At 50.3% G+C, this 137,031-nt stretch overlaps 10 protein-coding genes and 1 pseudogene across 12 annotated transcripts in view; 2 read left to right on the forward strand and 9 right to left on the reverse strand.

Annotated features, from left to right (window-relative positions):
* Nucleotides 1-10,749: 10,749 nt before the first annotated feature.
* On the forward strand, nt 10,750-21,578 carry LOC121355260 (keratin, type II cytoskeletal cochleal). The gene is made up of 9 exons (XM_041470535.1): nt 10,750-11,584; nt 12,340-12,548; nt 15,102-15,162; nt 15,801-15,896; nt 16,567-16,731; nt 17,302-17,427; nt 18,777-18,997; nt 19,513-19,547; nt 20,405-21,578. Exons 1-9 carry the CDS (start codon nt 11,198-11,200, stop codon nt 20,590-20,592), a joined length of 1,488 nt encoding a protein of 495 aa, XP_041326469.1. The 5' UTR covers nt 10,750-11,197; the 3' UTR covers nt 20,593-21,578.
* Nucleotides 21,579-34,145: 12,567 nt separating this feature from the next.
* LOC121355280 (keratin, type II cytoskeletal 75-like) lies at nt 34,146-42,035 on the reverse strand. Its single transcript, XM_041470557.1, is given in 8 exon segments — nt 34,146-34,174; nt 34,456-34,654; nt 35,250-35,414; nt 36,012-36,109; nt 36,780-36,838; nt 39,112-39,306; nt 39,695-40,103; nt 41,960-42,035. Coding segments are annotated over 8 exon segments (1,230 nt in total).
* Nucleotides 42,036-43,883: 1,848 nt separating this feature from the next.
* LOC121355263 (keratin, type II cytoskeletal 6A-like) lies at nt 43,884-47,512 on the reverse strand. Its single transcript, XM_041470537.1, has 9 exons — nt 47,021-47,512; nt 46,433-46,647; nt 46,093-46,153; nt 45,888-45,983; nt 45,478-45,642; nt 45,095-45,220; nt 44,483-44,703; nt 44,194-44,228; nt 43,884-44,074 (listed from the first exon to the last, which is right to left on the reverse strand). Exons 1-9 carry the CDS (start codon nt 47,504-47,506, stop codon nt 43,884-43,886), a joined length of 1,596 nt encoding a protein of 531 aa, XP_041326471.1. The 5' UTR covers nt 47,507-47,512.
* A 4,862-nt stretch (nt 47,513-52,374) lies between these two features.
* Nucleotides 52,375-56,612, reverse strand: LOC121355276 (keratin, type II cytoskeletal 75-like). 2 transcript variants are annotated; one of them, XM_041470551.1, is made up of 10 exons: nt 56,348-56,612; nt 56,121-56,317; nt 54,970-55,184; nt 54,401-54,461; nt 54,112-54,207; nt 53,735-53,899; nt 53,430-53,555; nt 52,960-53,180; nt 52,678-52,709; nt 52,375-52,571 (listed from the first exon to the last, which is right to left on the reverse strand). In XM_041470551.1, the coding sequence occupies exons 1-10, from the start codon at nt 56,610-56,612 to the stop codon at nt 52,375-52,377; spliced, it is 1,575 nt and encodes a 524-aa protein (XP_041326485.1). The 2 variants fall into 2 exon arrangements, with proteins under 2 accessions (XP_041326485.1, XP_041326484.1); XM_041470550.1 differs by having other exon boundaries at nt 56,121-56,612.
* A 7,538-nt stretch (nt 56,613-64,150) lies between these two features.
* LOC121355274 (keratin, type II cytoskeletal 6A-like) lies at nt 64,151-70,061 on the reverse strand. 2 transcript variants are annotated; one of them, XM_041470549.1, is made up of 10 exons: nt 69,498-70,061; nt 68,728-68,942; nt 67,060-67,120; nt 66,345-66,440; nt 65,931-66,095; nt 65,424-65,549; nt 65,002-65,222; nt 64,671-64,705; nt 64,372-64,500; nt 64,151-64,305 (listed from the first exon to the last, which is right to left on the reverse strand). In XM_041470549.1, exons 1-10 carry the CDS (start codon nt 70,059-70,061, stop codon nt 64,151-64,153), a joined length of 1,767 nt encoding a protein of 588 aa, XP_041326483.1. The 2 variants fall into 2 exon arrangements, with proteins under 2 accessions (XP_041326483.1, XP_041326482.1); XM_041470548.1 differs by having other exon boundaries at nt 64,345-64,500.
* Nucleotides 70,062-75,964: 5,903 nt separating this feature from the next.
* On the reverse strand, nt 75,965-81,254 carry LOC121355265 (keratin, type II cytoskeletal 6A-like). The gene is made up of 9 exons (XM_041470538.1): nt 80,541-81,254; nt 79,494-79,714; nt 78,607-78,667; nt 77,991-78,086; nt 77,720-77,884; nt 77,473-77,598; nt 76,950-77,170; nt 76,803-76,837; nt 75,965-76,455 (listed from the first exon to the last, which is right to left on the reverse strand). Exons 1-9 carry the CDS (start codon nt 81,252-81,254, stop codon nt 75,965-75,967), a joined length of 2,130 nt encoding a protein of 709 aa, XP_041326472.1.
* A 4,837-nt stretch (nt 81,255-86,091) lies between these two features.
* Nucleotides 86,092-92,656, reverse strand: LOC121355266 (keratin, type II cytoskeletal 4-like). Its single transcript, XM_041470539.1, has 9 exons — nt 92,111-92,656; nt 90,736-90,950; nt 89,644-89,704; nt 89,274-89,369; nt 88,371-88,535; nt 87,767-87,892; nt 86,994-87,214; nt 86,607-86,635; nt 86,092-86,495 (listed from the first exon to the last, which is right to left on the reverse strand). Exons 1-9 carry the CDS (start codon nt 92,654-92,656, stop codon nt 86,092-86,094), a joined length of 1,863 nt encoding a protein of 620 aa, XP_041326473.1.
* A 15,265-nt stretch (nt 92,657-107,921) lies between these two features.
* LOC121355267 (keratin, type II cytoskeletal 4-like) lies at nt 107,922-113,335 on the reverse strand. The gene is made up of 9 exons (XM_041470540.1): nt 112,880-113,335; nt 111,668-111,882; nt 111,282-111,342; nt 110,525-110,620; nt 109,814-109,978; nt 109,609-109,734; nt 109,147-109,367; nt 108,862-108,890; nt 107,922-108,397 (listed from the first exon to the last, which is right to left on the reverse strand). The coding sequence occupies exons 1-9, from the start codon at nt 113,333-113,335 to the stop codon at nt 107,922-107,924; spliced, it is 1,845 nt and encodes a 614-aa protein (XP_041326474.1).
* A 5,580-nt stretch (nt 113,336-118,915) lies between these two features.
* LOC121355281 lies at nt 118,916-132,171 on the reverse strand (annotated as a pseudogene).
* Nucleotides 132,172-133,352: 1,181 nt separating this feature from the next.
* Nucleotides 133,353-135,494, forward strand: LOC121355282 (basic proline-rich protein-like). The gene has a single exon (XM_041470558.1). It carries the CDS (start codon nt 133,353-133,355, stop codon nt 135,492-135,494), a length of 2,142 nt encoding a protein of 713 aa, XP_041326492.1.
* A 506-nt stretch (nt 135,495-136,000) lies between these two features.
* LOC121355283 (keratin, type II cytoskeletal 6C-like) overlaps nt 136,001-137,031 on the reverse strand; it is a 4,897-nt gene continuing 3,866 nt past the window's right edge. Inside the window, exons 7-9 of the mRNA XM_041470559.1 lie at nt 136,846-136,971; nt 136,201-136,443; nt 136,001-136,033 (exon numbers count right to left, since the gene is read on the reverse strand). Of these exons, the coding sequence (XP_041326493.1) occupies nt 136,001-136,033; nt 136,201-136,443; nt 136,846-136,971 (402 nt within the window). The remainder of the gene's footprint in view (nt 136,034-136,200; nt 136,444-136,845; nt 136,972-137,031) is intronic.

Raw genomic sequence — 137,031 nt, forward strand, 5'->3', positions numbered from 1 at the left:
GGAAGAACTGGATGCCAGGCTGGGGGTATTTGTGTACCCTGGTTTGGGGGGTGGCTGGGGGAACCTCTGCCACCTTCCCAGGCTCCTTTTGTCCCTGCTCCTTCTCTCACTTCGTTATTCCTTCTCTTACCTTCACTTATTCCTTCTCCCCCCACTCCTCCCTTCTCGTGTCCCATTCCCACTCCCACCTCCTCTTTTCCTTGCTTTCTGCCCCTCCTAGAGCCGTGCACACCGCTTCCCTGCTTTCTCCCGGAATCCCAAATCAGGCTCTTTCTGATTTCTGGGTGAAACACGGAGAAGCTGAAACTGAGCCCCAAGCAGGCGTCAGAGCGCAGGAATGTCCCGCGGGGCTGGGCCGGCCGGCCGGGACCTGCCCAGGGCAGCCGCGCTCCCAGGAGCGTTTGTTTCCCACTCAGCTGAGCTTTGGCTCACGGAGTTTCCAGGAAATGTCAGGTATTGAGAAAAAAAAAAAAAAACCCTAAACAGGACTAAAGCGGTGTGACGTCACCCATTCCTGCCGCTGGGATGCTCCTGGCTCTGCAGAGGGGTTGGGTGGTCGTGGCTGTGCCGTGGGGTGGGGGAGTGGATCCAGCTCTGGGTGCTGGAAGTCTGATGGGATCAAACCCTGGAGTCCTGGAGTGGGAAGGGACATTAAAGCCCATCCAGTGCCACCCCTGCCGTGGGAGCAGCTCTGCAGGTGGGGTCTCACCTGGTGGGGCAGAGGGGCAGGACCCCCCCTGCATCTGCCCACGCTGGGGGTGCTGAGGGGCTCTGCTTCACCTCAGAACCCTCTTTTCTCACCTGAAATGACCCCAAAGTCCAGGAATGGTCTTCCCAGAGCAGCTGTGGCTGCCCCTGGGTCCCTGGCAGTGTCCATAGCCAGGTTGGACAGGGCTTGGAGCAGCCTGGGACAGTGGGAGGGGTCCCTGCCCACGGCAGGGGTGTCACTGGGTGAGCTTTAATGTCCCTTCCAACCCAAACCATTCCATGCATCTCCAGCTCGTTCTGGTGTCCATCCTCTTCACTCTGGGCTGTGCTGGGAGCCTGGAGATTCCCAGTTCCCTCTCCAACAACCAGTCCTGTTACTTTGGCAAATGGCTTCTCCTTTCCCAAGATCCCGCTAATAAAAAAGCAGGAATGAGAGGCACAGGAAGCATTTGCAGCCTGCTGTTTCCCAATCCCCAGCGGAGTAAATTACTTCATTCCCTTCCACAGCACCCAGATCCAGCCCGATCCCGACGGCTCTTGTGTCACTTTAATGAGGCTTTTGTTTGCTCTGGGTGTCACTCCCAGGCTGGAGCACAAAGAAGGAGCTGCTGCTGTGGCTCCTGGGAGCCTCTGGAGCTGTGGGAGGTTTAGGAGCCAGCTCCCTGTTTTGCAACAGGTTCTATGTGTTAAATACACTGTGATCAGGTTTTTTGGGGGGATAAAAAAGGGTCTGTGACATCCCAGTGACAGTTAGAGGGGGATATTTGCAGCTGGGATCGCAGGAATATCCTTTTGCCCCAGTTTGGGGATTTGTGGTCAGAGAAATCCCAGCCTGCAGCAGCTCCTCTCCCAAAATCTGTGTAGCAGCAGGAGCTTTAGGGGTGGGTTATCTCTGGGTATGGCTTTTTTTTTTTTTTTTCCCCTGTGAGGATTTTGGGCTCATCCACAAGCTGGGAGCAGGGGATGGTGGGAGCGGGAGAGGGGATGGTGCCACTGCTGGAGGCAGAAGCTGTGTGGGGACAAACTGAGGGACATTCTGGTGGGCTCAGGGTGGCAGCACCTCAGCTACAGAACCAGGGCCTTGTCCTGCAGTTTCCAGGGCCACATGCCCAAATCACCAAGAAAAAAGTCTATTTTTTTTTTCCCTGGCCACTTATGGGAATTGGATCCATCTCCCACTTTTCTCCTTGTGCTACCAGAACCTTTCTGGTTGTGTAAAGCAGGTGTTTGGCCATGGCCAAACCTCACCACAGCATCCCTGGGGTGCCTTGTTCTGCTTCCTAGATCGTGGAATTGTGGAATTGTTGTGGTTGGAAAGACCTCCAAGATCAGCATTGGACCCAGTGCCCACAAACCCGTGTCCCCAAGTGCCACATCCACTCCCTCTTTGGACACTTCCCGGGGTGGGGCCTCCCCCACTGCCCTGGGCAGCTGTGCCAGGGCTGGAGAGCCTTTTCCGTGGAGACATTTTCCCAAATCTCCAGTGCTGTGGTGAATCCCTGCAGAGGGGCACTCCTGGGGCAGGTGGATTCCTGGAGCTGCCACCCATCCCATTGCATCTCGGGGGGGAATCTGGCACCGAGCCTGTGCCCTGGGTGGGTTTGGAGCCCGGGATGCAGGCTCAGGCCCGAGGCAGCACCCAGAGGCAGGAACCTCCTGCTGCTCCTCTGCTCCTGCCCCGGGAGGCTGGGCTGACGTGGCCCGAGGACAGCCTGTGGCTGTCCCCACGTGCGTGACGTGTGCCAGGGCCACCCTGTAATCCCTGCAAAGTCAGAGACCAGCGCTGAGTCATCCCGAATTTTAACTCCTGGGCTCAGATTCTGAGGTGCTGAGTCACACCCAGAGCACTCAGGGAGCTCATCCTGCCTTGGAAGGGCTGTTTTGCCCTGGTTTTTGGGTGGCAGAAGCTCTTCCCTGCACTGAGGAGCTCTGGAGCCCACGGAGTGCAGGAGGGAAACATTCTCAGCATGGAATTATGGAGTGGTTCAGGTGGGAAGAACACTGAAGCCCACCCAATGCCACCCCTGCCATGGCAGGGACACCTCCCACTGTCCCAGGCTGCTCCCAGCCCTGTCCAGCCTGGCCTGGGCACTGCCAGGGATCCAGGGGCACCATGGAGAAATGTTCTTTTTCCTGGCACTGTTTTTCCCTGCCTCCTTTTCCTGCTGAGCCTCTTTCCTCCCGTGGTAGGTGGGAAGTGCCACAGGTGGAGCTGGGGGCTGGAGCTGGGTTTGGGATGCAGTGGGTGTGGGGGTGAGGCCGATGGCAGCTGGGGCTGCAGGAGCGTTCCAGGTGTGGCCCCTGCTCCATGGAATGCTGCACCTGCTCATCCCTCTCCTCCCAGGGCGGCATCGATGTCCTCGGCAGTGTGGGCGGGTCCAAGACAATTATCATTACAATTATAATTGTAATTATTGTTGTCAGCGCTGAGTGCATTGATTAGGAGGGGCCTCAGACAGACAGACAGACGGGCCCCACCCTCTGCTCCATCAGCAGCAGGGCTGGGCTGCAGCAGCTCCAAGGCTGCAATCCTGCCCTTTGCTCCCACTGTCCTTCCTGGTTCCAGGTCTCCACCCCGGAGAAGACCAGAGCAAGGGAGGGAATGGCACCTTCCTTCTGGAAGCTTCTGACTGTCATCTTTGGGTTCAGTGTGGCCCTGGAGCAGCTCCTGCTGCTGATATAAATATGCTGAGATAAAGTCCCTGACTGGGGTGACAGGTGGGAAGGCTGAAATCCCAGATTTGGGATTTCTCCCAGCTAGGGAGAACCGCTGCGAGCTGGGTTGGCCCCTCGGCGTCAGGGGTTACAGCAGCTGTAAAATCCTTGTAAAATGCTCTTTGTTTGCTCTGCTCCCGTCCCTCCAGTGCAGCCAGTGACTCACGGGGCGGAGGCGTCGCTCCTTCCCCCAGCCCCTCTGCTCTCCTGCTCCTTCTCCTGCCCCAAAATGGGCTCTGGGGTCTCAGCTTGGAGCTGGTTTGGGAAGGTCCTTCAGCCTCCTGTTGTGACCAGTCCAATCTCTTACATTCCTGAGGTATTTAAGAAATACATAGAAATATAAGAAATAGATATAAAACATCTGAGGTGAACAAACCCTTGGTCATCCCTCATCCTTCTGGATACGGGGGTGCCACCTCTGGAGTTCTGGCTGGTTCTGTCCAACCTCTCAAGCAGGAGGACAGTTTGCCCTGAAAATGATGGAGTTTTTCCAAGATTCCAAGGAATTTTTGGAGGCACATGTTGGTGACTCGGTGTTTGGGGACTGAGGGAGACAACACCGGTTCTACTCCTGCCTTTCCCACGTCCTTCCTGCAGGACAGTTTATCTCTGAATTCCTTTTCCACGGGCAACAAATCAATTTGATTTTGCCAGAAATGCTGGAAGTCTCTCCTGGTGCCCGAGCATGAGGAGCAGCTCCATGCCATGTCCTCCCTGGGGTGAGGAGCAGCTCCATCCTGTGTCCTCCCTGGGTGAGGAGCAGCTCCATGCCCTGTCCTCCCTGGGTGAGGAGCAGCTCCATGCCCTGTCCTCCCTGGGGTGAGGAGCAGCTCCATGCCCTGTCCTCCCTGGGGTGAGAAGCAGCTCCATGCCCTGTCCTCCCTGGGGCGAGGATGGCACTGGATTCTGTGGGAGATGTTGAGACCCCAGGTCCTTGCCCACCATTCCCTTTGCCAAGGGCTGCACAAATGGAATTGGGATGGCTGCTGATGGGATACTGAGCGTTCTGGGGGCAGTGAAACTCTTCCAGGATCCCTCCTGGATTCAGGAATGGGATCCACTGGTGGAAAGTGGCTTCGTGTCCGTGAGTCTGCCCACGGAGAGGAACGAGGGCTCTGATAAGAGCATTTTTGGGATGTCTCTGCTGGATCATCTCCCTCCTGGCTCTGTTTCTTGCACCGTTCCCTCCGACCTGGGCAGGAGTCAGGCCCCAGACACCTGCAATAACCCTGAGCTCTGTCATCCTGGGTTTATTCCAGCTCCCATAAACTGGTGTTCCGTCAGAGTGACCTCACAGTTCCCATCTGCTCGGGAAAGGCCACCTGAGCTTGGAGCTAACGGGAGCAGGGACATGGGAGGAGCTGCTGAGGCCATGTGGGATCCCAGGAGGGACAAGTCCAGCCAGGGAGTGGTGGGGACACGGGACCATCAGGGGTGGTCCAGGGGCATCCTCACCTTGGGAAGGTTACCTGGAGAAATATGGATGGAGAAGAGAGAATTTCCTAATGATTCTGTGTTTTGGGGCAGATCAGCCTGGATTGTGTCACTTCAGGAAAGACCCTGAGGGGCTGGGGTGAATTCAGAGAGGGGAACAGGGCTGAGGAAGGGTCTGGAGAACACCTGAGGGACCTGGGGGACTCACCCTGGAGAAAAGGAGGCTCGGGGAGGACCTTGTGGCTCTGCACAACTCCTGACAGGAGGGGACAGCCAGGGCAGTGTCAGGCTCTGCTCCAGGGAACAGGGACAGGAGAGGGAACGGCCTCAGGCTGGGCCAGGGGAGGCTCAGGGTGGACAGCAGGAGGGATTTTCCCATGGGAAGAGTGGTTGGCCATTGGCAGGGGCTGCACAGACAGGTTTGGGGTGCCCATCCCTGGAGGGGTCCAAGGAAGGACTGGATGTGGCACCCAGGGCTCTGGGCTGGTGACAAGATGGGGATTGGGCACAGCTTGGACTCGACGGTCTGGAGGGCTTTTCCCATCTCAGGAGTCCTGGGTTTCTGTGTTTGAGCTCAGGGTGTCTGGAATCTGCTCTGTCCCTGAGAGGGTTCACAGTTTCCACCAGATCAGCCCCTGGAACCGGAGCAGACCAAAGCCAGATGGAATTTTGTGAGGAGAGAACAGGAATTTTTCCTCCTCTCCTGAGATGTGTCTTTTCCAGAAAAACTGAGCCCAGCATTCCCAGCGCTGGCGGTTTCACCCAGCACTGGGAATTGAAGTTTTAATTTGTTTGTTTGTTTTTCCTTAAGGCTTTGGCTGTGGGAGGGACTCTCAACTTTCATGTCAAAATTATCCAGGTGATGATGATTATCCGTAATTATAACTATATTTATCCGTATTCCTTCTGGTTTTCTTGTAATCACATGATCTTGTAATTTGGGGGAAAGGGGAAAAAACATCTTTAGGCCCTTGTCCAATGAGCTGGAGAGGGGGAAAGTGCATAGATGGGATACTGGTGTTGCTGGCCAGGGGTCTGTGTACAAATCACAAACGGGATGGCACTGCTGAGGAACGCATCTCAAGCTGTTTGTTTTCCAGCATCACTCTCATTACGTGGTTATGACAATGGGAAGATGCCAGCAGCTCACATCCTCAGCAGCAGCTGAAGAACTCAATGTTACAACTCACTTAAAAGCTTTTTCACCAATCACACAAAGCAAAAGCATATTGACAGCAGTTCTATCCAACCACTACAAGCACTCGTACCTTTGGTTAAAACAATGCTTGCTTGTTTCAAATACAATACCTGCTTGTAAGCATTAAAATACAATACACAGAGCTCCGTTTTTAAGCCTAGAGCTTCCTAATATCTTGCCAGATACTCTTTTCTGTAGCTTTGGGAGTTATTCTAGCCAAGTGTTAATTAGAACAACACAGATCTTTGTTCTATTTGTCCTTACATTCTACATCTCACATAACTTTTCTGCAGACAAATCTTAGGGCTACTGCTTAGCTCTAACTGCAGTTCTGCTGTTGCTGAGGCCTGCCTTTTGCAGCTTTCCCAAAACCCTCTGATTTTACACCTTCCCCGTCTGTGAGGCCACGTTCCATGTCCCCAGGAAGGATCCCTGGGAAGGATCCCGTTCTGGGCTGGGTTTCCTGGTGTGTCCAGGAGCTCCTGGCAGTGGGCAGAGCAGTGGGGGTGGAAAAGCTCTTCTGAAAAGAGGACAGGAGGAATGTGGGGCTCCATCCATGGAAGGAGGGCAGCCTCATCGCTGCACTGAGCACCCAGAAGGGGCTGGAGGGAGAGATTCCAGCAGGAGGAATTCCTTGGGGGGTCCAAGTTGTTCACAGAATCATGGAAAAACCTGAGATAGAAGAGACCCATGAGGATCATAGATTCTAAGTCCTGGCTCTGCACAGGTTACCCCAAAATCCCCCCAGTCCCAAAATCCCAATCCTGAGCATGCTGTCTGAATGCTCCTGGAGCTCTCAGGGCTGTCACCCTTCCTGGGAACCTGGGCAGTGCCCAGCACCTCTGCGTGAGAAACCTTTTCGCAATATCCAAGCTGGCCCTCCCTGGCATGGTCCAGCTGCTCCCTGAGTCCTGCCCCTGGACCCAGTTCCTGGCGGTGCTGGTGACTGGTTTTGTGCTGTATCCAAACATTTAGGATTTTGGCTGATAGCCCTGTTGGGTGGCAGCAAACAGGACAAGGGTGGGCAACACTGAGCTCCAAGAGCTGTTTCCCAGGGATGGATTTCATGGCCAGCAGCTTCCAGGAGTGGCCAAGAGCTGCGCCTAGAGCTTGCCAGCCTCAGCAGGCTGGGCAGAGCCAGAGGAGAGGTGAAATGCAGCTCCTGGAGGGAATTAGGAGCTTGTGGAAAGCCTTGGGAACACAGAGCTGGCTCTGTCACCCCAGGCAAGCTGAGACAGTGCCCTGGGCATCCCGAGGGACCTTGGGGCTCATGGAGAATGAAGAATGGTTTAGGAAAATTTCCTCCCTGTGAGGTTGGGGAGGCCTTGGAATGGATTTCCCAGAGGAGCTGTGGCTGTCCCATCCCTGGAAGTGTCCAAGGCCAGGCTGGTCAGGGCTTGGAGCAGCCCAGGAAAGTGGGAGGTGTCCCTGCCCATGGCAAGGGTGTCACTGGATGACCTTTAAGGACCCTTGCCACCCGAACCATTCTATGATTCCATGATCCCATGATTCTGTTCCTACTGGTCTCTGTGATAATTCATATTTGGGTTTTGCTGTGTTGCAGCAGGAGGAATGCCTGGATGAGGAATGCCTGGATGAGGAGTTCCTGGAAGCCTTGGAGCTGTTTGGGTGAGCCTGGAACTGGCCACCTCTGGCAGAGCCCTGATTCCTGTCCCACTGCAGGGCTGGAGAAGTAGGGAAGAAAATGAGGTTTCCACGTGTAAATCCATGTGAAGTTGCAGCCTGAACAATCCACTGGCCTTTGCCAAAGGTTCTGGAGCAGGGAGAGGCCATGGCAGGGAATTCAGGTCCTCAGAAAAGCCACTTCATGGCATGTGAGGATTTTGGCCCATTCTGTTTGTGTGGGATAAAGCTCAGAGGGTGTGACTGGGATGGTGGAAGGTGTCCTTGTCCAGGCCAGGGGATTGCACTGGATAAACCCTAAGGTCCCTTCCAACCCAAACCATTCCATGATTCCCGTCAATGGGGGAATCCCATCAGGCTCACAGGAATCACTGCACTGCTTGGGCAGGGGCAGAAAATGAAACCAGGCACCACTGACAGGACATCCAGTGGGACAGAGGGCCCCGAGCGCTGCCGGGAGGGAGGCACCAACCTTTGGAACAGACGATCCCTGCGGATCAGCAGCTGTTGCCAGGCTGGAAAGGGCACTCCCTGTCGCCGGGCTCTGGGCTGGAGCTTCGTCATTCCATTGACTTTGTGGCCTGGTGACACAGGAAATGGGCCTGGAATCCATAAAATCCTGATAAACCTGATAAACCTCATCCTGATAATCCTCCAGTTGTGGAATATCCTGAGCTGGATCTTGAGGGTCATCGAGGCCAACTCCTGCCTGGTGACATCCAACACCTGCCTTTGGGATGCAGGAGAACAAGTTCCCTCTGACAGTCTCTACTCACAGGAATTATGATGAGCTGGAAATTTTGATTAATGAGGCTGCTGTGATCCTGAAAGGGGATCTGGATTCGCACTGTGGGGAGATCTTCAGGGTCTTGGAAAAGTGCTGTTGTGTTCCCATTGATTTTGGGTGGGTTTAGCAGGAATAAGAGTTTGGCAGTGCCATTGGACATCAGGAGAATTTCTTGGGATGTCATGAGGAATTTCTCCAAGGAGAGGCTGCTCAGGCACTCCAGTGGTGGAGTCCCCATCCCTCCCCAAAGAATGTGGCACTCAGGGCTCTGGTGGGGATAGATCACAGCTTGGCCTCCGTGATCTGGGAGGGCATTTCCAGCCTCAGTGATCCTGGGATTCTGACAGCCCTGAGTGCCCCATCTGGGAGGCTGCCATCCCCCAGAGCCTTCTGCCTCCCTGAGCCTGGAGGTTGATCCCAATATCCCATATCCACCCCCCACGCAGGCATTGGCAGGTGTTGGAACAACAGATGTGGGATCCAGGGCCAGAGCCCTTTGGATCAGGAGCCACCAGCAGGGCCTGTGCAAGCAGAACCTATGGATACTCCTGCTCCCAAAAGCTCTCAATCCACACATGGAAATCCAGGCAGGCAGCAGGAGGGATCCCCTGGGATAACACAGGAGGTGTGAAAACCCCACAAGAACACATTCCCAATACATAGTTTCACTCACCTGCAAAGGTTTTCCTCTTCTGTTACAATATTTGAGTTTGTTAAATTTTTTTTTTGGGGCACTTTCCAGCTGGAATTGCGAGCCTGGCTTGTTTTCCCAAGGATTCATGGAGGGATTGGTCGTTTGTGGGGGTTTGGCTGCTCTGGGAGCGTCAGAGCCAGTCCTTGGTGTGCAGGGCCAGGGAGGATGTGACTCCCAGCATGGCAGGCAGGGAAATCACTTCCCCAAAAAGTCAAAAGTGAGCTTGGTGTCACCAAACCCCAACCCCTGGGGTCACTCACTAGGGCTGGGAGGAATTTACCGGTCGGAGCAGTTGTGGAACAACCCCGGGTTGCCATGGAACAGCAACACAACAAACCTGGGATACCTCTGGTGGCCACGTGGCCTCAGCCTGGGCTCAAACGGGGAATGTCCACCTGGCAGGGGGGGAAGGGAGCAAAACTGGGAACAGCAAGCAGGGGATGAGGCTTCCTGCTCCCACCTGGATTGCTCGTGGTGCAGGAAGGAGGGTTGGACCTGGGTTGAAGACGGGCTCACCCTCACCCAAATCCAGGGTGAAGTCCAGCTCCCCAGTGCCAAACTGGGATTCCTGGAGGCTGCTGGGAGCAGCTTTGCCTTTGTGGCAAAAGGTTGGGTTTCACCTGCCTGGATTGCTCCTCCTCCAGCCTCTCGTGTTGTGTGGAAGTCCCTGTGTGGTGATCCAGGCTGGAATCCAGCCTGCTAACAGCCAGAGCCGTGTGGGAATTGTTGCCTGAGTGTCAGTCCCACACTCAGCTTCCAGCCCTGCTTTCTTGGGGCATCTTGGTACTGTTCAGGAGCAGCCTGGCTGTGTGAGGCTGGACACTGCCCTGCTCCCAGCTGTGCATGGATGGATGGATGGAGAGGTCCCTGTCCTGTCCTCCAGCCCCAGGGGAGGTGCAGGACATGTCTGTAACACTCTACTTCGTTTACACTCAATGGATTTTTTTTATAATCCCAGGATCAATTAGGCTGGAAAAGACTCTGAGATCATAGAGTCCAACCTGTGATGGTGGGAGCTGAGCCAGGTGCAGGGCTGGCAGGAATCCTGCAGGAATCCTGCCCCATCTCTCTCTTCCTGGATCGAATTCCCACTTTTCCCTCTTCAAAAAGAGAATTTCCCTGCAGCAGCCAGGCTTCTCCTCTCCCTCCAGAGCAGGACGGGTGGATTTTGAGCAGGCTGAGTTTGCAGCCAGCCTTATCTCCCTGTCCTGGGGACAGAAAAGCTGAAGGGTGACACTTTCAGGCCAGACTTTGAAATCTCCTGGGGAATTTACGACCTGATAGTGAAGGGTTGAGGCCCTCTGGAACTATTTGCAAATGGTGAAAACCCTGAAACCCAATTTTTTTCTCTGATTTTTCTTCATAGAACTCCAAAAATTCAAGCAGGAACCCAGAACGTTCAGCCAGGATTTTAATCCTGTCTCCTTTTGAGTGTGGACTAAATATTGGGTGGGATGCAACCCTCCGAACACACCTCGGGTTTAAGGATTTATTTGAGGGATTAGCAGGAGAGGGAAGGGCAAACATATCCCCCTGGGCAGGCAGGCTCTGGGTAGTGCTGGCAGTGCCCTGGTTTATATTAAACAGCCAGGACCTGGCGTCGGGGCCCCTTTATCAGCTTTGGGCCGTGCCCAGGGGAGAACCCGCCTGCAGCGCTTCCAAATCCATGTGGATTCCCTGTGCCCCCCCTGCCCATTGCAACACCCGTGCGGGCACGGGGAATCCGCAGGGAACGGGGACCAGGGCTCGGCGCACAGGTGGCAGAGGAGCGGGGACACGGCGCCAGGTGTGTCCCGTCCCTTCCCCGCGGCCCTTCCCTTCCCCGCTGGAGGGTGGGAATGCAGCCAGGCACACCCAGCTCCGAGCAGTAAAATGATCCCTGCGGTGCCCTTGGGCCAAGCCCAGCTTTTCTAACGGATAAAAGGGGAGGCAGCGGGAGCGCTCTCACTCCCCTGGGCTCCAGCTCAGCCTCTCCGAGCTTTGCAGAGCGAGGCACAGCAGCGTCCCTCGGAGCAGCATGTCCCGCTCGGTGACCTTCAGCTCCCGCTCGGCCGCCGGGCCAGCCCTGAGCCAGGTGCGGGTCAGCACCGTGTCCTCCAGCCGCAGCTCCGGGCTCGGCCGCGCCGGCGGCTTCGGCAGCGCCAGCCTCTACAACCTGGGCTCGGCCAGCAAGAGGATCAGCCTGGGAGGGGGCAGCTCCTTCAGCGTCCGCTCGGGCTACGGCTATGGGGGAGCGGGCTTCGGGGGCAGCTTCAGCCCCGGCGGCATCCAGGAGGTCACCGTCAACCAGAGCCTCCTGACGCCCCTCAACCTGGAGATCGACCCCAGCATCCAGAGGGTCCGCAAGGAGGAGAAGGAGCAGATCAAGACCCTGAACAACAAATTCGCCTCCTTCATTGACAAGGTGAGGGCTTGGAGTGGCTCGGAGCTCTGGGGGTGCTGAACAGTGGGTGGGACCCAAAATTGGTTTAATCACGAATGGGGTGAGGATCAGTCCTGGAGAATGTGGTGGGATTTGCCCACTGCAATCAAATAATTCTTATTATTCGATGTATTAAAGCACTGCTGGCATTGCCAACAGAACAGGTCGCCTTGCTTGGGCTGCCTTTGCAGCCCTGATTTATCTGGGATTGCCCAAATGGGGGTGCAGGCTTTGCACCCCCACCCCAGCACCAAATCTGGGGAGGGAGAGGCTCCTGGAGGGAGTTGTCTCAGGAGAGCAGATGGAACCAGAGACTGTCCCAGGAGAGCAGATGGAAGCAGAGCCTGCCCTGGGTGTTTATGCTGCCCTGCACAACTTGGCTCTCTTGCACTAACTAACCTTGTGTAAATCCTGCTCTGGAATCCCCGAAATGTGAGGAATCCAGCCCTGGAGTTGGAGCAGTTGGAGGGTTTGATGTCTGGGGCAGGTTTCTGTCAAGTGTCAACCCAGCAGAATCTGCTTTTCTTTAATTCCTCCAAAGCCTCAAAGTCTCAAACCAAGCTCTTTAGCATGGAAGCCAAGCTCTTTAGCATGGTCTCCACGACCCTCCTCTGGTGCTTCCCACGAACGCCAAATTCCTGGGCTGGGATTCCCACCTGCAGCCCAGCCCTTCCATCCCTGCAGCGTAAGCTCCCCTCTCTCCCACCATCCCAAATGACCCCTGTGCTCCCTCCCAGGTGCGGTTCCTGGAGCAGCAGAACAAGATGCTGGAGACCAAGTGGAGCCTCCTCCAGGAGCAGAAGACCACGCGGAGCAACATCGCTCCCATGTTCGAGACCTACATCAGCAACCTGCGGCGGCAGCTGGACGGGCTCCTGGCGGACAAGGGGCGCCTCGAGGGAGAGCTCAAGAACATGCAGGACCTCGTGGAGGACTTCAAGACCAAGTAAAGTATCAGAGTCCCCCTAACGGGGTGGTGGAGCTGCTGGCTGGGCCAGTGGCTGGGCATGGATGTCCCTGGCTCTCCTGCCAGGGAGGGAGATGTTTTCTGGCCTGGAGTGAGGTGTTTGGTCCAGGGAAGCTGCCTGGATTCTTCTTGCTCGTTGTTTCTGGCACCTTGTTCCTACATGGGCCGGTGCCTCCATCCTCTTGGCTTTGCTTTGGGGCCTCCTCCGGCTTGGAAGTGGCATTTTGGGGCTTCCTCAGGGTTGAAGGTGGCATTCTGGGGCCTCCCCGGGTTGGAGATGGTGCTTTGGGGCCTCCTCAGGGTCAGAAGTGGCTCTTTGGGGTGGCTGCAGCCCCGAGAGCTCCACGGGAGTTCCCAGCTGATTCCCTGGGCAGGGAACGGAGCAGCTGCCCTGCAAATCTTCAGTGACTTTTCAGTGTCACCTGGGAGGAGCCCCAGAAGAAAGGTGGCCTTTGTCCCAGCCCAGCCCGGCCCAGCCCAGCTGGGAAATGCCTCTGAAAAGGGAAGGGAAGAATAGGACGGAGCTGGCAAACTGGATCAGGCAGGAACTGCAAACAAACAGAGCTGATAATCCCCAGGGTGTGTTTAGGGAGAGTCAATACCCAGAGATTCCCAAAGAGCTGCTTGGGAATGATGCTGCCCCCAGCCCTGCCTGGTTATTCCATCCACAGCTGGCCTTGGAATCTCTGCAAGGAGCTGGTTTGCAGCCAGAGGGATTAAACCCCAAAGTTTAGTTACATTTCCCATGGATTCAGTCCACAGACTCATGGATTTATTCCTTTAGCCTACAGATCCATGGAAGCCAAACCCTCTGTGTGCTAAGGGAAGGGAAGCAGGAATTAGGAGCCGAGGGAGTGAGGATGCAGTAACTAGAATGCAGCACCTGCTGCTCCCCATTTATGTAGAGAAAATCTCAATTATAGATGGAAAACCTAAACCATGATGTGCCCTGGGGGTGCCTGTGGTCTCTTTCGCATAGGTTTGGTTTCCACAGGAATTCCCAGGTGATATTTAGGGGAGGAAAGGCTCCAGGGATGACACCAGCCCCTAACTCAGGAATTGCAGTGGGAGAGGGGGTGGAGCCAGCTGGGGTCATGCTGCCCACGGGGCTCAGTTCCAAGGAGTGAGTGTCCTGGGCTTTCAGAAGGGTGTTGGGACAATATTGGACAATTTAGGAAGAAATTCCTCCCTGTGGGGGTGGGGAAGCCCTGGAATAGATTTCCCAGAGCAGCTGTGGCTGCCCTGGATCCCTGGCAGTGCCCAAGGCCAGGCTGGACAGGGCTGGGAGCAGCCTGGGACAGTGGAAGGTGTCCCTGCCCATGGCAGGGGTGGAAATGGGATGGGCTTTGTGGTGTCTGCAAACCCAAATCATTCCAATATTCCATGCTTTACCAGCTCATTGACCAGCTTAGTGGAGCTGCCTCCAAGGAAATGAGGAATTTGATGATCCATTTTGGAGGAATTCAGTGTTTTTACCTCTCTCTGCTGATCCCTTGTGTGTGGAGGTGGTGCCTCTGCGTCACTTCCCGGGATTTATTCCTCTGGAATTGCACTGGCAGCTCAGTGACCTCCAGAGGGGCAACGTCCATTGATCCTGGTGTGGATGGGCACGATTCCAGGTTGGAGCGGGAGGGAGGGGCAGGGAGGCTGAGCAGGTGAAGCAGCTCCTGCTTTGGAAGGCAAATTCCAGCTCTGGCCATGCAGGGCCCATGTAAATTGTTGCCTTCACCTGGCAACAATTCCCAAACAGCCAAAGTGCCTCCTGCTCTGCCCCTTGGATGGCTTTCAGGATTCCCAGATCCCCAGAGCAGGTTGGGACTGGATGTTTGAGCAGGTTGGGAGTGCACAGACAGGTCAAGGTGGGCTCCAAGATCCAGGTTTGCAAATCAGTGGTGGGCCTGTAAAATCTATGGAGAGGGATTTTTGTCTGCTGGAGACCTTTAGGTGAACCCCTGGAGATTTCCAGGTGAGACCCTCATCTGAGGGTGAACACCTAAAGATCGGGAGTCACCAAGACTGGAATTTGGTGAGGCTTTGGAGGAGAATGAGGGTAATTACTTACCTTTGGCCCTTCCCAGGATAGTGCCATATGTTCAACACCTGCAAAATGTTGCCAGCAGTCTGGAGTAGGGAAGTGCAGAGTGGAAGCAGCTCCAGCAGGTGCTGGGATCAGCCCAGAGGAGTCTGTGGGATCTGTTAGTGTCTCTCCCGCTTTGAATTTGCTCCCTGAAGGGTTGGTGACAAAGTGGGGGCACAGCCTGGGCTCTCCCAAAAGAGGAGCAGGAATCTTCTGAAGCACAGGGAATTTTAAGGATTTATGGGGGAGCAGGGGGATGCTTTTCAGGTGGTGGTGGTGTGGAGCAGCTCATCCAGAGCAGACCTGTGACACCGCTGGTGCACCAGCCCTGGGGAATTGCTGGGCTGGCTCCCAAGAAATAGAGGGATAGAGAAGAGAACTGGGATAACCTTTCACTGGGATGTTTTTCCTTTTATCCAGGCTCTAATTTCACAGAAATCCCTTTTGTTTGGCAGGTACGAAGATGAGATCAACAAGCGCACGGCGGCCGAGAATGAGTTTGTGGTGCTCAAGAAGGTGAATATCATTGTGGGTCAGGGAATCCTCACATTAGGTGGGAAGGGACCTTAAATTCCACCCCATTCCCACCCCTGCCATGGGCAGGGACACCTTCCATGGTGTCCCAGGGTGCTCCAAGCCCCGTCCAGCTTTGGACCCTTCCAGGCATGGGGCAGCCAAGGCTCTTCCCTGGGACTGATCATCAGTGTGTGCAGCCCTTCCCCCTGTTTGCCCCTACTCACAGTTTACTCTTTGCCCTACTCACAATTTACTCCAGATCTGATGAAGCTCTGAGGGGCAGAATTCCAGCCAAAGGCAGCTCAGGGGAGGCCTTGAGGTCTCCACACATGCAGGGAAGAGCTGTTGGGTCCCAGGGGTTATTGGAGATGATGCCAGGTCTTCCTTTGGGATCTTTCCTGAGGTCTCCGTGTCCAACCTGACACTGAACTTGCAAACAGGGATCCAAGGATCCCCAGGACTCTCAGGATCTGCGCTCCAGCAGCGTTCAATGCCCTGGGAGATGATCTGTAGGCCCTGGGGTGCCATTGGGACACTTGGAGCTGGTTTGGGGAACTCTCCTTTGGAAGCCACCAGAGGCTGGGTGGGCTCAGACAGCAAAGCTCCACAATCTCATGGGTTATTCCTCATTTTTCCAGGATGTGGATGCTGCCTACATGAACAAAGTGGAGCTGGAGGCCAAGGTTGATGCTCTGACGGATGAGATCAACTTCCTGAGGGCTTTCCATGAGGCGGTGAGGACCCTTCTGCTCCTTCAGAGGGGGAGAGCAGGGAATGCTGGCTGGGAAAATGAACTTGGGGAAAGTGATGGATTCATGGAGTCTTTCCTTCCATAAGCAAAACTATACCTGCAAGTGAAGTGATTCCTCTGAATTCTGTGGATTGTCACACGGATTTCTCCCTGTGTGGGATGTGGGATGGATGGATTGCAGACATAAGGGGACAGACATTGTATTTGGGATGCTGTTTGTATGAAAACAAGGAAAACGAGTGGCTGGGGGAGGTGGTGCTGTGTGACAGGAATGAAGGAAAGCTGCTTGTTCCAGGCTCCTTCCTCCTCCCCACTGTTTGCAAGAGCAGGGATTACCTGAGCTGGACACACATCCTTGAGAGAGGTGCTGGAATTTGACCCCTCCAGGTTCTGCAGCTAGCTGGGTGTTGTCTAAGGAATGGGATAACAGTGGGATAAGCACTTTTGCTGCCAAAGTAAGGATAAACAGCTCCAGCTCTGCTGTTGGTTGTTGCTCTGTGCTTTGCAAAGTTGCTTCCCTCCTAATTAATAATTATTTTGGTGGAATTCTTACCTGCCTCCCTTTCCCTTCTCTCCTTGGATTCTCTCTTTAATTGGCTTCCAAAAGAGGGGCCCTGAAACCTCACTAATCAATCGGCTTGCTTTTCCTGCAGGAGCTGAACGAGCTGCAGGCCCAGATCTCCGACACCTCGGTGGTGCTGTCCATGGACAACAACCGGAACCTGGACCTCAACAGCATCATCGCCGAGGTGAAGGCGCAGTACGAGGAGATCGCCAACCGGAGCCGCGCCGAGGCCGAGTCCTGGTACCAGAGCAAGGTGAGCTCTGGGAGGGGAGAAGCACCCAGGGACGCCTTGGAGCCCCTTCCTGTGCCTAAAGGGGATCCAGGAGAGCTGGAGAGGGCCTGAAGTGTGAGACAAAGGGAATGGCTTCCCTGTGAGGGTGGGGCAGGGATGGATGGGGTATTGGGAAGAAATTCCTCCCTGTGAGGGTGAGGCAGGGATGGATGGGGTATTGGGAAGGAATTCCTCCCTGTGAGGATGGGGCAGGGATGGATGGGATATTGGGAAGAAATTCCTCCCTGTGAGGGTGGGGAGGCTCTGGAATGGATTTCCCAGGGAAGCTGTTGCTGCCCCATCCCTGGAAGTGTCCAAGGCCAGATTGGATGGGGCTTGGAGTACCCTGGGACAGTGGAAGGTGCCCCTGCCCATGGCAGCAGTGACACTGAATGGGCTTTAATGTCCCTTCCAAGCCAAACCATTCCATGATTCCATGATCTCCAGCTCTGTCAGCACCTGTATCCCCTGTGCCATGAGTGGGGGGGCTCTATCCCGCTCATTCCCTGCCATCCTCACCCCATCACTTTGTGTCCCACTGCTCTGTCCCAGTATGAGGCGCTGCAGGTGACAGCCGGGAAACACGGGGATGACCTGAGGAACACCAAGAATGAGATCACGGAGATCAACAGGGCCATCCAGAGGATCCAGGGGGAGATTGAGAATGCCAAGGCCCAGGTGAGGAGCTGCACCTCTCCTGTCTTCTCTGACCTTGGAGCTGGGATCTGGCACTGATCCCTCTGGGGACTGGGAACAGCATCTGAGGGAGGAGCTGGAGCTGTGTCTGGGGAGGGTCAGTTTGGATATTGGCAAAAGCTTCTTCCCCCAGAGGATGTCTGGCACTGAACAGGGGCTCCCCAGGGAATGGTTACAGCCCCAAGGCTGCCAGAGCTCCAGGAACCTTTGGACAGTACTCAAGTGTTGAATTTCAGGGTTAGTGGGATTTTTAGGGTTGTCATGTGGTCCTTGTGGGTCCCTTCCAGCTCTGCACATTCTGTGATGTTAGGGATGTTTCAGGGGTCTGAGTGTCACACAGCCCCTTGAACTTCGTGATTTCAGAGATTTTTTCCAACCTTCACAATTCCATGGTCTGTAAGAACCATTCTGGGGCGGCTGCACTGCTCATCCTGAAGGATTTTAGTTCTGCTGGGGGAGGGGGAGCATTGGGAGCAGGATGATCCTGCCAGGAAGGTGGATTTGGGAGAGGATAAGTGGAAATCACCCCTGGGGCACAGAGGGGCCCCCACACAATGCCCTCCTGTTCCTGGGATCATTGTCCACTCCCTTTCCCAGGAGGGAACACCATGTTTGGGCACACACACAGAGATTTGGGGAGCTCTGTTTGCTTTCACTGGGGTTTTATCGCCTTATCAGGGCCGTGGCTCAGGCCTGGCCTGGAGCTCCCAAAGCTCCAGATAAACCTGGTGATTCATCCCGGATTATTTGGTTTCAGGGCAGGGAGGCTCTGGCACCAGCCAAGAGCTGTCCTGGTGGGGCTCCCTTGGACAATGGATGGGAGCAAAAAGCCTCTTGGGAGCCCCTTGTGCCAAACATGGGGGTCTGGGAGCTGTGGGGGCATAGCTGGGGTTCCCTGGGGCCCCACAGGGCTGGTCTTGGGGTGGGGCTGGGTGTTTGGTAGCTCCAGGTGTGCTCCAGCCCACACCTGCCCACATCTCAGCCAGAGCCTGCCCAGCTCTGAAAAAACAGAGGGAGCAGAGAAAACCTGAACTTTCCTGAACCCCAATGGATCTGTAAGATGTGGGGGAGTGGGAAGCTCAGGATCACCTGAAAAAAGTGTAGTCAGTGGAGAAAAACTTAGTCTTCCTTCTGGGAGACCTTGGAAGGAGATGAATTTCCATCTCCATCCACTGCCCAAGAAACCATCCCCAGGTAGGGATGAAGTCCCAGGGATCCAGTTGAGCTCCAGATCCACGAAGGGGGCCTGGGCAGCAGAGCCAGAGGTTTGGAGCCCAGGATCCTCCCCCAGGGATCAGGAGCCCCCTGATGTGGCCGCTCTGTCCCTGCAGCGAGCGAAGCTGGAGGCGGCCGTGGCCGAGGCCGAGGAGCGTGGGGAGATGGCCCTCAAGGACGCCAGGGCCAAGCTGGAGGAGCTGGAGGCTGCTCTGCAGAAAGCCAAGGCTGACATGGCCCGGCAGCTCCGGGAGTACCAGGAGCTCATGAATGTCAAGCTGGCCCTGGACATCGAGATCGCGACCTACAGGAAGCTGCTGGAGGGCGAGGAGAGCAGGTGAGGACACCTGGGGGGCTTGGTGAGCAAAGATTCCCTGTGCTTCCTCTGGGAAGGATCCAGCCCTTTGCGCCTTTTGCCTGGGGACGCTGTGAGAGCCCAATTCTGATTTCCACAAGGAAATGCAGACAAGGAAACTTCTGAAAAACTGAGTTCTGGTCCTGGAAATGCTTTGGCAGAAGAGCCAAACTGGCAGATTCTGGGGAAAAAAAAAAACTTGGGGAAGATAAGCAAAGAAGGAAAAAATTGGTTTCCATCATGTTTGATGCTGTGGCAGAACATTTCCAAGTGGAAATCTCTGTGGGATTAGGACAGAACCTCTGTGCTCTGTCCTCCCCCCAATGGTAATAACAAAGCTGGGAAAGGCAGGGCTGGAACAAAGCCCTGGAGGGCCCAGGGATCCTCCCTGGATCAGGTGCAGTTGGAGTAGTAACTCCCTGCCTCTGTCCTCCTCCTCGAGCCTCAGGACCAAGGAAAGCTGAGTTTAATCCCTCCCCTTGCCTTTGTCTTTTCAGGTTGGCTGGGGATGGAGTTGGCAACGTCAACATCTGTGAGTGGATTTTGTTGTTTGTCGTGGTTCCACCTCATTCTAAACCCATGGGAAAGGTGGCTCAGAGTGTCCCAGTTCACCCAGTTCAGCCCGTCCTTAGTCGGAGCACCCTGAGGCTGGGGGTGGTGCTGGGGCTCCATCCTGAGCTCAGCTCCAACTCACCCAGATGAAATTGGACTTGGGGCAGCACTGATCTTCCTTTCCTCCCATTTTTGTATGGATAGAAAAGCACTATTGGGAAATGCATTCCCTAGGTTGGAATTAGTGCACAGGTGATGGCAGAGGGTGCTTTTCTAGCTTGAGAAGTGTTGGATCCTCACCTGGCCTGGACCTTGGGCAGGAGCTGCTCTCTCAGGGATGCTCCAAACCAGTGGCTCTGATTTTCAGCCACTTAATTCCTGCTGGGAATTGGGGAACCACCAGGAGATGAGCTGAGTGTGTTTGTGAAATGGGATTCTCCAGGGGTTTTCTAGGGGTTCTCCATGAGGGCTCCAAGCTCAGGGGATCCTGAACCAGGTTGGGTGAGGGAGTGACAAGACAAGAAGGAAGGACTTTAAACTGAAAAGGGGGATGTTTAGATGGAATATTAGGAAGAAATTCTTCCCTGTGAGGGTGGGGAAGCCCTGGAACGGATTTCCAGGAAGATGCCCCTCCCTGGCGGTGCCCAAGGCCAGGTTGGAGGGGGCTTGGAGCAGCCTGGGAGAGTGGGAGGTGTCCCTGCCATGGCAGGGGTGGCACTGGGTGGGCTTTAATGTTCTTCCCACCCAACCCATTCTGTGATCCCATGGGAGCCTTTCCTGAGGGTGCTGGGTGGGGTTCCAGGTGCTCACACTCCCCTTGCTCCTCTCCCACCGCAGCCGTGGTCAGCTCCAGTGGCGGGGGCGGATATTCCAGCTCCAGTGGATTCCTGGGAGCAGGGATCGGAGGAGGCCTCAGCCTGGGATCGGGAATGGGCAGCGGAGCACTCGGGTTCTCCTCTGGAGGCTCCACCAAGTCCTACACCATCACCACCACCTCGTCCAGCCGGAGAAGCGTCAGGAAGTAACTCCAAGAATGGAGCTTGGCATTCCCAGCACCTGAGGGAAACCGTGGAAAGAAAAGTCTTGGAGCCTTTTGCAGGATGAATTGGCTGCAAAACGCCTGCAGTGCTGAGGCCCTGGCCCTGCCCTGCCGGGCTTGATCCTGCACTCTTGGAGTTCAGCCATTCCTCTGGGAGCAGGATCAAGCCTGTGGGGTGAAATTTATCCCGGGATGCAGGTGGGGTATCCCTGCTGTTACCCTTGTGCTTGGTACCCCCTGCTCCGGGCTGGATTTCACCCTTGGAAAGGCAAATCCCACATTTCTGCTGTGCTTCTGCAAAAGACTAGAAGATTCTCTCCCTCTTAACAGGAGTTGGAAGACTCCAATCCCTCAGGCTCCTCAGCCCCTGCCAAGGGCTCACCCTGGGTTGGGTTTTTTAAATATACCAGGAAGAAAACAAGCTTGGGTCTCCCCTTATTTTCTTTGGAAATGGGCCCAGGGTTGGGGTTCAACATTCTCCTGTGACTGAAGCTGTTTCTGACAAAGGCAGCACTGACAGATTGATTTCAGGCTCCTTGTAGCAAAATAACTCCTCAAAAACCTCCTAAACCCTTTCCCTCTCTTTAAATGAAGCCCAGAGCTTGCGGGATCTAAAACTGCTTCAAATTCCATGTGTCCCACTGAATTGGGAGATAAATTCCTTATTTTTGAGTGTCTCTGTTTACCACTCCCTATTTAAGGGTATTTAGTGATATCTGGAGTCTCCTGCAGTGAGGGTTCAGTTGATGCCCCATTCCAAAAACTCCTTGTTCCTGCCAAAATGGGTCTTCAACATACCAGGGAAATTGTTGTTACTGCAGTAGGAAGAGTTTTTAGGGAACTAACTCCAAGGACCTGCTCCCAGTTTTTGTGTTGATGTTCAGCCCTGTCCTGGCATTGGCATTTGGGTTGGATTTTTATGCTTTTTATGTCTTTCATGAGTCGTTTATTAAAGTTTCCCTTTTAGCTGCATGTCCAATCTCAGCCAAGTTCTTTGTGCTGCCCTGGGTGCTCAGGAGCTCTGGAAAATACGCAGGAATCATCTTCCTGCCAGGTCTGGAGCCTGCCCTGGCTCTGTCACCTGAAGCAGGGCTGTGGGCAGGGGCAGGCTTTGGGGTTTGCTGCCGGCACAGCTCATTCCTGGCTGGATTTTGCCTGCCTGGACTCTGGGCAGAGGGATGGGGGGAGTTTGTTCAGAGTCATGGTTTGAGCTCAGGACTGAAATGGAATCTGGTTTTAATGGGAGGGAGGAGCAGGATTTTAGCCCTTCTTCCTTGTGGATTACAAGTTGCTGCAGTATCAGGAAAGGTGGCTGTGGAATTCTCAGGAGTAGCCAATCTGCCCTCCCTGCAGTAATTCCCACACATGGCTGTGCTCACCTGGCCCATTGTGCTCCCAGCTTCTCACTTGGTTCTTCGTTCTCGCAATTTCCCACCTGGCTCTGGTGATCCTGATTTCCTCCCCAGTCTCTGGACCATCTGTGCCAGCTGAGCTGTCCCAGGTTGCTGCCTGCAGTGACTCTCAACCCCTCCAGCTAAAATCACAACCATGGAATGGTTTGGGTTGGAAGCTCATCCCATCCCACCCCTGCCATGGGCAGGGACACCTCCCTCTGTCCCAGGCTGCTCCCAGCCCTGTCCAGCCTGGCCTTGGGCACTGCCAGGGATCCAGGGGCAGCCACAGCTGCTCTGGGAAATCCATTTCAGGGCCTCCCCACCCTCACAGGAAGGAATTTCTTCCCAATATCCCATCTAAATCTTCCCTCCCTCTACTTAAGGCTGCTCCTTGTCCCAAAGACAGCTCAAAAGGTGTCGCGTATTCTCAAACACATCTTGAGTTACTCCAGAGCAGATCAGGGAGTGGGGGGTGTTTCTCTGGGATTGAAGTTGGCCTGAAGAGAGGGGGGCCCCACCCCACCCTTTCCAGGTGCCCTCACTTTGTTTTCCTGCCAGGCCTGGGCTCGTGCCCAGCTCCTGCAGACGCTCCCTGTGCCAGGCCCTGACGCCCTCGATGGTTCCATCCAGGTGTGGATTTCGGCTGCTGCCCCTCACAGAAGTGTCTGGGACCTGGGCCTGCAGCTGGTGGAGCTCCTGGTGGGGACACGGGCTGTTCCTGTTGGGGACATGGCTGTCCCTGGTGGGGACACGGGCTGTCCCTGGTGGGGACATGGGCTGTTCCTGTTGGGGACATGGCTGTCCCTGGTGGGGACACGGGCTGTTCCTGTTGGGGACATGGCTGTCCCTGGTGGGGACACGGGCTGTCCCTGGTGGGGACATGGGCTGTTCCTGTTGGGGACATGGCTGTCCCTGGTGGGGACACGGGCTGTCCCTGGTGGGGACACGGGCTGTTCCTGTTGGGGACATGGCTGTCCCTGGTGGGGACACGGGCTGTCCGTCCCTGGTGGGGACACGGGCTGTCTCTGGTGGGGATGTGGCTGTCCCTGTTGGGGACATGGCTGTCCCTGCTGTGCGCCCAGTCCAGCCCCACACTGGTGCCACCCCCCATGTCCAGCTGGGTCCCCCTTTGCGGTGACCATTTCACAGTGAAACGCCCTGAGCCCGGGGCCGCGCCCTGCTCCCCCAGGATAACCAGCTTCCAAATCCAGCTGGGAAATGGGAATTACTGCTGGAGCACTGGGGAAGCCTCTCACCTCTCTGTAGAACGTTCTCAGGAATTCACCCTCTTCTTTCAGCCTTTCCACCTTGGCTTCCAGCTCAGCTTTGGCCAAGAGAACTGTGTTCTGGCGATGCCTTGGGGATGGAAAGAGGAATTTGAGGAGGGAGAGCAGACTCAGGGCTGCCCTCAGGGTCGGTGCTGTGACCGTGCTCCAGCTCCGGGGATCTGGGGTCGCATTGGAGTTTGAGCAAACCCAGGTTCTGCTTGTACTTGCTTCCTGTGCTGCCTTGGGGAAAGAAGCCACCACAATCACCCAAAATCCCGCACCAGCTGGGGAAAGTTCAGCTGGTGAGTCCCTTGCTCACCTTCCTTAGGACAAGTAGCTCCTCCTGGGCATGTGTCTGCACGCTCTGTTCATCCCTGGACCTGTGTGGGAAAATGGGGGGTTTTGCTGGAGTTCAGCACAATTCCCTCATTCTTTGAGTTCCTTCAGGCTACAAGTGAAACAAATGAAACTCTGATTCTTTTTTCCCTCTCCCCAGAGCACGTTTTGGGATACCTTACTCTTCTTTTGTAGCCTGTGGGAAAAAAATGTGTTTTCAGAGAGGTTTCTGCTGCAGAACTGCTTCTGTGTGACCTCAAATAGCTGCTGAACACTTGGAAATCTGAATTTCTGAGTCAGGAAGGAGGGAAAGCAAATGTAGAAGAGGGATATTCTGCTTGCTCCATGTGTCTGTAAATGTGGATGTCACTTTCTGTACTGAGATCCTGGGAGATCTTTCCATCTTCTTCACCTCCACCATGGGGATCTACTGGAGGTGAATCTATTTAATCTTCACCTACAAGGTCTCTGGGAACCATTTGCTACCCCAAAAAGTCCAGTGTTTCTGCCTGTTCACAAATTTCAAGCAACATTTTGAGCTCTGAAGTTGCATTTCTCTGGTTTTTACTCACATTTTCCTCTTGGTTTCCCAACCCTGCTTTGCTGCTCTCAGGCCTCCCAGGCTCTGTAACTGGGCTCTGCTGCTCCTGAGGGCTCCCAGGTTCTCCCTCAAATTCCAGATAAATGCCCTGAGCACAGCCTTGATGCTGTGCTGTGACTCTGCAGGAAGCTGCACTTGGTCTTCAGCACCTTCTTCTGCTGCTCCAGGATCCAAACCTGAATCCCAGAAAGGAAAATGGGAAATGGGGTGAGGATTGTGACGATGGTGGTGAAGGGTCTGGAGGGCCCCCATGAGGAGCAGCTGAGGTCACTTGGTTTGTCTGATGGGGAGGACAAAACTGAGGTGAGACTCCTCGGGGGCTGCAGCTTCATCCCGAGGGACAGCTCCAATCTCTGCTCTGGGGACCAGGGACAGGACCCAGGGAATGGCTGGAGCTGTGCCGGGGGAGGGTCAAGCTGGATATCAGGAAAAGGCTCTTCCCCAGAGGGTGGTCGGGCTCTGAACAGGCTCCCAAGGGAATGGTCACAACCCCAGGGCTGCCAGAGCTCCAGGAATGTTTGGACAATGCCCTTTGGCACGGGGTGGGATTTTGAGGAGCCTGTGCAGTGCCAGGATGATCCCTGTAGGTCTTTTCCCAGGTAACCCATGGCAAAGTGCTGATGCCCTGGCAGTGGGATGTGTTCCTGCTCTTGGCACACCCAGCAGAGTTTCCCAATCCAACAGCTTTTGTTTGGGGGCACCCGTGTGGAAATGCACAAAAAACCAAAGAGATTCTCAAAACCAGCTCTGCAACAAATTTGGTCTGTGCAGAGAGGCCCGAGAGGGGACTGGAGGGCAGCTGGAACTGGTTTTAGCTTGTTCCCTGCCCCAGTCAGGTCCAGAGGTCAGAGCACCAGTGCCTGGACACTGAGGCCTCGTAAATCCCAAGGTTTTCCCCTGACAGATTGTGCAAATTCCCTTGATGTCTCTAATGAGTTGTCCTGCCAGGATGTCCCTTTCCGTGCCCTTTCTGTGCCCTTTCCATACCCTGTCTGTGCCCTTTCCATGCCCTGTCCATGCCCAAAACCTCCCTTGGTTGACGCTGGGACCTGGAGCTGGGGGAGGTTCTCAGCTCACCTGGTCAGTGAGTGAAGCGAATCCGTTGTTGAGGGTCTTGAGCTGCTCCTTCTCTTGGTACTTCACCATCTGCACATGGGGATGGAGCTCTGGGCAGAGCAGCAGCTCTGGGGTGGGGATGGTTCAGGGTGTGATGGCTCACGGTGTGATGGTTCAGGGTGTGATGGTGGTGGTGGTGGTGATGGGGGTGGTGGTTCAGCATTGTGACAGCTGGTCGGGGGTCAGATTGCTCGACCCAGACACTGCAACCTTCTTCAGCCACCGGTAACCTCAGCAAGGGGCAGGGAGGTCAGCTCTTAGCAGTGATTTCAGCTCTTGGTGACTTCAGTTCTGCCTTGCGAGGTGTCCCCAGGCCAACACAGGGTCAAAGGGACATGAGCACCATGTGGTTATTCCAGAGTTTCTTTATTCCACCACCCTGCAAATGAGGCCAGGGCTGACAGCTCCCTCTTGAACAGGACAGAAGCAGGGGTTTTATGGGGAAAAGTGGGGGAAAAGTGGTATGGGGAAAAGGGGGAAAACCCAATGGGTTACAAAGAATCTACATAGGCTCCAAAGCATGCTGGGAACTCCCCATGACCACCAAGATTTCTCAGTCCAGGAGGGTTGAGATGATCTTGTCACGGCCCATTTAAGAGACATCTCTCCAAAGTAGAGGTCTGGCATGCCCGTCTGTCTCCACAGCTCAGGGGGCGATGGTGATGGGGGTGATGGTGATGGGGGTGCAGAAAGTGATGGTTCAGGGTGTGATGGTGCAGGGTGTGATGGTTCAGGGTGTGATGGTGCAGGGTGTGATGGTTCAGGGTGTGATGGTGCAGGGGGCGATGGTGCAGGGTGTGATGGTGCAGGGGGTGATGGTGCAGGGGCAATGGTGCAGGGAGTGATGGTGCAGGGGGTGATGGTGATGGGGGTGCTGAAAGTGATGGTTCAGGGTGTGGTGGTGCAGGGTGTGATGGTTCAGGGTGTGATGGTGATTGGGGGTGATGGTGATGGGGGTGCTGAAAGTGATGGTTCAGGGTGTGATGGTTCAGGGAGTGATGGTGCAGGGGGTGATGGTGCAGGGCTAGGAGGCTCTGCCCAGCCTGGAACCAAAGTTGGTGCTGCTGTAGCCAAACCCTGCTTTGGCTGCACCAAAACCGTGTCCACGTCTTGCAGGACAACTTCCACCAGCCCTTCTGGGCCCCGGTCATGAACCATCACCGTTTTTGCTGCTGGAGCAACCCAGAACACCCCAGGGACACAGAGCAGTGCTGAAACCACACCAGTTCCTGGGAAGGGCTATGGAGGAAGAGACAAAATTCCCTTCAGCACGGCCGCAGCCGATGCAGTAGGAGCAGCAGGACACGGTAAGTGCTGGGACAGGGGCTGGTGCTGGAAGCAGATTCCTGGGTGCAGTTCCCTCTGCAGAGCTCCTTTTCCTTTTATTTGTGTGGCAAATGGGGTGAGGCTGCACAAAACTTCCACAAAATGTTTGTGATGTGAAGAATGGGGACTAATTAACATTTCCTTGCTTGGCAGCCAGAGCGGCACCTGGTCTGTCCTATTCAGATTTGAGGAATGATTTAAAGTCACAGGGCCATAGTTTGTGTAAGGATAAAAAATGTTAGGGAATTTGGGTCAGGTGAATTATTTTCAGATGAAAATTCCCCTTTTTTACTGATTGAGTAAACTGAAATTGAGACTTCAAAAGTGTAAAATGCTTTTTATCCAAGGAGATCCTAACTTTTTGCTGGTCCCTCTGTTTCAAGATAGAGATTTGAAGGAAAGAGTGACTCAACCTGCTGTTTAATAAAACTCTCATCAATAAGTGGGAATTTACTGGGAATTAATAAAGTCTGGCTGGCAGGTTAAAGGTAAATTACCGTTTTGTTGTTGGTTCTACTAGAAAAAGTTAGAATGCTGCATTTTAATGCCAGGAAACATCTGCAGGGCCAAATCTATTTCTTAAGGTGATTTTCCTGCAGGGTGCTGATCTGGGTGTTTACCAACACATTAATTAATTTGAGGAAATTGCTGATTAGTTTAAACTGAAGCCAATGCCTGGAACGTGGTGGCTTTTTCTAGACACTCATTGGCCAAATCCTTGGAAAAGCAGCATCTCCTCGTCCCTCAGTTGAAGGTTGGTCCCACCTGGTTTGGGGCAGGGCTTTCCCCTCTTACACTGTGCCCTTGTGGTGTTGGGATTGGGCTCTTCTTGCTGCTCCTGCATGTGTTGGATCCCTGGAAGAACCAGATGGTTGGAGCCGTGCCTCTGTGTTTTGTAGGGAAAAGACGGAAGTTTCACATGAACGGTTTGGGTTTGTTCCGTGTGTTTCTTTCCTCTTCCTTGTCCTGTGGTTGGTTGGGATTAGAGCCACAATCCCCAGCTTTGTTGGAGGTATCTGGGACCTCTTGGATGCTCCAGCTCCAGGGCTCTTGGACATTCTGAGGGGATCTGGGTAGGAGAAGAGCCTGAGTTAACCTCATGGTTGTCCTCAATCTTCGTGTTGCCCCAGACTTTGGTTGCGTTTTGGGGCTCTCTGACTGCAGCTCCTTTCTCCGCATTTTCTATGGAAATTGGGAATTCTTCTGCTTTGGATGTGCCAACTGACACAGACAGGCCTGGGAGTGCTGTGGGGCAGGAATCTGAGGGAGGGTTTGTGGGAGGAGGGGTCTGGAGGAGTGTCTTGGTTTACAAGACAGGTGTCTGCTAGGGAAGGCAGAAAAGCCACCCTTGGAATGGAGAATGTGAAGCCCCTCCCTCCAAATTATTGGAATTTTGAAATTAGGGAGCTCTCAGGCAAAGATATGGGAATAGGAATAACAGTTCTTTACTAGGATGTATAACAAGGCAAAAAAAAGCAACAACAACTATGGCATTAACAAGCAGAACCAGGGACCTGGTAACTCCTCTCGACTGCAGGCACTCTCCCCTGTGGTGCAGTTACTGTACGGCCGGCAGGAATGAGCAAAATCCTGGGGTGGTTGGGGAGAGGTATCAGAATTTTCACAGGAGGTGGAACTGTGGGGACGGGCCAGAAAGGCAGCAGGGTTCAGGCTACAGCGTGGAGAAACCCAGAGCGGTACCCAAGAAAATGGCAGGGACAGCACAGCAGCAGCACAGCTCCGAGCAGGGCAGGGAGAGAAGTTCAGGATTCCCGGGGCACATGAAGTTCAGGATTCCCGGGACACATGAAGTTCAGGATTCCTGAGGCACACAAACATATCAATTCCCGGGGTACACGAGGTTCAGGATTCCTGGGACACACAAAGTTCAGGATTCCTGGGGCACATGAAGTTCAGGATTCCTGGGGCACACAAACAGATCAATTCCTGGGGCACACGAGGTTCAGGATTCCTGGGGCACATGAAGTTCAGGGTTCCCAGGACACATGAAGTTCAGGATTCCTGGGGCACACAAGCAGATGGTGATCGGTCCCTCAGGGCTGAGCTCCAGCGGTACCGGTGAATTCTCCTTGCAGTAGGTGACAGCCTGGCTGTCCTCCTCTGATGCCAAAGAGCGAGAGAGCAGCTGCCCCCAGCCCTGTCTCTTTTACCTACTCCCCATTCTCATGGTAGCTCTGTCCCCCTCAGAAAAACTCTCAAAAACCAGAGGAGTTCTCCCTCCCCACCATCTCAAGCACCCAGTCATGGGTGCTTCTTAGCAGCTCAATGGGAAAAAATTCCACAAGTAACAAGGAAAGTAAAGGACGGAGAAGGAAAGAAAAGGAAAGAATAAAACAACCCCCAACAAGGGGTCTGATCCCAGAGGAGGAAGCGGCAGTGAGTGAAGCTGCAGCTTCTCCAGTGCAGCAGGGATATGTGTTGGAAATGTTGTCAAATAGACTCCAGAGAAACCCCATCCAAACCTGAAATGCTTTGACTGAGTTAAGCCAGATAGAATTGTGGAATCATGGAATGGTTTAGGTTAGGAGGGACCTTAAGGCTCATTCTGTTCCACCCCTGCCATGGGTACCTTCCACTGTCCCAGGGTACTCCAAGCCCCATCCAGCCTGGCCTTGGACACTTCCAACGATGGGGAATGTTCCAGTTTATCTTGGCTGGGGTGGCAAAGGTGCCCAATGCAGCAGTGGCTGAGCCTGTAGCTGGATGAGACCTGAGGCTGCACAAAACCTCATCTTCATTCATGGGGGGTCTCCCACTTGGGGAAAACCCTGGGGGTTTAGGATCTTTCAATTGGAGAGGCATTTGGGTCCTCAAATGCCTGGATTAAATGCTGGGAATGCTTTGGTAAATGCTTTGGAAAGTGTCACACTGTGGGAGGTGGAGTCTCAGTGGGATTTGCTGCAGTTCCAGAGGTGATGGTCTCTGCTGTGTCCTCACTGATGTTACAACTGGTGGTAGCTCCTCACTCAGTGCTCAGGTTACTGATGAGCCTGAGAGGTGCAGCTCATCCAAACCCCATCAGAACTGCCTTTATTGTTCCCACGCTCTGTAAGAGGTTTGGAAAACCACAACTTGGGATTACAATGGACATCTCAGTGTCCTGAGTCATCCTTCCCTGGGCTTTGGTGGTTCCATGTTTCACATAGTCTCTGGACCACCTCCACAACTGCAGTCTTTGTGTCCAAGGAGCTGCTGTCATTCCAGTGGTTCCTCTCAGTTCCACACGTTGAGGAGAGCAGGAACATGAGGAATACAGACAGAGTGAGGAGATGAGTCACTGATTAAACCCTTGGTGGGATTTTGGGGCTGCACTCCCAGATCTGGAGCTTTAAGGCCAAACCTTTTTTTCTGGGGACGTGAGGGACTCAGCAACAGCAAGTAGACAGAGGATGTGTCACAGACAGGGAAACCCAGCAGGGGCTGGGAATATCGACCTTTAAAAAGCCTTTTTCTCCTTTTTAATACAAATTTGGAAATCTGAAGAATGAAGCCGTTGGCATCTCTCTTCCCCATCAGGTTGGAACAGATTCCTTGGGATATTGCCCAAATAGTGCAGGAGTAACACCTTTGAAATGCAGGACAATCAACTGACATACTCTTGGAACACCAAAATTCTCTGGGATTTAGTGATGGGTTGTGGGAGCCCAGTTCCACAGGGTCCCTGAAGGGACATGGCAGAGAGGAAGAACAAAGGAAAAGCTGTTACCACTTTACAGAGGCTCTTCAGTGCCCTTGGATGGGCACCTTGGCTTTCAGCTTGGCTTTGCTTACAGAGGCACAATCCATGTGTCCTGGAGCACTTAAAGGGTTTGGGGAATCAAAAAGAAAAGTGTTTAATGACAGCACATAAGGAGGTGACAACGTCCCAGGGCTGCTCTCTTCAAGGACACAATTTTCCCTGTGCTCTTAAAGCTTTTTACTCCCTTATCCTCTCAGGAAGATGACAAATGTCACTGGACACAGAGAGGAGAAGGAAAGTTGGGGCCAGTTGGGGTTTCCAAATATCCTAAATGAACACATCCAGCTAAAGTTGATCTACTTAAGGTGGGATTCTACTCCTTTTAATTAAAATCTCCCCAAAATTTAGCCTTTAGGTTGCTCTAGAGTCTCCAGAGAGGGAGAGGCCTCACCTTCCTACTGACAACATTGGCTGCTGTTCTCCCTAAAAGCCTGGAATAAATGTTATATTTGGTTGAAAGAGCTGTGAGCCCAACAAACTCCTCCTCTGCACAGGTGTGGGGGGGTTTGCTCCTCATACCTGCAAGGGGAGGCAAAAACATCACTTTGCTCCTCATTATTCAGCTTAAACACATGGTGGGATCCTTGGGATTGTTCTGAGCAGGGCCAGGAGTTGGACTTGATGATCCAGCTCAGGATATTCCATGATTAAACAGGAACATTAATCTAATCCTCCTCTTCCACCTCCAAATGCCCAACCCAAGCAGCTGCTGATGGAAGTCACCCATGAGCACCTGGAGCAGATCCTGATCCTTGTGCAGCCTTTGCCATCCCAAAGATCCATGGAGTGACACCTCTCATCACTTGCAGGAGTGTCTTCCATGGGGAATTGCTGCCAGGAAAACCAGACCTGGGTATTTCTTTCTGCTGGAATTGTTGGGCAAATCCCTGGGAGTTTGGACTGTACATGTCTTTATTTTTCAGTGAAAGAGGTGGGTTCAGAGTGACAAAACTGCAGGAAAGGTGGGTGAATCCTTCCTGGAGACATTAAATAGGTGATTTTCAATCCCATCCTTGCTGGAATATCAACAGGGCTCTGTGCCATGGGTGGGAACACTTAATTCCTTTGGCTGCAATGGGATAAGGCTTAGCCCTGGAAATCCCTCTTCCAGAAGTGCTTTTATGTGATTTTCTTGGCATTCCCATGGCCTGGGAACATGTTCTGCTCCATGGAGGAGAAGTTCCTGCACGTAACCCCAAAAGCCACTCAGTGTTTCAGGGTAAAGCTGTGTGGGAGCTCTGGAGTTGAGCACTTTCTTTGGGATCCAGCCTAAAGGAGCTCAGAGAATTCAGCATTTTCTTGTTTGGGCCCTGGGTGAGTTGGCATCTCCTGGGAAGTGGAAGGACTGAAGTTGGCTCGTTGTCTCCAGGTGTTTAATTGCAGAGCTGGGCTGATCCAGCCTGGCTGACCCGGCCCAAACCTTGGCTTGGGAGCATCTCCCTGCCCTGGAATCACATCCTTGGTAACTCCTGGCCTGGTGGCTCTGCCAGCTGCTCCAGACAGGGGATGGAGTTAAAACCTGACTGCTGTCCCTCATCTGGAATGAGCCTTTCCAAAAGCTTAGCTCTGATCCTTGGGATCCATCTTCCTTGGTTGTAAAAACCTCTTGGAGCATTCCTGCTCTTCTGGCATTTCCAGGGACTGCTCAAAGTGCTCTCAGTCCATGGAGCGGGGGGGAGATGCTCCTGGGGAACAACTTTTGACCCCAAATTGTCTTTCTCCTCTTTGGCTGGTTGGGATGGTGGTGTTTATGGCCAGGTGAAACCAGCCCCACCTTCTGGTCTCTGCTGGCTGTTAATCGTGGACACCTCCCAAGGTGCTGCTTTGGGATCTCTCCCAAGGCTCCAGTGTTCCCCCTCTTCTCAGAGCAGAGACAGGGAGGAGTGGGAGATGGGAAGGCTCTGAGCAGCAGCTGGTGCCGAGGCCAAATCTTCTAAAATTACTCTAAAATGACTCTTGCAGGGGGATTTCGTGGTGGCACAGAAACCCTGCACTGCTCATTGTTTGATTGCAGTTTATTGAAGAAATTTCTTAAAATTCATATAAAAAGTTCATCAGGATCAGAAAATGGAAGGAACGAGCTGGTTACATTTTGGCACAGAATCTCCCAATCCTTTTCTTTGCCTCTCTCCCCTCCCCAGGAGAGAAAAAAAAAAAAAAAAAAAAAAAAAAAAAAAAAAAAAAAAAAAAAAAAAAAAAAAAAAAAAAAAAAGAAAAAAAAAAGCTGTACCTAAAGATGTTAAACCAGAGGTGTTTTTCCAAGTTGGGTCAAATTTATGGTTTGTGTTCAACAATTGTTGTTCCTTCTTTTCTTTCCCCCCCTTCTAACTCCCTTTCCCCCCCCCCCCCCCCCCCTGTTTTTAACCTGTCTCCAGCTTCTGAGAAAGGGAGTGATTTTCTGCTGTGACACCTGTGCATTATTTGGGCTTTGGACTTCCCCCCCTTCTTACCCCCCTTCCCCCCCCCCCCCCTGTTTTTAACCTGTCTCCAGCTTCTGAGAAAGGGAGTGATTTTCTGCTGTGACACCTGTGCATTATTTGGGCTTTGGACTTAAAATGATCCCTTCTGGGTGGGTGAGGAATTAATTGGACATTAGAGAGAGCCCTTTCACCTATGGAAAATTAAGGTTGAATTTTGGGATGTAGGTAGAGCAGGAGAGCCCTGGAGTGAGCCAGCAATGCCAGAGGAATTGGGGAATGGAGAAACTGCCTGTGGGAAGATGTTTTGTTTTCAATTTCTTAAGACTTTGGGGAGTGAGAGAGGAGTAGGTGGGAGGGAGCACCACGGGCTCAGCTCTCTTGGATTCCTGGGCAGGTGAAAGAACAGGCTCTGCTTCCAGAGGTAAACACAATTCTTGCTCCTCCTCTGGATTGGCACCGGGGCACTGGGAAGGTGCTCGCTGAGCTCCGACGTTAATGAGACTCGTTAATGAGACAGCTGATTGTTCACTGACAAGCTGCACTGCCAGCTGGGGGAGGGATAGGCAGGAGAATTGTTTGGACGGGGAGAGGGAGCGCTCCCAAGCTGAGAAATAGGGCTGGGAAGATTTTCCCTCCATGGCAAAGCGACAAGCAGGGATTCTGAGATGATTCCAAGGCTTTGTGCTGGCAGGGGAAGGTGCTGCTTGCCTTCCCGTGCTCCAGGTGAGCAGCTCAGCTCCCGTGGCTTTCTTGCGTGGTGCTTTTAGACACAAACCTCACACTGGAGCTGCTTTTTGCTCTGGAGCTGAATCCCCCCATTCCAAGCCTGCTGTTGAAACCCACTCCCAGCCCCAGTATGTTCCCACCTCTGTAGCTGCTCCCAGATAAGACCACGACTGCCATGGGAAAGCAGGGGCACAGGGTTCGTTTGGAAGAGTACAAAGGAATTTCAAGCTTTACTTTCACACATACCAGTTATTTCTTGGACAGTCTATCACTGACTGGATTTCACACATCTTATTTCTTCTGGCCTGAGGCATCTGAGTCTCCCAAGGGACAATCTCAATGTACAAATCCCTTCGAGTTCAAATTTGGTCGAGGAAAATGTGTCTCAGGCTCTTCGGTTTCCCTAGTCCCACCTAAAGGGCTGGAAAAATTATATTAATTTTTGTGCAGATAATTACAAGCTGCATCTTCCTTGTCTTATCCTCAATTCCAGGTACAATCAAGGAATCACTTAATATATTGTATAATGTATATAAATATATATATATTAATATATATAAAATATATTTGTGAGATGGATTACTTACAATATTCACAGCACCAACACCTTCTCCAGACAGCCTGGAAGAAAGAGAGGATGGAGAAATCAGGGTTCCTTATACGGATAATTTCAAGCAATATTTTCACACCAAGGACCTTGGAAAACAGACCCAGTGGGGGCTGGGTGTGATGGGGAGTATCCAAGAGGATTTGGAATGACACCTGTTACTGTGTAGGATGGGAGTGAATTCCCTCTGCAAAACTTTGTGACACTTTCACCTCCTTGCAAGGCAAAGGTGAGAACGTTTCTGGATTTGGACGTGATTTGGTTTGCAGGGGCAGTTCCCAGCAGCTCTCCTCACTCTTCCTGTAAGTCATGATCTCGATGTCCAGGGCCAGCTTGATGTTCATGAGCTCCTGGTATTTCCAGAGCTGCCGGGCCAGGTCAGCCTTGGCTTTCTGCAGGGCTGTCTCAAGTTTTTCCAGCCTGGCCCTGGTGTCCTTGAGGGCGATGTCCCCATGCTGCTCCATGTCAGCGATGGCCATCTGCAGCTTGGCCACCTGCAGGAACAATTCCAGTGGCCATGTGATGGGTCTGGATCCCACTTTCCAGGCCCCTTCCAGCCAGGAGTGGAGATGGGAGTGCCGCATGTTTGGGGAGGTCCTGTGCCTGCACCTTCACACTGCCCATGTCTGAGTGGAGCTGCTGGACCAAGTGGTTCATCTCTGAGATCCCCACCCTGGTGTTCTGGAGGTCATCCCTGTGCCAGCCAGCTGAGACCTGCAGCTCCTCCTCCTCCTGTGCTGGGTGGGCTGGGAGGTGATATGGGGGACAGGCAGAGACTCACCCTGCTCTGATCCTCTTTTCACCAGGACTTCCCACACTCATCCCCTTGAGCTTCCTCCTTCTGTCTCCTTCTGCTCCTCCATCTCTCATTATCAAAGCAGCATTTTCCCATAGAGTTGTGAAGAATCATGGAAAGGGAAAAGACCTTTAAGACCAAGTCCAACTGCCAAACATCTCCAAGGAACTATTTGAACTCCTCTCCAAATCCACTTCATTTTCCACCTGTCCTCACTGCTTGTTCTCTCCAGTATAAATTAGCCTTTGGGAAATGCTAAACAAAAATCTCCCTGTTTGTTTTCACCTCCTCACCTTGCTCTGGTACCAGGACTTGGCCTCAGCGCGGCTCTGGTTGGCAGTGTCCTCACAGTGTTCCTTGACTTTGGTGATGATGCTCTCCAGGTCCAGGCTCTGGCTGTTGTCCATGGACAGCACCACTGAGGTGTCAGAGATGTGGGTCTGCATCCAGCACAGCTGCTGTAAGTCAAACAAACTCATTTTCTGTGCCAAATGTTTCGCTGTTTGTTTGTCCTGAGCTGAGGTGTAGAAGAGAGTTGAGGAGGAGCTGCAGCACTGATGCGAGAGATGACTCACTTCCAAAAATTTAGAAAGGTTTATTAAACTTTATCAAAAATACAACAGAAGACTGAATAGAGAAAATATTATGGCGCCAGGAGCAGCAGAGGATTTTTCCCACCATGTGCTTATCCACACAATATAGGTTTCATCTTTTAACCCTTTAGCCCCACCCAAAGTTCTGTCTATCGACTCCTTTGCTGTCCAGTGGTGGAGTTAATTTCCTTACAACTTGATTGGAGATCAGCTGTTGCCATAGTAACGAGCTTACCATCCCAAATGTCCCAAACCCGGGCTGTCCCCTGATAACAGTGCAAGGGGGGTAAAACATTACTATAAATCCATAAAACTTCTCTTAACATATATACATGATTTTAATTGTGAGAGTCAACCATCGCATTACTCATCTATCACACTGACCAGCTCTTGGGCTCCTTGAGCCTCTGGAGACTGGGAAGATGGGGGAACAGCAGACTGAGAAATTTGGGATATTCTTACTGCTTCGTAGAGGGCTCACAGGAAGTTTATCTCATCTGCCAGGGAATCCACCTTGGTCCCCTGATCCACCTTGTTCACACAGGCAGCATCCACATCCTGGAATGGTGACAACGGAGCTTGGACCAGACCTTCTGTGGGTCATTGGGTGAAGTCTTTGTATCTAACACAAACCTTTGGAGTTTCAGATTAAATTAAGAACTGAAATTTCTTATTAAACCAGAAATGGAGGATTACTTAATGGAGAATTTCTCTGCACCGTTAAACAGAGCCAACAGTAAAGTAATTTCTCACTTCCACCTTTTTTTTGGGAGGGGAGGAGGGAGGATGTCCATGAATCCAAACAATGTCACACCACTGAATTTCCCTTTTCCTGCCAGACAGATATTTTGTACAATACTTGAAGCAGCAGAAGCTTCTTATTGTGTCTCCTGCAGGGGAGACCAGGGGGCTGTGGATGCTGGGACTGGACACAGAAAGGCTGAGGACTGGCAGAGCATCTGGTGAAGGCACAACATCCGGATGACCCAGAGCTGATCTGGGGGACCAGATCAGTGGGATCTGTAGGACACTCCTGAGTTTGGGATGAGGGACCTGAAACAAGGAGGAATTACAGCCCAGCACTGCCCCACTGGCACAACCAGGTGTTTCTGCTTCCTGGGATGACTCCACCTGTGCCCCATGCTCTGGGCCTGGCATTGCTGGATACAAAGGGTGATTTGAATGTGGTTTTTCCAAAGCTGTACCTGCTTTGGTGGTGGTGCCTCCTCATATTGAACATGACAAAGTTGTTCTCTGCGGTCGTGCATTTGTTGATCTCCTGCTGGTACCTCTGGGGAGGGAGAGCTCAGAATCCCTTCAGAGCCTCCACCCTGTGCAAGCCCGCTCTCCACACCAGGAGAGACCAAAGGGTCTCTTCCTGCAGGCGTTTACCAACAATCCACAGATTTTTGGAGGGAGCAGCGCTGGAACAGAGTCCTTGATGAAGCTTTACTGTTTTTACTTCTATGTCACTGATTGTGATGGAAAAGGCAGCACCCCTGGGCTGGAGGGTGGGAGGGGCCGTCTAGAAAAGCTGAAGGCCTCATCAAAGGCACCTTTTATCCCGTGAATGGAAGCCTTGTGCTCCCGAAATGTTCTGGGTGGAGCCGGGGGTGAGCTCATCGCCACACCTGGTTAGTCAGGAGAGCCAGGATCTGCGGGATGGCCGGGGAGGAGGGCGGGGGGGGGCCGGGGCAGGGAGAGTTGAGGCCACGCTCTTGGGAAAGGTCAAAACCCAGCTGGAGCCTGGCCCCTTGCCCAGCTCCCATGGAATGCTTAAATGGGGGAGATGAAAGAGAGAAAGAGAGGAGTTCAAAGGAAGGAGTCCGTGCAGGTAATAAACCACTGGCCTCTCCTGGCCCTTTCATGGGGGAAGATTTATTCCCATCAGGAATATCCATCCCTGAAAATAATTTCCATTAAGCAGAGGCCCAGCTTTGCGTCCATTTGTGGGTCTCGAAGCTCTTGGCCACATAGAAGAGAAAATTTAATGTCTGTTTTCCAGTTGCTGGATTAATGTTTGGCCCAGAGGAATCAGAGGTTTGGGTTGGAAGGGACATTAAAGATAATGTAATTCCAATTCCCATATGAGGAAGAAAATTTGGGATTCAAAAGTTTAAAATAGTTAAAGGTGGGAAGAACAAATTCCTAGGAAGCGGGGCAGGAGCCTGATGTTGTTTTGTAGGTGTAGATGCATGAGGATGGTCCCTGCCTAGCAACATATGTGATGTCATTGAGCTTCACCCCAGAATCCACTGATCCCAAAGGAATATTTGCCACTTTGTCAGACACAAGCAGAGCTCTAAAGTCTAAAGTGCTTCTCTGATGTGACCATTGACTGTCCAAGGATTTCATGTGCGTGCTGATTTCCTTCCCCAGGGCAGTCAAGGATGTTTCAATGCTGGAAGGAACTTTTCCTGTTGGGAAAAGTGGCACAGAGTGGCAGGCACATCATCTCCTGGGAAAGGAGAGCAGAGGGTTCAGGCAGTTCACCTCACTCCCACATCTCATTTTTCTGGTTCCACATTGACAATTTAAGCTCCTCATTTATTCACATCCATTCCCAGGAGATCCCTCATGGCCATGGGAGCAGGCACAAATACTGGATGGATGTTTTCCTGAAGTGCAGAGTGGAGGAGAGAGGGAACTCCTGCTCCCAAGAGCCCAGAGATGCTGAGCTGAAACTCGGGCCCAGGATCCTGGTGACTTTCCATGGGGTGGGAGGTAACTCCTCACTTTCCAAAGTGCTCAAACTATCCAATACATTGAACTAATTCTGATTTAGTTTTAAACTAAAAGAAGAGAGATTTACATGGGATATTGGGAAGAAATGCCTCCCTTTGAGGGTGGGGAGGCCCTGGAATGGAATTTCTGGAGCAGCCATGACTGCCCCTGGATCCCTGGAAGTGTCCAAGGCCAGGTTGAACAGGGCTTGGAGCAGCCTGGAACAGTGGAAAGTGTCCGTGCCCATGGCAGGGGTGGGATGGGATGAGCTTTGAGGTCCCTTCAACCCGAACCATTCTGGGATCTTGTGATCCCATGGATACTGATGGCTGGGATGGCTCCACACTGGGCTTCTCAGCTGACAAACACTGAGATGCAGCTCCAAGCAATTCAAGCAAAACACAGAGCTCCAGGGAGAACTTGGAGCCCCTTCCAGTGCCCAAAGGGGCTCCAGGAGAGCTGGAGGGGGACTTGGGACAAGGGACAGGGGGACAGGACACAGGGAATGGCTTCCCATAGCCAGAGGGAGGATAGATGGGATACTGGGAAGAAATTCCTCCCTGTGAGGGTGGGGAGGCCCTGGAATGGATTTTCCTGGAAGCTGTTGCTGCCCCATCACTGGAAGTGTCCAAGGCCAGGTTGGATGCAGCCTGGGGTAGTGGGAGGTGTCCCTGCCTGTGGCAGGTGGTGGGATGGGTTGATCTTTAATGTCCCTTCCCATCCAAACCTTTCCATGATTCTGAGGTCACATTTTTTGGGCTATCTTGGGCCTTTTCACTGACTCAGGAAGAACGGAGTGAAGTAAAACTGGACAGGTCTTTCTGTGGGTGTTGCCTACCTGACCTTGAAGTCCTCCACCACATCCTGCATGGCCTTGAGCTCAGAGCTGAGCTGCAGCCTCTCCTGTCCTAGAGCCTCCAGTTGCCACCTCGTGTTGCTGATGTACAACTCAAACATGGGCTCCAGGTTATTCTGCACAATTTTCTGGCCTTTCAAGAGGCTCCATTTGGTCTCCAGAACTTTTTTTTTGTTTCTTCAGGAACTGCACCTGAAAGCCATCAGAACAATATAAATAATTCAGGATCCTCAACTCAAAACTTCCTTGCTTTTCATGAAATGGAAGTTTAATATGGCAGGGGTTGTAAATGTTTTCTGTAATTTAAAGCATGATTTGATGGGCATGTCACCAAAAGATTATTGGTGGGAAGTTCTGGGAGCCAGGAGAAATATTCAGCTGCAAGGAAACCTGGAGAAATCATTTGCTCCGCATCTGGGTTGTCAAAAAGATCTATATGGACAGAGTGGATACGGAACAAAGTCCTGCACAAAATCCTGAACTCTGCTTTAATGATTTAGAATTAAATGTCTAACATTGAGAACTTCCTGACTCCATCTCCAGGTAATGCCAGAGCTGGAGGAGCAGAATGTGCCTCACCTTGTTGATGAAGGAGGCAAATTAGTTGTTGAAGGATTTAATTTGGTCCTTGTCCTCCTGCTGCACCTGCTGCACATTGGGGTCAATCTCCAGGTTCAGGGGCACCAAGAGGCACTGGTTGACCATGACCTTTTGGATCCCTCCAGGGCCACATCCAAGCTCTGCTTCTCCAGCTCTGCCTCCTGCCCTGGGCTGTCTCCTGTTCTGGCAGCCCCGGGCCCTCCACTCATGGCCATCCTCGTGCTCGCCCCAAGGCTGTGAGGGCTCCTCCTGCTGAAGGCTCCTCTGGCCCTTCCCGTGCCTCCAGCAGGGCCATGGGACATGGACTCGGAGCTGCGGCTGCTGTGCAGGATGGGCATCATGGAGGAGCAGCACCAACTCCGAGAGACCCAACACTGAAAGAGGACAATGAGGTGAGGTGGCAGAGGAGCAGGAATCTTTGTGAGAGAGGATCAGGAGTCTTCTCAGCCTTTTATGCTTTTGGAGAGCTGGGCTTGACCATAGCTTAAAGGAGTGAGCTCATGGGTTTGGTATCTAGCACTCAGTCACCCCCACCCGTTCTAATGCCACAGGATGGCAGAGACAGCTCACAAAACTTTCCAACCCATATTTTCTAAGGTGTTTTTCAAAGAGGAGATTACTGGTGGGGCAAAAAAAATCCATTTCCATCCACAAGTTGCCTTTGGGCTTGGTTTTAGCTTGGTTAAAGTAGTTCCTGTTTAGTTTAAAGCTGATGAGACTGAAGTTGCCGCAAGAGGGAATCCAGAGATTGGGAAAATGCCAGTTTGATGTGCTTTGCTAAAGAAAAATCCTGACTCTGCCCCCAGATTTCCAGACATTGTGGGGTATTACAACCTGTGCTGATCCAGGCAAGAAGTTCCTGTCTTGGTCTGCACTCCTGAGCTTTCCAGGCAGAACTTCATCTGCACTGAGGTGCTTCTGGTAAAGGTAGGGATTTGGGAGACAGCAGTGCCCTTGTGGGAGCCCAGAATTCTGAAATGAGAATTCTGAAAGTCCAGGGTCCCTGAGAGAAAACAAACTAAGGTGTGAAAGTCCTGCTTATAAGATGAGTCACAGAATGTCCTGGGCTGGAAGGCACCCACAGGGACCATCGAATCCAATCCCGGTCCTGCACAGACACCCCAAAATCCCACCCTATCCTGAAGGCCATTGTGTAAATGCTTCTGGAGCTCTGGCAGCCTTGGGGCGTTGACCATTTCCAGTGGTTTTGCTTCACCAATTTGAGATATCCTGGCCAATGGACCAATTAATGTGGTGGGTCTAGTGCTGGCCACACTCCAGTGCACCCACTAGAATATCCTCACTCATTTCCTGCTGCGAGATAGGGGGAAGGCAAAGCAGGCTCAAAACTTTAAAAGGGTATAAAGAAAGCTTTATTAACAGTAACTAAAAGAAAGAATAATAAGAATCAGAATAAAATCTTTAGAACACTTCTCCCGCCTAGAACTTTTTCTGTCTTATTACCAATTCAGTCAGTTTATCACTTCTAGAACAGTCTTTCTTCAATTCACTTAGGGAGAGAAGTTCCTCTTGTTAAAGTTGTGGAGACTTCTCCACAAGGAAACAGTTCTCTCATGGCTTTTAATTTCCATGAATAGCAGCCCTCCGGGAATCTGCAATCATGAAGTCCCTCCCATCTTTCACAGCCTTCCCACAGCTGTGTTTATGGGTCATGTCAACTTATGGAATGCTATTTTAAGGATGAGTTGTTCAAGAGCAAAGATTTTCTTTATCTATCTCTGAGATCATCTTCATCACTGAGAACAGAGGTCTTCTTCTTCTTTCCATGGGGCAGAGGGTCTTCATCACTCTTCCCTCTCTCTCTGTTCAAATTTCTCATGGAATCACAGCTACTTTAACATGTGCTTACTTAACATGGAGGCCTTTGTTCATATCTACAATTTGAACACTTAATCTCCTCATACTTTTTCAATGAGTTACAGGGAAAAAGAGTCTGATGTATCAATTACATCTTTCTCCATAGCTTTACAAAAGTATTTCAGCCCCAAAATCAAGGCATCTCCTCATCCATCCCATCTGGGACTTGACTCTTTCTTCACTGATCTTGGTGTCTTCATGTTGTTCCTCTGTGTGTTCTCACTCTGTTCTTTTCTCTCACCCGAGGGAGGATTGATGTCTGTAGGTCTCATCTGTGTACTGAAAGAGTCAATATCTCACCCAGGCCTGCAGATGGCTGTGATTTCTGCTGGGCAGTGGTGGAGCTGTTTACAATAGAGGATTTCTTCAGCAGCCATGCTGGGGGAGGGCCAGCATCTCAGCAGCCAGGCCAGAAACAGCCGCAACATGGCTGCGTGCCGATGGCTTTTCCTCCCCCTGCCCGGTGGTTGCGGATGAACCCCAACAGTGGCAGAATCTTGGCCGAGCCGGCCTGGCCCAGGGCTGCTCCTGGGGCCCAGCAGACCAAGCTCAGCCTGGGCTGGTGGCAGGGCAGAGCTTAGTAGCACCCAGGTGTTGGCAACCGCAGCCATGGCCTGGCCTTGGCCCTGCGGCCTCCCCTCCCCTGCCCGGTGGTTGCAGGTGAACCTCAATGGCAGCAGAATCGTGGCCGAGCTGGCCTGACCCAGGGCTGCTCCTGGGGCCCAGCAAACCCGACTTGGCCTGGGCTGGTGGCGGGGCTGGGCTTAGTAGCAGCCAGGTGTTGGCAACCGCAGCCACGGCCCAGCCTTGGGCCCACGGCCTCCCCTGCCCTGCCCAGCAGCCGATGGGGCACGGTGGGCTCCGCGGGAAGGGCCTCAGCCCCATGGCAGAGCCTGCCCAGCCCAGGCCGAGATGGGGCTGGGCTGGACTTGTTGATCTGATTTCAGGCCTGAAAAGAGAATTTCCAGGATTTTTAGTTTTCAACATGTGTGTTTACAGAGCTGTGTTCATCTTTCTAGTGGTTTAACAAAGTGTCAATATTTAGAATGACTCACCAATTCATTTTATCGGGAACAGAGGAAGCTCTCCGCAGCTCCTCTCAAAAAAACTCACTTCCGTGGTGGCTCCAATGATAAAACCAGCACACCATTCCTTGGGGAGTCTGTTCAGTGTCCTGACACCCTCTGGGGAAGAACCTTTCCTGATATCCAACCTCAGCTTCCCCGGCACAGCTCCAGCCATTCCCTGGGTCCTGTCCCTGGTCCCCAGAGCAGAGATCGGAGCTGTGCCTCAGGACAAAGCTGCAGCCCCCAAGGAGTCTCACCTCAGTCTCCTCTTTTCCAAGGTGGACAAACCAACCCTCAGCTGCTCCTTGTGTGATCCCTGCAGACCCTTACCCATCCATGTAGCTCTGGATGGAGCTTTGATGCTGGACAGTGCTTAAATAACAAACCAAACTCCAGCTCTGCTGCTGCAGTGGGATGTGGACTTGAGAGGCTGGAGAAAGATGGGCAGGTGCTGAAGAGGACAAGCCACTTCCTTTCCAGTGCCCCGAGGGTCTTTCACTGTCTCACAACCTCCTCTGGGGACATTATTTCTCCCAAAGAGGGTTACTTTGGGGGTTTAATGGATGTTTTCCATTTCATGGTAATGACAGTGGAGGTGTTTTACCAGTCCCTGCAGATGTGTATGCAGATCAGATGAGCTGCAGCACCCATTTTCCTGGGAAAACCAAATTTATATCCCTCCATGACTCATCCCATTCAATTACAAAGGTTTGGGTACAACTACTGTGGCATAGAAGGCTGAGATGTCATAATGTAGGAATTAAGAGAGAAGAACTTTCTCTTGTGCCAAGTAGGAAGGGTACATATCTTCCCATCCTCATGGAAATAGAACATCCAAATGCTTTATTCCTGTTGGATATGAGGTCCATGAAGCTGGAGAGGAAGGAGATGTCTCAACTTGTGTGTGACTTTTTTTACCTCTAAAGCAGCAAATTTACTGTGCTGCACCAACCACCCTTTGCCACAAGGTAAGATAAAAGAATTGTAATTAAAAAGAGGATGTGACATAATTAATTCCACATGCCTTTTATTAGACAAACACCGGGGAATGAGGGATGTTGAGGGTCAAAGGAGAAACAGGAGCACACCATCTTTTAAATACATAATGACACATGGGTTTGATTTCCGAATCTTTTGAAGGAGCTGGATGAGGACTGGACCCAAGAGAAGCCTCAGTGCTGGTGGCACTGGGGCCTGGGAGTCAGTTCCTCAATAACATCTCCTGGTGGAGATGGAGTTGAAGCTGGAGCTGCTGCCTCCGACCATGCATGAGCCACCTGTGCCATATCCACTTCCGGAGACGGAGCCTATTCCCATTCCAGCGCAGACCCCACCTACAGCCCCACCACTGGAGCTCAGGCAGTTGCTGCTTCCATATCCCATTCCTGAAGTGGTCACAGCTGCCAGAGGAAAACACCCTCATGAGAGGAATCCACAGGCAGTGGATGAGTGGGAGAGGCTCTGAGCAGGGGTGGGAGGTAGATCTAGAAAGTGCCAAAAGTCTCTAAAAGTTACTTACAGACGTTCACTGAGCCAGCACCTTCTCCAGAGAGCCTGTCAGGGAGACAAAGAGAGCCAGTGAGACTTCAAAGGGAACCCATGAGCAGGACCTGCTCACAAAGGCAGGAAAATTTCCTTTGAATATTTTTGAAAGGTGGGAAGTTTGTATGAAAGGCTGCTGTTCCCAAGCAGCTCCCCTTCACAGGCACTCACTGGTCTTTAAACAGCTTTCATATCTGAATGTGGGCCTGACCAGGGTCTGCAACTCCACTGCACCTCTGAAAACTGGCATATAAAATCTCACCCACCTGCACTCCTCGCCCTCCAGAAGCTTCCTGTAAGTCACGATCTCAATGTCCAGGGCCAGCTTGACATTCATGAGCTCCTGGTATTCCCGGAGCTGCCGGGCCAGGTCAGCCTTGGCTTTCTGCAAGGCTGTCTCCAGTCCCTCCAGTTTGGCTCTAGCGTCCTTGAGGGCTGACTCCCCACGCTGTTCTGCGTCAGCAATGGATGTCTGCAACCCAGTTACCTGCAAGGGAAAATCCAGATTTTCTTTCTTTATTGAGAGCATAATCCAGCTCTTTGTATCTTGAGGTCCTGATCCCAGATCTGATGTTGGGTTAACATCAATAGGTATGATCTTAATCATCACTGATCCATGAATTGAATTCAATTCATTGAACTGATCCATGTTCTGAGCCAGGTCACGATCTGGATTTACCTCCACAACTCTCAGAATCTCCTTGCCGTCATTGATAATACACTAACTCTTGGTGATGTCACTGCTCTGATACAAATCCAGTCATGTTCATTCCTGATCCAGCAGAACTCCCTTGGTTGAATTTACTTTTATTCCCTGGGTAACTCAGAGATCGGGTCACAGGAAGGGTTACATTTGATGCACTGGCGATGCCCTTTACCTGTTTTTTCACGCTGTCAATCTCGGATCGCAGCCGCTGGATGTGGCGGTTGAGCTCCGAGATCTCCTGCTTGGTGTTCCGGAGGTCGTCCCCATGCCTGCCAGCCGTGGCCTGCATCTCCTCGAACTGTCACAGAGAGGAACAACCAGTCAAAGGAAAACGAGCTGGATTTAGAGCCCAACAGAATGTAAGTTTGGGCATGTTTGCGTGTTCAAAAATGTGTGTGTGTGTTCCCAATCCCAAATTAACACTTCCGAATTTCATAGGGTTAATAAATCTGAAGACATTCTGTGTTTCAAAATCACAGTGGGACCCACCTCCCCAGGGGAATTTGGGTATGGGAAGATGGTTTTCCCCTTGCAGAAGCCTCCTCAGGTGCTTACCCTGGACTGGTACCAGGACTCTGCCTCGGCGCGGCTCCGGTTGGCGATGTCCTCGTACTGCGCCTTCACCTCGGCAATGATGCCCTCCATGTCAAGGCTACGGTTGTTGTCCATGGTCAGGATAACAGAGGTGTCAGAGATCTTGCTCTGCACCTGGGACAGCTCCTGCAAAAGCAGCAAATATTCCTGAGTCACAACACAAACTTTGTTTGGAGGATGGAAAGCCCCAGGGTTAGCAGGGATAGCTGGGTGAACAAAAGGATTTTTCCAAGACTGCTTCAAGCAGAAATGTGAAATGGAAAAACCATTGAATTATTTAGTGCAACACAGGGGAAAATAATCAGCCCTGAGGCTCTGAAATGGGAAAGGAAGGCAAGGACTGGGAGAAGGATATAAGCTCTGGTGCTCACAGCTTCGTAGAGGGCTCTGAGGAAGTCAATCTCCTCTGTGAGAGAATCCAGCCTGGCCTGCAGATCGGTCTTCTCCAGGTAGGCAGTGTCTGCCTCCTAGGAGAGGAAACACATTACCAGAATGAGGTGAGTTTAAAAGAAGCAGAGGAAAAGCTGGAGAAGGGGTTTCTTGCAGGGCTGGGAGGCCACATGGGCGTGCACCCACCTTCTTCAGGGTCACAAACTCATTCTCGATGTCCGTGTGCTTGTTGAGCTCCTCTTCATATCTGTGGAATGGACGTGGAGGGGTGGTCTAGGCTCGTTTTAAAATTATTTCATGTTTTCAGGACCAGCCTCTAATTTTTTTTGTATGTATAGTTCTGCACCTTGGTGTTTTTGCCCTGTAATTTTCTCCCTGTTACTTTTCAGCCATATCTTGTATTAAACCCTTTTAATACAGAGGAGGCTTTTCTCAGAGGAGTAAGTCAGCAAAAAGGCTTTTCCCCCCTCATTTTCTGCATCTGTTGCAGCCCACCCAGGCCCAGGGAGACCATGAACAGACTCACTTGTTCTTGAAGTCCTCAGCAATGCTCTTCATCTTGCTCAGCTCCCCTCCCAGGTTCTCCTTCTCTGTCATTAGGCTGCTCAGGTGCCTCCTGAGGTTGTTCAGGTAGGTCTCAAAGAGGGGCTCAATGTTCATTCTCACTGTTTTGTTCCCCTGTTCTTGCAGAAGGGCCCACTTTGTCTCCAGGACCTTGTTTTGTTGTTCAAGGAATCGGACCTGGAAAGAGAAGGGTATTTTAGCATGGTTTTCCTGTGAGGCACATCCTGCAAGGATTCACTTGCTGGAAGGTGGAAGGTCTCAGCCCTTCAGGAACAGCTGACAATTTAAACACTCCTGCTCTCTTTCCCAACTCTGCTTCCTTACATCCAGTACCACCACTTTGTCCCTGTTTTCTGGTCTCACTACAGCATTCCTGAAACATGTAAATGGTCTCAAAGCTGGAAACCCTCAGGATTTGTTCCCAGGCTGCTGGGATTTTAGAACTGACAGTACAGAAGCAGCAAAATTGTGGCTAAAGATATAATTCACCCTTGTTTGTGCTTCTCCAGCAAAGAATCACCACAGCACAACCAGGAATCTCAGGTCTCACCTTGTCGATGAAGGAGGCAAATTTATTGTTGAGGGTTTGAATCTGATTCTTCTCATCCTTACGGATTCTCTGAATATTGGGGTCAACCTTCAGGTTGAGTGGCTTCAGAAGGCTCTGGTTAACTGTCACTTCATGGATGCCCCCAACTGGGACAGCAGGGAATCCAGGGCCACCGCCAATCCCAAACGGACCAGCAACTGCCCCACCAAACCCATAGGAGATCCCAGTGCCAGCACCAAAACCTGCAGGTCCGTAGGAGACACCACCTCTTCCAGCTACGGAGATCCTCTGGCATTCGCCAAGGTTGTGGAGGCTCCTGCTTCCAAACCCTCCAGTGAACCTTCCATAGCCAGTGGTGGCCCTGCAGCTTCCAGCTTGGGGTGCAGGGCGCAGGCAGAGGCTGGAGCTGCTGGCATTTGGGAAGAAGGCAGAAGAAGCGCTGAAGTTCCTTCTGGCCTGGCTCCTCACGGTGCACTGGCGGGACATGGCAGCTGCTAGGAGTGATCCAAGGAATAAAGGAATGAGAGGAAGTGGCTGGAAGTGAAGTTGTGCTCCCCCAGCCTGGGACTGGCCCTTTATACCCTCCTGAGGTGGGGATGGCTCTGGTGTGGGGTTTATCCTGCTGATTAACTGGGCTTGGCACACCCACAGTGAGTTCACCATGAGCACCATGGGGCTTTCAAAAAAGGGCAGAGGTTGCATTTTTTTTGTGTTGAAATATCTGAGAAAACCTCGATAGTGGCTTCTCAGCTCCTTTTTGCAGCCACCCCTTTCCCACTCCCTCCTTCCACTGCTGCAGGAGATGGTTCTTTGTTGGGTAAGTGCTTGCTCATCCCCAGTCCATGGATGAATCAACGCAGGTTGTGTAAGGTTAATATGGTTGATTTTGGAACATTGGTTCCTGGTGCAGTGTCTGAGCTCTGAGGAGTCTCTGGTCATGGGTTGTGGTTCTCAGCAAACTCCAACAACTGAGGAGTGTGTCCGGAGATGGGAATGGAACTGAGGGGCAACAGCACCTCAGGTCTCAACCTGATGGGAACTGTTCTCTTCTTCTTGTGTTTAAACGAGAATTCCTTAAAGTACAACTGGTACAGGAGAGGGAAAGAGGTGATGGAGGGAGGGCCAGGGTGGTAATGGGCAAGTCTTGGAGCACCCGCCACCAAAAACAGCTGGGGAGTGGGAAGGATGTGGAGGGAATTTTATGAACGGCATTCTCAGACCTTTTCTTTCTGTGAAAACTGCCCATGTTCCACAGAACCATCAGGGTTGGAAGAGACCTTCAGGATGACCAGTCCAGCTGCCAGCTCAGCACTACCATGAGCACCCTAAACCATGTCCCCAAATGTGCCAAGTCACCCTGATTTGGACTTACAACAGATGGTGACATATCAGAACCTGCTCCAGAAGGGAGTTTCTGTCATCTGTGATGCCACAAACCGTGACTTGGCAATTTCTCAGGGCTTCACCTGTGCAGATTTTTGATCTATTTCCTGACTCATGGGATGGCTTTGTCTCTACATGGAGCTACCAGGCTGCCCTCCCCACACCTGTTGTTTTTGCCCTCTTACTCACCAGCAAATTCAGTGCTAACAACATTGCTCACAGACACCTCTTTTCACTCCTACCCCCTGCGGCTTCCAGGAAAAGCCAAACAGGACATTTCCCTGGTGAAGGACATGGTGTCTTGGCTCCGGCACAGAGGGGATTGTCCTAGAGCAGGTGAGGTGCTCCCAAGAATCTCCTGGTGCCTTATCTGGGTGCCCAGGGGTGGGCATGCTTCTCCCAGCCCCTGCAGCCCCTGGGGTTTGTCAGCCCAAGCTGAGCACCTGCTCCTTGGAGATGGCAGCCCTCCCACAGAGCATCCATTGTGGATGTGACAGCCTGGTCAGGGAGTGAGAAAACTAAATCAGTTTTCCCAGAATCAGCCTGAAAGACTTCAGAAAGTTGAAGATAAACAATGATAACTTATTATTATAAATAACCTGCAAGTGTTGTTTTCCTACTCTCTGTTTTCTTGTTTTTCTCAAAGATTATTTATAAGAAGGGCATCTTGTTAATTAACCAACCAAGTGAAATATATTAATTAAATAACCAATCAAGTCCACCTAAATCAAAACAACTTATATAAAAAAGCAGTCCAAAATAAACAACACGTTATACCAATCAGCTTTCTGGTGAGCCTGTGTCATTTCTCACTCAACAGCAATAATCCATAGCTTTCTCCAGCCATGTGCAGGCACTGCGACATGCCACAGGTCTTTGCAGGTGCATCTTTCAGGAGCTTGTCCTGGCACACGTGGCAGCTGAACAAAAAAGTTAGTGGGACCAGAAGGTCTCAGGAGGGAAATGGGCAGTTTCCCATCATCTCTTTTTGCCTTTCAGCCAAGTTTTTTTTTTTTTTTCTTTTTATTTCTATTTTTCTCTCTGTTCTTGTAACATTTGCATTACACACCCTGAAATGACAATAACTGTCTTGGGAGTGTTTCAGCTTCTCTGTGTTACAACAAGCAGCTGTTTTTAAGAGAGAGGAGCTCCTGTGACTGAGCCTCAGGCTGTCCTAAAGAACTCTGTAAAATCCTTATGGGCACCAACCTGCAATCAGCTCCCTCCACACACTGCAAATCCAGGCCCCTGAGTGCCAGCACCATCCATGTCATTATGACTAAGGCTTTAATCTGGGCTGGGCTGGAATTAATGGGGATCATCTTCTCCTGCTGGAATACCAGCCCCAGGTGATGGCTGCAATCTTTTGGGATGCAGGAGGTGACAGCCTGGAGACCAGGGCCCTGCTCTTCAGCAAGGACAGCTGTAGGTTGGTTGAGTATCCAGAAGTGTGATGCCCTGGAAGAACAAATATCTGGCCCTGTATTTCCTGGGCTGGATGATAGGCTTTGAACTCTCTGTGCTGTGGCCCAGGTGTGGATGCAGTGGGCAGCACCTCCTGATGTCCCTGTTGGACGTGGGACCAAGTGTTGGTGTCACAGGCGATGGAAACTCCCTCCTGGGACAGATTCTGATGTTTCCTGATCAGGGTGATTTGGCACATTTGGGTGTAGGGTGATCATGGTAGTGCTGAGCTGGCAGCTGGACTGGGTCATCCTGAAGGTCTCTTCCAACCCTGATGGTTCTGTGGAACATGGGCAGTTTTCACAGAAAGAAAAGGTCTGAGAATGCCGTTCATAAAATTCCCTCCACATCCTTCCCACTCCCCAGCTGTTTTTGGTGGCGGGTGCTCCAAGATTCCTGTCAATGCCCCATGTAGTGACCCCTCACAACATGAGGGCTGGAGTGTGTCCGGAGACGGGAGTGGAACTGGGGCTGGAGCACCAGGGAAGGGTCTGGAGAACTCCTGAGGGACCTGGGGGGCTCAGCCTGGAGAAAAAGAGGCTCAGGGGAATTCCTTGACAGGAGGGGGCAGCCAGGGGACAGTCAGGCTCTGCTCCAAGGGAACAACAGGACAAGAGGAAGCAGCCTCAGACTGTGCCAGGGGAGATTGAGGTTGGACATCAGGGGGAATTTCTCCATGGGCATTGGCAGGGCCTGCCAAGGGAGGTTTGGAGTCCCCATCCTGGAGATGTCCAAGGAAGGACTGGATCTGGCACTTGGTGCTGTGGGCTGGGCTACAAGGTGGGGATTGCACAGGCTGGATTCCATGATGTGGGAGGGCTTTTCCAACCTCAGGGTTTCTGGGATTATACAGTCCCATATCCTCGTGGTTAGGGAGGGTGTGTTTGGGCAGCAGAAGGAAGGCCATTGGCTGATCTGGCCCAGGTTGCTGTTCTGAGGGAGGGAGGATATTGCTCCTTCCCTGGAGGCTGCTGAGAGAGGTGGTGGAGCAGGAGTGGGGACCCACAGCAGATCCACAACCAAGCCTGCAAGATTTCAGGAAGGAGATTTCCTCAGGGATGCACAAGACATCCTAGAAAAAACTATGGGAAACTACTGGTCCTGAAGGAAACCCTGAATCCAGTCTGTCATCCCAGCACTGCCAGTTCCCTTCTATTTCCCCAAATCCATGAGTATTTTCTTAAGAGGGTCCCTCTACTCATTACTTGAGCCTATTAAAATACGGGGAGTGAGGGCTGGCCTGTTTTTTCCAGTCACTTCTGTTCATTCAAGTGACCTTCCAGCAGTGAGATCTGTCACTGCAGATGTTTCTCGGCTTTTACTTCTCCATTAATTTCTCCCAATTAGTCAGAACCACATCTGAAAGCCCTACACCTCCTTTGGTTTTTCTTCCACCTTCTCCAAACAAGATCTTGTCTCCAACATATCCTAAGAACCTGAAGAAACACTGGATCTTGAAGACTTTCACTTTTCAACAGTGAAACAAGTCCCTTTCTTGGGTTTTTAAATAGCCACTGGATTTGTGACATTTAATTCAGTGTAGGACCATATCTGGTTCATAATTCTTACTGACCAGAGTATGGACCTGATCCTGCCCCTCTGTGTGTTTAGAGGGGAGGGAACATCAGCACCAGGACCCTGAGCCAGGGAGGGCTCTCAGCCTGCTCAGGCAGATGTTGACACTGCTGGCTCCAAGGCGTGGGTGACACCAGGGGTTTGGGATGGATGATTCACCTGAACAGGCCAGGGGGTTGCTCTGGCTCCCCTGGGAGTTAATTCCCTCTTGTTTGAGGTTTGTGCAAGTACATCACACACCTGGCACTGGGATCCCACCCCCAGGATCCAGACTCTTGGATGCTCGATGGGCTGGGAGCTGAAAATAAATGAAGCTCAGACCTTTTCCCCTATGCCTGACTCCTGCCTTGGCGTGTCCTGGTGTTTGGCTTCCAGGTGTTTTCCCTGCACAGTGGGGAGGGAATGTCGAAATCAACACCAAACCTCCCTCTGAGGTTCTGCTGGGCTGGGGTGTTCTGGCTGCTGACAATGAAATTCAGTAAATCTGAGTGAGGAGCAAAAATCTGAGCCTTTAACTGGTCAGGGCCTGAGGGAAAGTTCTTGTTACCTGTGTTTGCATTTGCTCTTGCACTTCTTTAATTAAAAGGACTACAAAATAGAATAAATTACATGTGCATTTTTATTAGACAAACTCCAGAAAGTGAAGAGAGACGAACAGTCATGGGACATATTTTATATACAAAATCCGGCCAAAAAATTGCTGAGCTGGAGCAAGCGAGCTGCAAATTTAACCCAGTGAGACTCCGCTTCCAGGGCTGAGCCCCAGCAGGATGTGTGCAAGACAACACAGCTGAGAGGGAGTTCCTAAAGTAAGACTCCTGTGGGACAGGACTTGGGGTGCAGGTGGCCCTGGTTGTGCTCACCCCGCCACGCTCCAGTAAAGGACCAGTTTTGGTGTTTTACAGTGCGTGGCGGTGACTGGAAGGAGAATTTTAGCTCCTGTAACTTCTTCTGGTGGAGGAGCTGGAGACAAACTTCATGCTGGAGCTGCTGCCAGCTCCGAGGGTGGTGCTGCTCATCCCGGGAACGCTCCCACAGTTGAAGCTGTTCCCCAAATTGCAGATCCCCCCTCCCATGCTGAGGTTGCTCCCTCCTCCGTATCCCGTTCCCACTGTTGTTCTGGTGACAGCTGCAAGGAGGAGAAGGAAATGTTTCAGTATCTCTGGGCATTGGCTTCTTGGTGTAGAGACACAGGAGTGTTTAAATAGGGTAATTCTTATGTTTTAGAGACTTACAGATATTCACTGGGACCCCATCTCCAGCCAGCCTGTTCAGGGATAGAACACAAGGAAGAGGATTAGAAGCCTGTTGATACTAGGGGGTGGGGGAACAATAAGATACATTTCCCAGAGGCCTTTGAGGAGAAAAGTAAAATCACACCATAATTCATGGGGTTTTTTTGTTATTGCTGTTATCTGGGACCATCTCCCCACTCTTGAGATTTTGCTTAGCATTCCAGAAATGCTGAGCTTCTCCTGTGCCATCCCCAGCCCCAGGGCTGGATGCTTCCCACCCACCTGCACTCCTCTCCCTCCAGAAGCTTCCTGTAGGTCGCAATCTCGATGTCCAGGGCCAGCTTGACATTCATGAGCTCCTGGTATTCCCGGAGCTGCCGGGCCAGGTCAGCCTTGGCCTGTTGCAGAGCATCCTCCAGCTCAGCCAGTTTGGCCCTGGCGTCCTTGAGGGTCAGCTCCCCGCGCTCCTCGGCGTCGGCGATGGCAGCTTTCAGGTTTGCACACTATGGAACACAAAGCTCAAAGTCCCCACCCCAGACCCAGGTTGTTCTTTACCCCTGATGCAATCCCTTCCAGCCACAGAGATCTTCTTGCAGCCACCAACATTTATCCCAGCACCAGATTTAGTGACAGTTTTATTTTTGAATGAAAAAGGGTCAAACTGAGCAGAACAGGTTGTGCCAACCTTTTCTTTCCTCTCCCTTGCAAGTCTGGGGGTAAATTGGTTAAAAGTGGGGTTTGCTGCCCTTTACCTGTTTTTTCACGCTGTCAATCTCAGATCGGAGCCTCTGGACATGGCGGTTGAGCTCCGAGATCTCCTGCTTGGTGTTCCGGAGGTCGTCCCCATGCCTGCCAGCCGTGGCCTGCAGCTCCTCGTACTGTCACAGAGAGAAACAACCAGTCAAAGGAAAATCCACCACGTTTGGAGTTACCAGGAGCCTGAGAGTCCCTCCTCCAGCCCAGATCAAGAGGTGGGAGGGTTTTCTTGGAAGAGTCGGTCTTTATCTGTTCCAGACAAGATATGAAGATAAGGGCATGGAAACCCCAGATCCTTCACCTTGGTCTGGTACCAGGACTCGGCCTCGGCGCGGCTCCGGTTGGCGATGTCCTCATATTGAGCCTTGACCTCAGAGATTATGCTGTCCAGGTCCAGGTTTCGGTTGTTGTCCATGGTAAGAACCACAGAGGTGTCAGAGATCTGAGTCTGCATCTGGGACAGCTCCTGCAAAGAGCACAGGGAATGAGGTAATCCCCTTGGGAGATGCCTTTTCACCCTTCCAGGTGAGCTGCAGACCTGGGAGAGGCTGTTACAGATCGTTATCTGAACAGCTCAGGTGTTGGTGCAACTCAACAGAGGGGAAGGATTTAGCATCTCCCGGAGGGAGAGAAGCTGTTCACTGGGGGCCGGGATGTTTTGGAGCTGGTTGTACTCACTGCTTCGTAAAGTGCTCTCAGGAAATTAATTTCTTCAGTCAGCGCATCTGCCCTGGCTTGGAGTTCCACTTTGTTCATGTAGGAAGCATCTACATCCTGGGGGATGAGAGAGTCTTGGGTGGTTTACACCCCTATCAGTAAATCAGGAACGCGCATTGTGATAACAGTCCAGGGAAGAAACCATAATGAAACTGAAGGGGTTGGAATTGTAATGGGTGGATTTGTGACTGAGTGGGTGATCAGAGCTCTACAATGAGCCATCCCACAGTGCCCTGGAATTTACTCTCACCTTCTTGAGTGTCACAAATTCATTCTCTGCGATGGTCCTTCTGTTGATCTCATCTTCATACCTAAAAGAGGACGGCACAGGGAGTTTTTGTTTGGGCAGGTAACAGAAAGATTTGAGTTTGCTGGAATGAATTTCCTTCAGAGCATTTTGCATACAATGCTCTTTTCCCTCAATGAGAGACCAGGAGCTGAACCAGTTAAAACAAGTACATCAAAACAATTAGAACAAATCCATTATTTTTTACTTATTTCTGGCCATTAGTCATCCTCTTTCTGCTGTTTTAAGCAAATGAAATGTGCTGCTCTGAAACTTTCAGACCTACTGTGTAATTTTTTCCTCTCAGTAGGTAATTTAATTAATAAGTCTTTGATCATGCTCCAAATTATTCCCTAAATGTTGGCGTACTGGGATCTGTAACTCCGTTACTGAGAAAATTTCTCTTTGAGAAAATGTCATTGCTGGGAATTCCAGGATCCCAGATTCTCCTGGATCCCCCAGCTGGTTTAAGGATGTTGAGAGGAGAAAGGCTGCACCTGCCCAGGTGAGTAGAGCGTTAGCTCAAGACTTACTTCTTTTTGAAGTCCTCAACCAGGTACTGGGTGTTGACGAGTTCTCCCTCCAGCCTCCCCTTGTCGCTCAGCAAGGAGTTCAGCTGCACCCGCAGGTTGTTGATGTAGGTCTCAAAAAGCGGCTCCAGGTTGTTCCTCACTGTTTTCATTCCCTGCTCCTGCAGCAAACTCCACTTGGTTTCCAGCACTTTGTTTTGTTGCTCAAGGAATCGGACCTGGAAGGAGAAATATCCTGAAGGGGCTTTGAAAGAACAGAGACTGGGGAGAATTTCCCTGCAAATGGGAGGGTCTGAGAACTGGCTGAGAGGGTAAAATGCTCCTTCCAGCTGGTTTTCAGAGCCAAATTCTCATCTGTTGGGAGGTTTGACTGCAGGGACCCTGTTCAGTGTTAGAAACTCTGGAAAAGCCCTTGATTTTCTGGCTTCCCATTCATTGTTTAAATTGAGACCAGATACAGGGATTTTGTGTGAAAAATGTGAGCAAAATCACATAAGGAGCAAAGAACAGCTTGCTCTTTAATTAAAATAGCATTGTTAAGGCGCTGCTTCTCCTTCCCTTCTGTAGAGCTCCCCTACCCCACTAAATGTCCAAAATATTGCAGCATTTTCCTTGAAACCACAAAAGAGCAGCTTGACCAGAGCAGGAGCTGAGCAGATGTTCTTGTGCATCAGTGAAATGTGGTGGGCAGACAGATTTGGATCAGATTTTGATATTTTGAACTAAAAATCCAAACATTTTGGTGACAGATTTAAATGTCTTTGAGAGAATTCAAGCATTGAGAAGCTGCTTCTCCCTTGTGCCAATTTCTTGGTCATTTTAGGTGGGTTTCTGCAATTAATTTGATCATCTACAAAGCTGTTCCCAAGGCTCCTGAAATGTTCAGCCTAAAGTCTCCAGAAGGGTGGGATTCTCCTCTGGAGATTTCTTTCCCTACTGCCTGTGACATGTGGGAGCAGCAAATGAGGAGGAACTCAAACACCGGATGATTAATTCATGGCAACCGCTATGAAACAGGTGTCATTCCCTGGAGCTTCCAGGGCATCTTCCAGTCTTATTCCTCACTTCTATTCCTCCTTGATCAGCTTTTGTCCTCATCAAGCAGAAAAGAAGAGTGTCCCTGTCAAAAAAATCAGATATATAGGAAAGCTCACCTTGTCAATGAAGGAGGCAAATTTGTTGTTGAGGGTTTTGATTTGTTCCTTCTCCTCTTTTCGGATCCTTTGGATGTTAGGGTCAATCTCCAAGTTGAGCGGTTTCAGAAGGCTCTGATTGATGGAGACTTCATGGATGCCCCCAGCTGGGAATCCAGGGCCACCCCCAAAGGCCCCGTATCCGTAGCCAAGGTTGGCTGGAACACCAAAGCCGCCCCCGTACACACTCCCGGCACCACCAAACCCTGCCGAGCCATAGAAGCTGCCACCCCTTCCAGCCACGGAGATCTTCTTGCAGCCACCAACATTGTAGAGGCTTTTGCTTCCAAAGCCCCCCCCGACCCTGGCAAAGCCACTGCCAGCATTGCAGCTGCCCAGGCGGGTGACGGAGCAGGAGCTGAAGCTGGTCCGGCACGTGTTTGGGACCATGGCTGAAGCAGCGCTGAAGCCACTTCTCCCCCTCTGAATCCTCACGGTGGACTGGCGAGACATTGCTGGGGCTTTTTGGATTGGGGTGGATGCTGCAGCTAGAATAAAAGAGCAAAGGTGCTGGCCTGGAGCAAGGAGTAGGAGGGAAAGGAGAGAGGTGAACCTGTGCTCTGCAAGGGCTGGGGAGAGCCCTTTTATGCATGTATGAGCCTGGGATGGGTTGGATGAGGTGGATCATCTTTCTGATGAATTAGGCTTGGCATGTCCAACAGCATTCTGGAGAGTGAACTCACTCTGCACACACGCCCTGCTGAAATAATACAGCCCAGGTTCTCAGCAACAGGGAATTGTTTGGGAATAACTGTCGCCGGTCTTTGTAGACAGCCAGACTCGTCCCCATTTCAAAGCTGGAAAGTGCCGATGAGTCACGCTGGGCACTGGCAGCAAAACACCGCTCAAGTGCCTGTCACTCAGCACCTCTGTCACTGGAAAACTTCATCCCTCGGGATTGCTTTCGCCCCTTTTGTTCACAAGCAGGTCTTGGGAAAGTTTAAATCCTTGTGCCTTAGGAGTGGGACCGGTGCCAGTTCCACAGCCAGCCCTGCAGCCAACTGTTTTATCCTGGAGTTTTGGGATAACTTTGTGATAAGATTCTTGTGAAATTTGCCCCGAGAGGTTATGGACTCCCCATCCCTGGAAGTGTCCAAGGCTGGATCAGATGGTATTTGGAGCAACCTGGTCTATGGAAGATGTCCCTGTCCATGGGACTTGATGCTCCTTAAGGTTCTTCCCATCCAAAACCATCCTGTGATTCCATGGACCACATGGAGCCACCACAGAAATTGGCAGATACAGTTTTGTTCCCATCCCTAAAAAGCTCAGGTCCCTCAAGAAATCCTGCTGGAAATCCTGCTTCTTCAGGCTTATTCCACTGTCTTAAAAAATATAATTACATTAATAAAAATGGAATATTTTGACAAGATCTTTTTGTTCCTGTGTGGATTTTGACAGCTGCCACTGAGCTCTGTCACAAACACGTGCTGCCACCTCGGGTTTGAGGGTTGGGACTTTATTTTAGCAGGATGAAAACAAACAAGCAAACAACTCAGAAATATATACATAGGAGGAAAGATTGTGGGAATGGGAACTGCTTTGACTACACTGGCTCTGTGGAAATGGAGTGCTCCGGGGCTGTTCTCAATGCACACTTAATGAACACAATGTCATTTCCCAAGGATTTAATCAGCTCTTTCAGCACATCTGGAAGTGTGATCCTGCCTGCTGAAATCCACTGGAAAGCGCAGGATTCCCTCTGCCCAGGACCACTCTAGGACATCCTGGGTCTTTCCCACCACAGGTACCAGCACAGCCCTTTGTATTTAACAGATGGTTTGAGTAAAAATAAAAGATAAAAATGTAAAAATTAATTCATTTTGAGGGACAAAAAGTGCTTGTGGTGTTTTGTGTTGTTCAGGAAAACAGGATTTGTATTTAATTTATTTATACAATAGGCTGAAATTGTAAATGTATACTTCTGAGCAGCTTCCCCTTGTGCTGGCTGCAGACCAGTGCAGCTGCTGCTGCAGCACAGGAAGAATGGAATAATGAGGAATCAACAGAATAATGAGGAATCACCCTGGTGGGGGCAGTTGTGCTTCCATCTGCCCCTGTCTGGTGATGTGTCCAAGTGCAGGAAACTCCCAGAAATTTTTTGTGTCCGCCTTGTTTCCCAACTGTCTGAGGGGCGATATTTGCAGTGGAGGTTTTAAATTTAATGTTATTCTTAGGCAGGGTTTGTCAGGTTGGTTTTATGTTTATTGCCAGACTGAGATTTTATTGCAAGGAAGGGCTGAATCCTGCAGGTTTTACACAGTGAGGCCATGTCACTGGGTCTGACTCTGGACCCCTGGGAGCTGGATGCAAACAGATTGGAAGCAAAGTCTGTGTCCAAAGGGCATTTTTGAAAGGATTATTGATCAGTCTGGGGGCTTTGCCCACCAACAGACAGACATCAGGACTTGAGGTCATGCATTCATTCCCACATGCTGGATTCCAGTCCCAGGCAGAAAGATTTCCAACTGAAAAAAAAGGGAAAATTAGGTTGGGTATTGGGAAGAAATTCCTCCCTTTGAGCGTGGCAAGTCCCTGGCACAGGGTGCCCAGAGAAGCTGTGGCTGGAGGTGTCCAAGGCCAGGCTGGACCAGGCTGGGACAGTGGAAGGTGTCCCTGCCCATGGCAGGGATGGGATGGGCTCTAAAGTCCCTTCCCACCCAAACAACTCCATGACCATAGGCATTCAAAAGCAGCTGGAAGTTGCCAGCCCATGGCTCCTTTGGGAATACTCTCTCAGCTCTCTCCATCTCCCCCAGCTCTGAGTACCTGAAAGGAGTTTTATTCCAATTTTTTCCAGTGGAGATCAGCACCAAAGGGCAGATCTTCCCTCCCCAGGGAGATACACAACGTGGGGAGTCCGTGTGTGCAGGGCAGAGCTCCCCCAGTTCTCCCAGTGGGATGTGTCAGTGCTTTCCTTTTTCCCCTCAGGCTCCCTTTGCATCTGAAACTTGTCTTTTTTTGGCTAAGGAATCCACTGAGTGCGTTGGAGCCCATGGTTAATAACAGTAGTAATAATGCAGCTCCTCCAAGCAACTGAGAAGGAATTAATTTCTTTCCATTCCGTGTTCTGCCAGGGTGGAGGTGATGTGGTCATCACTCATCCGGAAGGAATTTCAGAGGTAATTACAAAAGGCAGAACTGGGAGCACAAGGAGCTGTAGCTACAGGTTCGGGGTATGGGCTGATGGAAAGGGGGGTCCCCACCCTGCTCTGTTGATGAAACACAGAGTTTCCAGGTAGCTCCTGGGGGAGTGTCTCCCATGCTCCTGCAGCTCCAGACATGGAATGGATTTGCTGCTCTGGTTCAGGGACCTCCTGGTACAGAGGCTCCAGAGGATGGTGCTGGAGCTCACCCACTGCTCGGGAGCTTTTCCTCCTGATCCCACCTCAGGAGCTGTGTCTGGGCAGGTCCCTCTGGCCCAGAGTCCCTCTGCTGTGAGAGAAGCTGGGGAGGTTCTGGAGCTCCCTTCCCTCCCCCTCCTCGTTTCCTTCCACCAGGATGAGCAGTGGCTGCAAGCCCAGAGCGAGAGGCAGGAGAACACTTTACAAACTCTGTAAGCCTGGGAGTAAAGTCATGGCTGAATTTGCATCTGGCACCATGCTGCTGTCAAGGTAAAAACTTCTCCTTTGAGATTAGGGAGTTCTGCCTCTGTCAGGGCAATAAATGCTATTCCAGCCCCTTTAGTGAGAAATCTGAGCCATTTTACTGTGGTTTAGTGAACAGGGATGTCTCCAACAGCTTTTCATCACCTCCTCTCCATCCCTCTACTCCGCTGCTCCTGTCCAGAATCCACCTCAGAATCCTTCATCTGATGCAACTTCTGAGGCTGAAATTTTTGGATGTTCCTCTCTGTGTATTGTTTGCAAAAATAACCATATTTGTAAAACAAGAGCATGTCAAAGTACCTTGCATTGGTTCACCTGTGCTACCTAATCTCAGTTTAATTATCAGCAAAGTCAAGGCTGTAATTTAGGTTAATTTCTTAAATTAAAGCCTTTGGGTTAAACTTGGGCTTCCAAGCTAAATTCAAACCCGACTCATTTCGGGCGTAATTTACTATTTCATCTCACGTTAATGAAGGCCAGCAAGACTGAGGTTTTTCCACAGGAGACCACTGAACTCACAGCATCCCTGTGCCGTGGGGCCAGGCCCCTCTGAGACCTCCTGGGTGGGAGGCGAGTGTCCATGAATCCCATTTCCCGAAGGGATGAATTAGGACAAGCTCCTCTGAAGTTTTCCCATAGGTGTTGCCCTGTGCTGGGTCCTTTGAGCCTGTTCCCAGCAGTATCTGGAGGCCAGTCAGCTCCAACTCCTGGGTGACTTTGAAGTGTAGGTGTGACCTGCTTTCCCCAGATAATTGTTTTCTGTGCCAGCATGGAGACTGGGTGCACTCCAGGCTTTGCAAAGCTCCATCACTGCTGCCTGGCACATGCCTGGGAGGCTTGTTCTCCCTGGGGTCTGCTGCATCATGAAAGACCCTCAGATTTTGGAGGGGTCTGGTATCTCCTTTAGCCTGTTCTGGTGCCTGGCTAGTGGCCCCTGAAGGAGCCTGGATCCTCCACATGTCCTTGTAATGCCTTTGGAGAATCCCCTGCCCTGGGCTGGGCTGCTGGGGCTGTGACCCCACATGAACTCCAAAGGCTGATGGTGGTCACAGGGTATTTGTCCTATCCCATCCTTTCTCCTGGCCCTGGGGCATGTCTTTTCTCTCAGTAAAAAACACAGAGCCCTGGAAATGGTGTTGCTGGCGAGTCCCACAGTTTTGGCAAGCTCTGTGCACATTCCACATCCCTCAGCTCCATCCTGCTCCTGGTTTGCTTTTCCTTCTGAAGACCCACAGTGCTGGTGTAGAGTTTAATTTCTCCCTGTTAAAACAAACCTGGATCAGCACAAGGAGCTGGGAAGACAAACAAGGATTATCCGTGTGTCCTGTAAAGTGGATCCAATCATAGGGCAGCGATTCCAGGGGACCTTGTGTTTATTTACCACTCGGCTGTCCCAAGGGATTGGTTCCTGATCTCCAGCTGCTTTGGGCAGCAGGATGTTCCTCCAGCTGAGCAGATGGCAGCTGGGAATATTGTTCCACTCTGGATTTGCTGCATCCTGTGTTGCCTTCCCTGCAGGCATTTCGTGTCTTGTTTCATTTACAGCCTGTGCAAATAAACAATTTGCAAAGTAAAATAATTTTCTTTGATGGAAATTCTGCTTTTGAGTCAAAAAAGCTGCAAAGTTTCATTTTGGAATTGTTAAGGGGAGTTGGTTCAGTGTTTTGGGACAAGATCATTCCCATAGGAAATGTTGAAATTAAATGCTGGGTTTCAGAAAATGTTTCACCTGGTGTTTTGGTGGCAGCTAAAATCATGTGTCACATTTGACTTGAATGTGTCAAATTTTTCAGGTCTCTGCAAATCAGGAGGATGGAGGAAGTTGAATACAGTTTTTTGCATCTGCTCTGCAAATTCACAAGGAAGATGTGCCAGGATGGGCTCTTAGAACACTTCACTGGAACCCAAAAACACACAGAGCTGCTCAGGGCTTTTTTGGCTGCATCCTCACCCTCAGCGTGCAGGAGACAGATCCAACACTGGCTCACAGAGGCTCAGGAGCTGTCCTGGTGCCATGGGGATGGGTAAGGATTTGGCAAAGATGTTTCATGGAGAGTTCATTGGTGGTGGACCCATGTGTTGACATGGCCAGTGGTCCAACGTGTTGTACAACTTGGGTTAAAACCCAGACACCATCAGATCTGACATTTTCAATAATAAAACCCAACAAATTGGGCTGCTCTGCCTCCAACCACCACCTCAGCTCTGGGGCTTGTCCCCATTCCCTCAAATCATTCTAAGAAACACGGCCAGATGCTTGAAAAGTGGGTGAAACTCTTCAATTAATGGAGCCCAACCATTCACCCACCATAAAACCTCCTATGGTGCAAATGGGCTGTCCCAGCTCTCCCAAGACATCATTCCATGGCTCTCCCCAGGTGCTGGAGTGGAGCCTCAGGATGCTCACCCCACCACAGGAGCATTGGGCAGGACCATCCCTTTCCCTGCTCTGGGTCCCCACCTGCTGGAGATGCTCGGCTGGCTTGGCTGGGACTCTCACACCTGCACCAGGTGATGGACGAGGGGGTCCCATTGGTGTGGGAGCTTGGAGGCTTTTCCCTGGAAAGCCCCTCTGGAATGTTGCACGAAGGGCTTTTTCTGGCAGACCTGGCTTACAGCCCCTCTGGAGGTTGCAGGGATTAAGGGATGGGTTGATGGGCACTGACCATCTCCTTTTGGGACCAGCATTCCCAAAGGGCTGTGGGACCTTCCTCATCTGCCTCCCTTCTGCCCTGGCTCTTTCCTTGCCCATGGCTCTTGTCCTGCCATGGGGGCTGGATTCCCACCTTGCCTGGTGCTCCCCATTCCTGCCGGGATCCACACCTGGCACTGGCAGGAAGCAGGATCAGGAGATGCCTGTGGAGCCACAGGAAGGAGCCCGGGGCTGGTATGAGATCTCAGTTGAGACCCCCCCCCAGCCCGGCAGGTCATGGAAACCTCCTGGACAGCTGGGTGGGAACTGGGAGACTGAAGTGCTGTGGGCACCTTGGCAGACCTTGGGTTCACTCCAAATGAGCCTGAGGCTCTGAAACTGCCCTTGCAGATGAGCAGCCAGGATGTTTCATGGGATATTTGCACATCCCAGAGAAACCTCAGTGTGCAAACAGTGTGTGTGCAGATTTTGGGTGCCTTCACCCTGTGCCTGCCCCTGCAGCTGCTCTTCCCAACCAGGGCAATGCCCACCTGCTCCAAGCCCTCCCTGCTGTGTGCCAGTCTCACTGTGTCCTCGCCATGGTGCTGATGCCAGAGGTGGGCTCCTCTGATGTACAATTTACTCCTGCTTGTACAAACTAATGGCTGAGCTATGCCCTGCATGAACCAGCCCACGAATCCCAAATAAACCCTTGGGAATCACCTTCCTTTTCCCCACTTCCGTGCATTTCCTTCCTCCTGCAGTGACAGGCAGAAAGAGCAACTTTGCAGTTAACCACTGCAGTGGGCTTCATCCAGCTTTTGGCTCTGTTCTGAGGCAGCTTTTCCTTTGTGTGCCTCAGTTTTCCATCCAGAGAATCATGGAATAATTTGGGTTGGAAGGGACCTTAAAGCCCATCCAGTTCCACCCACATGCCATGGGCAGGGGCACCTTCCATAGACCAGGTTGCTCATCTCACCTTCCTTTCCATTTGCCCTGACTTGTCCTAGAGCTCAAGTCCTAAAACTGAGATTTGTTTCCTCAAGGAGCCAATCCTGTCTCAGGAACTGCCCTCAGGGTGTCCCTAGTGCAGCAGGGACATGGTACAGACCAACACCCACAGCAGGAGGAAGGAAGAAAAGCCAAAACCCAGCAGAGTTTAAAAATTACAAATGCTCTTTTATTGGACCTTACAGTAGGTTAGGCAGGGAAGTGAGAAGGCTGCAGCCACGAGGATGACTAGTTAGAAATCTTATACACACAAAGCAAAAACCTTTCCCATAAGTGCCGGAGAAAACAGAAGGGGCTGGAAGAAACCTTGAATTGCAGACAAAACCTTTGGAGGTTGTAACATATGTTGGGGGGCAGAGGCTTTTAGAGCCTCGTGGAGGTGTTTTCACTGCTGAGGACCTGGGACTGTGGTTCCACAAGGCTGTGATTCACCCTTGGAATGGGATGAACGAAATGGTTGTCCCTGTTCCATAGTGCTTCCAATTCCCTTTGAACGCCTGACTTGGAGGAGAGACCAAGGGCTTGCTGACAGAGGGGCACCACAGGGTACATGCCCAGCCAGTGACCTGTTACAACCTATGCTTCAGCCAAAGGTGCTCCAGATTCTCACAGAGGGGTCCTGGTCCCCCCTGCTGCCCCAGAGGTGAAGGACGGAGGAAGGAGAGGCTCTAGCGCAGCTATTTACACCATGATCTGCAGGGCAGAGGCCGGAATTGCCGACGGCCATGTGCTTGCCAGCCTTATCTGATGGTCTTTTTGCTGGTGGTGGTCTTGGAAACGATCCTGACACTGCCTCCCGTGCTGGTGCTGACGCCCCGGCTGCTCCCAGAGCTGAAGGAGCTGCTTCCGCCATAGCTGAGCCCCCCGGAGAAGCCTCCACTGCCGCCGCCGAAGCCTCCACTGCCGCCGCCGAAGCCTCCGCTGCCGCCGAAGCCTCCGCTGCCACCAAAGCCTCCGCTGCCGCCTCCAAAGCCGCTGCTGCTCATGGTGTAGCTGCTGCTGCCGCCGCCACCGCCCATTCCGAGCCCCCCGCCCAGGCCCAGGCAGCTCCCGCCGCCGTAGCCCATCCCGCTGGAGCTGCTGACCACGGCTGGAACGAACCAGGAGCAGCCGTGTGAGGGGACAGCTGGACTCCCGAGGTGGGGAGATCTGCAGCGTCACCCCCTTGGTGAGGGGTGGGTGGGAAGAGGTGGAAGGGAGGCAGACACAAAGAGATGGAAAGAGGGGGATATGAAGAGGTGGAAGGGAGGTGATACTCACAGACACTGACAGCTCCGACTCCTTCTCCAGCAAGCCTGTTGGGAAAGGGGAAAATGAGCAATAATGCCAAAAACCTGGTCCATGGGACCATCTAATTAGGCCTGCATGGCCTTCAGTAGGATGGGGTGTGTCTGTGTTACAGGTGAAAGGTGACAGTGCTCATTTTTATCAGTATCAGGTGCCAAGAGCTGGAGAAACAAAACTTTGCCTACAAAGTTCACCACTTCAACCACCTGTCTGTCTGCCCTGGTGCTCCAGCCCCTTGGGAAGAGCTGTTTGACCCCAAGGAGATGGTCCCTGGTCAGCACACAGCAGGTCCACGTGTCCTCACCTGCTCTCCTCGCCCTCCAGCAGCTTCCTGTAGGTTGCAATCTCGATGTCCAGGGCCAGCTTGACATTCATGAGCTCCTGGTATTCCCGGAGCTGCCGGGCCAGGTCAGCCTTGGCTTTCTGCAGGGCATCCTCCAGCTCCGTCAGCTTGGCCTTGGCGTCCTTGAGGGCCATCTCGCCCCGCTCCTCGGCCTCAGCGATGGCTGCTTGGAGGTTGGCACACTGGGAGTGGGGAGAACAGGCAGTTGTTTCATTTGGGCTCCCCAAACTACTCACTCTGTTGCTGGGGGGTTGTGGACAGTGGCTGGTGGCCCTCAGGATGGCACTGAGGGCTCCTGATGGGATCTGGCTCTTCCTGCTGTGTCTGACCACCATCATGTCCCACCCACCTCCTCCTGCTCTGCAGGACCATCCCTCTCCTACCTGTTTCTTCACACTGTCGATCTCATTCCGCAGCCTCTGGACCATCCGGTTGATCTCTGAAATCTCCATCTTGGTGTTCCTCAGGTCATCCCCGTGTCTCCCAGCAGAGACCTGGAGCTCCTCGTACTGGTGCAGGGAAAGGAGGAAATCACTGGTGAGCACTCGGAGCTCAGGGAAGGCTGAGGGGACTTCAGGGGACAAAGTGCAGGTCTGGATGAGGATTACGGGGACAAGATTTCTCTGAAATCTGCCCATGGAATAATGGCACTTGCCCTTAACTCTCAATATCTGCTGGGAAGGCAGTGCCTGATGGCACAGGGGACCTGGGCATTGTCACCTACAAGAACCTGGAAGGGGAAGTGTTTAAGGCCAGTTCTGCCAGTGACTCTGTGAGCCCAAAGTCAAAACTTTTGAACATCTCGTCCCTGTCTCCCTGTCTCAGCTGATGGGAAATAATTTCTGATAATTTCTGACCACAGAAATCAGTCTGTCACCCCGGTTACCCACCTTGTTCTGGTACCAAGCCTCAGCCTCAGCGCGGCTCCGGTTGGCGATGTCCTCGTACTGCGCCTTCACCTCGGCGATGATGCTGTTGAGGTCCAGGTTCCGGTTGTTGTCCATGGACAGCACCACGGAGGTGTCAGACACTTGCTGCTGCATCTGGGACAACTCCTGCAGAAGATGCAAAAAATGAAGTTAATGATCTGGTGTCCATGGTGGAAACCACAGAGATGAGGTGATTTGGGAGTCCTCCCCGCCAAGATGTTTTTTTGTATTTCCTTGCTTCATCTCCATTTTGTAACTTATTTCTGCATTATCATTCTCAAAAGGTTGGGACCACCTTCTCCTCTGGTCCCGTAGAGCCCTGGGTGTGGGATCCATGGGGCAGGAGTTGGGGGATGCTCTCCAGGAACCACTCACCGCTTCATACAGAGCTCTCAGGAAGTTGATTTCTTCTGCCAGCGCATCGGCCTTGCCCTGGAGCTCAACCTTGTTCATGTAAGCACCATCCACGTCCTAAAGAGAGGATACCAATGGTTTCTAATGAAACCAGAACACAAAGGGGCTTCAGGACACAAATGGGACCATGCCTGCTTCCAGGTCTGTTATTCATAGAATCGTGGAATCATGGAATTATTTGGGTTGGAAGGGACCAGAAAGCTCATTCAATTCCCACCCCTGCCATGGGCAGAGACATCTTCCACAGACCATACTGCCTTGGACTCTTCCAAGGATGGGGCAACCACAGCTTCCCTAGGCAACCTGTGCTACTGCCAGCAGTTCCTTAGGTTCATTTTTATATCCCTGTGATCAAGGTATTTTTTTAATGTAAAGCTGGACATTGACTGTGAGCCAGAACCAGGTTCTTGGGCAGGAGGCAAAGCTCTGACTCACAAGGATGTGACCAGAGACTGAGTTGAGCTGAGCCACAGGAGACCAGAAAACAGGGCAGCTCTGTTGGCACAGAGAAGGTTGTGCGCATTCCTGGCCTCAGGAGGACCCAGCCCAGAATGTGCTGATCTCCCAGCTTGACCCAGCCATGAAGGTAAAGGACCCCAACTCCCACCACTTCTTGCTTGAACTCTGCAAGGTGAGTTAATTCCATTTCCTGGCCCATAATTCCCAACCCAGTCACCTTCTTGAGGACCACGAACTCGTTCTCAGCACCTGTGCGCCGGTTGATCTCATCTTCATATCTGCCAGGATAAAAGAGTGAGGGGGGTTGGATGGAATGAAGAGGTGGGAGCACCCCATTCCCAAATCATCAGTTGTGGCTCATGGATATGTTCCCTACTCCCACTTGTTTATCCAGAGCAGACGCAGAGCAAATATTAGTGTCTTTGAACTGTGGGACTCCATGGTGTGAGTAGTCCCAGTTAAATTAATATATTTTAATCACTGCCCATAAAGTCAAGTTCATACATAAATGTGCAGATTCAGAGCCCGTTTTGGCAGGAAGCAGGAGCAGCCATTCCTGGTGACCTTCGCTCCAAGCAAAGTTATGCAAAAGACTTTCAACAAAGCTGCACTGCAATGCCTACAAATGTATAATAAAGCAATCATTTGGTATTTGATATTATAATAATGCTAATGGCTCTGAAGAACCCACTGCAGCATTTAATTAAAACAAAAAAACTCCATGGTTGTGCAAGAGAGGATCATTACAGCCCTGACAGTGGTTCTGTGGAACTTTCTATGGCTCTGAGCAACATTCTCTCATCAGATAATCAGGGCAGGGCTTAGCTAGAAAGTAGACAAAACATGGAGGCTATTGAGACAAAACCTGGCTTTCAAAGGCAGATTCGTGCCACTCCTCTCACCAATATTGGCAGTTTTCCCTGCAGCTGGATCTCTTAGTGGACAGGGAAGGGATAGGAATAAGCCAGTGGACTGGGAACAAATTCTGGACTTAAAACAAAATGTGTTCTCTTTCCCAGGAGGCAGCTCTGAAATCCAGACTGTAGAATTCATCATTAGGGGCCTAACCAGTATTTCTAAAAGCCTAGAACACATTTCAAGACCTCAAAAGCACCCAAAACCACACCAGAAGCTCTGCCAGTCCCTCCTGTTGGATCTAAGTGCTGTCTTCCCAGTCCCACTCCCAAAAATCTGTCTCTTCCCATGCTTAACTACCTAATATTAACATATTCCAGCCCTGCAGGGTGATTCTCAAATTTGCAGGCAGGACTGTTTGAAGAAGGGACATATTGTTTGTTCTCAGACAAATGTCAATGGCCTCACCTAAAAATCCCCCCCAAAAATCCCCTCCAGGCAGCAGATGCTGACTGGTGTGGCCTGAGAATGATCCATCCCCCCTCCACTGGATCCCAGCAGGAGGTTAATGCCCTCCCCAGGGAAATTTTTGGCAAAGGGCTGATCATCTTCCAGGTGATGGGAGCTGAGCGAGCCCGAGCACTCCCAGGTCACCTGGACCCTCTGGAAATTTCCTTCACAGAATGGGAAATGGGGGATTTTTGGAGCTGGAAGTTTATTGGCTACATTTCTGGTTTTGCCTATTATCCTCAAAAATGTACTAATTTTTCTGTCTCCTGGTATATTATTTCAGGAGGCTCCAGGAATCAGACTGTGACCTCTGTCGTTCTGGAGCAGTTCCCCAGGAATTCTGTGCTAAACACTGACCTTGCCTGTGATAAATGTAAAATAACAAGGGGTAATTCTGGGAACACGTTTTATGCTGGAAAGAGGAACCCGGATCAAACATCAAGTGTGCACCAGCAGGAACGAGCACCAGCCCAGATTCTCCTGGCTGGAACGACTCACGTTGCAGAGTGGGATCCCTTACTTGTTCTTGAAGTCCTCCACCATGTCCTGCATGCTCCGGAGCTCGGAGTCCAGCCGGCCCCTCTCTCCCATCAGGCTGTCGAGCTGCCGCCGGAGGTTGTTGATGTAGGCTTCGAAAATGGGCTCCAGGGACTTCCTGGTGACAGTGTGACCCTGCTCTTGGAGGAGGGTCCACTTGGTCTCCAGCACCTTGTTCTGCTGCTCCAAAAAGCGCACCTGGGGAGAAACAAAACCAGGGACATGTGTGAAAAACCTCACAACTGCCAGGAAAAGGTGGGATCACCAACAGAAAAGGTCCAGAGATGGCGAGACAATCAGAAGGGAATTATTAGCAGTGTACCAGTTTAGGGCGTTGGATTCTTAAAAGTATTAGAAGCTTCTGGAGATGTTTAGCAAGATTTTTTCAGGGGTTTTAATCAGGCCAAACACCGGTACTTGCAACTTTAATGTTTCTCCCCCCAGTAGATGTTCAGCCCACCTTACTGGTTTAAACTGGTTGTATCCCATTGTAGAGTAGAAGATTCATCCACCCCAGGATTGTTTTTACAGGGAAGAGAGATAAATACTTTGTCAATAATATAAAGTGCTGAAAAACTCATCCTTGCTAAGAGGAAACATAAAACAGTTCTTAGTTTTCAGCCAAGCCCATGTTGTTTGTCGTCTGGGATCAGTTCAGGCAAGTCCCTAAATCCAAATGAAGTTTCTTCCTGAAGTTTTTTCCCGAGGCAACTGATAGCATGCGTGGTTCGATGGTTCAGACCAAACTCTCACCTTGTCAATGAAGGAGGCAAATTTATTGTTGAGGGTCTTGATCTGCTCCCTCTCCTGTGTTCGCACTTTCTGGATTTCCGGATCGATATCCAGCTTGAGGGGTGCCAGGAGGCTCTGGTTGACAGTCACTTCGTGGATGCCACCAGGTGGGCAAACAGGGAACCCGGAGCCACCTCGGCCACCAAATCCGGGCCCTCCCAGCCCAAATCCACTTCCCAGCCCGTAGCCACCACCACCACCGGCTCCTCCTAAGCCAAAGCCAGCTCCGCCACCATAGCCAAGACCGAAGCTGTATCCTCCCCCGGCTCCACTCCGTAGACCTCCACCGACCGAGCTGTAGGAAATTCTTTTGCTTCCACCCAAGTTATAGAGACTTCTGCTGCCGAAGCCACCGCCAGCTCCAAAGCCTCCTCCACCTCCAGCTCTTCCTCCTCCAACTCTGGAGACAGAAACAGAGCTAAAACTGCTTCTGGTCCCACCACCACTACCTCCTACAATAGCAGAGCCTGAGCTAAAGCCCCTCATGCCCCCTCCAGTAGATGATCTGAAAGAGATACGGCTCATGGCTGGTTCAGTTGAGAAGACAAAGAGTAGGAGAGAGGAAAACTGAAAAAGGCTGCGCAGCAGGAAAAGAGCAGAGGGCAATGGAGACAGAAACCCCTGTAATGGGAGAGCTTGGGAGCCTCCTCTTTTATCTGCTTGGAAAACTTGGCACGGGAATTCAGAACTTGACGTGCCTTGCAGCAACTTGCCTTGTCAAACACACCTCGGCTATGGCAAGGCGCTGAAAAATGCATTGTTTGCAGGCAGGAAAGTAACGGCGAGAGGGAGCTCCCCCCTCCACCAAAGCCGCCGCTCTGAGTCATGGAATTAGCATTGAATGGGACGAGGTCTGCACTCAGGGCAGGATGCAACATGATTCCCAAGACCCTGGGAGCCGCTTTCCCTCAGGCGAGACAAGGACTTGCTCGTTTGAGCAAAGCAAAGATTTTGCAAGTCGCATTTTCAGGTTTAACACGTTGCATAGGCAAGAAAAATAGGGGCTTTTCCAAGGTTTCCAGCTCTGTGACTGGCCATGCGTGTCCTGTTGTTGGCTCAGGAAAGTTGGGTCTGAAGGTGGTTTTAATGATCACTGCTGACATTGTGCTTTTTTTTAATATTCAAGTTTGATTTTTTTTTTCTGGATCTAAATGGACATGGGCTTGAGTAGATGAGCTGAGTGGAAGTTGTGTCATGGCAGTATTTTCTGGGGTCTTACCAAAAATCATCTACCCTCATTCCAGGGGCACCTGGGGAATTAGTTAGCACAATTTTGAAAGACAGCAAGTAAATGCTTTTTCCAAAATCACATCAAAATAGATTAAATAGTACTTTCCTTAATAGAGACTTATAAAATACTACTAAAAAGCTGCTTGAAGTTATTGTGGTTCTATAGTACCTCCTTGTCAGACTCAGGGTTCAAAAGCTCCGTCTGAAGTGGTATTTTTATCACTTTTTCTGCCTCCCTCCGCCCCCCCCTTCATATTTATCCAACAGTTTCCACGTCACTGCTGGCTCTAAAAGATGTTCTGTGGAGGGGAATTCATCCACTTTCCTTCCCAGCCCCTCCTTCACTCCACTGAGATCACACAGTTGGAAAAACTTTCTAAAATAGCTCTTGCCTCTTGATGTTGCTACTGGGTGAACCCTTGTGCAGGAGTTTCAACCACCACAATGAATCTGGGTTGTGTAAATGCTCGAGAGCTGGGGTGCCTTCTCTTGTGTCCATGAAGAGCTGGACACGAGATACAGGAGAAGACATCCCCTAATTCCCACTCAAAATGCCTCCCCAAATACTTTTGTGAACTGGATTCTGCCCACTGGCCAAGGCTGCCCACCTTGGACAGGTGAAGTAATAGTGAAAGACAGAGAGATGAGACCCTGAGCAGCTCAACCAAAAAAATTCCCAAATTCATCTACGTGAGCAAAAAGTGCAGAAGCTCAATCCAAAAGGAGGAGTTTAAGCGGATCGGCTGCGTCTCAGAGCTTGTTTGTGTTGATGTGTTTCCAACCACTGCTTTTTTTCTGTCTGGGAACTTGAAAGAGCCTGAGCAGGAGGGGTTTGGTTGGGTTTCGTTTGGTTTGGTTTGGTTTGGTTTGATTGGGTTTTGTCTCCTTGCAATCAGCAGCACTCCCAACTCCCATCTCCTTGGGACGCTCCCGATTCCGATAGTGAGTCACCGCGGGCGCGATCGGAGCTGATCCCCAAACAGGCTGATCCAAAATCCCTCCTGCGACCGGGAGGCGGCTGGGCTGTAGCAAGGGGGTGCTCTCACCCTGGGAGTGGAGATGTGGGAATAACCTACTGGAAATGCAGCGTTTTGCTGGGAAAACTTCACCCCTGGCTCCATCCAAACCCAGCGGCTCCCGATTTCACAGCAGCAGCAACCTCAGCCATGAGACCTCTGGGCGCTGAAAATAACACAGTGATACTGAAAATAAATAAACTCTGCTCCAAGCATGGCAGATCCATGGAGATTTGCTTTCCTATGCCTGCCCATGTGAACTGGCACAACTGTGCCAGGAGCCTGCGGACGGGGGCCAGGCAGGGAACTTGCCTTTGACTCCCAAATTGCTTATGCAAAGTCACACCTGGGAACAGGAGCACAGGTTTTAATTAAAGTAGAGGGAAAGGATTCATGTGGAAGGCAATCATTACTTCCCCAGCTCTTCTAGGAAAGCCTGTGTTGCTGCAGACAATGGCAATTAAGTTGACTATTACAAAGGATTTGGAAAAGCAAAGCAAAGGATGGTTTAGGCACCAAAACAAGGAAAATTCTTGTGGAATCTCGCGGTCACTCACACTTTCCTTTCTCGGTTTGTGTTGCTCACATGTAATGTCCCACTGAATGTGCTGAGGGCTGCAGGGCGGCTGTGCTGGCCCCTCAGGTGGGACAGTTCCCTGTGGAGAGGCAGGACATGTCATGGGGGGTTGTCTGGGGGGTGAGGGCACTGCAGAGAAAGGGGAGGAGGAACAGGGCTCCTGTCTGCAGGAGCTGCCTCTGAGCTCTGATTTGCTATTTTTTTCAGAAGGGACTGGATAAAAGATGTTAAAAACTCTCCAGGCTGGTTCAGGTTGTGTTGTCATGAACTGTGTTAAATCCTCACACCCAACCTGTGCAATTTGGCGAGGTCAGAAATTGAGGTTACTCAGAGTTTATTTTTAACCTTCACTGATTTTTTGACCTGTCTGCAACATCTTCTGGACAGCAGAGACTGAGGAGTCTTGGTGGATGACAGTCAAGGATGACATGAGCCAGCAGTGCTCATGATCAGAAAGAATGGAATTCTCAATGGAATCCTGGGAAATCGGGAAAAGCATGGCCAGCAGGTCAGGGAGGGGATCCTGCCCCTCTACTTGGCCCTGGTGGGACCACGTTTGGAGTGATGTGTTCTGCTCTGAACTCTACAGTTCCAGAAGGACAAGGAGCTTCTGGAGAGGGTCCAGTGGAAGCCACAAAGGTGATGAGAGGTCTGAAGCATCTCTTTGATGAAGAGAAATGGCAGGAGCTGGGCGTGATCAGTCTGGAGAAGAGGGGACTGAGAGAGGATCCCAGAAATCATAAGAATATCCAAATGTCCATTAAAATATCTCATTTGAGAGGGTCTCTCATCAATCCATGCGAACATCTCCAAGGGGTGGAAAGAGGATGGTGTCAGACTGTTCAGTGATGCCCAGTGACAGGACAAGGATCCCAGAATCCCTGAGGTGGGAAAAGACCTCTAGGATCATGGAATCCCATCTGTGCCTGATCCCCACCTCATCACCAGCCCAGAGCACTGCGAGCCACATCCTCTCATCCCCTGGACACCTTTAGGGATGGTGATTCTACCACCTCCCTGGGCAGGGAGAAATCATGGCCATAAACCAGAACACAAGAAATTCTACCCCAACATGAGGAAGAATTTCTTTCCACGGAGGTGGAAGAGTCCTGGAAGAGCTGCCCTGGGAGGGCATGGATTGTCCCTCTCTGGAGACATTCCAAGCCCACCTGGACACCCTCCAGCGTCACCTGCTCCAGGTGTCTGCCTTGGCAGGGAGTTGGACTGTATGAGCTCCAGAGGGCTCTTCCAACCCCAACTATTCTGGGGTTCTGGGACTCTGAGTCTGGTTTTATCCCTGGACTTAGTCTTTCACTGAGGCTCCTTTGATTTCCTGGGCAAAGGGGATGAGATGTTTCTGTGTTTTGATGCACCTGGGTTTGAGAAAGATTTTGCTGAAACGTCTCCTTTGAACTTGCCAGGACACGCTGGCATGTCTGCTCCTGCTCCTTCCCCTGTTCCTGCTCCTTCCCAGGTTCTGCCCGGAGTTATGCAGGGCCAGGATGTTGCAAGGTCAGGGCAGAGCAAAGCATCTGGACCTTTAAAATTCAATAGGGGCTTTGCAATAAAGTTGGGCTGAGGGTTTTTTCTCCACTTTTTCTTTGTTTTATTCTCCTTTTGCAATGACTGCCTGAAATATCTGCATCAGTGCTGTTGTTGTGCTCCAGCACCCATCCCCAATGCAGATCTTCCAGATAAAGCCTCCCCAAGAGCCCTGCAGACACTTGGGTTTGCTCTGGCTTTTTAAGGAAGCAAAAATTGAATCCTGAGGTTTTGTCTGGATGCCCCAAACCCTCCCTTGCATGGAAGAAAATATTTTGGATTAATCCAAATATGTTAATAAATGAATGGTGATTAATTATCTTGTCTCTTATGGATAAACCTCCACCCTCCTTCTCTTCCTCCTCTTTCTCCCCCAGTTTTCTCCAATTCTTCAATTTATTTTGTGACAACCAATTTCAAGATTTTCATTATAATTTAATCAGAATTTCAAAGCTTTTCCCTGGAAGTAAAAAAAAATATGCCTCCAGCTCATTCTGATGAAGGTTGGAAATATTTTCTATTGCTGGTTCTGGTTTAGAATAAAAAGAACAAATAAATTACAATGTGGTTTTATTGGACACATTCCAAACAGAGAGAGGAAGGGAAACACGGAGTGGCATCACTATTACGGAAGTATAAAAAGGTGCAATTTTCTTTTTTAATGGTGCTTTCCGAAAATAAAAAGACACAGTGGAAGTCTAGAGGAGTAAATTCCACCAGAAAAAGGGAAAATAGATTTGGGATGCTGGAGTTCCTTTGGGATCCTGCTCTCGACTGCCCTGTTTCCCACACACTGGGCTGGAACCTGCTGCACTTCCCAGTTTCCCAAAGGTCTTTCTTGTGGCAGAGGAACCCACACAGAGAAGAGATGCTGGAATTCCCCCAGGAGCTGTGGACATGGCCCTTCAGGCAGCTTTTCCAGTGTGATTTTTGCAGTCTCAGACTTTTCCCACCTGCTGCAACCAAGACTGTGGGGAAAGAGAGCAGGACATGGATTGCTGGAGGATTTGGGAATTTTTGAAGACATTCCAGCAACACCTTGCATGGGACAGGACAGAAACCCCATTTAACAGCAAGCACTGATCTTGCTTTTGAAGAACTCATTGTGTCAGACATTATTTAGAATTTTAAAATCCTATAATTTAGAAAACAAGTCATTTTTTATAGGTTCTGGATCAATCACTGGTGAATCCTCTGACAAAAACCATCCCCAAAGTTACATGTAAAGGCCACTGTGGAAAACTCATTTAAGAAGAGAAAGGACAGGAACGGGAGAGTGATTTGGGAAAAGCTTTTTGATAAGCTTGTGGCACACTGAATTCTCATCTGTGGGTAGAGGAATCTCAAGTTGCTGCTCCAGCGTTAGTGCTACAAATTCCTGGTCAGGCTCAAGTGCCTGAGCTGACTCAGCAGCAAAACTTGGCAATATCTGGAAGAATCATATCTTTCAAAACTTGGCTGTGAATGGAGGAAAGAGGGATTTTCCATCTCACCAGAGTGAATCAGAATGAAGACAATTTTAAGAGGGACATCACAAGCCACTGCCTGGGATCTTTGAGTATCCTCCAGGGGTATTTCTAGGCAGCAGAAAAATAACCCAGACCTCTGATGCAGATGAGCTTGTCTTGTGAAGGAGCGAGTTGGGCTCATTCCAGCAGTGAAGGCAAAGCAGGGTGAGCTCAACACACATTCCCAGCCCACCCCGGGCTTCTGGGATGAAGGAGCCAGAACTGAGCTAAAACCTTCCCTACCATTTGCTCTGTTTTAGATGATGGCTGTGGGTGGCCACAATCACAAACTGCTTGGCCTTATTAAAAACAAATGGAAAACCAAAACAATTCCCCATTCAGAACAATCACTTAGGCCCATGTTTTCCTTTAACTCTCATTCCAGGGACTTGGAGAGCTCTGGTTTCTGTGTGTTCCACTGCTTTTCTTGACCTGATATCCAAATGCGTGAGAACTACAGAGCAGGAGCAGGGCAGGGGCAGCTGGAAGGGTGGAGGTGAGGGAGAATGGTGGGCAGGAGGAACAGAGGAGCCATGGGAGGGTCTGGGCTTGGCTTTACTCGGGCTCTGTGGCATTCTTCAGGCTTTGGCTTTTTATGCTCTTTTTGCTGGAGGAGGTTTTGGAGACAATTTTCACACCTGGGTTGGTGCCTTTTGCACTTCCAGAGCTGAAATTCCCTCCACTGGTGCTCAGGGCGCTGCTGCCACCCCCGGCATGGCTGTAGCTGCCAGCAGAGCCCAGACCACTCCCTCCTCCAAATCCACCTCCAAGACCACCTCCAGCCCCGAGTCCAAGTCCTCCTCCGCTTCCAAAACTGTAGCTTCCTCCTCCTCCTCCTCCACCACCAGATCCAAGACCGAAACTGCTCCCGCCGCCTCCTCCAAGGCCAAAACCATTTCCAACACCTCCTCCAAGACCAAAGCTGCTTCCACCACCTCCTCCAAGGCCAAAACCACTTCCGCCGCCTCCTCCACTCAGGCTCAGTCCACCAAATCCTCCTCCTAAGCCAGTTCCACCAGAAATGCCAGAGCTGGAGCTGATGACTGCTGCAAGGAAAAGCAACCAGAGGGTTGGATATCTGCTTGGCAGGCATGGAATCTAGGATGGGGTGAGGTGGGATGGGAGGGGATGGGAGGGGATGGGAGGGGATGGGAGGGGCACTCCAGGAAGGGGCAGCTACAGTTTCTCTGGGGAGTCACCCAGTTCCAGGAAGCACCATCATCAGGACCTTGATCCACAGGACTCAAACCCAACTTTCATCCCCTGCACAAGCCCATAATGACAGGGGAGGGCCCCAAAAGTCTTATGTGGGGCAAAACTTCCCTTTTCCCATGGTTTCTCCCAGGCCTTGTTCCCAAAGCCAAACTTTGGGATCTAGAACTATCATACTTACAGTAGCTGATGGGGTTCAGTCCCTCCCCACTGAGCCTGTTGGGGGATTAGAGAAGATTAGAGCAAAATTATGGATACAGGCAGAAGAACCAATCTCTGATGGGAAAAGTGACAGTCACTACTATCCCCACAAGGATTTTGCTCCCACCTGCTCTCCTCGCCCTCCAGCAGCTTTCTGTAGGTCGCAATCTCAATGTCCAGGGCCAGCTTGACGTTCATGAGCTCCTGGTACTCCCGGAGCTGCCGGGCCATGTCAGCCTTGGCTTTCTGCAGGGCGTCTTCCAGGTCAATCATCTTTGCCTTGGCGTCCTTGAGGGCCATCTCCCCACGCTCCTCAGAGTCTCCGATGGCCGTCTGCAGGGTGGCACACTGCAAGGCAGATGGGGGGGCTTGGAAAGCTGCTCTTCCCTTTGGGTGAGAGTCATCCAAGGAAGAAACCTATTCTGGCTGGGTCATTCATGGAAAATGCTCCAGCTGAGCTAACATGGCTGGAGTTGAAATGCCAGGCTGGCAATTATGACTTAATAGTTAAATTTTACATTGTGAAACCCTTTCCAGGAGGGAATTCAACACCTTTAACGAGGCTGGAAAAGTCCCTAACCAGCAAAGCTGAGCTGTGGTATTGAGGGACAACAGAATGGGGCTCTGTTGGCTCCTTTTGCCATTCCTACCTGGTTCCTCGTGTTCTCTATCTCAGAGCGGATCCTCTGGATGAGCCGGTTGAGCTCTGAGATTTCACCCTTTGTGTTGCGCAGGTCATCACCGTGTTTCCCAGCCGTGGCCTGCAGCTCCTCAAACTGATGTGAGAAGGAAGACGTAACCTGAACCGTCTGAGGTGTCTGGCTGGACAAGACATGGCTCAAACAGCCCCTCTTAGGGGCAGCAGGGATTTTGTGTGGCATTGATGGGTCAGCTCACCTTGGTTTGGTACCAAGCCTCGGCCTCAGCGCGGCTCCGGTTGGCGATGTCCTCATACTGAGCTTTGACTTCGGCAATGATGCTGCTCAGGTCCAGGTCCCGGTTGTTGTCCATGGACAGGATGACAGCAGTGTCGGACACTTGGGCACTGAGCTGGGCCAGCTCCTGTGGGAAGCATACGGGAGCTGCACTTACCTCTCCCAACCCTCAGAGTGGTGGCATTCCCCAGCCAAGGACAACGGCAGGACAGGAATCGGGGATTTGTCCATACCGCCTCGTAGAGGGCTCGAAGGAAGTTGAGTTCATCACTGAGGGCATCCACCTTGGCCTCCAGCTCCACCTTGTTCATATAAGCAGCATCCACATCCTGGAAAAGAGCAGCTGTGGGGACACCTGTGGCACCTGGATCCTCTTCTCAGCCAGGAAGAAATTCCTAGCCACAGCCAAGAAACGGCCAAGCCTGAAGATGAGGCTGCCCCTTTCCCTGCTGCCTGGTAGAGAATGCTTGGCACATCCCACTGGAAGACCACCAAGATGGCATCTCTTGCCCCAGAAAAGTGCTTTGTGTAATTTTGAAGTGGATAATGAGGGAGGTCCTGGCTCTTTGGCCTTGGTACCTGGGATTCCCAAGCATGACTGATCCGTTTTCTCTCTACATGGTCTGTTTTTCACCTGTGTGTGTTGTGGGACCGGACAGGGAGGAGATTTTCCTTCCTTCCTACAAGCCACTCTATTCCTTTCCCGCAATACCATGAAAAAATGGTGATTTAAAATCCTTCTAAGGATGAGGATACAGCTCCATGAGATCTCCCACCCCTCAGGATATTCCCAGTTTGTGCAATAGTTGGGGTTGGCTCAGCATCTGCAGCACCTCCTGTCTCACCCACCTTCTTGAGCACCACAAATTCATTCTCTGCTGCTGTGCGCCGGTTGATTTCCTCTTCATATCTACAGGGATAAAGGGAAAGAGGTGCTGGATCAGACCTCGGGAAGAAGAACAGGTAGTACTGCAAAGTGATCTGGACTGGGGGTGGCATCTCCAAATCAGCCTCCTGGGAACTGTCCAGCTCCAACGTGTGAGATTCCCCTTTCTCAAAAGGCTGAAAGGACATTTTTGACTTAATGCAGATGGAACAAGGAAGGTAAAGCTGGTTTAGAGGATTTTCCTTTGCAACAGCTATCACAAGGTACTGTGTGCTGTGTGCTGGCTGAATCTCCATTTTTTAATGGGAAAAATGTTGATGGACCCTTTTTGGTGCTGTTGAGGAAAATGGGTCCTGCAGGGAGAGATACCTCTGAGCATGGGGTATTGGATGTGATTAGTGATGCTCTGTGTTACAGGTTGGAGCACAAACTGGAGACACTTTTTCCCCTTTCCTAGAGAAATTTCCATTAATACTTCAGTTTGGATGTTTGACTTTCAGAAATTGAAAGTTTTGACATGAATCATAGAACCATGGAATTACAGAATCATAGAACCACAGAATCATAGAATTATAGAATCACAGAATCCTAGAATTACAGAATTATAGAATCACAGATTCAGCTGAGTTGGAAAGGACCCATGAGGATCCTTGAATCCAACTCCTGTCCCTGCACAGGACACCCCACCAATCCCATCCTGTGCCTGAGAGCATTGTCCAAACACTGCTGGAGCTCTGGCAGCCATGGGACCATTCCCTGGGGAGCCTGGGAAGTGCCTAACAACCCTCTGGGTGAAAATTCCTGCTGCTCAGTGTTCAGCTGAACCATTTACACCCCATTTCATACTCACTTGTTTTTGAAGTCCTCCACAAGGTCCTGCATGTTCTTCAGCTCCCCATCCATGCGTCCCCGCTCATTGAGCAGGTTGGCCAACTGCCGCCGCAGGTTGTTGATGTAGGCCTCGAACAGCGGGTCCAGGTTGCTCTTGCTGGAATTGTTTTTTTGGCCCTGCTCCTGCAGAAGGGTCCATTTGGTCTCCAGCACCTTGTTCTGCTGCTCCAGAAAGCGAACCTGAGCGTTGGGAAGCAGAAGAGGTTTAGGCAGAAGATACCTGTGAGCTGACAGCCAATATTCAACACTGGCAGTGATGCATGGCAGGAGCCAAAGGATTCCTGAGCTAAGAGTTTCCAAGCTGGGAATATCCTCTGGATTATCCAGGGCTATGTTAGCCCAACTTGTAGCTGAGCAAATCCACCCCCAGTGGACAGTTCTCTTCAGAGACAATTTGATTGAGGAAGCCAATGAGCAATGGTAAGAAAATTTGGGTTCAGCTCTTTCTTCACCAGACAGTGAAGTTCTTCTTTCATGCCCTCTGGGGTTTTTTTCTTTGTAAGATATATATCTTTCTTCATTAAAGCCAAGGTCTGAGTACTAATGCTAAAAGGCTTAATTACCTTTTCTTTTGCTCACACATACAACATATTTGTCCAATTAAAAGCCGAGGAAGGACTTGAGTGGTTGAGTCAATTGAGTCAATATAAAAAGGATTTTATCTTGCAGGCAATAAACAACAAAGACCAAGACATCTGCTGTGATTGCCCAGAGAGAGAGCTGGGTTGAGCCACTAGAGCTGGACCCAAAAGTGACTTAATCCATTTCAACTAATCTCTGTTATTTCCCAGGCACAAAACCTGGACCTAATCCCATTACTTCAATTTTCTTGTCTTGTTTTCTCCTCTGTCAATGTTCAGAAGGACATTATTGTTTGAGAGAGTTAACAAAGACATGCAGGGAGGAAATGAGTGAAAGACTGGAGATCTCTGAAGTGATATTTTTGTACCTACTAGATCCTCACTCCCCCTCTACCACAGATCGACAGCACCCAACGAAGTCTCACCTTGTCGATGAAAGAAGCAAATTTGTTGTTGAGGGTCTTGATTTGCTCCTTCTCATCTTTCCGCACCTGTTGGATGTTTGGATCTATCTCCAGGTTCAGCGGTGCCAGGAGACTCTGGTTTACAGTCACTTCTTGGATTGTACCCACTCCAGATGGCCCACCAGAAAATCCTGGGGGGTTCCTGCCACCACCCAGCCCCGCAGGGAATCCTCCCAGACCCCCCAGTCCACCAAAGCCAAGCCCTCCACCACCTCCATGACCACCACCATAGCCAAGCCCGCCAGCACCTCCACCAAAGCCAAATCCACCACCTCCACCACCAAGCCCCAGCCCAAGGCCACCACCAGCTCCACCACCACCAAATCCACCAGCTCCACCACTGCCAAGCCCACAGCCACCCCCTCCGCCGCCACCCCCCAGGCCAGAGCCAGCAGCTCCACTTCCAAAAGCAGCTCGGAAGCTGCTTCCAACCCCGATGGAAATCCTCTTGCTACCACCAAGGTTGTAGAGGCTCCTGCTGCCAAAACCTCCACCACCGCCAGAACTGCCACCACCACCTCCTCCAATGAGCCTCCCAAAGCCACCTCCTCCTCCTCCTGATCGTGCCACAGACACAGAGCTAAAGCCAGCCCTGTTGCTGCTGGGAATTATGGCCGAGGCAGCGCTGTAGGATCGGCCTCCACCTCCTGCCCTCATGCTGAGTGTCCGATTCATCGCGGCAGCAGAGAAGGGCTCCACGCAGCCAGAGAGACTCTGCAGCTCTCTGAGGAAAGCAAATACAGGTGCCCCTTTTATCCCCCAGGGATCTGGGCTTGGCTGCATGGAAGTCCAGTGATCAATTTAGTGCCTTCATGGTTTTGACATGCCAGGAGGCAGCTGTCTCCCTGAGACTTGTTAAACCTTGATTGCACCCAAACACACCTCCTGGGGCTGGATCTGCTCAGCTGGAAGAGTTATCTAACACCCAGATTTCTCGCAGGGAGAGCTCAGCCTGATGCAAAACCTCTGTCTCCTTGCAGAGATGAATTATTTTATTTTGTATTATTTTGCCTAACCCTGGAAGTGTCTGAGGCCAGGTTGCGAGGGGCTTGGAGCAACCTGGGTTAATGCAAGGTGTCCCTGCCCATAGAGGGGATGGAATGAGATGGTCTTTGAGATTCCTTCCAACTCAAACCATTCTGGGATTCCATGATTCTATAATTTCCTTACCGTGAAAGAAAATAAATTTTAAATGTTATAAAGCCAGAAATAATGTCTTGGAATCCCAATTCTACTTAAAAGATGCAGCACATCAACACAGAGATCAGTGGAGAGTCCTCTGGACTAACTCAAGTGAAAGACAGTGAGAACAAAATGGTTAAATCTGAACAAAAATAATTCATGGGGTTTCTTCACCTGAAGGCAGAAAGCAGCTTGATGTTCATGAAACCTGACATCACTTCTGGGACTCTAACTTATCCAGTTTGCAGTTCCTACTCCCTGGGCAGGGACCATCTCTTTCGTTTGACTTGACAAAGAGGTCCTGATCAAGTTTTCCTCTTTCTCCTTTCCAGATGTAAATACCACCTCAAATTTTGCCCGTTTGTATTCAGTATTTAGCCTATGGCAGGCTTTGTAGGCTTTTCCTCTGGATATTTGTATTTCCAGAGGACAACTCCATTCCACACAGAGGCTGTGTTGTAATTTCTCCAGCTCGCTGATGATGTGATTGATGCATTTTCATCTTGACTTAAAAAACATTTCAAAAAAAGAGGCAGATTTTCTCAAAAACTCTCTGCCCAGCTCTGTGGAATGATGTCATTTGCCCACTTTAGGATGTAGTCAGTCCTGAGTTTCTGGCTCTCTCTAGCTCTGATTTCTTTTAAAGACCTTCGAACCTTCCATCCAAAATGCTGCCAAAAGAGGATTTAATTTTTTTATTTATTAAAAATACTCCCACAAATTCTCCTCATTTTGCTTCCTGGAGTCCTTGGGAAAAAAAGATAAATTCAACAGGGTGTGGTGACATTTTCTGGCATCTCAGACTTTGTGGAACTGCAGTGTTGAGAGTATTTTATCCCTTGCATGCCAGAGCTCAGCTGGTTTTCAGCATGGGGCTGCCCTGGTGGCTTTGCCTGAATTCTGCAGGTCTGGAGCTTAAATATATTTACAGGACAGGACTCTACTTGTCTTTCAAAACACATCCCTGTGCCCCAGAGCTACAAAACCATTAAGGAGCTAAAATCCCACTGGCTTCTCTGGAAGAACATTTAAACAGGTGCTACTGAATACAGAAGACAAAATATCTGATTATCGCTGAACAAATGCTGCTGGGCAGGCTCGAATGGGAGAGCTGGGGCACTGAAAGAGAATTTCCCTTTGCAGTGAGAAATTATTCCAGGATGGTGCAAGTCAGCTTGTTTCTTTTTGGAAAATGAGGGTCTGAACCTGGAATGTCACTTGAAATTCATGAGCATCCCTTGCCTCAGTGATTTGCATAAAATTCAAAGCCAGGGTGCGATGGGAAAATGAGATTTTGTCTTCATGGTTCCTTGACCCCAGTAAAGGCAGCTTGTCCTGAAGCTGAAGAACGGGTTCAGATCAGATGTTAGAGCTGAATGAATGTAATGGGATTAAAGGTGGGGCTGCCAAGAAGAAAGAGGGAATTGTCACTTCAGGCTCCCACACTTTTCTCCCTGCGGCTTGTTATCCACAGGGTATGTGAGCGAGGCAAAGGCCATCTGAAAAATGCTCCCTTTCCTTCCTGGGGTGGTTGGTGGTGTGGAGGAGCCAAGGGCTGGGGCTCCAAACCCAGAGGCAGATGCGGCATTTTCATGTCTGTTTGGATCAACTCTGCCAGGCTCTGGGCTCAAGCTGAAAGAGGGAAAGTCAAAGTTAAATATATGGAAGAAATTCCTCCCTGAGAGGGTGAGGAGACCCCTGGAATGGATTTCCCAGAGAAGCTGTGGCTGCCTCATCCCTCAAAGGGTCCAAGGCTAGGCTGAATGGGACTTGGAGCAACCTGGGACAGTGGAAGTTGTCCCTGGCCATGGCAGGGGGTGGAATGAGATGGTTTATGAGAGCCTTCTAACCCAACCATTCTGTGAATCCATAGTTTTGGACTCTATCAATTTACAAAAGGGTCTGTTCAGATTTACACTGTGCAGGATTTGACCTCCATCCACCCCAAACCCACATTCCTGGTTTTTTTCTCTCCAAAATACCCTGATCTGCATGAACATCTTCAAGCAGGCAGCAGCAAACATGGCTTTTGCAATAGCTGGGAGTTGAGGATAAGGATGATTAAAGGTTTTTTCCCAGAAATGCAAGAGCTGCCAGACTGCTTTTGCCCCCTGGGGAGCTGGCTGGTGTTTGGTGTTCAGGTATTGCTTTGCAGGGAGATGATCAACATAAATTATGACCTGTTGGGGCACTGGAAGCTTCTTGTTTTGGGTGTTTCTGCTTGGTATTTACATAGAAATGAGATGGAGCCTGAGTCGTGTTCATGGAGCAGAAAAGATGAAGACGTTTCCAAAAACATCTTTAGCAGAGTAAGTTTTGCTTTCTCACCAAGGGCTGACCCACTTGGCTTTCACCACCCCCCAGTGAACTGTAGCATTTATTAAAACAGAATTAGTGCTCTGCTCCCTGCTGATCACATCCAATAAACCACGAGGGGAGCCAGAATGCCCAGTGCTGGGAGAGCAGCAAAAGCCAGAGCTCATCCCATGCTGGGTTCATTCCCATCCCACCAGCAAGGACAGACTGAGTCTGGGATGGGGGCTGAGCTCATCCTCCAACCCTGCAGAGGTCGAGGGAAAGAAGCCGTGAGTCAGCGGGGAAGTCTTGGAAGCAGAGTGGGCCATGGGGGAATAAATTCCAGCCCCTGGTTCTTGGTGAGCCTTTCATGGGCACATGAACCTGCCCACACCCTGTGCTGCTCCAGGCTGGACACAGGGATTTCTCCAAGGGTGATGCAGAGCTGGCTCAGGGGCTGTTGGCTGTACCACAGGGAGCTGTGGGAAGGGAGGAGCTGCAGGGCTGGCTTGTTTTCCTGTGATTCCAGCTGTCCATCCAGCTGGGCTGAGCTGTCACCATGGCAAGATCCTCCCAGCCAAGTTATAGAGATCCATCAGGGGGTCACTGTCCAGGGGAATTAGGAGCCCTGCAGAAGTCCAGGAGTGTTGGGACAACACTCAAGCATCTGGTGGGACTTTTGGGGTGTCCTGTGAGGACTGGGATTCAATGATCCTTGTGGGTCCCTTCCCACCCAGAATACTCCATAATTCTATGAACCTCATAGAGAAAATGAGAGGACTATGTGTTTTCTCCTAAATCCCAGTTTCCTAAAATTGTGAGAGAGGGTTTTCCCACCCTGGAAGGGATGATGGAGGGGCATGTCTAGCCACATCTCCAGACCCTGATTTTTGTGTGAGTTCACATATTTTAAGGAATGTGGTGGTTGAGGAAGAAGCCCCTGGTACTGCATTTTGGGAAACTGCACTTTGCTCTTACTTCTAAAATCAGCCCACTCTCGTGAGAGGGTTTCACAGGTGTGGTGTGGGATTATTTTCTTGTTCCTCTCGGAGCTGGTTCTCACTGATTTCCTTAAACAAGGGCATGGCTGCCTTTTTATTCCATCTCCAGAAATCCCAGACACTGTGAGAGATCCCAAGCAAACTGCATACCCACGGATGGTTAAATAACCTCTTTTCCAGACTTCCTTGTGGCCACACTAATCAGTGGATGGAATAAAGGTATGCAAAGATGCTTCAGGAAGGAGAGCAGACAAAACCTTCTTGAAGCTCCAAACTCCACCTATTTGGAGACTCGGGTTTGAGGAAATTTCTTTGATTTGCAATATGAGGGAGGGAAATAAAGCCCAGGCAGTGCAGCATGAATTATGCATGGAGTTTATTGAAGGTACAGCTGAAAGTCTGGAGTAAGCGAAGGGTAATAACTCTGTTCACTTACACATGAAAAGCTTTAACTCCGTCTATTGCACACAGGAAAAACAACACATGCATTTAACTACAGAAATATAAGGTGCTCATTGGGGTGTAATTAAAATCTGCTCTACCAAACGCAATGTAGCAAGCTGGACCAATTTGCATAAGCATTCCCAACCCTCTTGTAAACAGGAAAAATTGGATTTTCTTCTGTCATTAAAGAACTAAATTACAGCTGCAGCTTTGTCTTGGACAATTAAATTGTGGCTTCTCTCTCTGAAGTTGGAATGACCAAATTTTTCATCCTTTTGCAATAGCTGCATTAGAAGTCTCTGCTGGAAAGGGGTCAAGCAGGGAAGGGTGACTGAAAAGCCAAGATGATGAGTGGAGACAGGGATAGTCTCTGAAATTAAAATCTCACCTGGCTGAGGGGGGCAGGGGGGAATTTCCCCTAAGAAATACATCAGGGAGAGGGTAGGTTTTGTCAGGCTAAGGGTTTAGGCAGAGCGATGTCCTAGCGCATGGTTCTGTGATCCCTGTGGCTGTCAGAGGGAGGGGGAATACTGTTTTATTGCAGAAATGCTGATTATTATAAAATCTGCCGTGCCGGGCCCCGCCGGTCTCTACCGGGTCGTCCTGACCACGCGCACGGCTGTGCTGAAGCGGTTGCCGCAGACCCCCGGGGTCCCGGGGATGAGCACGGCCCCGGGGCCGCACTGCTCCACCCCCGCGCACACCACGTTGCCCAGGTTGCCCAGGTTGCCCAGGTTGCCCATCCCGGCGGCGCACTGGACTCCGTCCACCCCGGTGAGCACTTCCCTCCCCACGCAGCTGACCGCGCTCCTGGCCCCGAACCCTGCCCCGACCTTGGGGACGCAATCCACGCTCCGGGTGCTGAACCCGGCGTTGCCGAAGGACGAGACCATGCCCAGCCCCGCGCCGGCCGCTCCGGTCTTCACGGTGCATTTGCCTCCGATTCCAGACAGGGATCGGCACTCCCCGACCGTGCCCCCGCCGCTGACCACGGCTGCGGGAGAAAAACAGGCTCGGTCACGCCCAGAGCAGCGAAAACCCGGCTTAGAAGGAGCTTTACAAGCTTAAAAAATCAAGGAAATCAAGACGGGGTTCATTAACTCACCTACGCTCACAGGGTTGCCGGTGCATATCCTGTCAAGGAAAGAAATGTCTCAGAGGTGTATTTAGGGACATATTTCTCAAATTCACAGGCAAATAGAGCCCAGCCACTGCCTCCTTAGAAACCTGACATTCCTTCGACTCTTTAGGTGCACCCTGCTGAGAGGCGCTTGTTCAAATTGCCCACCAAAGCACTGCAGGGTTGGGTCCCTAATTCCACGGTCACACTAATATCCCATCCTCTTTTTGGATGAGAGTGTGATCCCCTCTGCACCCAGTGGGAGGGAAAAGGGACCCTGCTCCCCTCTGCAGCCGTGGGTGCAGGATTTCTTTCTCCTCCCCTTGTCTTTTGCTGATCATCCTTACAAGGTGCATCCAGGGCTGCTCCTACCTGCTCTCTTCTCCCTCCAGCAGCGTCCTGTATGTGGCAATCTCAATGTCCAGGGCCAGCTTGACATTGAGCAGCTCCTGGTAGTCCCTGAGCAGACAGGCCATCTTGTCCTTGGCCTGCTGCAGAGCTGTCTGCAGGTCAACCAGCTTCTGCCTGGCATCCTTGAGGGCGCAGTCTCCTCGTTGCTCAGCATCACAGATGGCTGTCTGCAGGGCTGAGATCTGGGGACAGCGACAGGAGGACATTCCCACAAAACTTCAGTCAAGTAAGGTAAAGCCCATCCAGTCCCATCTCCTGCCAAGGGTAGGAACACCTTCCACTAGCCTGGGCTGCTCTAAGCCACATCCAACCTGGCCTTGGACACTTCCAGGCACAATTCCTCTGGGCAAGAAGGCAGCCAAGGGTGATATTAAGGGTTATCTCCACAGTGTTGCTCATATATTTCTCAGCCAGGAAGCGCCAGAGAGCCAAGATTTAGGCTGAACTTGTGGTGACCAAGCTATTTGGGATGAAGGGGATGGGATCTGTTGGCTGCAGCCTGGTGGGAACCCACAGCAAACACTTATTCGGGTACCGCCAAACCAACGCACTTCTTATTTGCAAAGTGAGAAATAAATCTGCTTTTTTTGTGTTCATGAGCAGCAGATGAGAAGTTAAAATAGACCTAATCTGGGGCAGGGGGTTCTTTGCAGCTCCACAGGGTGGGAGCTGGTAGGACAATGCCCTTTGACGGAGGAGCTGCACTCCCAGGTGGATCCATCCCTTGGTCCTACCTGTTTCTTCACGTTGTCCGACTCACACTGCAGCTTCTGGATCATCCTGTTGAGCTCAGCAATCTCACTCTGGTTGTTCCTCAGGTCATCACAGAACTTGCCCCGGCTGCTGTGGAGTTCCTCCAGCTGTTGCATGGGAAGGGGATGATGTCAATGCACCCAAATCCCCCTTCCCAGGGCCCCCACCTTCCCAGGAGGTGGAAATCTCTGCAGCTGCACCAGGGTCGGTGTCCCCAGGGCACCACCCAGACATGGCCTCAGTCTGGATAAGGCAAGAGTCTCAGGGGAGTCCTGGACTTGCTGATCTTGGAGGTCTTTTCCAGACTCAAGGTTCTATGATTTGCCCTTTGGGAAGTAATGATGCTCCTCAGAGTGCACGAAGGGGACATCTCTGAACACTCTGATCTGCTCTGCTTGTACTGAAATGTCTCAAACCACACTTTTAAAGTTGGTTTGTGTTTGGGGTTTTTTTGGTACAACTTTCTTGAGCAAACTGAAGCCAATACACAGTGTGAGACAGGTTAAAGTTGCATCATGGAGGATGGGAATGGTCTCGGGAATGGTCTCAGAAGTGGTCTGTCACAGAAATTCATGGAATACTCACCCTGGTTTGGTAGAAAGCCTCCACCTCGGCCTTGCTCTTCTGGGCAATCTCCTCATAGCAGCACTCCACGCTTTTGATGATGCCCTCCATGTCCAGGTCCCGGCTGTTGTCCATTTGCACGATGACAGAAGTGTCACACAGCTGACAGTCCAGCTGAGCCCTCTCCTGCAGGACCAGAGCATCAGTTCCATTCCCGCAACCAGCCTCAGCCAGGCCAGCAGCAACCCCAGCCAGGGGGGGTCTGGTTGGAGGAGGTTCTCCCCTGAACTCCCCACATGGGGTTTTCCAGTTGGCCGACTTGTGTGTCCAGCAAGACCTGGCAGCTGGGACCTGTTTTGGTGGCACAACATGGGATGGCTACGTGCAGTTCCCTAAGGAAGGGTGGGGAATCCTGATGAAGCAAGCCACTTCTGCATTCCTGGCTGTGCCAGTGCTCTCCTGGATTGGGAATCCTCATGTTCTTTGAGCCCCACTGACCCCTGCTGAGGGGGTTTAGCTCAAAAATGTGTCAATGCAAAGTGTCCCCTCTGTGTTTTGTTAAAAACTTGTGGAATTTTAAACAGAAGTGTTATTTTCATAAAAATATTTTGACTACTGAAAAAAAAAAAAAGTGCTAGAAACCCAGGTCAACCCAGGGATGATTTGGACTAGAATTTGAGAGGTTTTCAGGCAAAATATCCCTCCCCTTGTGGGCAGCAAAGTAGCAACCAAGACACTCTTTGCCTTCCCAAAGTAGGTGTGACAGCATTGTTATCAAATACATCTAAAAGACATAGTTTTGGGCTGCAATTCCAGGATTTTCAGAAAAGACACCTTTCCCTTCACTCTTGGTGTAAGACTTGGGTGGGGAGGGCAGGAGATGATGCCTCACCCCAGGGGGCAGATTGGGCCAGGAGCTCTTACCTCGGCGTAGATGCACTTGAGGAACTCCAGCTGCTGCCGCAGGAGACCCACCCTCACCTCCAGCTCCTCCTTGGTCAGGTAGAGACAATCCACATCCTGGAGAGATACCAGGAATTTGGTGAAAAGAGGTGAAGGAACAACTGTGGCAAATCCCAGGTTTTCTTTAGATTAGGAGAAAACCCCACTATTTCCAGCCCTTAGCACTATGTGGGTTTGGGCTTCATGTCCTGTAAACCTCAGAGGGGCCCTCCAGATTCCTTGGGTTGTCTCAATTTTGGGGCGTCACACTATGCCATGGTGCCAGGACCCCCCACTTCTCCCACTGACCCCAGGCCCAGGGTTTGCCCACCCTTATCTGGCTCTGACTCACCTTCTTGAGCACCACAAACTCATTCTCTGCTGCTGTGCGCTTGTTGATCTCATCTTCATACCTGCAGGAAAGCAGAGCAGGGGATGCTGAGCCCTGGGGGTCCCATCTCCATCATCCAACCATCCAGTGCAGACCGTGGGAAATGAGACTTCACTTTGCACCTCATTTTTTATCATTGTTTTTCCTTCATTGCTGTTTCTTACCCCCTCACTGGGTTTTACTCAGCAGTTTTAGCCATGCCAGTGGTTTGGGTGGCTGGAGTCAGAGGACAGAAAATCCAGCCAAACCACCAGAAATGCAAAGCTGGAGGCTTGGGTTGCTGCTTCCAGCCCTTCTGCTTTGTGAGATGTTTTTCCAAAGCATCCAGGACTGTGCTCAGAGTGTTTATGGGGAGACTGGCCAAAATGCCCCAGGGGAAGTTCAGGAGCTTGAGCAACCTGTGAAACTCCAGAATGCAGGGGTAGCACAGTCAGGGCATAATGAATCAGTAATTGGGACCTGCAAGAACTTTCACAAGATGCTGATTCTGTGAGTTGACCGGCTCGATGGTGGCTCAGCAAGAAAATAGCATCTGAAATTACGAACTCTGGGGAAAGTTGATCCAGTGACCTTTGTGGCTTAGCAGAGCACACGGGTAGATATTAAGGAGTATCTACAGCTTAGATTAAAGAAAAGAAATTCCCACATTCCCTCTGGGAAGAGAGAATGAATCCCAACATGATGTGGGTAAAGAGTGGAGTGGAGAAAATTGGCTGAGGGTTTTGTTTGTTTTGTGGGAATGGATGGCACTGGGGAAAACACAGGCACAGGTGGTGGGGAGATTTGATATGGCAAACCACAGGGCTGTGCAGGAGGCAGAGGAAGAGTGGTTTCTTATCCTGCTCCATAAGAAAACTGGGCTTGAAAACATTTCCCAGTCCATCTCCAGTGCAGCACTGGATGCCCAGTGCAGGAAACTCGCCCAGTACTGTAGTGCCCTGCCCTGTGCCCCAGTTTTTTGATCCAACCAGTGCAATTTCCTTAGATTCACACTCAGAGACACCACCCAGCCCAGCAACATCCACGTCTGCAACTTCCCTGTGTGTGACTTACTTGCACTTGAACTCCTGAACCAGGTCCCGCAGGCACCGCTCCTCGTTCTCCAGCCGCTCACGCTCCCCCATCACACACTCCAGCTGCTTCCTCAGGTTGCAGATGAAGTTCTCAAACACAGGTTCCAAGTTTCTCCGGGATGCTGGGAGCACATACTGCTGCAGCAGCTCCCACTTGGTGGTCAGCACCTTGTTCTGCTGCTCCAGCAACCGCACCTGGGCAGGGAAGAGATGGGAGACTCAGGTTCTCCTTTCCCAGGGCTTCTGTACTTCCCAAAGGGAAAAGGGAAAATCAGATCTGAATTGCAAATGGTCAGGTGCTGCTGTCTCAGGGGGTTGAGTGGGACCAGCATCTTCTCTGAGCTAAACTGGTCCCACCCAGGACTCGAATCTCAGGCTGAGCAACATCAGTGCCTTCACTCTGCATGGAGGCCAAGCCTGGGTTCAGCCAATGCTTGCTCAGCCAGACACCTCCACTCCTCCCCCAGAACTGGATCCTCGGCCTCCCGATGGGCCCAGGGCAGTAACAAGTCTTTCTCAGCACTAAAAGCTCCATCCAGGAGCTCATTGGGATGCATCTGATTTAAACTCCAATCGTGGATACTTATCATGCCTTTCCATTTCTAGATTAAAGGGCTCTCTAGGAGCTTGATGGGTCATGAATAAGTCATTTTACAAATGGGAAGAAGCAGGAGTTGCTGCTCCTGGGTGGATTCAGTTTTTCCGGTTGCAGAACAACTCTCCAGGAAAATGAAGATCAGATCAGACAGAGCAGATTTTCTTTGCTGTTTGAAAAATTCTTTCCCATAACAGCTCTCTAAACAATCATGAAAACCCTTAAATGTAGCCAAGAAAAAATGATAAATTACATCTTTTTAGGAAATCACCAAATCATTTTGTACACAGAGTGGAGGGACAGAGAAATTAAAATAGTTCCTCCCATTTTAGTTAAATTCATCCTTCCACATCACCTTCATGAAACACAAACTATCTTAAGAATGCAGAAGTCCTTTGGAGTTTATAGATTTGTGAGAGCAGGAGTTTATAGATTTGTGAGAGCAACATCAGATTATACACTTGAAATAAAATTTCCTATCCTTCAGTGTCTTCATCTCATCACTCACAGGTTTGGGTTTACTATATCCCTGGAGCTGGTCCTGACCACTTTAGCAGGTTGGTGACCATCCAAAGGTACAACACTGGTGGTGTTGCCTTGGTGAAAGGCTAAAATCCAGAGGGTCTCCAGGCCAGGACCACCATGCCTCATAAGAAACGTTTAAATACCAGGGCACCAGGAGAAATAGCTCCCCATGTTGTTTCTGGGACATGCACCCTTTGGAGCTGAGGGACACGGGGTGGGGAAAGCAGGGTCTCACCTTGTCGATGAAACAGGCAAACTGGTTGTTGAGGTTCTTGATCTGCTCCTTCTCGTGGGTCCGCACTTGGCACTCCTCGGGGTCCACGCCCACACACAGGGGCTTGAGGAGCTCTGGGTGGATGCTGACGCCGCGAATCCCCTCGGACCTCCCTCCGCCGAGGCCAATGCTGATGCCACCGCCGTAGCCCCCCACGGCCACGCCATCCCCCAGGCCTCTGTAGCTGCCCAGGCCCCCGAAGCTCGCACAGTTCCCAAAGCCCACGACGGTGCCAAAGCGGCCCCCGCCGTAAGCGACGCCGCAGCGCCCGACACCGGCACCGCCGTAGACGCCGCTGCGGCAGCTCCCACCGAAGGAAATCCTTTGCCCTCTGCCCAGGTCACAGACACTGCGGCTGCTGAAGCCACCGATCCCACACCTCCGTCCCACGGTCTGGCAGACGGAGGCCGAGCTGCTGTTGGCCCTGCCCAGGCCGCAGACGGCGGATGCCGAGGAAAAGCCTCGTCTTCCCAGGATGGAGCCAGAGGTGTAGCACTGTCGGCTCATGGTGGCTGGGGTGGGTGGGTGGTGACAGCGACGCGGAGGAGCAAGACAGGAGCAGGGACTGGAAGAAGGAGATCTCCTTTAGCTCCTCTGAGGCAGAGCCCTTCTCCTTATATACATTTCAGGAGGTGCCTCAGATGCAAAAATTTAATTTATCCACTGGGTTTGGTCTGCCTGGCAGCAAGGAATGGCTTCCAACATTTTAAACCCACAGCAAACACTTCTATCTCATATGAAATAATGTGGAAATTAAAATAAACTGCTTTGCTTGCAAGCTTCAGTTTCAGGACTTATATTTTACTTAATTAATCTGCTTCCTTATTGTGTAATTATAGTTTAGCAAAATAATTCAAGGGGTTTTTATTCATGGCTTGTTTACGGTTTGGTTTCACCACAGCGTTTAATTACATTTCAGGACCTCCTGCAAAATGTCGTGGGGATGCCACCCCTTTCAGGGTCCATGACCAGCTCCGGGCGGGCTCTTGAGCAATGACCGCTGCTGACAGGGAGCGGGAAGGCGGATCCATCCCGGCTCAGCACTGACGTTGTTGGGAGCGCTCTCGTAAGCATTTATTCCTTCCTCTTGTGGGGATGGCTGTGGCTCTTGGAGACAATTCGGGTGCTGACCGTCAGGATGGGGTTGGTGGTTTCCGTATGGATGGAGCAGGAGCCGCATGAGGTGGTGCTGAGGATGAGTTTGGTCATGGGGAGGATGCTCTGGGAAACTGGGGGTTCACAGAATCATGGAGTGATTTGGCTCGAAAGGGACCTTAAAACTCATCTCATTCCACCCTCTGCCGTGAGCAGGGATACCTTCCACTGTCGCAGCTTGTTCCAAGCCTCATCCAACTTGGCCTTGGTCACTTCCAGGGAAGGGGCAGCCACAGCTTCTCTGGACAACCCGTGCCACAGCCCAATGGGGCTTCCACTGCCCTTTAGCATACCTGAAATTAAAGATAAGGCATTTCTGGGAAATGAGAGTGATTTGTTACTGAGTTATGTGCCATGGGAAAGTGATAAATTTTGAACATGGGCATGATGGGACCAGGACACACAGCAGATTCACTGGAACAGGAGAAGTAACAAAGAAGGGAAGTGTTACAATCAGGTTGAGAAATGTCAGGTGGAGTGAAGGTTTTGCCTGGTCATCCCTTGACACACCTTTTTGGCATTAAATCCATCCAGTAGTATCTGGTAATGAGAACGCATTGTCCCATCTTCATAAAAATTCTTAAAAAGATTTTTGAATTTGCTTGGAAACAAAGTTCCTTTTTTGTCTTAAAAAAGAGGTCTAATCACAGAAACAAAAGGGATTGCAGAGCTTGCTCTGAGAAATCTTTACATCTTTGCTGGGCAAAATTAACTGGTTCTGGGAGGACTCAGTGCTATTGTCAATGTGAACTGCACAGGAAGTCAGGAACAAGAATCAGGATATTTAGAATATTTGTGGAGTATTTCCTGGAAGGATCTTTCCTTTTTTTTTTTTTTTTTTTTTTTAGACAGATCTCATAATTGGTTTAAATGAAAAAAATACTATATTTAATTATAATCATGTAGTGGTTCCATTATAGCTGTGTTGGTCTGAGTATACACAGATGCACATTTTGCAATGAGATGTACTTTCATAGAATTGTGGAATCATGGAATGGTTTGGGTTGGAAGGGACCATAAAATTCATCTCATTCCAACTCCCTGTTGTGGCCAGAAACACCCTTCACTCTCCCAGACTATTCTCATTCGCAGATAGCTGGAGAAATCAAAGGAGCTTTTGGGCACCACATCCTTCATGTCACTTCGAGGTAACCCAGGCACTGGGACCTCTTGCATGCAAGTGAAAAGAGAAGAAATATTTTGGAGATGAGTTTTATTTTGAGCCAAAGCATTGGTGCAATCCCTGGAGAAGACTCTGGGTGTGTGAAGCCAAACATGGAGCACTGCCTGGGGCCAGGGTGTTCACGGATAGGACAGAGCATCACTGAGCCCTTAGGGAGGTCCAGACATGACCTTCATGAACTTTTTTAGGCTGGCACAATGACAGACAAGCCTAAAAGAGGGAGAAGCCAGGCTCTTGTCCTGCTTTCCATGTGGCTCAGCCCCACACAGCTGCAGGATCGAGAGCAGCTGCTGCTCTGAGCTCTGCTGCCCAGCAGAACCACAGAGAGACTGCATGTTCTCTTCATGGCAAGAAAGACACACGGCTCTTTTCCCTTGAGGACAACTTTCCAGTTTTTCCAGCTGTGAGAAATCTGCATCTGGCTGGGGTCAGGTCCCAGTTATCCCCCATATCTCTGCTCAGCCACCGTGGAGTGCCTTGCACCACATGGATGACACACATTTAGGGCTGTAGACCCTCCAAACCCCTGGTTTTGTTGGAAAACAGGGAAAATGCTGCTCATGGGACAATCACCCTCCACCAGCTGCAAGCCCTGAAATCCTTTCTTGTGTATGAAGAGTTGTCGGGCTGTTCCTCCACAACAAACCTGATCTTCAACCTCTGGCTCCTGCTCCTGTCCCTAAGAAGTGGCTTTTCCAGGTGCCCAGCCTTGCACATCAGAGGAAGTCAGTCCAGGGCAGCACCTGTGGTTTGCAGCTGCTGAGCTTTCACAAAGCTGGTTCGGAGTCACATGGTGGAGGTTCCACCAACTTCAAAGCAGGAAGGACTCCCAAGGGATTTGGGCTTCCCAAGAGAAGGTTTGCAGTGGTTTTCATGCACAGGTTGTCTTCCTTGAGACCTTTTCATGTGTCCACACTTTGTCCTGGATGGTTGTGGGTGAGATGGTGTTGGCAGAGAGGGATCCAACCTTCTTCTTTCCAAGGAGGCTATGAAACCGCTTCTCTCAGGGATTCATCTTTGATTGAAACCTACAGCTTCCACCCAGGTTTACAGGGGAAACTCCTGAGTTGCTTGGCTCTAAACATTCCTTGAGCTTTCATGAGACTTTAGAACCTTTGAGATTTACATGTGCCCAGATAAATTCATTCTACTTAAGCACCTACTAAACTGGGACCTGCTAAGCCACCCCTGCAGACAGGGAGAGCCTGGGGGCATTTCCAACCTATTGTTGGGATTCTGGATGAAAAAACCATCCAACAGCCTCCCGAGTCTGCTTTGTCCCAGTGAGAAAAGCACTTTTTAAGACCCTTTCCTTGAAAAACAGGGCTGTCAGGGCTGGTGCTGGTGGTGTGCTCCCTCCCTCCCTGCAGGCTCGGCAGTTTTTGTGGCTCCCTGCGGAAGGGACACAAAGTCACCATTAAAAGGGTTAATGAGGCCCCCAGGACACCTCCCACTGGTTTTGCTGGTCCTGCTCTCCAAAGGTGGCTGTTCCCCATCTCAAGTGCAGCTTGATTTGGCTCCCACATCAAAGCAGACAGGGATTAGTGGGGACAGGGGCAGAGATGATAGTCTGAAACTGGGAACCAGTAACCTTGCTCCACAGCCACTCCTCACCCTCAGCCTGGGTCGTCCCCGTCCATTTATGCTGCTTTGGGGCAAAGAGATGGAAAAGAATTCCTGAGGTTTCTTCCAGGCTGTCCCATGATTCCTGCCGATATGTACCGCTTGCATCTGAGGTGTTTCCAGGCACAACCTTCCCAAAACTTCACCCTTCCTTCTGCTGGACTGTGGGTGACCCGTGTGGTCCCATCACCAGTGTTGGGGTGTTTGACAGTCTGCTCAGAGAACAAAGTGAGAGAACAGGATCCACCTGTGTACCCTGGCAGCCAGGAGGGACATCACCTCCTGGGGGCACCAGGCCCAGCCTGGCCAGGCCAGGGAGGAGGATTGTCCTGCTTGGCTCTGGGCTGAGGCAGCCTCACCTCCATTTGGGGAGCAGATTTGGGTGCCACAATATTAGGAAGAACTAAAGGTGTTGGAGAGGGTCCAAAGGAGGGACATAGGGATGGGGAAGGGTCTGGAGGGACCACATGAAGTGAGCTTGGAGGAGACTGAGGGAAGACTCCTCGGGGGCTGCGTCTTCATCTCAAGGGGCAACTCTAATCTCTGCTCTCTCTGAGCAGGGACAGGCCCCAGGGAACAGCTGGAGCTGTGTCAGGAGGGTCAGGCTGGATATTGGGAAAAGGTTCTGCCTGCAGTGGGTGGTCAGGCACTGAACAAGTTCCCTAGGGAATGGTCATGGGCCCAAGTCTGCCAGAGCTCCAGGAGCCTTTGGACAGCGCTCTGAGGCACACAATTTTTGGGATTTTTGGCATGTCTTGTACAGGGTCAGGAGCTGGACTGGTGATTTAGGTGTGTCCTTTCCAACTCAGGATATTCCATGGTTCTATAAAATGCACCCCCCCCCAAGGTGATGTCTCACACGAGGAGCACATGAGCCACCTTTTGCAAGAGACAAAGAGGTTTCATACCAACCACCACAAGTGTCCACCCCTTCCTTTGTAACATTCCTCCTTTGCACAGGAATTTGTGAGGCTTTTTGACGTCATTCAGACAACTTTGTGCCAGTGCTCAGGGCTGAGGGACCACAAGGGCTCTAAGTAATGGGGTGGGATCAGAGTGGTGGTGTCAGATGAAAGCAAAAACTGCCAGAAAGGAGCACTGGAGAGAGTCACCCTGTCGAGAAAGAGCCCCCCAAAGGCACAAGGTGTCCACTGGAAGAGTTTTTTGGGGAAAGGTTGGCAAAAAATCTCCCATGGGGAGTGCATCAGATGTGGAGGTGGGAAGTAGGGCTGTGCTGTTTTACAGGATAGCTGTCTCGTCTCTTCTGTGGTACAGATGGTTTTAATCAGAAAATGTGTTCTTTCATGCACAGACCCAACTGGGGATTCCAGAGGTGCCTTCTAGCAGCTGAGTGAAAGGGGAGAGTGTGGGAGGAGGGAAATTCAACCTCAGAATTTCAACTAGTTCCCATCGATATGTCTGGAAATCTGTCTGTGTCACACCGGTGTCTGCAGTACCACAGGGAGGAGCTGCTCAGTGCTTGATGTAACACAGTTAATTTTGCAGACTTTTGTTATAGAGTTTTTTTTAAAGCAAAAGTGAAGTGGAGACGATGCACAAATATTTCATGCTGTTTGCTGGCAGCAGAGCAGAGAACGCTGAGATTTTATCAGCAAAACAATCTGTGTGTGAATTTAAAAGTGAAGAAGGACAAGGAGAGGCATTGGTTAGAGAACAAAGCCTATTCACAGACCATGTAAAAACAACTCTGCAGGTGAGATCACCAATAAATAGAAACACTTCCAGCATGGGAGTCCTTTACCTAAACTCAGATGCCTAAAAACCAGGCACCAAGTTGAAGAGAGAGACCCTGAATAGCCAACGAGAGAGCTTGGGATCATCAAGGAAAAGACTGTTTTCTAAAGCCATCACTGCAGGAGAACCTGGAGACAGGAGTCAGCAGGGCCCATGGAGGGGGATCCCAGAGCAGAAGTTCTTATCTTCCACAGCTGCCTCAGCAAAATAAAGGAACAAATTCGAAGCAGGAGAAATAACAATGGTGTGGTGAGCACCTATTCATTAAACTTCCCAGATGGACACTCAGATTAAGGAGATGACAGAAAGCTGAGCTTCTGGAGGATGTACCTATTACCTTAATGAATGGTTGGAGTCACTCTTGTGATTCATTTTGTCACCAACATGCAGAACACCTCGGTGTGTCACCCCAGCGGTGGCAGCTCAGTGTGTGTGCTGTGTGTGATGGTTTCTCCACTGAAATAAGTGGAGATAAAGGCAGGATTTGTCCTGGAGGAGTTGGCCACCACCTCCATTGCAGCCCTAATACTCAGGAACACCTGCTCCAACGTTCCCTAAAGCCCCAGTGCCCTGGAGCAGCCAGATGGAACTTTGGGCTCCGCACTCTTTATTTCCCTGGCTCAGCAAAGCCTGCAGGGTTGGAACCTCCATTTCCTGAGATTAACACCCTGAATTGCCACAAAACCACACGTTCCTGGAGATGCAGCAAAGCAACAGTCACGGCACCTCTGGAGTGATGATCCCTCCCCTCACTGAGCAAGGTCATGGAATCATAGAACCACGGGATGGTTTGGCTGGATGAGACCTTAAAGCTCATCTTGTTCTGCCCCCCCTGCCATGGGCAGGGACACAATTCCAGTTCCACTATCCCAGGTTCCTCCAAGCCTCACCCAGCCTGGCCTTGGACACTTCCAGGGAAGGGACAGCCACAGCTTCCTTTGGAGGTGCAAAGTCACACTTTGATTTCATTGCTTCTGATGGAGATTCCTTCACTGCTTGACCTAAATCTCCTGTTTTGGGAAACTCTTCCTTTCATGGCTAGAGATGTGCCCATGCTATCTTCTAAATCCAGCTGGGCCCCATCTGTTGGCAGCAGGCTTGGGAACCTGGGCTGCAGGAAAACCCAGCACTGAGTGACTGGAAAAGAAAGCCAAGAAACAGCACAGAGAAATGGGAATGGAAAATCCTCCTGTGAATCCTGTCTTGTGCTGAGACCCCATCGTGGGCAGCAGGAAAGGGGGGTGGTTCTGCCACTGTGCCCTGCTCAGGTGAGACCCCACCTGCAGGGCTACCCCAGCCCTGGGTGCCAGCACAGGCAGGACATGGAGCTGCTGGAGAGAGTCCAGAGGAGGCAATGGAGATGATTAAAGGGACGGAGCAGCTGCTATGAGGAAAGGCTGAGAGAATTGTGATTGTTCAGCCTGGAGAAGAGAGGGCTCTGGGGTGACCTAATTGTGGCCTTCCAGGGCCCGAAGGAGACAACAAGGATCATATAGAGAGACTATTTGGAGTGCCAGGACAAGGGGGAATGGCTTCCCACTGAAAGAAAGTGGAGATTAGGTATCAGGAAAAAATTCTTCCCTGTGAGGGTGGGGAGGCCCTGGCACAGGTTGCCCAGAGAAAATGTGGCTGCCCCATCCCTGGAAGTGTCCAAGGCCAGTTTGGACAAGGCTTGGAGCAGCCTGGGGTTGTGGAAGGTGTCCCTACCCATGTGGGGGTGGCACTGGATGCATGTGTGGATCAGACTGGAGAAAAAAATAATCCAGGGAGATCTTGGAGCCCCTTCCAGTACCTAAATGGACTCCAAGAGAGCAGGAGAGGGACTTTGGACAAGGTCCTGGAGTGCCAGGATAGAGGGGAATGGCTTCCCACTGGCAGAGGGCAAGGTTTGGGAAGAAATTCCTCCTTGTGAGGGTCCAAGGCTGGGTTGGACAGAGTGTGGAGCAGCCTGGGAGAGTGGGAGGTGTCCCTGCCCATGGCAGGGGTGGCATTATATGAACTTTCAGGTTCCTTCCAACCCAAACCATTCCATGAATCTCTATTTCCTGCCAACAAGACTCTCTGGCCATGCTTGTTGGAGGATCAAAGAAAGCACTTTAGGTAAACCTACACTTTTCTGGGCAAACTGTGCTGACTGGGATCTTAGAAATTCACATTCTCATTTCCAGCTCAGCACCTGGGTGATCCCAAGTGATTCAGGCTCCCTCTTCCCCCTCAACTTGGCAGGATAGACACACTGGGGACATTCACTGGGGGAACTCCAGGGCAATTTCTCAGAGCAGCAAACACACATCAGTGTTTGGCCTTGTTATTCCCTTTGTTCTTGTTATTATGTGGTTGATTTTTCTCCCTTAATATCCCATGGGGAAATCCACCTGCTGGGCACTGCGTGTGATCCCAGGGAGGGTGAAGCACCTGCGTCTCTTGTTCCCCATGCAGAATGGTTTGCATGTGGAAATCTCAATGATCCAATGCCAGCTTGGTATTCAAGGCATCCCAGAAATTGCACCCCTGGTATTCCAAGCTCCTCCTTGGCTTCACCTGGGAATCATTCCTTGTTTTTTTTTCCTCCCGGGCATTTTTGCAATGCTGTCACTGCTCAGCTTAGCCTTCCTGATCCTGTCTGCAGCCAGGCTGCTCCCAAAGCACAGACGGGAGGCTTTACTTTCCCTTTAATTACTGAGCACGACAGCTGTGGCTTCCTCAGCCTCATTTCATTAAGGGCTGACAAACACCCTGGGCTGTCCCCAAAACATCACTGCCCCTTTGAGCAACTCCTTTCAAGTCACTCCAAGAGTTCATGATAAAGGGGACTAGCTGCTTCTGAGATTGCTACCAGGTTTGGCATAAGTGCCTGTCACCCTGTGGGGTTTAGCACCTCCTTCCCACCCAAACCCTCGTCACTGTCACACACAGAGCTCTGCAGGGCAGCCTGTTGGCCACCACTCTGAATCCAGAGGTCTTGGATGCACAGTTCACTCCTTTACCCTGAATTCTCATTCTCTGACCCCCCCAAACTGAACAAGAACCTTGAAATCTGAAAGGTTTTTATCCTTTCCCTTCTTTCCCCTTACTTTATTCACATAGCAACTGCCAATTTAATTTTTGTTGTACAGAACGACCCATTTCAAGGCAGCTGGCAGAGGTCCTGTTTAATTCCTTATCCCAGATCAACATCTGGGCTCCTCCAGAACTGGAAGTGCTCTTGTGCAATAATATTCAGTAGCTGATTCCTCCTTCCTTTACAGTTCCAAGCCTTGAAGTCTGCTCTGGGCTGTGCCCTGTGATTTCTGACAGGGCCTGTATCCCAGAAATTGTCCATTTTCACAGCAATGGAGGTGTCACAAACCTTATGCCTAAAGGTTGTAGAAAAGCTGCTGTCCAGAGTGAATCCCCCTCATTTGCATCACTTCTGGGGAAATGCAGAACTAATTATCTAATGGGAGTCTCCCTCCTGCAGCTACAGCCCAGATTGGGATGATTCAGTGCAGAAGAAACCATCAAAACCTCCTTTAATCCCGGAAATTAATAAATCCCCTGTGCTGGGCCATGGCCAGTGAGTGCTGGGTGGAGACAGAGGATTCCCCACCTGAACCCTGAAGAATATTGGTGTATTTTTTTTCCTGTATAGAACCAGCCCATAAACCTTGGTGGGTAACACAGCCCAGCTCTGTCACCACCAAACCAGGCTGTGCTGAGCACAAGGCTGTCTCAAGGAAAAAAGCAAATCCAACCTGCATTTCCCTATAGACAGAAAGGGAGGGATTTCTGCTCTTCAAACCCATCTCAGCAGCCCCAGCTCCTGCCTCCCCCAGCCCACCCTGCCCCAGGGGCTCTTGCAGCACCTCCAGCTCCCCGAGCCAGTGCAGGACTGGTGACACTGGTTCACACTTGGCTGCTTTGCATGGCTGGCTGGGGCATGGGTTCCTGTCCTTCCTTCTGAGCAGATTTGTGGAGGGTGTTGTCTGTGGTCAGGAGCTTCCTCGAGCTGCCTCGATGACACAGACCTGGAAAAAGTGGAGAGGAGGAATCACAGAATCACAGAATATTCTCAGTTGGAAGGGACTCAAAAGGATCACCAAGTCTAACTTTTACAGAGATAAGTCTGCTTGTCTGTGCTCTGGGAAGAGCAAATTTCCTGAGGTTTCATGGTTGTAGAAAAAAACCCCAAACCCCTTAAAATTAGGTCAGAATTTACCCAGATGTTTGGTTTGGCCACCAAAGAAATAGGTACAATGTTCCCCATACTCCAGGGCTGAAGAATAAAAAAAAAAAAAAAAATTGGGATTCCCACTAAAACCGCCTTAAAGGAAAGCTGTGTTAGGCAGTGCATGATCCCACTTTGCTTTATTCAAGGAGGTGGAGAATTCTTGCCACACGCTAAGCCTGGACCACAGCCCTGGAATATCTTTGTCCTGCCCTGATCCACCCCTTCACAACTCAGATCTCTGACCAAGCCCTCCCCCTCCCTCCCATTAGTAACACTGACCACATCACAGGGAAAACTTGCTTTGGAATAAAGCGTGGATTGTGGACCCATCTGACTGCAAGGGATGAGTGTGGGCAGGAGGAACTAATTAGGGACTAATTTCTTACCTATTTATCCACCATCTGCTCTGTTTCAGGTTCTTTGGGTCTTGTTTGTTCCCACCTCCCCGGGGCTGCAGGGCTGAAAATCCGACCTTGCATTTCCCATCAGTGCAGCTACGAGTCCCCCACCTGGCTCTAGCAACAATGGAGTAATGGGTGTAGTAAATTGTGTGTTTGGTAATTAATAGACAGCAATGTCTCAGAAGAAGAGACGCCTCATTTGGGGTCAGAAAGGGGAAACAAAACCACTGGACTTCCCAGGAGCTGGAAACAGAATAATAATTGGATAGCTGAAAACAAAGAAGACCAGATTATTCCTGATAATCATTCCCTGGGTAAAAGAAGCCATAAATCTTCATCCACTCCACAGAATCTGGAATAACTGAGGCTGGAAAAGCCTTCCAGGATCACCGAGTCCAACTTGTGACCAATCCCCACCTTGTCACCCACACGAGATCTATGAATGCCGTGTCCCATTATTCCTTGAACACCTCCAGGGATGGGAACTCACCAGTCACCTTCTGTCCTCCAGAAACAACTTCTGAGACATTTAAACCTTTTTGTTAACGCCTAAAATCAAAGGCTGAAATGGCACAAATTGATTTGGTTTAAAGTGAGATATTCCAAACCAAACCAAATAATTGTGATGTGACTGGGAACTTCCCAGTTTGACTCTGTAAGGAATCCACCATGGAGCAAAGCAAAAATACCACTCCTACATTATCAGCAAAGGAGGCAGATTTGCTTTTGAGATTTCTATATCTCTCTCACAGTCCCAGGTGATTCATCCCAGGATCTCTGCTTGTGCTCCAGATATTTAATTTTTTTGCAGAGTGGAAGCAACTGGGATCACCATGACCAGGATTCATCCTCCAACTTCTCTGCTGCCAGAACATCAAATCTCTGCACTCCCCAGATTCTGAGATTGTTAAAGCCAAGCCTAAGGCACAAACATCCTCCCCTCATGTGCCTCTTGCCTCCTCCTGACGTGCTCCACCACCACCATCTCCACAGAGGCCAAAGAAGGCTCTTGTTCCTGTAAATCTGATCCAATTTTTGCTGTTGCTGTTGATTCAAAGGTTGGTTGAGTTTGGTTTTCTCTTTTCTGCTGCTCCTGAGCTAAAAGGCTTGAAAAACTCCTCATTCAATGCTAAAGTGCAGAGGTTCAGCATCTTTATCTTATTCCAGGTCAGGAGAGAAGGAAGGGGCAGAGAGGCCAGGGGAAGAGCCTGTCTCGTGGCAGACTTAAGAAAATTCTTTATCTTGAATTCCTTATCCAGGCTGGATGGAAGAAATGTCTCTTGAGCCTGCCTGGTTTTGTTTGGCTTGTGATGGTTGGTGACAGCTTTTGACGTAAAAAAACATTTTGGTAACTCTTACACATGGGGAATAATGAGCAAGTGGAAAAGCTTAAATGACAGCCTTGGCTCAGAGAACATTTCCTTGTTCCATTCATTCTGCCGGGGTTAATTACCAGCTCAACTATTTACTGGGATGGGTGTTCTTCCCTCTGTGGCTGCAGTTGTGCTGCTGTTCCTGCCTTGTGCTGCAGGGCCACGCTGTGGCCAGGACTTTTGAGAGATTATTTTCTGGGAAATGATTTTCTGGGAGATGGTTTTCTGGGAGATTACTTTCTCTCTGTTCCTGTCAGAGTCCCACCTCTTCCTCCTCTTCCTCCATTCCAGTCTTGGTGCAATCAGTGCAAACAGATGATGTAGGAGAAGAAGAATCCCACTGAAGTATCTTAAAACCCATCCCATTGCAGGTTGTTCCAAGCCTTGTCCAACCTGGTCTTGGAACTTCCAGGGATGCGGCAGCCACAGCTTCGCTGGGCACCCTGTGCCAGGACCAACCCTCACCTTTCTAGTCTATAAATTAAGCTCAGGTTGGGTGGGTTGGTGCTATGAATCTCTCCTGTTTCAAAGATGAATTTATGGCAAAATTTTCCCACCCTGCTCAGGATGGTTGAACTGGAAGATGATTGTTAGGAAGGGTGAGGAGGGGTCTGATGCAGGAGGAGAGTCTCCCCTCTCCTCTTGCTGCTCTTCTGTCAGCACACATTTGTTTTCTGGAGGGGGAACCCTCTACTGGTCCATGTGTCCCCTGAATGATGGAACAGACCTGGACCGTGCACTCAGCCTGGATGGATTTGCTTCTGCCCATTCTTTTCTTCATTTCCTCAACCATGGTAGGCTTTGTTTTGGTGTCCTGGGTTTGGTTGGGATGACATTAATTTTATTAAATTAGTCAACCAAACCCAAGACATTTAATAGAATAAAATTCCTGGAATGTTATTTCTAATTTTTTTTTATTATTATTATTGCTAGGAGAACTTCGTGGAGACATTGGTCCAGTATCAACATGTTTTCTTTGATTATTTTTAATTGAGAGAAATTCCAGTTCCCCAAGTTATAAAGAGTGTTTGAACTTGTTGCTATTGAAAAGGAAGGGGAAAATAGTCAAAACACTCCTTAGAACTAAAAAGGAAATAAAAATAATAAAGTCAAAACAATCCCCAAGATTAAAACACAAAATAAATATTGGGAAGACAGGTAGCAATGCCTTGCCAGGAGAGAATTTTGAGCTTGTTTTACAGCTTTAATGAATGGTTTAAAAACTATTTGAGATGAACCTTTTCCCTTTGCGCCTGATATAAAATCTTTAAGAGCTGTAGCCAGAGAGAGAAAAATAAATGCAGCCTTCATTTCCCTCTTTGGTTTGCTAATATAGCTCAGAATATTTGGGTGTTGGCTCCAGGAGGAGGAGGAGGAAAGGAGCTGCCCTTGTTTTGGGTGAGGCAGGATCACCTCCCTTTCTTCTCTCTATTATTCAGGCTAGTAAAAGTTAATTATTCCTCTGAAATTAAGCAGTCACCTCCTGCTTCCTCAGTCAGGAATGGGAAGAGTCACCCTTGGTAATGCTCCGAATATTTCAGGCTTCTGTCTGAGCTCAGCCCAAGGCCCCACAGGGACAGCCCAGGCTCGAGTCCTCTCTCACCTGGGGCTGCCTCGGTGTCTGACTTTAATGGTCAGTGGGAGAAAGCTCTGGAAATCCTAGGGCTTGCCAGGCCCCCGCCCCTCTGAGCTGGGAATGCCTTGCAAAGCCAGTTCCTGTTTTTCCAGGCCATAAAGGCAGAGAAGGTAGGGGAAGAGCAATGGGTCAGATTAACCAAATGAGGACCAAACCCCGGCTCCAAAGCAGGGCTTCCTCCCCCTCCTTTTCCTCAAGAAGCCATCTTTTTAGCAAAACCCAGCAGAAAGTGACCTCGGCACAAAGCCAAGACGAATCATGCCAGGTATGGATTATGAAGAGATGGCCAGGTCTCCTCACAGACACAAGGCCCAAATTTGGAGCTGCAGTTTTTCCTGAACACTTGCCCAAGGCTGAGTGACATCTGGACACCACACCACAAATCCATGATGTTCACACAATTAATGGAAGCTGCCTGATGTGAGGGACTCCTGTTTCCAAATTCCATTTGCAAGTGGTGGATGAAGTAAGCTCAGATGCAGAATTTCCCACTGAGTGGGCTCCATCCTGTCTACTTGGAGCCGATTAAAATTGAAACTGCTGAACTGGGATTCCTCATTGGAGAGTGGGCGCAGGTGGAGAACAAGCATCCACCTCCCCCTACCAGGGTCTGACACGCAGCTGGCCAGAGCTGGATGAAGCCTTTTCCAGTCTCAGCACAGAAATTACATCCCCGCCGTTCGCCAAAGGTGCTGATCTTCCTCCCCACCTCGCCCTTTAATTGTCCCCTTTTTTCAGGTTGCAATTAGAATGCTGCCCTGTGAGAGCTGAGAGATTACTGGGGCTGTGTGGCCTGTAATTCTTCCTGGGCTGGAGACAGGAAGAAATTCCCTGTGATAATAACGTCTGCAAGTCCGGCGGGGAGAGGCAGGCAGGATTCCTGGGAACTTGCAGGCGCCTGGCATGGGACACCCATGTTTGGGTTAATCCCCCTGCCCGGGGCTGCCTGCAGAGCCAGGACGGATCCCACTGGTGCAGACAGCCTCAAGCTCCATGCATTTCATGCTAAATTATGCACCTGCATTTGGCCAGATGAATCACCCTGTGGAAATGTCGTTTCTTCCACTAAATAAATCCCCAGCAACCCTTCTGAGCCCAACATGGGAGACTCCAAAACCAGGTCAAAGTCAATCCCACCTCACTATGGCCAAGAGATCTCAGTGCCTTTTAGGTCACACAGTTCAATTAACACTTTGTCATTACCAAAAAAGCCACTAAAGCCAAGTTTTTGTGTCTGAAACACGTCTCTGGTCCCACAGCCCTGATCACCAGACTTATGAGCCCAGAAGGGCAGTGCTGAATTCATCTTCATTCAACTGCTCTGACTTGAAAGGCTCAAACAAATACATTGTTTGGAGGTTGCAACAGGCTGGAAAATACTACCATGTGGTGCTCAGGATTATTTTGGAGGTTTCTAGAAATCTTTGACATCAATTGTTAATTGGTCTATAAAATATCTCGTGTGATATGAGGAGATAAATAAACCACAATAACCCCCAGTGACACCTGAGCCCCACCATGCCCCAAACTGCACACAGAGAATCCAAAGGTCTCTTTGATTCTTATTCTTCCCAGATTATTTTTTCACCTATTTTGTAGGTTTTTTTTAATACTATCTGTGGAAAAATTGAGAGACAAAAGATATCCTTTCAAAGCAGTTTATTGAGGACACAGTGAGAAGCTGGAAGTTTGAGCAGTCAGTGGGAACAGCTCCATTTGTCCACATGTCAACATGGACAATTTATGCACCAGTAACTTCCCTTGGCATTTTGGGAGGATGGAAGAGGAAAAGGGGTGATCTCTTCTAAAAATCAGCACGCCTTGAGCCAGCCACCCCAACATGCAGAAGCAAACAAAAGTACTATGTGTTCATCCATGAGCAAATTCCACACACAAATAAAAAGCTGATGGCTGTGAAGTAACCAGCAGGTGCTTTGAAAATTGCCTTGTTTCATATTTAAGCATAAATTTGCAGTGCAGGGTTTTCTTGGACCAAAAAAAAAGACAGGATAAAAATAGAGGGAGTCTGCCCTTTGCAGCATCTCCTGGGAAAGTTAAGCAATTAAATCCTCACTTTCTTTTCTGAAATGCTTTGGGAGGAGCTGGAAGAAAAAAGAGGGCTCGTGGAGGGGGGAATATTGTTAATTAATCTGCTTGTTATGGGAAAAGACAGAAGGGGAAGCAGCGCAACAAACAAACCCTTAAAGCTGTGATAACCTAAAGTAAGGATTCAGAAATCACACTGTGCTGAGCACCTGCAGGAGAAATTTCTAGAGGGGTCTTTAGGCTTAGGGATTCTGAACACACAGCTCAGGGGGATAAATCTGGGGCTAATAAATGTGGGAATGGGTTTGGTGACAGATGTTGCTACTAACGGGCAGAGGAGTCACCCTGCAACGTGTTGGCATGGGGCTGGCGCATCTGAGCGCCGCTGTCCTATGGGACCACACAGGGGTCTCTGACAACCCCAAAATTCCCCACCACGCCATTGTTGCACCCCACGACCTCAGGGCTGCTGGACACAACAACGGGGGGCCCTGCCAGCTGCCGGATGACACAGCCCTGGTTCCCAAAGCTGAGCACTTGTCCAGCCTGGCAGGGCCCCATCCTGGCATTCATGCCTGCGCTCCCAGCGCTGACCACGGTGCGGGCTGGGTACCCCCCGCTGCGGGAGCTGAAGCCCCCGGCTTTGCAGCTGACCCCTCCAGCCTGGCAAAACACCTCTGGGATGCACTGCTTGGCCACGGAGCTGAGGACTCTCTTGGGGTGGATGCCAGCACTCCGGGAGCTGAATCCGCCGGTCTGGGAGCTGTGTCGTCCGGCCCGCCTGCCCAGGGAGCCGTAGCCACACACGGCCCCGTTGGCCATCATCCCGCAGTCATCAGGGATGTTGTAGCCACTGCTGACCACAGCTGCAACAGAGCCCATGGAGGTCAGCAGTTAGGGAGGAAAACTGGACGACTTCCACAAGGCACGTTGTTTCTTGAGCGACAGAACCAACCAAACCTGATTTCCTCCAGATTTGTCCAATTTGTCTGAGCCCCTGCTCCTTCCTACTCCTCCCCTGTGTCCCAACACATCCCCTCATGGATCCTTCCCCTTCCCATGTTGCTGGTGCCTCCCAGGTTCAGTGCATATCCCGTGGTCCCCAGGACATCTTCCTGTTGCCTCCAAGGGTAGAAAAGGGTCTTGAGTTTGACCTTCTCCCCTCACTCCAAAAGCTGGCCTTTTTTTAATTCAAAGGTGTTTGAGATTTCTGGGGCTAAACTTTCCAGAACTGGAAAAGGGAGGCAGAGGGACCTGGGGCAGACAGATAATGCTGCTCCCAAAAGTAAAACAAGAAATCTTCATGGCTGAAAAAGGTGCAGTTACTTACACACGCTCACAGGGTTCCCCACACATATCCTGTGGGGAGAAAAGAGAAACACACGTTACTCACAACTTCCAGCCACAATCCAGACCACTTAGTCCCTTGTTGCAACACTCCTCACTATCCCTAGGACAGGAACTGTTTTTGCTGGCACCCATGTGGCCTTCATGGCCTCCAGGCACCTCTCCAGGTCCAGTTTCTGTAAACTTGGGGAGACCTTGGAGATAGAATTCACTTGGGAGCAGGAACTGCCATGGCCTCAGATACACAGGAGGGAAATGTGTCACCAACCTGCTCTCTTCACCCTCCAGCAGAGTCTTGTAGGTGGCAATCTCGATGTCCAGGGCCAGCTTGACATTGAGCAGCTCCTGATAGTCCCGCAGCATGCAGGCCAGCTCGTCCTTGGCCTTCTGCAGAGCATTCTGCAGCTCAACGTGCTTTTCCCGAGCATCTTTGAGGGCACAATCCCCACGCTGCTCAACGTCACAAATGGAGGTTTGCAGGCAGGAGACCTGTCAGGGGAGGACAGCAGTGTAGGTGTCTGTAAAACTTCTTACCCTAGTTCTTGGACACTGGGTTTGGATAAATCTGCTCTTCCTATTGCAAACAGGGAAAACCCACCAGCATCCCATCCCTCTCCACCCATTTTTCACTTTCCAGCTGGGCCTAGAGCAGATGTCAAGTCTTCTAAAGATCAGTGCATCACCTTGCCCTGTGTCTGAGCTGTCCTACTTCTCTGGAAACATCTCCTACCTGCTTCTTGACGCTCTCCAGTTCACACTGCAGCTTCTGGATCATCCGGGTCAGCTCTGAAATCTCACACTTGTTGCTCTGCAGGTCGTGGCAGTATTTCCCTCTCTTATCCTGCAGCTCCTGAAACTGGAATCAAGAAATAGGACAATCGTCACTTTTGGCCTGTGACATTGCCAGGCGCAGACCCAGCTGGCCTCTTACTCACCCTGTTCTGGTAGAAAGCATCAACTTCTTCTTTGCTCTTCTGGGCAATCTCCTGGTACCAGCACTCGACGTTCTTGATGATGCTTTCCATGTCCAGGTCTCGGTTGTTGTCCATCTTGACGATGACCGAGGTGTCGCAGAGCTGGCGATCGACCTGGGCCCTTTCCTGTGGGGTGGGAAGGGCTTTGTCAGCTCTTCTCACCTCTCAGGCTCTGCAGGGAGGGAAGGGCTGGGACACGGAGTGGCTGAGGGATAGAACAAGTCAAGAAATGTCCCTCGGGATGGCTCAGCAGAAAATCCTGCGGCGAGATGAATTGCCACCTGTGACTGCTGACCTACGTGCTGACCTGCAGCAATTCTGTCCACATCAAGGGCAAGGAATTGGAGTGACTTAACCCTTGGTATCCTCTCATCTCCTGCTGCCTGAGTGATTTAATGACAGGACGGAGCTGGGACTTGCTTCAGCTCTAATCAGGCAGCTGCAATCCGGAGGAACAAGACGGACTCATCTTTTCTCCAGGGTAGAGTTAGGACACACCAACTCCTACCTGGAGCTGCATGAAGGAAGGGGGAACCACCCTATCTCCAGCATAATCATGTTAATTTTATATCAACCTTGTACTTCCACACTTTTAGTTATTCAGAGCTTTGTATGAGCCACATCCCAGAGGACAGGACCACTGAAGTCCCAGGATGTAGCAGAGGAACTCACCTCCTCAAACACACATTTCAGCAGCTCCAGCTGCCTCCTTAACAGATCCACCTTCACCTCCAGCTCTTCCTTGTTCAAGAAGATGCAGTCTGCATCCTGCAAGAGGAGAGACACACACATTCCAGCCCAAACCTGGCTGTAAATGTTGGAGAAACACACAGAGGCAACACCAACAAGACAGAAATGTGTCTCAACAAGATTTCAAGAGAAAAATGGTGTGAGAGGGTGAGTCAGGATATCCTGGTGCCTCCTGAAGGAAAACTAAACCATTCCAACATGACTTACAGGAATTAGTTGATTTATCACTTAGGACGCAGCTACAAACCCACAACTGACTAATGAGTATTTAAACACAATTTTTTAATATTCTTCAAATGATTCCTGCTTTTCTGATGTCCAAGAATAAAGGATGTGGAGAGACAGACAGAAATAACCTGGTGTTCTGGTGTGACCTGTCCTTCTCTGTCCCCCTCCCACACTTCAGGAATGTTTTTGAGGCAACAAAACTGGTGCTGTAGTGCTGATGATGTAAACTTTGAGGAGACATTATTTTTACTTTCTACTTGCCTCTTTTCCCAACCCTGTGCCTCTTTCTAAGTTTCCCTCCAACTCGTCATAACACTTTTGTGGGTTTTTGTTAATAATTAACTATTTCAGCCAAAGTTTGCTCCAAAAAAACCTATTACAGGTATATATATATGTGTATATATATATATATATATATATATAAACAATTCATGCTGTTTGAGCTTCTCACCTTTTTGAGTGCCACAAATTCATTTTCAACAGTTGTGCGTCTGTTGATTTCTTCTTCATACCTGTTGGAAAAGGAGGAAAAAATGAGGTATAAACTATAATAACTTCAGGTATAAATGACAATAACCACCAGGTGAAAATGACAACTCTCTCTTGGTGGGACTGCCACTGGGCACTGCCAGATCAGTGTCTGGAGACCAGCATTAAATCATCCCAAGATCAGAAGCTTCTTCATGAGCAACAACATTACCAATGCAAAGAGCTTGCCAGTGAGACAGAAGAATGTGGCATTCCCACAGGGGACATGCCACAGGTCTTGGAGAAGTTGCCCAAGATGAACCAGAAAATCAAAACACCACCAGCTAGAGGAGCCCAGAAGGTCCTTACTTGCACTTGAACTCCTCCACCAGCTGGCTTGTGGCACATTCTTCACTGCCCAATTTCTGCTTTTCACACAGCAAACAGTCCAGGCGCTTCCGCAGGTCACAGATGTAATTCTCGAAGTACAGTTCCAGGTTTTTCCCTTTTTTTGGCAGCACGTATTGCTGCAGGAGGCCCCACTTGGTCTCCAGCACTTTGTTCTGCTGTTCCAGGAACCGGACCTGAAGGCAAAAGATAGCAATTCTTCAAGTAAAGAGGTGAAGGCAGGGACTCAACACCTGTTTAAGTCTCTGCTCTTAACCACGGGTGCAGGAATGGGATTTTCAGGAAGTGAGAGATGATATGGCACCATGATCTGAAAGTTATCTGCCCTTATTAAGAAGTCTTATGCCATGAGTCTGAATTATTTCAAAATCTAGAATTCAGACATGTAAATTATTTAGAAATCTAAATGTCATGTCTACATTATTTAGAAATCAAAGAGTCCCATGTCTACATAATTTAGAAATCCAGGAGTCTGGTGACTAAATCTGCATTTTCTTAACAAGTATTAGGAACAAAACTCCAGATGGTGCCTCTGATGTATTTTAGGATAAAATTGAGTCCCCAGATAGTGCAACTGCTTTGTCTCTGCTTTTCTACAAAGGGATTCTTGGGTGATGCATCAGATTTCATCTCTAACCTTCACATGTCTGGATCAAGATTAACAACCTTTGCCTTCAGGAAAGTTTTTGGAACTGACACTATATTTAAAGTCAAAGAGAGGAGGGAGTCATTGGAATTATTTAACACAGGACAGAAAGATGAACTTATCAGGGCTTAACTTCCACGTAAACTGCAGCAAGAAATCCAATTTGAACTGACACTGTCCAAGAGGAAACACCTGCAAGAAAGCCCAGTGAAACCACGGCCATGATTCAAAGGCCATGGAATGCCAGAGCAGGGACAGGGCTGAAATGAGCCCCATTTAGAAAATCTCAGTCTGGACCAACATGATCTTAAAATGATTATTAGTTATTAAAAATTGTTAGAATTATCTTAAAATTCTCTGTTGAAAGCTGGACCCCTGCATGGACCCAGCTCAGGGATTCATGGCAGAGCTGGACTGGGGCTTTGGAGAAGGTCGATGGACTCGTGGCACAAGATGGGTTTGGGAAGGGTTTGGTTAGGTTTCATTTTCCTCAAGGGAGAGCAATTCTGGAGCAGGTCTGGACTCACCTTGTCGATGAAACAGGCAAACTGCGTGTTGAGGGTCTTGATCTGCTCCTTCTCCTGGCAGCGTATCTCGTGTTCCAGCGGGTCCACCCCGACGCAGAGGGGCTTCAGCAGCCGCTCGTCGATGCAGATCCCTTGGATGCCGTCGGCCTTGCGCTCGGGGTACCCCCGCACGATGCTGTATCCCCGGGGGCCGCACAGGCCAATCCTTCCTCCTCCGCCGTTCCCATAGCCCATGCCTCCGAACCCCATCTCCCCAAAGCAGCCGGTGCCGCAGCTCCCGTTGACATAGGAGATCCTCCTGCTGCCGCCCAGGTTGCAGACGCTCCTGCTGCTGTAGGCGCCGCAGCGCACCGGCTGGCTGGCGGACGCGGCGTAGCTGCGACCGCAGATCTCCGAGGCTGAGCTAAAGCCTCTTCGTCCCAGCACAGATCTCACCGTCGGTGCCTGCCTGCTCATTGTGGCTTATTTGAAGGTGGAATAGCAAAGTTATGGGGCTGCTCTGGTGCAGGATAGGAACAGGGATCCCACTGGAGAGACACGGGGATGCTGTCCCTTATATATATTTTGGGAAGCTGGCCTTGATAGGATCAGGACGGTAATTTAGGTACTTAAGGGTTTGGTTTGCCTGGCAGCAATAAATGCTCCTCAAAATGCAAACCAGCCCAGCAAATAGTAACTACTGAGGAAATAAAAAGGAATCTAAAAGTGCTCTGTTTGCAAGTTGCCTTCGAATACATTACGGTTTGAAGTGCTCCCCTAACTTAGTGCTAATTATAGTTTAGGAACATTTTTGAAGAACTCTTTGTGATTTGTTTGCAGTGTGTCGTTTGGGGTTTTGTGTCTCATAGGGCTGTGTGTGATGGGATGTTTTGCGGACTTGCACTTTGTGGGGGTAATTTCACAATTTTGGGTGCGGAAAAGGTAACTCAAAGGAAAAATAAAAGAAGAAAGTCAACTGTAGAACAACAAACACTGTGGAAGTTGTGTCATAATGGATCATTTCTGTATCTGAAACACCAGTAAATTCACTGAGCTTAAGGTCTGGATTTGTATACAACAACTCAAAGTATCTCCCAGTTACATGCACAGAATCACAGAATTCTGGGAATTCTGGGAATGTGCAGAAGCCTGGGAATGTGCAGAAGCCTGGGAATGTGCAGCATTTCATGATGACCTTCCCTGAAACACCAGTGAAGCAGATCAGGTTTCATCCAGGATCTGTGACAATTTCTGTTTGCTCACAGATGTATGTTCTGTGCCATCAGTGACCATTTTTTCTAAAATTATGCTGGAAGTTCTTATTTGTGACAATTAACTTTGGCTTTCAGTACTCTGGAGCTTCTCCCAAGGCTGGGTGTCAGAGCCATTTCAGACTCACCTCCTGGAAGTCTCTACGGGGAACAAAAAAGGAACAATAGTCTGTTCCAGCTTGGTGAGATCCGCCCCATTCACCAAGTGACAGCTGAATTTGGGTGACTTTGCCAGACATGTCCTTGAGACTTGGGGAGACAGCTCCAAGGCAAGGAGTCCCTGGGGCTGTGCCCAGGGGAATGGGGGCAATTTGCTCTCCGCAGGGGCTGGGCTTTCTGCACCAACAGAGGAAGTCTTAATGAGTGGATTAGGCTGGACACTAGGGAAGGCTCTGACTCACACCGGGGAGATGAATCCCTCTCTCTCCTAATCACCAGCCCAAGCAGGTGAGGCAGGAAACCTCTCCAGGCCTTCTCCAAACTGGCAGTTGGAAAGTCAAAACAAAAGGGCTCTTTCAGCTCTTCACAGAAGTGTTTGTGAGAAAAAAAGGACATTATAGTTCAAACTACTGAACACCCTCGGTCCTTCCTTTCCAAGGGAGCAATGCTTGGAGGAATCTCCATATTATACAATGGGATAGCAGCTGGAGACACACAGATTCTATGTTCCCTCATCCTCATTAACCTCCTCCAAAAACATTTTCCAAGAGTCAGGATGACAAAAATTATGCCAAACCTCCTCTAAACATGCAACTTTCTAATATCAAGTGGTTGAAAAGAAGATGCACATGGAAACCACGGGATATGACTGTAGCTCCAGGATCCCCAAAGCCATTAATTGAACCTGTAATTGCAACTTCTGTGAGTTTGAGGGTCTGGTGGTATAAATTAGTTGGGTAAACTGCTACTTTTGCTGTATCCAAAAGGGATAATTCCAGATATTTACAACATTCAGATTACACCTTTGTTTGTAGTAGTTCAGGCTTACAGTGTAAACTGGGCTGCCAGCACAGTTGGAAATATCAGATTAAACAAATATGAGATGCTTCAAAAGCTGCAGTTTGGAACTTCCACGGTCCTTGAAGTTCTAAACAGATTTATCAGAAGCAAAATGCAGATTTGACTCCAAAGAAGAGCAGTTGTTTGGAACCTGTGGAGGAAACCAGCCTCATCACCAGAATGAAGATGTGCCCCATTCCCACTCTGCACCCCATTATCCCAGTTGGATGTGTGGGAGACACTTGGAATGCAGTATAGGCTGCAATTAAACATCTGTGAAACAGCTGTGCTGCAGCAGCCCCAGTTCCCAAACTCGTGAGAGCCACTGGGCTCCTGAGAGGGAAGAGATTTTGGGTAAAGTTGCTCAGCATTGGGTAAAATGTGTGTTGGCCAAATTCCTGTTGCTTCTTCTGGATCCCAGTGGGAAGGCAGCTTAATTTAATGTCTTTTAGGTCTTTCCAAGGAATAATAAGTGGTGCATAAGACCTCAAGAATAGCCAATTTGTTTTTGTGAATATGGATGTGGGAAAGGGGACAGCACTCCGAAGAAAAACCTGCAGCTTTTTGACTCAAAAAAAAAAAAAAAAAAAAAAAAAAAAAGAGGGGAAGAAGTGAGGAAATCAAAAAGGAAAATATTTTTATGAGGGATTGGATGAGTCATTTTGACAACTTGCAACCGCTTTCCTTTGTCAGCATTTCACTCCCTGAATGCACTGCCAAAAAGGGAATTCATTAGAGGAACAGTGGCGTTCACTAATTTGTTTGTTGCCTCTGGAGATGAATCCAGATGAGCTCTCAGAAGGTGTTTTATGCGATAGTCTCAAAGGGCTCTGTTATTATCCTTAGCCATTGAGAGCTCCTCACAGTCAGGTTAGACAATGGCAGGAGTCTGCCTGTGACACAACCATTTGATCCGTGTAAGACTGGGTTGGAACATGGACTTTTACTGTTTCTTGGACTGGGTAGATTCTTTTGCAAGTTATTAATGACATGTTGGAGGATTGATTTGATTAGTGCAGCCTCTTGTATCCTAAAGCCAAAGTTATCCAAGGCAATTCAGTCTGTTCGGTCATATGTTTTTGCAATTCGGTCATATGTTTTTGTCTCTCATTAACAATCCATGTGAGAAGTCAAAGCTGGGATTTTCAAGGGATATTCCTCATAAAATTCATCAAACACTGGGCCTGGGTGCACTTTCCTCCTTCCTTCAGCCATCAACCTGGCCATGGATTCTAATTTCCTCTTTGAGACTCCCTCTCTGGCTCATGGAAAGAGATCTGGCATCTCCAGACAGTGATTCATCACCTCCCAAAATAGGCAGTGGAGGCAGGTGGGAGGAATCCACCTCTGCAGCTCCTTCCCTCTGTTCTTCCTGGAGACCAGAGGCCGTCTAGACAACCAGACACCGGCCCCGGCGCCTGCTTGGGGAGGTTGAGGGCGGTGAAATGAGTCCCACCCTTTGGGCACTACATTTCCTCAGCACCTTTGAAGTCCTAATGAGAGCCCCAACATCCCACACTCCTGGATCCACTCGGCTCTCAGTGCCACATCGCCTGATCCTGCAACTGGAGGCATCACAGCTGAGGCTCCCAACAAAGAAAAGGCTTGGTTTGATCTTCCTCCTATTGTGGTCTTCCTCCTGTTGTTTTCTTCCTCCCGCAGTGGAAATGAATGTGGGATGTATGGGAATCCTGGGTCAGGATGGTATCCCAATGCCTGGCACAGCAAAAGTGTTAGAAAAGGTGAGAAAAGTACCTCAGTTGTTAAAAGGTTACAGAAATGTCCCTGTAAACCCACAAGATTGCTGATCCCTTCCAGCTGAAGCAGTTTTCCAGTTGAAGAGATTCCCTGAGCCATCCCAAGGAAGTAACTGCCTGTGGAAAGTGTATTCAGCCAGGAGAAAAGCTCTTCCTATGCCAAAAGCCCAGCGCCCAAATAAAGGATTGGATTGGATTGGATTGGATTGGATTGGATTGGACTGGATTGGTGCATCTCTGGGAGGTGCTGCAGAATGTTTGATGTTCAGAGAGGCCAGGTTTAAGTTCAACACTTGCCAAATTAGCTTATCATATCTTGAAATTGTGATAGAGGAGTTTGGAGGCAAAGAAATAACCCTAATTCCATGTCATTGCACTGATTTATTCTCCTCTTGCATAAAAAGTGAGAGGATGATCTGTTTCCAATGGGAAACCTTTGGCGATCAGAGCCCTCCTAATGAATATTTATACCTGTTTGATTGCTCTTTTCTTGTCAAATCTTTCTTGTGGTTTCCTTCATTAACAATTGAGCCTTATGTATTTTCTGCTTCTCATATTTGATTGGGAAATAACTTCTTATCACATGAGACTGTGGGGGGAGAAGAAGCTCTTCCAGTTCTGAAGCCCAATAATTTCGGCAAGAAAAAACCTTTATTCTTGATTTTGCCTTTGGTAAAATGTATCTGCCCAACCTCAGGTTAACTTCTTTGTTGTGGTCTTTCATCAGTCTAATCACAAAACACTTTAATACTTTTTTTTATTATTGATTTTATGTTGATTTATGTTACTCAATTCTGGCTTCTTTTTTAATCTGCTCAACTGTACAATGAAACAAAAAGATCGCCATTTGATCTTTTTGAAAGCCTGAATCATAATCATAGGACCACAAAAAAGATGTTGAAAAACCAACCAAGCATATTATGAGGCTTCCCCCCCCCCACCAATAACCTCTTCCAGCAGGTTTTGAAGAGCTATAAATAATGTGTTTTGTCATCTCATGTCTGCGACAGACACGACATAAAAACACAAAGGCTGACATGACTTCATTCTGAATTTTAGAACACCCTTTGAATTCAGGTAGGAGTCAAATATGGTGCAAATTGCCTTAAAAGACCTTAAATTTGCACCAACCAACGTCTGGAACTACATCATTGGATCCACATTGCCCCAGCCCTGGAAGTCTCCAAGGCCAGGCTGGAAGGGGTTTGATGCCACCTGGTCCATTGGAAGTTGTCCCTCCCCATGGCAGGGTGTGGAACTGGATGGGCTTTGAGGTTCCTCCCATCCCAAACCATTCCATGATTCCATGACTCTCTCCAGACCTCTCTGCCTCCTCTGTTTCATTAAGACTTCTAATAATTAGATATGTCTTGTGCAATTAAGGAATGGGCATTTCTGTTTGGTAAACACCTAAAAGCAAAGAGTAACATGTTGGTTCTCTGTTAATTTTACTGGAAAAGGAGCAAAAGGTCTAAAGCCACCCAGGAGAAGTGAGGTAGGTGTAATTTTTGTGCATCCAAGAAGCACCAGTGGAGTAATTAATCTATGCTGGCTCCAGCAGGTGGAATTCTGAATTAAGATTTTCTTTATGGCTTCCCTGCCTGCACATGGATGACCAATCATTCCCAGAATATCACTAAAATCCTTCCTTCCTCTCCTTGACTCTGTGTGTCGCACCACAAACCTCCACTAAGTCTCCTAAAGCTACATCCGAGAGACTTTGATGAGTTCCTTTTCCAGAAACACTTCCCAGAACACTTTAGGGAAAAGATTCTGGATTAAATCTCACTGTTTGGCACAGAGATAGCAAAGGTTTAATGAGGAAAAATAAAAGGGAAACAGGAATTGAGTGATAAGAGGGTAAGTGCCCCAACACAACAAACAACCCTTTAAAGAAAGAGTGTTAATCAAAAGTATTTGGGTTTTTTTTAATGTTCCAAGTGTCCCTTTTTGATGTGATCCTAGTGGAGGAGCTTTTCTGATGTGGTTTCCTGATGCTCCAGTGTTCTCACACTCAATCTGCCTCTCCCTCATGTTGAGGTGGAGTTGAGGTTACTTTTAGCACTAAAAGTGGAGCAGGACTTTCATGTTTCTACTTTAGCCCTTAAATCCTACTTGCCACAGCTGAAGTTCAGATCTGACTGTTCCTGGGACAAGGAGGTCCAGTTGAAATCCTCATCCCTGGTCCACACATCCCTCATGGCTGAGCAGAGCTGCCCATGCTCTTGGCAGCCCTGCAGCTCTTCCCACACCTCCCAAGTGCCCCAGTGTCTGGAAAGGCTGAGCCCCAGCTCCAGCCCTAAATTCCTCTCTCCTGGGGGTGCAACCAGGAATAGAATAAATTTCCTCACTTTGGAGCTAGCCACACTTCTGGAGGTGAATCCTCCATGAGGCACAAATGTTGTGGGGTCGGGATGCAGCACTGCAGGAGGACTTGAATCTTCTGGGCTGTCCAGACCCATACCCCAGGTCAGCCCCAGAGCTGATGGAAATCACTGTTGTGGGAAAACATAACGGGAGTTGCTCACGGGGAGGACACAGCCTTCATTCTCCTCCTCCTCCTCCTCCTTCTCCTCCCCTTCCAAGCCACAGTGAGATGGTTTAATTTTGTAAGGAAATTTGAAAACCTTTATCTTACTTACATACTCCAACAGGGTTCTTGAGGCAGATCCCAGAGGAGAAGGAGGTCACAAGGTTATCCATGATGCAACGAGCATTTCTAGCACTTTTCACCCTCCTGGGGCTGTGGAGGAACCCCAAGGACCCAGCGCTGCCCACACACGGCTGTGGTGGAGCCCACCTTCTCTCCTCACCCTCCAGCAGAGTCTTAGGTGGTAATCTCAATATCCAGGGCCATCTTGCCATTCCACAGCTCTGGGGAATCCTGCAGCATCCATGCCAGCTCATCCTTGGCCTTCTGGAGCTCATCTTGCAGCTCACTGTGCCTCCCCCAAGCATCTCTGAGAGCATGACTCCGCGCTGCTCAATGTCACCAGGTGATGTTTGCAAAGACACCTTCTGGGAGGACATGAGGCATCCTGCATTTTTGTGTCTTCTTTCTCATTATTCCCATCTCTAAAAGAAAAAATCCTACTTATTTTGAGAGTCTTAAACTGGGGGGGGGGGGGGGGGGGTATCAGGGCTTTTTTTAGGAAAGCCAAACGTTTCCAAAATCAATAATCAATTATAAAATAGTCCAGAATAGTCCAGGAAGTCTGAACATGTCCCTGTGCTGCCAGACTGGGTTTGAGTTTTGTTTGGAGGATACCAATACTCTGCCCTAACTGGAACTAATAATTAAGGTTTCCCATTGCTTCCCGTTATAAACTATATAATGAATTAGATGGTCTGGAAATTATACCAGTTTCTACAGGTGCTGAATTACTGGTGAGTCATAATTCTATCCATTTGTTGGATGCTTTGAACCCATGTCAGAAGCCAGAATTCCTGCTGAAGCAATTTCAGCAATTTTCTGAGAGCTGTAGCTAATCCCATGATCTAATTTGGTGCAATTAGTTCTTTGCAATAATCAAAAGGATCCAAGAGAAAATAGGCAGGGAGATAATCCTTCTTCCCTGCTCAGCTCTGGGAAGAGCTTCCGTAGACTGATGGAACCAGTGTGAGGCAACTCACTTTGATAAAGATGAAAGAAATTGTGGCATCATGGAATTGTTTGGGCAGGAAAGGGCAGTAATGCTGATCCAGTCCCACCCCTGCCATGGGCAGGGACACCTCCCAGTATCCCAGGCTGCTCCAAGCCCCATCCAACCTGGCCTTGGACACTTCCAGGGGTTGGGCTGCCACAGCTGCTCTGGGATATCCATTCCAGGACCTCATCACCCTCACAGGGAAGAATTTCTTCCTCAAATCTAATCTAAATCCACCCTCCTCTAGTTTAAAACTATCACCCCTTGTCCTGTTGCCACAGGCCCTACTAAAAAATTTGTTCCCATTTTTTTATAGATGCCACAAAGGTGTTTTCACACAACTTGGGATGTGACACATAGGATCCAGACATTAAATCCTATCCTTCCCACCTGTTCCTTCATGTTTTCCAGGTCACATTGTCTGCTCTGGATCACAAAACTCAGCTCTTTCATCTCTCGCTGGTGGGACTTCCGCTTCTTGAAGGGCTTCCACTTTTCCTCCTCAAGCTCTTAGAAATGTTAGGAAGGAGAGAGCTGGGAGTTGATACTTGTGGCTTACATAGGAGCCTTGAGTCTCTTTCCAGAGTGAATTAAACTCAGTTTAGAGAAAAAGATTTGTGGATCCTGAGAATGCTAGCAGAAAATGGTCAATTCACCTACAACTCCCCATTCCCAGCACATGCCATCACCTCTGTTCCAGGGGTGTTCTCCTAGCTTTGAGACCCACAGAGTTTATCAGAAGGGAAAATCAGATCCAGAAATCACTTATTGAAGACAGGAACCAAATCCCACCACTTTTGCACTGTTATTTCTGACAGTGAAAGGCTTAAGAAGCTGTCACCAGACCCACCCTGGCTCAGTACAATGTTTCCAGCTGGGATTTGCTTTTCCAAGCTATACCCTCACACCTGCACTCCATGCCCCCAAGGATGCCCCCCTGTCCAGGGCTCAGCTGTTGTCCCTTTTCACAATGACAGAGGCATCACAGGGACTTCTCTCCAGCTCACACTTTTCCTAGAAGCTGTGCTAGGCAGCCATAAATCACCAGAGCATCCCTGTCCCTGGATTTCTTATCTCACATCCCAATGGAAGTAACACCACCATGGAGAATCTGACCTGAGCCACAGCCCAGGAGTTGAAAGTGGGTTTGGTTTATTTTTTTCAGATCTCAAAATCTTTCTGACTGGGATTCCCAAAAAGAGCCTGATTGGTTAATCTGGCCCACATTTGTATAGCCAATGAGTGGATGGGAGGAAGAGCTGCCACGAGGAATGGCTGGGAGAGGAGCATCCCTACCTGAGCAGAAATACATTTCAAGAACTCCATCTCCTGCTTTAGGGTTTCCACCTTTGCTTCCAGCTCTGCCTTGGTCAGATGGACACACTCCACATCCTAAAACAGTTTCCAGATGTTTAGGAGACAAAATTATGCCTACACAAGGATCTAAGGCAATTCCATTATATTTTTGGAGTAAGAAATTTTGTTTGAGAAACTCAGTTATCTCCTGACCAGCAACAGCTAAGGGGTTCCCAATAATATATCCAATACTGAAGAGTTCTTGCTGAAAAACCATCATAATTCAAGAATGAGGAGCAAAAAAACACCAGTTTAGAATAAAGTATTCTCTCAGTGGCATGTTTTTCCACACCCCACACCTGTCCAAGGACTTCTAAGATTCTCTAGACCTGCCCCTTGCCTTGCAAGGAGTGGCTCAGAGGAAACCCCTTGGGTCTCTGCACCCAAACCTTCCATTGATCCCAATTCCTTACCTTCTTCAGCAACACCAAGACACTCTCAGCAGTGGCACATCTGTTCACTTCCTGCTCATATCTGGTGGGGAAAAGAGGAGACCAGTGAAGGGGTCATTCCAAGAGTGGAGACCTCATTTGAGTGGATATTTAGGGGACAGAGTGCTTTGGATCCCATCCTTTTGAATCTCAACCTTTTGGATGTCAGCTTTTGAATATCAAACTTTTGGATCTCAGGCTCTTGGATCTCAGCATTTCGGGTGTCAGACTTTTGGATCCCAGATTTTTGCACATCACCATTTTGGATCTCAGCTCCTTAAGTCTTAGCCCTTTGACTCGCAGCCTTCATTATCTCAGTTTTTTGGAAGTCTCTGGATCTTGATAATTGATATGGCCCAAGCCAAGAGTCCCCTTAGTGCAGCTTTTGGAGCTCCTGCCCCGAGGGTAGTTTCTCCTCACTCACTGGCACCTGAACTCCTGCACAAACTCCTCAGAGTGGCTCAGCTAGGGCTGCACCTGGTCCTGTTCCCACTGCAGTGAGTCCAGCCACTGCCACCAGCAGCAGGCAAAGCTGCCCAAGACATCTTTGATGTCCCTCTGGGCTGGCAGCACCTGCTTCCACAGGACATCCCATTAGGCAGCCAACGCCCTGTTCTGCTGCTCCAGAAGCTTCACCTGCACACAGAGAGCAAAGCCACCTGTCCAGGTGCCTGTTGGGATGACTCCTACTGGGAACACAGGAGTGGGGGGACACAAGGAATCTGTTTTTCTGGGCCAGCAGTCCCCAGGCTCGTTGAATAAGATGAGAGGAATAAGGGGGTCAACACGACCTTCCTAAGCCTACAATCAAGTGGGAGGAGTCTCTGCCATGGAAAGGGGTTGAAACTGAATGATCCTTGGAGTCCATCTCAACCCAAGCTATTCATGGTGAGATTGTTGGGGTGTCCTGAATGGGGCCAGGAGTTGGACTCAATGATCTTGCGGGGCTGAGCCTTCCAACTTAGCATATTCTGTAGTTCCATGATTCCATGAATCCTAGAGAAAAGTGAGCCTGCTGCTCATCCCTTCTCCAAGGAAGCCCTGGACAGCACAGCCTTTGTGGGAGCTAATGAAACGCTAAACTTTTAAATAAATCTGCATCAATGGGCTGAAAGTGGAAACCCTCATTCATGGATAGGAGACCATGGAAAAAAATCTGGCTGCAGAAAGAAGCCAACAGTGCCAAAGCCCTGCTGAACACTTTGGAGGAACAACCCCCTCCCACTATTAATAATAAAACCAGATGCAGTTCATCAAAGTATTTAAAAGTATAAATCAGATTAAAAAAACATAGCATGCTTGACCTGTGTTCATGACACCGGGGTAACACATACCAAAACCAGCTCGAGGCTCATGAACTGCAGTGGAGAGGAAGAGAAACCAAAGTCTGGAACACCAAAGTCTTCTCAACTCTCACCTTGTCAATCAAAGAGACAACATTGGCTGTGGAGGCCCTTCAGCTGCTACCTCTGCTGCTTTCAGATCCACTGGATTTCAGGGTTGACCTTCACATCCAGGGACTGCAGGAGGTCCCTGTTTACCTGCACGAGGTGAGCACCTCCATATTTGCTGACCAACCCACTGGTGCCCCAGCACCCCTGAACTCCCCAGAGCCCAGAACAAACCCATTTCCATCCCTTTGTGTTTTGGAGTCTCTGGCCATGGCTCCAGGTTCCATATCCTCTCCCAAACAATGCCAGGAGGCAGAAGTGCTGGTTTAGCCAAGGATCAACCCACTAGAAGCAGAGGATGGTGAGAAGAATCTTCTCCCGTGGGAAGTTCACCCAGCTGACAGCTGCTGGCTCATGCTGAAGCAGCCCAGAAGGATCCCTTTGCCCTGACACGTCTGTGCTCCTTTATACACATATCAGGAGTGGAGCTTGCTTGATGAAAAGGAATAATTTGGGCTTTTCCTGGGGTTTGCAGTACCGGGTAGGAATTAGAAAGTTTCAATATACAATACAAGTGAACATTTGTGAAATCCAATGGAATTTCTCTAGGTGTAAATGCAGTCAGCTTGGATTCTTCTATTGGGTTAGTTTGTTCCCCTTCCTTACCGTGAATACAGGTTAGGAAATGGCTTGGAGAGTGTTTCTTTCTTCCAAGGACAGTTTCCTCTGCCATGAAGACAGGGTGGGAGAGCTGGCAGTGTTAGCCTGGAGAACAGAAGGCCGCAGGGAAACCCTGGAGCCTCTTCCAGTCCCCAAAGGGGCTCCAGAAGAGCTGGAAAGGAACGAGGTACAAGGGATGGAGGGACAGGACACAGGGAATGGTTCCCACTGCCAGAGGATAGGGTTCGATGGGATACTGGGAAGGAATTCCTGGCTGTGAGGGTGGTGAGGCCCTGGAATGGATTTCCTAGAGCAGCTGTGTCTGCGCCATCCCTGGAAGTGTCTCAGGCCATGTTGGATGGGGCTTGGAGCACCCTGGAAGTGAAAGGTGTCCCCGCCCATGGCAGAGGTGGAACTGGACAAATTTTAAGTTTCCTTCCAACCCAATCCATGGTTCTGTGATTCTTGTTAAGTCTTTGGCTTTGTGTAGAACACCTGGAAAACAAAACTCACATGGAGAAGACAATAAAAAGCTTTGAAACTAGGAGGCTCTATCCCAAGTCTGTTAATTGGACACTGGTTAATCGTGGTAAGTTGGCTGTGGTGGGCAGAGCATAAAGGTGGGCAGAGCATAAAGCAACCTGTATCCTGCAAAATTCCTTATTAATCCATCTGCTACTCCTTGTCACTATCCTTTATATGGGAGCTTGTAATTAAAACCCTTGGGATAGCTCAAGGCAAATAAAAAGGGATTTATTGGAGTGTCTTGACAAGTGGAGAAGAAAAGGCTGAGAAGTTTCACAGAGTTGCTGAGAGCCCGAGAGGTGGAGCCAAGATTCCATCTCTCTGCTCGTGGCTTCCTGCCAAAGTCTCTTTCAAAACAAAAAGTGGTGAAGGTTTCATTTCAGATCACTCAGAAGAAATGATTTTCCTCTGCTACTCCACCAGATCAATCCTGAACTTTTTCAATGGGCTCAAACCTCAGTGTTTTTGTGGCCATTAAACATTTAAGCATTTCAAATCACCAAGAAATGGGATAATATTTCCCCTGCTCATTTCTCTCCTTGGTTTTTCAGGAATTTTTAAATTTTTTTTATTATTTTTTCAGTTCCTGAGCTTGTCAAAGCAGTTTTCACAAGAAAGCTGATGAAAAGCCAATCTTGTTACCAGGAACCTTGCTGGAATTCTGTTTCCAAGAGCAGCTGGTGCCAAAGTTTTCCCTGTACCTCATTATTTGCAAATGTTCTGTTCTGGAACACTTTGCCCTCAGCCCAGCAAGGGAGATAATTGATAGGATGAGGCAGCTGGAAAGACAAGCAGCTTAATTAGGGGTTCTTGACAGTGCTATCAATTACACCCACACAGGGCAGCAATTGAAGTCTGGATGTTTCATTTAAACAGAGGCAGCGTCCGTGGCATTCCCAGCTGGAAGAGCAGGATTGGAGCCCAGGGGAGGCCTTTTGGCCTGGAGCTGCTCTGATTCAGCTTCATTTTGTGCCTCCAGTTTGTCTCTCCTTGGGCTCTGCTGAATCCCCCTCCTGGTACTCCTGAGGTACCCCAAGGGCCCTGAGCAGGGCTCTCACAGCACCTGCCTTGAAAATTTGGAGCTTTTCAAGCAAAGAGAGAGTTCACATGGAGTCTTTATTTCCTTCCTGTGGCCAGAGCCAACGGGTTCATGGCTGGGTCCAGGCTGTTCTCCCAGAATAAATTGCAAAAGGTCATGGATGGTTTAATTGAGTTTTCTTCTACTTTTCTAAGCCAAACGTCTGAATTTGGGTTTTCACAGCCATGGATGTCACAAAAGATTCATCCATTGGATCACCCTGTTCTGGCTCCCAGCCCACTTGACCCCTAACGACCCTGGGTTCCCAAAGGTACCTGAGGCCACCTGATGTCACCCTTAGGCTGTAGCTTACAGGGCCACAACATCAGCTCTGCCTCCCTCTCCCAGTTCTACCCCATCCCACACAAACTGCTGTAGGAGACCAAATATTGCCTCATTTGACAGCCGAAGCTCCCCAAATTTGAAGCACACCAGGCTTCTCTGCTTCTCCCACCCATCTGGTGGAACTTGGTGTATCTGTGTCAGAGCAGTCACCTTTCTGCAGCTCCCTCCTAGGACAGGGAGGGTTGGATGTGGCCTGTGTACCAGGGTAATCACAGCTCACCAGTGCTCTTCTAATCACCGGGAATTTTGGAAAGAGGCCCAGCAATGAGCCCCACAATTTTGATGGTGCTACAATACAGCCGTGACTAATTTCACGGCTTTTTGCCAAAATAAATCAGGAGGGAACATCTTGTTCTCGTCACATCTGCACAGCAAAGATGTAAAAACCTCCACCAGTTAGACTGGGAGAACTGGGGCAAAGACCAGCTCCGCACTAGCACAGCACAACATTTTCCTCCCACTAGATGGTGGTATCTAGTGCATTTGGGCCCCTGCTGGATTCCTAGGAGTACCAGGAGCACCCTGGAGAATCCTGGAGCACCCAAAGCAGGGCTGTGAGGATGGGGAAGGGTCTGGAGGGGCCATACGAGGAGCAGCTGAGGGCTAATTTTTCTGGCTGGAGGAGTTTGAGGGGCTGCAGCTTCATCCCAAGGGACAGCTCCAATCTTTGCTCTGTGGGCCAGGGATAGGACCCAGGGAATGGCTGGAGCTGTGTCAAGGGAGCTTTAGGTTGGATATCAGGAAAAGGTTCTTCCCTGGGGAATGGTCAAACACTGCCCAGGCGCCCCAGGGAATGGTCATGACCCCAGAGCTACCAGAGCTCCAGGAACATTTGGACAATGCTCTCAGGAGGTGGGATTTTGTAATTAATGGGATTTTTGGGGGGTCAGTGCAGGGCCAGGAGCTGGACTCAAAGATCCTTGTGGGTCCCTTCCAACTCAGGATATTTCATAGTTCTGTGACTCCATGGGATGAGCCAGTTCACACCTGGAAGCACTCAGGAACCTCCCAGGATGCCACAAGCAAGAGGTTGTTACAGCAGTGGGAGATAATATTCAGGACAGAATTTGGACAACGAGGTCCTCAATCCATGGAAGCTGACGTTCCCCATGGACTCATGCTGTGAGGCTGACTCAGCCTGGCATGTTCTGTACAACACGTGTGAACTTCTGGCATAAAACTAGCAATGAGACAGAGTCACCAGCAGCTCCAAAGAGAACTGACCTTCCTCCAGCTCCTCCCTTCTCCCTGTCCTCCCCCCATTCCCGAGATCCTGCTCATCTGCCAGCACTCCCAGAGGCTCCTGCTCTGCCTGGGCACAGGGTGTCAGCAAACTCCTTCTCTCAGCATTGACAGCCCCGTGGTGATGGAAAACACACACCAACACATCAGCAGGGGCTCCCTCTTCTTCTCATGGCTTCAGCTCAGCCCCTGAATGCCAAAGCTTGAGATGTCTCCAGCCTTATGGAGTCAATCTCGTGACATTGTCTTGGGTGATCTCAAACTGGCATTTGAAACAGAGGCTGGACTTGGATGATCCTTGTGAGTCCCACCCAGTTCAGGATATATTCTCGTGTTCTATAAACTTAGGGATGAGCCAATGAGGAGCCAGCAGTGGACATGGCCATGGAAATATCAACATTGCATCTTTTTTTTAATTTTTCCATGCATTTTTTAATATGCTTTGGCACTGGAAAGAAAATCATCTGCTTGATCACCCCAGCTCAAATCTGAATGGTCCAAAGAACTGGATCTCAGCCTTCGTCTTAAATTTCTGCAGTCCGTAGACCTGAATGTTGGTGTTGGTCTTAAATTTGTTTGGTCTGAAAACCTGGAATTTGTTCTTGGTCTTAGATCTCTGTGGGCCAAACCCCTGGGATTTAGCCTTGGTCTTAAATTTTTGTTGTCCAAACACCTTAAATTTGACCTTGATCTCAAACTTGTGTGGTCTGAAGACCTGAATATTGGTGTTGGTCTTAAGTTTTTGTGGTCCCAAGACCTAAAATTTGAACTTGAACTTAAACTTGTGTCTAAACCCCAGAAATTTGGTCTTTTCTTAAATTCATGTTGTCCAAAGACCTAAAATTCAGTGTTGGTCTTAAATCCGTGTGGTCCAAAGTCCTCAATGGGCCAGACACTCTCCTTGCAGAACCAGCAAGATCAAAAGCTCATGGAGGAAAGGAACCACTGTAAATATTAAAAAAATATGGTATTTTTAGGCAACTCAAACACCAGATGAGATTTTGCCCTCCTACTCCAACAGGTATAATTGGATATGGAAGGAGGTGCTGGAACACGTCTCCAGAAACTAGGCAGCCCTTGATGGCTCCGCTGATGAGCAGAACAAGCTTGGATATTCCCTTCCAAGCCTTCCCTGCGGTACCTGGGACACTCCCAGTGTGTAAACAGCGCTGAACCCCCTCGGGGGTTCCCAGCTGCTGCTCTCAGTTCTCCTTGGAACCTCAAAAGTCTGGCGTCACCTGGAGCAGAGGCTGGGTCTGATCCCCAGCAGGTGACTCATCCCCTCCAAGGGAAAAGCATGGATGGGATGCTGCAATTGCCTCCAAAAGAGCTCATTTCTTACCAATTTTCTTCCTTTTTGTCCTTTCACACTAAAAAAGGATCAGTAAAAAACACTCAGGCCTGACCACAGCACTCATCTTTTTATTATTAATAAAATATTTTTACTATTAATCAGATATTCCTATCATAATTACAATTTTTTTTACTAAGCAGATATTTTTTGTTGGTAATCCAATATTCTAATTATTAATCTGATACATTTATTATTGGTCTAATATTAATCAAATATTTAATCCATAATCTAATATTTACATAAATAATCAGATAACCTTATTATTTATAAAATAATTATATTAGTCCAATATTTTATATTCAATACTTTTCCTGTTATATTATATTATATTATATTATATTATATTATATTATATTATATTATATTATATTCAATATTTTATTATTATTATTCATCTTTATTAATAATAATTTTTTATTTATAATAATTTTAAAAGGAATCTGCTCTTCTGGGCCCGCAGTCCCCAGGCAATTTTATTGTCAATATAATATTGTATTATTAGTCAGATAATTTTAAATTAATTGTATTATTAATACTTTTTATTAATAATCTGATTGGTTTATTAACTGTGACATTTTATTTATTCTGATTAGAGATTAGAAACACCCTGGATGTACAATTAATTTATCCTTAAAACCAAAGCCCTGTGATCATCCGGACTGTGCAGAATTACTCCTCTTTTTATCCTGAAAGATGAGGTTTTGCCTGAATTAAAGCCTAATCCCTTGGATAAAAACAGAATTGTGATGGTGCAGAGTGGCTTTCATTTGGATACCAAGGTTTCACCTGGATTGTGAAGCCTCTTGAGAGCCATGAAGCTGAACCCAGGTGAGACCCAGTTTTGAACTACAACATCTGGAGTTCCCTCCATGCAGATTCCAAAGTGCCTCCAGACTTTGCTGTGAGTTTGGTTTAGCCCTTTGTGGCTCCACATGGAGTCATGGAATGCATTGGTGTTGGGAGTTGTTTTCTTTCTTGTTGTTTCCTTATTATCTGTGGAATTTCTTCCCATTAAACTGCTAAGAAGCACCGATGGCTGGATGCTTGAGACAGGGAGGGGGAACTCCACTAGTTTTTGGGAGTTTGTCTGGGAGGAAAGGGAGCAGAGACACCGCGAGAATAAGGGCAGGTAAAAAGAGATGGGGTTGGGGGCAGCTGCTCTCTCTCTGCTGGGTTTCGTGGGAGGACAGTCAGACCTGCTGCTTGGGGAAAGGAATTTGCTGCCACCACCATAACCCAGCGGGGAACCTTTCTTCTGCTGCTGGGCTCCACATCCCCCTGCCCTGCCAGGACATCCCGCAGGTTCCAGCTATTTGTCCTGGAGTTTTGATACATTCTCGTCCACTGCCCCGGGATTTCTGCTCATCCATGCCCTTCCATCCTGCTGCTCCTGAGGGTCCTGCTGGGGCACTGGGAGTGGCTGCCCCTGGCTTGGTGAAGCAAAGCCTCTCCTCCATCCCTTCCCGCCTTCGCACAAAGCCGCCATTGCCGCGCGCTCCCCGAGCCCGCCCCACAGCGCCCCCTGCAGCCCCCTGGGGATCACTGCACCAGTCCTGCCCGCCGGGAGCCAGCAGCGCCCCTGCTGGCTGTGCCCGGAACTGCACCAAACGGAAAGCGCCGCCGCAGGAGGGCTGGGACTGGGCTCGGGCTCTTGTTTAGTGTTAGCGCCGTAGTTGCTGTTGTTTGTTTGCTTTATTATACACACTAGTAAAGAACTGTTATTCCTACTCCCTTATCTTTGCCTGAGAGCCCCTTAATTTCAAAATTCTAATAATTCAGAGGGAATATCTTGCTTCCTGTGATAAAAATCACCACTGAATAAGATCACAGAATCATGGAATATCCAGAGTTGGAAGTGGCACACAACAATCATCAAGTCCAACTCAAGGCCCTGCACAGGACAACCCCAAAATCAGATGTTGGCCAAGAAATATTTGCTCAGGTACATCCCATCTCACCTTAACTTGGGACTCCAGGGGGAAAACTGAACCAAAAGTGAGATGAGACTTTGTTGTTCCCAGACTTTCTGCTCCTTTCTTTATCTGCAGCTGCAGTGACAAAACAAAAAAAAAAAAAAAAAAAACAAAAAAAAAAAAAAAAAAAAAACCAAAAAAAAAAGAAAAAAAACCAAAAAAAACCCACCACTATACAGAGGATCTGCCCCCAAGTTATTTAATGAGTGACTCCTGGAGGGAACGATGGATCTGAGGTGTAGCCATGTGTCCTGGCTGACTGGTCAGACCAGACATAAAGGACTTGGCCCTAAACCCCATTTTTACAGCAGACGATCTGCATTTGTCATTCTTTTCCAGCCACCTTCTTCCACTTTTTCACTTTTCCAGGAGCTTTTTGCTGTGGTTGGATCAGATTTCCATGACTTCATTTATATGGAAAGTTCTATCAAACATCTCATAAGAGACATCAGAGTCCCCCCCCCCCCCCCCCCCCCAGACCAAAACAAACACACCAGACAGAGTTTCAAGCTTTTAGTTGCCAAAGATAAAAGTTCCACACAGCCTGAGATTAAAAACTCTGAGAAAGCACAAGGAAGGGACACCATCACAATATCAGCATCCAGCAGAGGAGTGGGATCCCTGGAGAGTCCAGGGACGGTTGTGCCGGGAGAACTCAGGATGATGCACAGCCCGTCCAGACCAGTGGTGTCAGCAGGAAAGTCCCATTTCCCACGACAATGAGAGGGGACAGCTTCATCCCATTCCACTGGTGAGACTTTGCATCCAAGTTTTACTTGTGGGCAGCATCTCCAGGGGAACCTGAGCCACTTCCATAGGCAGACCAGTAACCAGGGCTTGGAGAAGACCACTCTCCTCCAGACCTGCATGCCGCAATCTCATCTCTGCAGATGGGTGTCCCATCTCCATAGGTCCCTCCACCATAACAACCATCTTCTCCAGAGCAATCCCAACCGCCTTCCCCCCCACTGCCAGAACTGCAGGTGCCAGCAGAGCTCGATCCCCAAACTCCAGAAGTGGAGCTTCCTCCTCCTCCAGAGATGGATCCTCTCCTGCCTGAGCTTCCTACTCCATACCCTGAGCCTCCACCATATCCAGAGACTCCCCCATACCCTGAGCCCCCTTCTCCTCCACCAATGCACCCACCACTGCCATAACTGGATCCACCACTGACTGAGCTTCCTCCTCCTTCCCCACCACCAGAGATGGACCCTCTCCTGCTGGAGCTGCCTCCTCCATACCCTGAGCCCCCTTCTCCTCCACCAATGCACCCACCACTACCATAACTGGATCCTCCATGACCTGAGCTCCCTCCACCTCCAGACATGGAGCCTCTCCTGCCAGAACTGTTCCATCCTCCAGAGCTCATTCCCCCACTGTGGGGGCTAGAACTGCCACTGCCAGAGCCTAATCCATATCCACCAGAACTGGAACCACCTCCAGATATGGAGCCTCTCCTGCCAGAGCTTCCTCCATACCCTGAGCCCCCTTCTCCACCACCAAGGCAACCACCACTGCCATAACTGGATCCACCACTGACTGAGCTTCCTCCTCCTTCCCCACCACCAGAGATGGACTCTCTCCTGCTGGAGCTGCCTCCTCCATACCCTGAGCCCCCTTCTCCTCCACCAATGCACCCACCACTACCATAACTGGATCCACCACCAGCTGAGCTTCCTCCACCTCCAGACATGGAGCCTCTCCTGCCAGAACTGCTCCAGCCCCCAGAGCTCATTCCCCCCCTGTGGGGGCTGGAACTGCCACTGCCACAGCCTGATCCATATCCACCAGAACTGGAACCACCTCCAGATATGGAGCCTCTCCTGCCTGAGCTTCCTCCATACCCTGAACCCCCTTCTCCACCACCAATGTAACCACCAGAGCTTGACCCTCCACTGCCTGAGCTTCCTCCATAGCCAGAGCTGATTCCTCCTCCAGAACTGCTCCCACCACTGCCAGAGCCTGATCCCAACCCGCCAGAGCTGTGACCACCTCCAGACATGGAGCCTCTCCTGCCAGAGCCACCTCCATATCCTGAGCTCCCTCCATACCCTGAACCTCCTTCTCCTCCACCAATGCACCCGCCACTGCCAGAGCCAGATCCTCCATGACCTGAGCTCCCTCCACCTCCAGACATGGAGCCTCTCCTGCCAGAACTGCTCCAGCCCCCAGAGCTCATCCCCCCACTTTGGGGGCTGCATCTGCTGCTCCCAGAACCAGATCCATAACCACCGGAGCTCTGGCCACCTCCAGACATGGAGCCTCCACTGCCAGAGCTTCCTTGTCCTCCTCCTCCAGACATGGAGCTTCCACTGCCTGAGCTTCCTTGTCCTCCCCCTCCAGACATGGAGCCTCTTCTGCCACAGCTACTCCCTCCTCCAGAGCTCATGCCCCCACTTTGGGGGCTGCATCTGCCACTCCCAGAGCCTGATCCATAACCACCAGAGCTCTGGCCACCACGGGACATGGAGCCTCCACTGCCTGAACTGGATAAACCCCCTCCAGATCCTGAGCCTTTCCCACCTCCAGAAATGGAACCCCCACCACCAGAGCTGGACCCCCACCCTCCAGAGCTGCTGCTGCCCTTGGACATGGAGCCTCCACTGCCTGAGCTTCCTCCTCCTCCAGATCCTGAGCCTTTCCCACCTCCAGAAATGGAACCCCCACCACCAGAGCTGGACCCCCACCCTCCAGAGCTGCTGCTGCCCTTGGACATGGAGCCTCCACTGCCTGAGCTTCCTCCTCCTCCAGATCCTGAGCCTTTCCCACCTCCAGAAATGGAACCCCCACCACCAGAGCTGGACCCCCACCCTCCAGAGCTGCTGCTGCCCTTGGACATGGAGCCTCCACTGCCTGAGCTTCCTCCTCCTCCAGATCCTGAGCCTTTCCCACCTCCAGAAATGGAACCCCCACCACCAGAGCTGGACCCCCACCCTCCAGAGCTGCTGCTGCCCTTGGACATGGAGCCTCCACTGCCTGAGCTTCCTCCTCCTCCAGATCCTGAGCCTTTCCCACCTCCAGAAATGGAACCCCCACCACCAGAGCTGGACCCCCACCCTCCAGAGCTGCTGCTGCCCTTGGACATGGAGCCTCCACTGCCTGAGCTTCCTCCTCCTCCAGATCCTGAGCCTTTCCCACCTCCAGAAATGGAACCCCCACCACCAGAGCTGGACCCCCACCCTCCAGAGCTGCTGCTGCCCTTGGACATGGAGCCTCCACTGCCTGAGCTTCCTCCTCCTCCAGATCCTGAGCCTTTCCCACCTCCAGAAATGGAACCCCCACCACCAGAGCTGGACCCCCACCCTCCAGAGCTGCTGCTGCCCTTGGACATGGAGCCTCCACTGCCTGAGCTTCCTCCTCCTCCAGATCCTGAGCCTTTCCCACCTCCAGAAATGGAACCCCCACCACCAGAGCTGGACCCCCACCCTCCAGAGCTGCTGCTGCCCTTGGACATGGAGCCTCCACTGCCTGAGCTTCCTCCTCCTCCAGATCCTGAGCCTTTCCCACCTCCAGAAATGGAACCCCCACCACCAGAGCTGGACCCCCACCCTCCAGAGCTGCTGCTGCCCTTGGACATGGAGCCTCCACTGCCTGAGCTTCCTCCTCCTCCAGATCCTGAGCCTTTCCCACCTCCAGAAATGGAACCCCCACCACCAGAGCTGGACCCCCACCCTCCAGAGCTGCTGCTGCCCTTGGACATGGAGCCTCCACTGCCTGAGCTTCCTCCTCCTCCAGATCCTGAGCCTTTCCCACCTCCAGAAATGGAACCCCCACCACCAGAGCTGGACCCCCACCCTCCAGAGCTGCTGCTGCCCTTGGACATGGAGCCTCCACTGCCTGAGCTTCCTCCTCCTCCAGATCCTGAGCCTTTCCCACCTCCAGAAATGGAACCCCCACCACCAGAGCTGGACCCCCACCCTCCAGAGCTGCTGCTGCCCTTGGACATGGAGCCTCCACTGCCTGAGCTTCCTCCTCCTCCAGATCCTGAGCCTTTCCCACCTCCAGAAATGGAACCCCCACCACCAGAGCTGGACCCCCACCCTCCAGAGCTGCTGCTGCCCTTGGACATGGAGCCTCCACTGCCTGAGCTTCCTCCTCCTCCAGATCCTGAGCCTTTCCCACCTCCAGAAATGGAACCCCCACCACCAGAGCTGGACCCCCACCCTCCAGAGCTGCTGCTGCCCTTGGACATGGAGCCTCCACTGCCTGAGCTTCCTCCTCCTCCAGATCCTGAGCCTTTCCCACCTCCAGAAATGGAACCCCCACCACCAGAGCTGGACCCCCACCCTCCAGAGCTGCTGCTGCCCTTGGACATGGAGCCTCCACTGCCTGAGCTTCCTCCTCCTCCAGATCCTGAGCCTTTCCCCCCTCCAGAGATGGAACCACCCCCACCTAAGCTGGATCCACCCCCTCCAGAGCTTCCACCTTTTCCCCCTCCAGTGACTGGCCCTTTCGTTCTGCTCCCACTGGTACCATCAGAACTCATTCTCCCCTTCACACTCTTTATGCCTCCAAAAACTCCAGAAACTCTGGCATTGTGGTCAATGACACCTGGAAGAAATGGAAATTACATTCAATTTATCCTTTTTACCTCAGAAAACTCTTAGCAGGGCTGATTTAAGCATCGTCCTTCCTACCCTGGTGATCATAGGCTTATCTTTGAAGGGGCCAACAAGAATATCCCTTAGTAGACATCAACCTATGGAATATTTTTCTGGGGTTTTTAGCTTTTTTTTTTAAAAACATCATTTATGTCTTATTTCACCTATGAACACTCAGTGCAGCCTATCCTCTACAAAGGCCAAGACTGTGTTTCTTTCTCCTTCAGCTTCCTCAACTTTCACACAAATTTTAAGACTAGTTTTTATTTCCTTCCCTTCTGCCCTGCATCAAACAGACCTATGGGTTAAATGTGGTGCTTCCAATTTCCTCCAAATTTATTAGGAATTAGCCAATAATTCTAAAGCCACTTGTTACATTAATGTGTGTTCACAAACTCCCCTTTGCATCCTTTCCTGAATTTGGATGGGAACTGGGATAGTTTGTTCCAATGGTGTCAAGACCACAAAGTAGGAACAGCTTCCTGTAAAAAACCCTGAGAAAATTGGGATACTCACAGATTGTGGCTGGTGATCCTTCCTGGATCCTGTGGAGGAAAAGTGACACTGAGGTAAGGCAGCCAATAAAATCAGAATTAAAATTCAGGTTAGGCTTTATCAATGATCTGCAGAAAGGTGACTCCTCCCAGGCCCAGTGCATCCCAGAATCCCAGTGACAGAGCCATGGACATGCTGCTTTGTCTGGGTGCTTCACCCAGGGTGGATTTTGCCCCCACCTGTTCTCCTCCTCCTCGAGGAGTGATCGATACATGGCAATCTCAATATCCAGGCCCAGCTTCACATTCAGGAGCTCCTGGTAATCGTGGACAAGCTGAGAAAGGTCATCCTTGGCCTGTTGGAGGGCATTTTCCAGCTCCTCTAGCTTTTCCTGGCCGTCCCTGACGGCCGAGCTCCCACGGTGCTCAGCATCCTTAATGGAGTCCTGGAGGCTGGAATTCTGCAGAGGGAACAAAGGGAATGTGACCATGTCCCGTCTGTGGGGAGGATTTTAGAAGAGAATCATGGAATACCCATTGTCAGGAGGGAACCACAGGAATCATCGAGTCCAACTATCCCAGCACATAAAAACCCCCAAATCCCATAATTTTCACACCCTCCTGGCATTCCTTGGAAATCAAAAGGCTTTCCTCAGTGACAGAACAACAAAAATACATTGGACTGGGTAAACTAACACAACTAAACCCCAATATAGATACCAAAAATCTAAATCTGCTTCAACTGGAAGAGAAAACTCCATCCCTAAGTTTGCCTCCAAACAACTGGCTGCTACATACTGCACTGAGATCCCATGGAAAAGGAGCATAAACCATGTAGTCCTGGTGGAAAGTATCAGCTTTACCCTTTTCCTTGCGATTTCAATTTCTGGTTGGAGTCTTTGGATCTGCCTGGCAAGTTCCTGGATTTCCTGGTGACTGTTCCTCAGCTGCTCTCGTTGACTCACCCACATGTTCTGCAGGTCCTGGTACTGATGGGAAGAGGACACAAGATTTTTTGGTTTCTTTTCCAACGAGGAGATCTGTGTTCC

This window comes from Pyrgilauda ruficollis, unplaced genomic scaffold, assembly GCF_017590135.1.
Source record: "Pyrgilauda ruficollis isolate IOZ18807 unplaced genomic scaffold, ASM1759013v1 scaffold248, whole genome shotgun sequence".
Taxonomy (NCBI): domain Eukaryota; kingdom Metazoa; phylum Chordata; class Aves; order Passeriformes; family Passeridae; genus Pyrgilauda; species Pyrgilauda ruficollis.

What these genes read in the sequence shown, in the direction of transcription:
- LOC121355260 (XM_041470535.1), top strand. Translation starts at nt 11,198, where the DNA reads ATGTCCCGCTCGGTGACCTTCAGCTCCCGCTCGGCCGCCGGGCCAGCC. An exon ending in TCGCCTCCTTCATTGACAAG is followed by an intron (nt 11,585 to 12,339) that starts GTGAGGGCTTGG and finishes GCTCCCTCCCAG; the next exon opens with GTGCGGTTCCTGGAGCAGCA. An exon ending in AGTCCTGGTACCAGAGCAAG is followed by an intron (nt 16,732 to 17,301) that starts GTGAGCTCTGGG and finishes GCTCTGTCCCAG; the next exon opens with TATGAGGCGCTGCAGGTGAC.
- LOC121355263 (XM_041470537.1), bottom strand. Translation starts at nt 47,506, where the DNA reads ATGTCCCGCCAGTGCACCGTGAGGAGCCAGGCCAGAAGGAACTTCAGC. An exon ending in GCTGAGGACTTCAAGAACAA is followed by an intron (nt 46,154 to 46,432) that starts GTGAGTCTGTTC and finishes TCCATTCCACAG; the next exon opens with ATATGAAGAGGAGCTCAACA. An exon ending in CTGGAGGGCGAGGAGTGCAG is followed by an intron (nt 44,229 to 44,482) that starts GTGGGTGAGATT and finishes TCTCCCTGACAG; the next exon opens with GCTCTCTGGAGAAGGTGCTG.
- LOC121355276 (XM_041470550.1), bottom strand. Translation starts at nt 56,612, where the DNA reads ATGTCTCGCCAGTCCACCGTGAGGATTCAGAGGGGGAGAAGTGGCTTC. An exon ending in GTTGAGGACTTCAAAAAGAA is followed by an intron (nt 54,462 to 54,969) that starts GTAAGTCTTGAG and finishes GTCCTCTTTTAG; the next exon opens with GTATGAAGATGAGATCAACA. An exon ending in CTGGAGGGAGAGGAGTGCAG is followed by an intron (nt 52,710 to 52,959) that starts GTGGGTGGGAAG and finishes ATCCCTGAACAG; the next exon opens with GCTGGCTGGAGATGGGGTCC.
- LOC121355274 (XM_041470548.1), bottom strand. Translation starts at nt 70,061, where the DNA reads ATGAGCCGTATCTCTTTCAGATCATCTACTGGAGGGGGCATGAGGGGC. An exon ending in GTGGAGGACTTCAAGAACAA is followed by an intron (nt 67,121 to 68,727) that starts GTAAGGGATCCC and finishes TTATCCTGGCAG; the next exon opens with ATATGAAGATGAGATCAACC. An exon ending in AGTCGGAGCTGTCAGTGTCT is followed by an intron (nt 64,501 to 64,670) that starts GTGAGTATCACC and finishes GGTTCGTTCCAG; the next exon opens with CCGTGGTCAGCAGCTCCAGC.
- LOC121355265 (XM_041470538.1), bottom strand. Translation starts at nt 81,254, where the DNA reads ATGAATCGGACACTCAGCATGAGGGCAGGAGGTGGAGGCCGATCCTAC. An exon ending in TTGCTTCTTTCATCGACAAG is followed by an intron (nt 79,715 to 80,540) that starts GTGAGACTTCGT and finishes CCCAACGCTCAG; the next exon opens with GTTCGCTTTCTGGAGCAGCA. An exon ending in TTCGAGCCCTCTACGAGGCG is followed by an intron (nt 77,885 to 77,990) that starts GTATGGACAAAT and finishes TGCTTCCCACAG; the next exon opens with GAGCTGGCCCAGCTCAGTGC.
- LOC121355266 (XM_041470539.1), bottom strand. Translation starts at nt 92,656, where the DNA reads ATGAGCCGACAGTGCTACACCTCTGGCTCCATCCTGGGAAGACGAGGC. An exon ending in AGTTTGTGGTGCTCAAGAAG is followed by an intron (nt 89,370 to 89,643) that starts GTGAGTCAGAGC and finishes GTATCTCTCCAG; the next exon opens with GATGTGGATTGTCTCTACCT. An exon ending in TCAAGTGCATCTACGCCGAG is followed by an intron (nt 88,536 to 89,273) that starts GTAAGAGCTCCT and finishes CTGGTCCTGCAG; the next exon opens with GAGAGGGCTCAGCTGGACTG.
- LOC121355267 (XM_041470540.1), bottom strand. Translation starts at nt 113,335, where the DNA reads ATGAGCAGGCAGGCACCGACGGTGAGATCTGTGCTGGGACGAAGAGGC. An exon ending in AATTTGTGGCACTCAAAAAG is followed by an intron (nt 110,621 to 111,281) that starts GTGAGAAGCTCA and finishes CTCCTCTTGCAG; the next exon opens with GATGCAGACTGCATCTTCTT. An exon ending in TGAAATGTGTGTTTGAGGAG is followed by an intron (nt 109,979 to 110,524) that starts GTGAGTTCCTCT and finishes CCCACCCCACAG; the next exon opens with GAAAGGGCCCAGGTCGATCG.
- LOC121355282 (XM_041470558.1), top strand. Translation starts at nt 133,353, where the DNA reads ATGGAGCCTCCACTGCCTGAACTGGATAAACCCCCTCCAGATCCTGAG.